The sequence below is a fragment of the Sarcophilus harrisii genome, chromosome 4, assembly GCF_902635505.1.
Source record: "Sarcophilus harrisii chromosome 4, mSarHar1.11, whole genome shotgun sequence".
NCBI lineage: Eukaryota > Metazoa > Chordata > Mammalia > Dasyuromorphia > Dasyuridae > Sarcophilus > Sarcophilus harrisii.
This window is the reverse complement of record NC_045429.1, coordinates 97,615,514-97,730,103: the sequence shown is the minus strand read 5'-3', so window position 1 is coordinate 97,730,103 and position 114,590 is coordinate 97,615,514. Positions and strand designations below refer to the sequence as shown.

The window sequence follows — 114,590 nt, the reverse complement described above, 5'->3', positions numbered from 1 at the left end:
ATTGTTGAAGGGCACAAGAGCCTGCAAGGATTTTCTGTAGATGTTCAGGAATTGCATACACAGGTATTATAGCAAAAAAGTAATAATGGACGGTGAACAACAAAAAGGTTTCAGAACCATTAGTCTAACTCAGTGGTTCTCAAACCTTTGTTCTCAGTATCTACATGTTGTTAAAAAAAAAAAACTATTGAGGATCTGTTCAGAGTTTTTGTTCACATGGGTTATATTTATAGCTACTTACTATATTAGAAATAAAAAATAATTTTGAATTTGTAGACCTTCTGAAAGGGTTTCAGAGACCCCAACAATTCTTTGGACTACACTTTGAGAACCACTGGACTCTAACTAATATATGAGGAATAATCTCTAAGGTATTACTAGCAACTGGTCACTCAACTTTTTCCTTGAAGACTTCTAGTGGGAAACCAGCTGCTACCTGAGGCAGCCATTTGTAGTCTTGGCTATCCAAGTGTGTCCCAAACTTGAGAGTTTGGAAACTTTTCCCTTACATGGAATAAAACTGCCTTCCCACAACTTCCACTGATTAAAGTGGAAGTTCTTTCTCCCAAGGTCAAGCTCCACTGTTCCCTCTCTTAACATAACAGCCCTTCAAGTGAAGACGATCATTTCCCCAGTTTTTTTGGGTCACAGTTTTTGCCTTTTTTTTTTTTTTTTTTTTTTTTTTTAAATGATGCTCGTGGGCAGGATCTTGAAGCCCTTAAGCACCTTTCTTGAACCTGGAGCTTTTTGGTCTTTTTTCTGAGATGCTACTGGCCCTTCCACCAGGAAGGAAAGGGATCCCCTGCAGAAGCAGAGATTGAGGTGAAACATCTGGTGGCACTTCCAAGCTGGCAATGCAGCCACTGAGATGGGGAGCTGGGGAACGTGGCGGGGTCTGTCTCCTCCTTGGACGTGGTTCGGCTCCTCCTAGTTCCCCTGCCTGGTGACGGGGAGACGGACAGATGACCTCTGGATGGCCCTGCTGGCCTTGGAGTCCGGCCATCCCTTTTCTAGATATTCAGCTCCTCCTCCCAGAGGCCAGCAGGATAGAAGAGCAGTAACTTGTAAGCTGAAGCAGGGGGCAGGGAGAAGCGCTCTCTGTGGCTCCTTCCTGCTGGGTTCTCACCGCCCTGCCCGCCCAGCCCAGACTGGCTGCTTCCCGGCCACCAGGAAGGTGCCCGCTCAGGCCCCTCCCCCAGGCAGCAGCAGCCACCTGTCTGGTGGACTCTGATTGTTTGGCTTCTTCGTGTAAAAATACCAGGAGCGCCATGGTAACTGCTGGTGACGTCACCCAGCAGCTGGGGCCTTCTTAAAGGTCACGGCGATTGGGGAGCAGCAGGACTCCAGGTCCCAAAAGGCAGCCTTTCCTGGATCGAGCCCCAGCACCGGGGTCCAGTAGAAGCTTGGAGGGTCTGTGGGGGGTTGGGATGAGTGCCGAGGTGGTGCCGGAAACGTCCGTGCCTTCCCCAGAGGTGGGCAGTCAGAGGGGCTGCCAAGGGCCCGTTTGTAGCCCGAACACCCCTTTTCCCCTGGCTCTAGGAGCCGTGCTGCTATCTCTGTTCCCACCAGAAGCCCACCTCCTCATCCAGCCGCCTCCCACCTACCTACCTCCAGCAGCAGCTCTCCCCCAGGGGGCAAGGATTTGGGGTGGCAACTTTTGGCTGGATCATCCCTCACCAGCCAAATATCTATCACCCCAGCAGGGAAGGAGTTAATTACGTATGGACACCACCCCACTTTCTCCTTTGAGAGAAAGAAAAATATTCTCAGAATCAACCCAGGAACCAGGCAGGGCCTGAGCTGGACTGGATAGTACCTACCCAAGTCTTAGGGTCCTCACACACTTTTCATTTTTTCTCTACCCCCTCTCCCCCCCTCTTCCTACATCCAGGTATGTAGCTGAGCAAAACACTTTGAAAATATCACAACCACCTCAGGGGAGTTAGATGCTATTATCCCCATTTTTCAGGTGAAGAAACTGAGGAGTCAGCAACTCATTGACTTCTCTAGGTCACTTAGATTTCCCTGAGCTCTGTCCAGTGCACCACCTAGCTGGTTTTTAGCTGCCCAGGTCCAGGCTGTAGTTATCGTGCTAATATAGAGGGAAATGAGTTAGCCTTTGCTCCTCTCTCTGGCTGGGATCCATGACTGAATTCCAGGAGACTTCCATCTCCCACCTCCCCCCCATTCTGGGAGCCAATAGGGGTGAGGGAATGGGGGGTGGACGTGGTCAAGGGCTCAACCCAGTAGTAATTGAACTGAAGCACTTAGGGTCATTGTTTCCATGAGGTCAATCCTGGGACTGAGCTAAAAGCTCTGCCCTCCAAGTTCCTTGCATTTTAATAGGATTCTGTCCAAATAGCATGGCCCCATTTGTACAACATTCTTACCTAAGGCCATTGGGGAGGTGGGGGGGGGGGGGGGCAAGATGAATCATTTCCCAGCAGGCCTTGGGTAGCTCCCTCCTCAACAAGGAGAGGCCACAAAAAGGATTCGAGTTCAGGTGAGTCTTGACTAATGAGCCCTGCAGTCCCCAGCCCCTTTAGGGAACAGCTGCTCCTTACCTGGGAATCCATTCCCACCTCTTTAAAGCAGGAGGGTGTGGGGAGAGAAACAATAATGGTGCCCAAGTGGCATAAATCAGAGCTTCGCCCCAAGGGTTCCAGGTCCCTCAAAAGGAACGAGCACAACACAAGTCCATGTGAAGGTTGAAGCAGGACCCTGGGGGAGCGAGAAGCGGCTGCCAGCTCTGGGGCAGAGATCTGAGAGCCAGCAGCCCGATGACTGGGAGATGCCAGCGGCAGTTTCTCATCGGGGCACCAGAGGGCAGAAACCGCAGCTGTCTCTTCTCTTCCATTCTCCTTGTGAAGGAGGCAGACTCCAGTAGCCAGGGCCTCCCGGGGCAAGTCCAGCAGGAAACCAAGAGCTAACTTACAAAGCCAGGGCATGAAAGATGGGCTCCAGCCGGCCCCTCGCCTCCACCAGGAGACCACAGCGAGCGAAGGTGGCCCAGGCTCTGGGGAGCATCCAAGCCAAGCCTGTCATTTTAGAGAGACTGCTGCCCACCATCACGCAGTGGGTGGTAGGGCTGGGACACAGACCCGGGTTTCTCACTTTCCCCAACCACAGCCCGCCAACTCCTTAACGCAGGAACCAACTTCTAAGTGATATAATTTTAGAAACTAGAAGGGAATTTATGGGTCATCCAGTCTAGTCTAGTCTCCCACCCAGAGGAGGCTCCTGCTCTTTATATTTAATGTCACTTTCAGGGATGGAGAGCTCACCACCTAAAGTGACTGACCACTGGTGGGACAGCTCTTAGGAAACTGTTCCTTAAACCAAACTGAAACTGTCTCCCTAACTTCCACTTCTCTGGTCCTGGTTCTCTGGCGTCGCTTCCTCTGAGGAAGGAGTAGCCGGTTGGTAGAGTGGAAAGAATACTAGCTCTGGGTCAGGAAAACCCAAGTTCAAATCCAGTCTCAGACATTTCCTAGCTGTGTGACTCTGGGCAAGTCACTTATTCCAGTTTTCCTCAGTTTCCTCATCTGTACAATGAGATGAAAATGGCAAACCAGCGCAGTATCTTTTGCTAAGAAAACGCCGAATGGAGTCGCAGAGAGTGGGACATGACTGAGATGGCTCAACAACAAACAGCTCATACTCCCCCAAGTCTTCTCTTTCTCAAGCTAAACATTTTTAGTTCTTCCAAATAGTTCTCATTATAATATGGTTGCTAGATGTTTCCAGCTAGCCCTGGATGTGCTGATTCATCAATGTCTCTCTTCAAACATGGCGCTCAGAACAGAATACAAAATTCCAGCTGTGAAGAGTATGGGCTGATTACTTCCCAGTTCTGGCTTCATTCTTTCTTGATGAAGCCAAGATCACATTCATTTTTCCCTGGCTGCTGGATCATATTATTGGCTCCTATTCAGTTTGCTATCAATTCCCTAGGTTTTTTTTAATAAGGGTATACCAATTATATCTCACCCTATATATATGTGTGTATACATATATATATAGGATGATGTATATCATAGAGAATGTCATATCTATGTATATATCTAATGATATATCTAATTCATATATATATATGTAAAATATAGGGTGATATATATCTTAGAGAATATGTCATATATAATATGCATATATCTAATAATATATATAATTTATATAATATTTATATAATTTATATATATGTTATATATATATAATTTGTTTTGTTTTGCTGAGGCAATTGAGTTTAAGTGACTTGCCCAGAGTCCTACAGATAGGAAGTGTCTGAGACCAGATTTGAACTCAGGTCCTCTTGACTTCAGAGCTGGCGCTCTACCCACTGTACCACCTAGCTGCCCCGCCTATATTTTTTAACCCAAGTGCCCTGAGCATGTGGTAAAGGCCCTGGAAACATAGGTTCAAAAATGTAGATCCACTGAGTCCAATCCCCTAGTCACTGATAGGTGAGGAAGCTGAAACTCAGAGAGACTGAGCACCTTTATTGAGCGTCACACAGCTAAGAAGTGTGTGAGGTGAGATTTGAAACCAGGTCTTCCTGATTCTTAATCCTGTCCATTACTAGTTGGTCTCTCAGGTCTCAAGAAAGCTCAGTTCAAATACTGCTTATGTGACTATGGGGAAGTCATTTTCTCTGAGCCTTGTTTACTCAAATGTAAAACAGCTCACTGTGATTATAAATATTAGCCACCTAACACGGTATTAATGGGAAGAAAGTGTTTTGTAAAAAGATGCTATAGAAATAGAAATAATCCCAGCTAAATTTCATCTTGATTCAACATATTCTTTTAGGCTAGCAATATCTTAAAAAAAAAATTCAGATATAGCGTATATTAGAGATCCCTCTCAACACAGGCCATTTGAAAATTTGATAAAAATGCTATATTTTAATCCAAGACAATGATATCAATCTTGAACTAGCAGACTAGAGCACTACGGCACACCACTGGAGACATCACTCCAGGTTGACATTGATCCCTTAAATCATGCTTTGCAGTTGTTCAACCAGCTATAAATTAACCCATCTAGGCAGATGTTGTGTCACTTTTACTGCAAGATTTCCACTCCTACCCAATGAGCATTAACTCTCATCTCGGGAGACTCAGTAGGTATAATCTCTCTTAGGTCCACATCAGAACATAAAAATGTTAAGAGCAGGGAGAGATTTCAGAACTCATGGAGTCAACTTTGGGCTTGAGAAGGATTTCATAGATAGTTAAATCTAAACTATTTTACAGATTAGGAAACTGAGACCCAGAGAACTGACTTGCTTATGGTCACATAGCTAGTGCTTCAGAGTAGCAAGACAGGGAATAGAATCCAGGTGTCCTGAATTTCAGCTCTTTCTATTTATATACAACTTGTTCCTGGTCTAGGAGTCCTCTAGCATGAACTCTGAGTGTAGTAGTGGTTCAGTGGGGGAATATTTGCCTTTTGTTCATAGGAACTTTTTCCCCTGATCACTATTAATCTTAAGATTCTGGTTAGCTGTCACCAGGTCACCCATGATTCCTGGATTAGATTTTCCCCAAGGATGACCCTCATTTTTCCCATTCCATCTCTATGCCAGGGCAAGGATCCAAAATGTTCTCTTTTTATTGTGCCAACCGGAAAAAAAAATCCCCAGATTATAAACAGGTCAGGAGAAATATACAGGTTAAGTTACTCATCATCATCTTATTAACAAAATAAAGCCCTATCTATGTTTACAGTCATAAAAAAGGAATAACCCTGGAGAGAGATGGGGGTTTAGGAAAGGGGCTGAGATAGGGAATGGGGGGTGGGTGGGACAAAGGGTAGGTTTGGTTTCTACATCTGTCCCAGCTGGATTGAATCCCCTCCTCCTGACCCCAGAGCTCTCTCCCTGCCCCCTCAGTGTTCTTCTCCAATGGGATGTGACTTTTTTGGGGGTGGAAATAAATAAATAAAATGAGAGACTGATCATGGGCAAAGTCAAGTTCCCTAGCCAAGGGGTGGGGTCAATGGCAAGGGGGTGGAGGGTGAGGGTGGAGAAAGGAATAGGGAAGGACTGTAGCCAAGAGAAAGAAGGGGAGGGAAAGGGCAACTGAGGCTCCTCATCTCCCCCCCAGATAAACAAAGTGACTCACACACAAACATACCCTTCCCTTTCCCAGCCAGCAGGGCCAGCCAGTTCTAGAAGCAGCCTCGGCTACCTTGGGCAATCTTTGATGCCCATCATTCCGACCTTGTCCAAACTGACCTTGTCTACCAGGCAGAGCCAGGACCAGATGACGCAGGTAATCGGTCTCTCTTAGCACCTGCCTTTCTGGCCTTGGTCGGTTTCCCCAGCTTCCAGGGTACTGGAGAAGGTCCCATTCCCCCCACCCCCCTCACTCCCCTCTGCTGGGAACCAGGGCCTAAGTTGGGCAGCCTAGGGCTGGGGGGCTGGGTAGCCCCTTGGAAAGGCTGCGTTCTCATGCGTCTCAAGAGCTAAAAATGGCTCCGTGGGAATGGACTGGCAGTCAGCAAACGGGAGAGGGAGGAGGTCAGGGTGGCTGACAGCTCCTAACACTGAGCCCCACAGACACACAGAGATGTCCAGACACAAAGGGTGGCTCCAGAAGGGTAGGGGCGTCCTGCCAGGGAGAAGCAAATCAATAAGGAAACAGACCCAGGACAGAGAGACAGAAACACACACACACACACACACACACACACATAAAGAAAAGGAACCTGAGACCCAGAGAGCTACAAAAAGGCAAGGAGTCTAATGGTACTCACTGACAGATGTCCAGAGTTAGCAAAGGTGGAGGAGGCACGGAAGGAGCCTCCCCTCAGGAATCCTGAGACACAGGAATCCCCCAGAATGGGGACACATGAACCACAAGAGCGCACACACACACACACACACACACACCCTACGCTAACACAAACACACTGATACACACGCTGGACACCCCGAGACAGAGACAGCCCAGTGGGAAGAAATGAGAGAGTGAGGAGGTCAAGGAGAATGGCAGATGGACAAGAGACTCTCACACAGCCTTGGGCTCACTTACACCAAGCAGACAGAGACCCTGGGAAGAGCCCGTGGCGGGGGGCGGGGGGGGACAAGCCCTGCAGGAAGCTGATGCAGAATGAATGAGGAGGGGTGATACCCCAGACATGGGGTTATGAGCGGAGTGGAGGATGGGGAGCAGATGGAGAAAATGAGCACAGAAAATAGATACCACCTTCCCAGCAGATCAAGGGAGATGAGAAAAGAGGGTGTGGGGGGAGGACTGCAGCAACCAGGACCCCAAAGTGGGAGGGAGGAGAGGGTCATACAGTAAGCTCCGAGGTGTGACTATCAGGGGACTCCTGAGGGTCTTGCTTGGTTGATGACAGGAAGCTGGGCCAGACCATGAAGCTCCCCTTTTCCAGGAACTTAGGCACCCCCTGTTTTCCTAAAGTCCACACCAACCCTGTTGGCTCTGAAGCCCCCCAAGAGAGGATGCCTCCTTCCAGGTCAAACATCCTGGTGTAGGATTCAACCTTTCCTGCTCCTATTTCCCCTGCATAGATGTATGTACATATGCACACTGTGCCCATCTCCCGGACACATCCCTGTCCAGGTACCTACACAGTCCAGCTCAGCTGCAGTGCCTGAGAGGGTCAGGGGACAAGCCCTTGTTAGCCTTCTCCCTCCCCCTTTAAAAGATATGCATGGAGGGAGCAGGAGGGCGGGGGCCCCCAAGCCCAGCTCAGTCTGTAAGCACCACCAACTCTCCATCGCTTTTCTCCTCGACTTCGGAGTCTTCTTCCTCACTGTACCGGAACATCTCCCCGTCGGCCACAGAGTGCCCGTCCTCAGCTCCCTCGTTTTCTTCCTTAAGGCTTCGGGTGTTGACAATAATCGGCATGCTGGGGTCCAGGCTTCGGGGCACATAGTGCTCCAGAAGGGGCTGTGCCAGTGGCATTCCAGGGGCCCTGGGATACAGGACATCCGGGGAGCTCATCTGCATCTGATTGCCTGGTGGGCTGGCGAGCAGGAGGAAGGATGGAGGGCATTAGTACTGTTCCCCAAAAACGCACAGATCTAACCCAATCCCCATACTTCCAACCCCACTCCTATCATTTCTCCCAAATCCTTTAGTTCTGGGAGAATCAAAAGCATTATCCCTCCAATTCTGTGATGCTCACTGAGGTGGGGAAATGGGACTCAGGACAAGGACACAGACATGAACATGTATGTGGTCCCTTCTCCCTCCACTCCCACCCCAACTACATATACACTCCATCGGATCAGAAATCTAATCTTTCGGTTTCAGTGAAGAACCAGTTCTCAAGGAACTTAAATCACTTGACCAAAGTCCTATAGATAGGCAAGCATTAAAAGCAAGATTGAAGTCATCTCCTCTGACTTCAAAAGCAGTGTTTTTTCTATTATACCCTGGATTAGTATATAAGACTCAAAATTCCTGGGCTCACGACTACCTGAGCTTTTGAATTGCTGAACCGAAGAGCAATCGTATAAGAACAGCAGGAGGAGGGCTGGCTACAGGGGGACTCACATGCTTGCTTCTATGCAATCATGCATTTATGTGGGTACCTTACTTTTACAACATATTTATCTTCTCCAGGAGTTGTGTGTGAATCCATTTTTAAAATCAAATCAGCTTTTAGCTGTGCCAAAAGCATTTCTATTTAAAGGAACCATAGTGAGAAATCCTATGTCAAAAGAAGACTCTCTAAGGACCACCGTCACCCCAAAGTAATATTGTTTGGTAAATCAGTATTTTTTTTATTTGATTCTGCTCTGGAGGATGGGGCAGTATACAGCCAGTCCCTGTGTGTCTACTGCCGTGTGTTTGTACGACAGAAAGGCAAATGACACAATCAGGTTATAGTGACCCATGCACAGAGACACATGTGCAGGCAAAGATGAGCAAGGGTCTGGCGGAGTCAGTTTGAAATAATTCTCAGCTCTTAAGAACCAATGGCAAAATTTTCAGTGTATTTATATCTCGGAAATAAGCAAATTTGATGAATCAGGGCTTGATTTATTGTTTTGTTGATTGCATAATATATACTTGGAGATAATGGAGGAAATATTAACAGATTAAATTTTAAAATGTGTCATACATATTTTTTTTCAGGCACAGAGAGGGAGCCAGTTGTTAAACATTTGCCAGTATATGTCAGATGTAATGGAAAGGGACCTTAAAGGTCTCCTAGTCTAACCCTTTTATTTTACAAATGCGGAAACCAAAACCTAATTTTCTGGCTCTAGAGTAAGAGGACCTGGATCTGAATCATCATTCTTCAATCTATAATATCTATGATTCTGGACAAGTTACTTCCTCTCTCTGGGCCTCAGTTTACCTAAATGCAAAATTAGGAGAGTGGACTAGATGATCTCAAAGGTTTCTTTTAGCTAGGATCCTGATGATGGATGATCCTTCTAGCCTGAAGTCTATGAGCCAATGTAGAATTCTCCAATCACTCTGCCCCTTTTACACCTGCTCATTCATGGTAAAACTGACTACCCTATTCCCCTCTTTCCCAGATCACCCAGCTGACCAGAGAGGGAAAAGAACTGGGGGGGGGGGGGGGGGGGGAGTTCAGGAGGCTCACGGGATCACGTAATTCTGCCTCGCGTCCTGGCGCCGGTTCCTCATCAGAGCTTTGTACTCCCCGACTCGAAGTCGCTTGCCCTCCACAATGCATGTGCGCTTGGGTCGAGGCTTATATTTATAATCGGGATACTTCTCCAGGTGCTGGCGACTCAGTCGTGCCTGTTCCTCATAGTATGGCTGCTTCTCCTGGTTGGTCATGGACTTCCAACGGGAGCCTAGCAACCCAATCCTGGTATCAGTCCCAGCAGCTCGGTCCAAGCCCAACCCTGAGCTCCACCCTCCTACCCCACTCCACCAAAGAGAGATATGTCTGAGTGGGACCCCCAAATCTGGTGCCCCCAGCCAACAAAACAACCACTAGAAAGAGCAACCAGACAGGAAACATAAGGAAGCCTGTGCCCCCCAGCAGACACTCCCCATCCCCTTGGTTTGGTTTGCTCACCAAGAATTTTGCTGATACTGGAATTATGCATGTCAGGACAGGCCTGAAGGATCTTTCGTCGTTCATCCTTGGCCCACACCATGAAGGCATTCATAGGCCTCTTAATGTGATTGTTGTTCCGGGACTCAGGAAAGTGTCGGGAACCTAGGAGGGGGAGTAGGGTAGAAATAAGAGTTCATCTACCTTTGTAAACCAGAAAGAGGATGAAGGGAGATGGGGTGGAGGGAATGGACTGCTTGAGAAAGAAATGGTTTCTCTGTTACTGGAGGACTTTGAATGGAGATCAGAGGATGATGACCAGTCAGGAATATTATAAAGGGGATATTCCCATTAAGGAAGGGCAACCAATGCCCGATGTTCCTTCCAACTTCCGAAGCCTGTATTTCTAAAGGGGCTCCTTGCCTCTTCCTTTTAACTAAGTAATTTGGGGGAGACAGGTTCCCCATCCTCATCTTCCCAGACCAGGTATCTGGCCATGGGTAAGATCAATGGGGACTAAGAGCCCCAAATATGGCAGTAAAGGAAAGAGAGTGAAAAGGAAGAGACACAGTGAACCAAAAATGATGGAGATGGGGAAGACACACACAGAGATGTTGTTAAGATCGGCAGATATTAGAGAGAGAGCAGGGAACACTAAGGTGATAGAGAAGGAGAGAAATAAACAAATTGCCAGCAGATGGACAGAGACAACAACAAAGACAGCAGAGATACAGATGGCGCCAATCCCAAACCCACCCTCTGATGCCTTTACATCCCAGGTCTCATTTAGGGATTCCACTAGGAAATGACTGGGGATGAGAACTTCCCGATCCCCTGGAAACCTGGGGGACCATACCATCCATGTCACAGCTCAGTATGGTCTCATCCAGCTGGTGCCCACAGCTCTCCTCCAGCCGATCCTTGGCTGGGGATGACTCCAGGTTGATGAGGTCCTAGGGTTGCAAACAGGATGTGGTGAGAGAAATGCCCATGGGCTGCAACAGCACCCTTCCCACCTCCCAACTACTGAAGGTCCTCTGTCCCCTTCCCTGACAGAACTTTTACCTTCTTCTCTTCATTTCTTCCCAGGGATAGGGACTAGATCTGTGATTTTATTGGTGTAAGGAACTCCCAGCCAGGAAACTACCTTAGTCAAAAAAAATCTCTGCAAAATATTGAGATTGCCCAAGGCAACTGAGATTGTCCAAGGTCTTCTCAATGTAAGAGGTAGGACAAGAATCCAAGCCTTGTGACTTGGAGGTCAGCTCTTTATCTACTACATCACTTGTTTTTCCTTCAAATTATCTTTTAATCCTTAAATCAAAATAAAGTACCTGTGCCCAACTGATTCCTGTTATTCTGTGTGCCCTGAGAGCCAAAATCCTTACCTTCCTGAAAGATGCATTAGGAGAGCTTTCCATGGGCGCACTGTGGCCATGCAGCAGCTGCCGGGCATCCTGGATAGCTTTGGTGATAGCATCACCCTCACCCAGAAAGCCTTCAGAGGGAGAAGAGAGAAGGAGAGAACATCAAACATAGGATCCTCCCCTTAGAGAAGCAAGCCTTCTTCTTGAGCTTTTACCACAGACTCCCCTCCAGGGCCTTGTAAATTCTCCCCTGCTAGGACACAGGGACATCTGGTCCTCTCCCAGCATTGGGAAATGGCATCCAATGGAGATGGTGGTCTTGATAACATAGAGACTCAGGGAATATCCAGTCAATTTTGCAGGTGAAAGAATTGAACCCCCCCCAAAAGAAATGACTTGGTTAAGATCACACAGTTACTATCATTAATCCAAATATTTTAAAATATCTAATAATAGGTAATAATTTATTTTTATTGGGTAATAATAGCTAATAATCATCCAATAATAGCTAAGATTTATACAGGCTTCTAAGGCTTCAAATCATATTGTACCTTTTTATCACTATTTGATCCTCATAACAATTAGCAGAGTTGGAGCCAGACTTAAGCCTCCTTCCTGCCAGACCAATGTACTTTCTCTGTTAGCCTACTTTCAAACCTTGGATATGGGAGGAATGAGAAGGGGACAAGTGGGGAAAAGGAAGAGGTAAGGGTATGAGGCTTACCTAGGGGTAGGCTAGGTGGGCTGGCCTGGAGATCCCGAGTGGGAGCCCCGTGGTTGGCGGGGAGGGGACCACAGGAGCTTATCTTCAGGTTGGGGGAGCTGGAAGTGTTGGGCAGCTCCGGACCTTTGGGCTTGGCTGTCAAATTCAGAGGCTGTGAAGACTCCTAGCAGAAATGGAGACAGAAAAAGAGAGGAAAGGGGTGAATGACCCAGAGACAAATGGAAACCTGTGTAGGTAGATACGCATAGGAATCAAAGGATGGATTGATTCAAATACACACAGAAAGATAGTGAGAAGGGAATCAAGTGACACAGACTAAAGCGTTTGTGCCCAGTGGTTTAGCTTTAAGACGAGTATAATAAGGTTAAGGGATTCAAACATAAATAAGTAGTTATAACTGATTCAATCTTGCCATTTTTGTTATTCCCTTCTCACACTCCCACCTCCCCCAATCGAAGCCTTGTGGGAGCAGAAAATGAGTAGAAGTCTCCATCTCCAGTTCCTTCCCAGGGGACACCAGAAAATGCCCGGGGTCCAGGCCAGCTTTCCTCTCTCAGTCTAGGAGGCAAGGAGTATGTGTAGGAGGTGGAGCGGGCAGAATGAATCTCTCCTCTAACCTGTCCCTTGCCCAGCCCAGACTGGGAGCTCATAGTACCTGGAGAGGGTGATGGGTAGAGACGGCCCCAGGCCTCTTCACAGCAGGGGTAGAGGGACTGTGCAGCAGCTGCAGCGGGTACTCCACTGTGGAAAAGGCGGCAAGGAGAAAAGTCCTGGATGAGTATAGAACAGCAGAAACCCTGCTTGACGAGGCACATCAGCGACCAGAACATTTGGACAGATAGGGGGTTTGAGCTCTCGTCTTCAGCTTGGCTTTAGCAGCTCTCCCTTCCAGCATCCCATCAGCCAACGAATTCTACCCACTAGTCTTCTCAGGATTCTGATTTTAAGACACACATTCTACACACCCTCATGTAAACATACAGGCTCTGGGCCAAACCTTCTTAAAATGTGGGTGTATCCCATAACTAAATGTGGGAGTCATGGAATTATTATTTATTATGAGCAAATGTTTGATTTGTATACCTGTTTCATATACCTATATACCTGGGGTCATGTAAAAATTTCTCAGGAGTCCTGAGTGGAGAAAATATAAAAATCCCTGCTCTAGGCAACATTTTAAACACCTAAACCCTTCCCAAGTTTCATCCATTCAACAAACATCTCTTGAGTGTATAAGACACTGAAGGAGATAAAACAGGTAAGCTGCCCTCAGGGAGTTTACAATCTACTTGGGGAGACAAAGCAGCAAGTGAGGAGGGCCATAAATGGGGAGAAATCAAGAAGTGCTGAGTGCAGAGAAATAAGAGAGCCAAAAGACCACCTCTAAAGTCCCAGATGATTCTAAATCCTATGCTTTGCCTTCTGTTTGGGAAGATCAGAGAAGATTGCAAAGGGGTGACCACCTGAGATGGTCTTCTAGGGTGCAGAGTTCTGACAGTAGGAGATGGGTTCCATGGACATTTCATACAACATGACCAAAGGCAAAGGAATAGGAATATGTGGAGGGATAGAAGAAAGGTAGTTATAGCTTTTGGATGAAAAGAGCACTGAAAGTGGAGTCAAAAGACCCAAATTCAAATCCTGATTCTCTACTCTTAGATAGAATGTCACTTTAATTACCATAGAGCTCAGGTGCTCTGCAAAACAAGGCAGTTGAATCAATGACATCTGTAGAATCTTCTGTTTCTAGAAATTGAGGCAAGGATGGCTGTGAACTAAATTGACCTTGAGTGATAGGTTAAAGAATTTGGATTTATTTTATAGGAGTCACTCACAACTCATGAGTTAAGGAGTGACAGATCAGAGCTGCATTTTAAGGAATACTTATCTAGGGGCTTAGGGTTGCTCTATTTTACTCAGTATTCTGGGATAACTTAGGGAATTGCACCAAGCAAATAGGACAGTATATATGGCCCTAATTATTTAAAACAGCTCAAAACATGATGCTTCCCTGACTAATCCAGCTGGATTTCAGCATTACCCAACGACTCCTCTGGCCCTTGGCCATTTTCTTATTTATGCCATTCTTGATTGTTCTTGCTGATGAGCCACCATGTAAAAATCTTTTTCCAGCTATTTCATTGGGTACTATACATAGGAATACTATAGTACTATACTTGAGACTTGTACAATTTTTTTTTAAACTTTGCTTGCTTGTTTTTTTGAGTCCTGATCTTCCTATTTTGGCCAGCCTAGGAGAGCAGCTATTCACAGGCTATCTGTCCCACTGCTGACTGGTATCGAAGCTTTGCACTGTGCCATTTTTTTGACCTGCCTGGTTCATCCTACCTTGAGTATCTTGGTAGCCCTCCTGTCCCAGAGACTCACTACATTGGTGTAGGATTTATAAAAACACCAGATGTGACTTTAACTCCACTGTAGCTCAGAACTCCTAAATGCAGTAATCCATCAGCCTGAGCTTCAAGAGGCTATGGGAACATCACACCCATCTTTTTAAAATTGGAAAAGCATTTCACACATAATATCTTATTTGAGCCTCAGAGAACCCTGTGAAGTAGGTACTACAGATTTTACCAATCTATTTTACAAATGAGAAACTGAGGTGCAGGGAGCAAAAGTAACTTGCTATTGATTACACAGCTAATATTAGGGACAGGATTTGAACCCAGATTCTCCTGATCCCTGAATCTAACTCTCTAGTGCACTCTACAGTCTTCACCCTATAATCTTCTAAATAATAATAATAATAACATTTATATAGGTTCTATGTCCTGGGCACTGTGCTAAACAACTTTACAATTATTATTTCATTTTATCCTTATAAAAAACCCTGGGAAGTAGGTGCTATTGTTGTTACCATTTCACACAAGAGGCAAATAAGAGTTTAAATGACTTGTTTGGGGGCATACATTTGGGGAGTATCTGAGGCCATGTTTGAACTTCAAACTCAACGTCCTGTCCACTGCAACACCTACCTTACTCATTAAAGATAATAAGCAAGGGATAGTCCTAGTAATTCCATTGTTGGGAATATATCCCTAAGCATGTGCCCCAAAGCCAAGTCAAACGAAAAAGAACTATCTGTAACAAATATTTTTATAGCAGCAATATAAGTAATTATACAAAACCAAAATCCATGAAAAAGCTCTAGAAGAAACCCAAATATCCAATAACAGGGCACTGTTAAAGAAATTATAGTCATTAATAAAATAAAACATTACAATTAAAGCTCACAAGTATGAAGATACCAAAAAAATCTGTCAAGACCTGTGTGAAATAATGCTAGGTGAAAGGAGCAGGTAGCAGTATACACTTACCACCTACCAACCACAGGAAGACAAGCAAAAGAAAACGAATGGACAAAGAATCCTGATGTTAAGAGTGAGGGGAGGCAAACTTCTTGCCAATACTTTATATTGAGACTAATTTATTTCAATGTAAATCATTGCTAAGCAAATTTGATAGGTTGTATTTCAATATCAAATTTATAACAATAGTTTTATTAAAAAAAAAAAAAGTAGTGCCTATTATTCTCTGTAGCTCACTCCAAAGTGCCAAGTACTGAGCTAAGTAAACACTAGCCTTCAAATCAGTCTCATTGACCAGTTGACCCACACATGCTGAAAGGAAATTAGGTAGTGAACTAACAGGAATTCTAATCAACTCTTCTTCTGGCCAGTGGCTGAGTCTGCCCTCTCTGCCATTCCCTTTCCTTCTTTATCCCCATGAGCTAGTACTTTATAGGGCTGTACATATATATGTGCACTAGTGAGTGGAACTGGGGTAAAACAGATTTGGGAACTGAATTTATATATTACTCCTCTTGAGTTTTAAATTTAGAAGGGAAGAGTTGTGGGGATTAGTATGGCTAGTGTAGCAGCTAAAAATGAGAAAGAAGGAGGAAATGATGTGCTTGGAGATTTCAGAGAGATAAGTTCAGTCTTTTTTTTTCCCCTCAGTCATATCTAATTCTCTTTGTGACCCTATTTGCTGCCTTCCTGGCAAAGATACTGGAGTGGTTTGCCATTTCCTTGTTCCTGAGACAAACCGGGTTAAATGACTTGCCCATGATCACACAGCTAGAAAGTGTCTGATGCCAAATTTGAACCCAAGAAGATGAATCTTCCTGACTCCAGACTGAGCACACTATCCACTGTGCCACTTAGTTGCCCAGAAACAAAAGTTCAGATTGGATCAAATCCTCAAGTTGGCCTTAATGGCCCTAGAAGCCTGGAGAAAACCAATTTCTCCTTACATTTGTAAAGCAATCAATGGAATAAATTTAATGACAGAAGAAGGGACCTCATCGAGTCCAATATCATCTCATTTTACTGATGCAGTTCAAGTCTGGAGGAAATTAGATCACTTGTCTATTGTCATACAGGTAAGTATCATACAGTAGGTCAGGTCCAAAGTTGACCATTTTCCCTCTGTATCATGTTGCTTCTTTTAGAAGCAAGTTATATATATATATTTTTCACACACACAAAAAAAATATTATATATATATGTATATTACACATATATATATTTTATATATAATATACATAGTATATATATATATATATATATATATAAATTTTTCCCTATATATTTTTCACAAATTTTTTGAAAAACGCATTGGAATTAGAGTTTAAAGATATGGATTTTAATTCCACGTATTCCATTTATCAGCTACATAACCTTGATTTGCAAGTCATTTCCAGTCTGAGTCTCTGTTTACTTACTGTAAAATGGTAACAATATCTAATGTCACTAAATTGAGATCCTGCAGATATTAATGTAGAGTGTTAGCTCCTTCAGGGCAGTGATTACATCTTGCTATTCTATAGCACAGTGCTTTGCACAGGGTAGATGCTCAATAATATTTATTGGATTAGCGAATGACCTTATAGGGTTCTCTCCATCCCACTGTGAAGTATATAGGGAAATAGTTATCTAACCTCTTGAATAAATGAAGAAATAGTGACCCCAAAAGACTAAGGAATGTACAATGTTACATAAGTCAATGATCGTACCAGGAATAGGACCAACATCTCCAGATTTCCAGTGCTGTCTCTAGAGATCCTTTCCTTTTCAGAAGTAGCCCTGAGACTCCCAACCTTCCCTCCAGAATCCTCTACTTACCTGGTTTACAAGGGATGGGCTGAATAGGTAATGCCAGCTGGGAGTCAGGGGTGACAGGCATGGGCTGGTGGCTGGGAGGGAACGCAGGGATCATGACATAAGGCATGTTGACCTGCTGAAGGGAAAGAAACCCCCCATGTGAGCTCCCCAGATGTGGCAACTCCAGGGCATGCTAGGAAGCATCTGAACCTATGGGTGGACAGGCAAAGCACTCAATATTTTTTTTTTAACTTCCAGCTAGCCAAGGAGATACATGTTTTTTTTTTTTTTTCTTTCTTTTTCTTTTTTCTTTTTTGGTTTGTTTGTTTTGTTTTTGCTTTCTCCATACAGTTCTATGAATATCCAATTCCTAGTAGGGAAATCATATTATAGATCAAATATTTAGAGTCAGAAGAAGGCTTAAAGATCATTTACTATATTCCCTTATTTTACAGATGAGGAAACTGAGGCCTAAAGAGGGAAATTACTTCAAGGTCAAACAGGGAAGAATTGAGTGTGAAAAAAAGAAGATGGCTAGTAGCACACCTTGTTGTAGAAGAGTCTCTAAAGATAAACACAGGATCATAGATTTAGCCTGGAAGGGACTTAAAGACCACGGAGTCTAATCCTTTCATTTTACAGATGAGGAAACTGAGGACTAGGAATACTCTGGCCTATTCATGATCACCCTGCTAATATCAGAGGCAAAATTTGAGTCTTGGTCCTTCTGATTCTATCCATGACACCATGATTTAAAGCCTCCCTCCCTCTCAACACTCCCAACCCATTCCCATCCCACCCATGACCCACCCCTGAGCATGCTGTGTTGACAACCCTGGCACTCTTTTTACCTGGATTTGCTGCTGGAGGAGGTTGATCTTGTGCTGTTGCTGAATGAGTTGCTGTTGCTGTTTTGCTATCTAGGGATGAAAGAACAGGACCATGCCCAATTAACTCTTGCATGCCTACAGCCTTTTTCCAAGAAGAATGAATGTCTCAACCCTACAGAATTGGCCACCTTGTACCCTGGCCCAATCTGTGCTGCAGCAAACTAAAGAATCTCCAAGGAAACCTAGTCCCATGTAGAGTCTCTTCAGGGTCAAGAGAAGGAAAATAGAGGCAGTGAAGTCATTTAAGTTTCAAAATCTACTCCTTTTCTTAAATGGTCAGAATTTACCTAACAAAGAATACACTAAATAATGGATTGCTTGAAGACCTCCAGTGAGACAAAACTTACTCCTTTTCCAGGCAGGGTATTTTGATTTTGAAGCTTTTTTTCCCCCCTCTTCTTCTTCTTCTTTTTTTTTAACTGAGGCAACTGGGATTAAGTGACTTGCTCAGGGTGACACCGCCAGGAAGTACCAAATGTCTGAGGCCAGATTTGAACTCAAGTTCTCCTGTCTTCAGAGCTGGTGCTCTAGCCACTGTACCACCTAGCTGCTCTTTTCACCTTCTTTTTCAAGGCAATCAGAATTAAGTGACTTGTCTAGAAACACACAGTTTCTGAGGCCATATTTGAATTTACCTTCCTGACTCCAGGATCAGTGCTTTATTCACTGTGCCAACTAGCCATCTCCAGAGCTCTAATTGTTAGGAAGATTCTTTTCCCCATTATATTAAGCCTAAATCTTTAAATATTTATATACATAGTATTTTATTTTTTTCCCCAATTATATGTCAAGACAATTTTAAACATGCATTTTTACAAGATTTCGAGTTCCAAATTTTTCTCCTCCTGCCTTCCTCCTCTCTGAAAATGATGGGCAATTTGATTTATGTACTATCATGTAAAATGTATTTCCATATTAGCACAGCTGTGAAAATAGATCAAAAGAAAAAACACACAAAAAGAATAAAGAAAAAAAAACCAAACAAACTCTGCTTTGATCTGCATTTAGAATCTATCAGTTCTTTAGTTGGATATGGATAGCATTTTCCTTTACGAGTCCTTTGTACTTGTCTTGAAGGATCATTGTGTTACTGAGAAGAGCTGAATCATCCATAGTCAGTCAATATAATGTTGCTGATACCTAGTACAATGTTTTTCTGGTTCTGCTTACAGTTCATACACGTATCTACAGGTTTTCTGAAATCTACCTTCTGCACAATAATATTCCATTACATTCATATACTATAGCTTTTTCAGTCATTCCCCAATTGATGGGCATTCCCTCAAATTCCAATATTTTGCCACCATGAAGAATTTTCTATAAATATTTTTGCAGATATAGGTCCTTTCTCTCTTTTTATAATCTCTTCGAGACACAACTAAGTAAATTTTCTTTTTTAAACAACTTCTATTAACTGTATCCAGTTCTATCCTCTGGGGTCAAGTATATTATGTCTCTTTTACTTGGCAGCCTTTCAAATTGAAGGTAACTATCATAGTCCTACCACCCTCAAGTAATCTCTTCTCCAGAGTAAATTAATATCTCTGATTCCCTTCATTGAATTTCAGAAGGCAACAATTTCTAGTCCTCTGGCCAACTTGATTGTTCTGCTTTGGACAGTATTAAGTTTATCAATGTCCAAATATGACAACAAAAACTGGACACAATAATGTAGATGTGGTTAGACCAGAGCAGAAAGCAGAGGGACTACTAATGCCCTAATTCTGAACACAATGCTTTTCTTAAGGCTGCCTAAGATTGCATTAGCTTTCTTTGGCTGCCACTTGATCCAGCTAATTCATGTTGAGCCCATCATTCAGTAATGTCTTCCTTGCTATCTAGTCACATCTTCCCCATGTTGTACCCCATCTTGTACTTGTGAATTTGATTTTTTCAATCCAAGTATAACAATTAAATGTCAGCTCAATATTATTATTAAATTCAGTCCAATATTTTGGCCTGTCTAATCTTTTTGTGTCCTAACTTGGTCATATAGTGTGTTAGCTATCTTCTCAGCAATATGTCACCTCCAAATTAGAGATATGTGCCATCTATGGTTTGATCCAAATCACTGATGAAAATGTTAAACAGATATTATCCACCTTCAGAGAAATAGATGATAAACAAGTGTCATACAGCCTTATATAGATGTATATTAATGTATATGTGTATATAAATGTATGCTTATAGGTACCTATGTGAATATGTATACACATGTGTACATACACACACACATACGCACATACGCACACACACAAATATATCTGTGCTTCACTGTAGCCAGCTTGAGGGAAATAGGAGGGGGGAAAAAGAAAGAATAAAGTAAAAAGTGCACAGCAGAAAACAAAAGAAAACCTAATTCTGAATACGATGTATTCTTTTATTATATATGCTTTCTTGAAATGGAAATTTATTCTTACATATTTTGAATCCTTTCCTTTGTCCTACTGTGCAGAGGACATTTTTTTCCCTTTTCTGTTTTTCTTTCTATTTTGTATTTAAGTTCTAAAGAAATAAATAAAATTTTAAAAGAAAAATATTGAGAAAAAGGAGATGTTAAACAGCACAGAGGCCAAATAGTCTTCCACTGGAAACCTCATGCCAAGATGATGCCATAGCATAATAGCTACTCATTTTGGTTCTATCATTCAATCAATTCTGAATCTAACTGACTCATCAGCCAGCTCACTTCTCATTGTATTTTCCACAAGAAAAGCATAAAAGACATTGTCAAATACTTGGCTAAAATCTAGTAGTAAACAGAGCAAAGTGGGTTTTTCTCAACCCAAATTCCTCCAAACAGATCTAGAAAAGAAACCAAACTGAACCTTGAGCAGAAAATACAAGAAAAAGTCACAGTGAACTGTTTTTTCCAGTGCCAATCAGCATAAGGAGATAAAGAGGTATGTAGATAAGAGGGACAAGGTCTGGCAAAGGAATATGCCATCTATAGACTACTCCAGTGCCCAAGGAGAGGACTACAAACCAAAGCAAGAGGATGTATCAGATTCATAATGGAATGGAATTCATGCAGAGATTATGGGGGAAAGTGCCAAGTAATTCTGGGTTGTAGATCCAGGGAAGATCAAGGAAGGGACTTGCTACAAGAGTAGCTTTCCAGGGTATAGAAATTTTTCTGAGTTAAGGATCAGTTTCAGACCTAAGGTGGTATATGAAGAAGGGAACAAGTTCAGAAGTAAATAGCATCAGTGTGACTTAGATCCCTAGAAGCAGAGCAGGGTGCCTCATTTCCAGCTTCTAGTCTAGAGTATAAAAGCCTTTAGAGGAATAACCATGTTTAAATTCCAAACAAAAGGGGAACCTGCAGTTTTGTTACTCTGAACCAATAGTTTCCCTGGGAGATGACAGTGATTAATTTAGCAACATTCTATGACTACTACAGTAGGGCTAAAATTTTTGTAGGTCTTTAGCTTGAGAGTCTAGAACAATATAACATTCAATATCCCTAAGGATAGCAGCAAAGAACCAGTCTAGGCCTTTCTTCCAGAACTGGGTAAGACCTGGCCCAAATATCAAGTCTGAAATCAAGAAGTAGATTGGAAGAATGAGCAATCATACAAAAAAAAAAAAAATGCCATCATAAATAGTTATTATGGGGACAGGGATACTCAAGACACAAACTCTGAATAAGCAAATGACTCCAAAACATCTACAAGCAAAACCTCAGAGAAAAACACAGGTTGGATATAAATTCAAACAGGAGGATATAAAACAAGCCTTTAAAATAGTTTTTAAAAATGCTTTTGTTGCTGAAATGAAAGCACTAGAGGAAAAAATTAGAAAGGGAATGGAAGAATTAGAAAAGGAATTAACAGCTTGGCACAAGAGTACAAAACCTTGCCTAAGCAATAAACTTAAATTAGAATAGACCAAATAGAACTCAAGACTCTCTGAGAGAACAAGAAATATTAAAAGACTAAAAGAAATAGAAGAAAATGTAAAAAACCTCATTAAAAAACTGAAAGAAAACAGATTGAGGAGAAAAATAGTCATTGGACTGCTTAAAAGCCATGAACAAAACAAGAGCCTAGACATATTTCAGGAAATTTTAAAAAACAAACAGCACCTAGATTTCTTAGAAGTAAAGAGCAAAATAAAAGTATTCATTGGTTATCTCATGAAAAAAAATTTCCCATGAAACTCCAAAAAATATTACAGCCAAAATGAATTTTCAAGACAAATAAAAAAGATGAGGAACCAGAATAAAAAGAATTCAAATAATTACAGTCAGGTTCACATATGATTTAGCAGCCAGCACTATTGAAGAGTGAAAAGCTTGGAATATGATTTTCCAGAAGGCAAAGGATATATGCTTGCAACCAAGAATAATGGAGTAACTCAGCAAAGCTAAATATAATGCTACAGAGGGAGAAAAAAATGGACCTTCAGTGTAATAAGAATAGTTTCATGTATTTCCATTGAAAATACAAGGAAAAAGTTTTTTAAAAATAAAGAAAATACTAGAGCTAATAAATGTTTTACTTTAATCATGAGTGAAGAAAAACATAAAAAGGGAAACAGGAATGAACAATCATAATGGACTAAACAAGCACTTAAACTCAAATATGCAAAGATAATATAATTGTCCCCTCTGAGCCCAATCATCATCAAGGGTCACAGACTAAATCTAATTAAACAGAGAATGGGATTCATTCTGTTAGGTCTCAATAATCTTAGAAGATGGAAAAAAAGATGAGGAATATACTGGGATAGGGAAGAAAAAGGTTAAGAAAATTATTTCACATAATCAAGGCACACAGGTGCCCTCTATACAAATAAGGAAGCACTTGTCATTTCAATCTCACTCTCATATGAATTGGTTAAAAGTAGAGAAAAGCATACAGAAAAAATATACAAACACACACAGAGGTTAGGTACAGAAATGGAATTTATTCACCATCAAGGAAAGGGAAAAAAAGAGAAGAGGAAATTGGAGGGAAGATAGATTAACAGAGAGATTAGTCCTAAACAAAACAAACTTTAAAAGATGAACAAAATATTTATAGCTCTTTTTCAAGTAGCAAAGAAAGGGAAAGAAGGTGCCTATCATTTGAGGAATAGGCAAACAAGTTTTAATATATAAATGTGAAATAAAACTGTTGTGCCATAAGAAATGATAAAAGGAATGGTTCAGAGAAACTTGGGAAGACTGACATGAACTGATACATAATGAAGAGAACAGAACCAGGAGAACAAATTATACAACAGAAGCAATAATGCAAACACAAACAACTTTGAAAAACTTAGGAACTCTTAATCACAACTCTCGATGACTAATGATAAGACATAATTACTTCCCAATAAGAGAGATGAAGGACTCTAAGAGCAGAATAAGACACACGTGTGTGTATGTTGGGATAGGAGAGAGGAATGGTAGATTTTGAAAAAATTGAAAAAAAAATTAAAATAAAACCTAAGTGAACTAAATCTATAGCTGATGTTCTCTAAAAAACCTAAAGGGGGAAAAATGATATTGGTCTGACATGACCTGATTTGATGAAGTCTTTTTGTAATCAGTATTTCTTCTTTTAGATATTCAATAACCATCTTTTCAATAATATGCTTTGGAATTTTTCCAGGAGTCAAAAGATTTTTCCAAAGTCAAGACTACTAGTCTTTTTTCCCCCCCTCTTTCTCATTCTCATTCTCTCCCTCTCCTTCTTACCTTCTCCCTCTCCCTGTATGTGTGTGTGTTGTGTGTGTGTGTGTGTGTGTGTATGTATGTGTGTGTGTGTGTATGTGTGTGTGTGTGTGTTTCATCAGGTGATTTGCCCTATTTTAATCCTTCACTGCCTCTTCTTTTCTCCAAAATCAGCATATTATGTGCTAGTACTTTCAGTTCCTAATTATGTAGTTATATAGTGACTTGAACTCAAGGATAACTAGGAGATCTTTTAATATTTCCCTACTTACTCAAGACTTCCACTGCCTATTACCCATTTGAATTTATTTTAGTCTAACTGGAGGTCTCTGGTTCTTACAGTTATGCTTAAAAGATATATATATATATATATATATATATATATATATATATATATATGTATATATATATACACATACATATCTCCTTCTGCATGATTGTTCCACATGTTGTCAACACATAAAATATATAATTATTAAAATTACTTTTCCCCATTCTTGATACAGAGTCCTTGATTGTTAGGATTGTTTGGTTCTTATCCTTAAGCTTCTATCTCTTCCCGCTGAATATACCAAATTTCCACATTTCAAGAAGAGGGAGAGGCAGGGCTTACTTGCTCTTGCTGCTGCCTGGCTAGCTCCATCTGTTGCTGCTGCTTCTCAAACAACATGGCAGCCATATTCTTCTGCTCTGAGTGAGCTGTCAGAAGCTGGTCCCGAAGAGTGGACAGCTGGTGAATCATGACCAAGAGCTGAAGTTCCTTTTCCGCCAGGCTTTCTTGGGTCCCTATTCAAATGATAAACATTTCCCATAATTCCTCATAGAACCATCAGACAGATGAGGTGAATCAGACATAGAAGTATTCTACTTCTGAAAGCCAATCCTTGAGATCCCTTGCCTAATATAGCATCCCAGGCTTAGACCAATTAGACCAATGTCTCCAGGTCTCATTTCCAAGCCACACATAATCAGAGGGCTGTGATAGAATACAATACCAGTGAAAAGGCAGGACAAATAAAAGAAGGGTACAAATAGATAGGGCTATGAGCTAGGGCTTGAGCTTCATTCACTAATAGTCCCAACAGTCACAGGGCCATTGAAAAGAATAAGTACTACTGCTTTACTCACAACTCTCCTGTATTTTGCTTTCCTTTATAATATAACAAACTCTGTACATGTCCTCCACCTTTTAGGTTATAAGGTACTTAATAACAGAGTTTAAGAAACTGGGGGAAGACTGCTGCATTTGGAGTTAAAAAAAAAAAAAACACTGAAGTTCCAATTCTGGCTCTTCTATTGACTATTTTTTTTTTCCCTTTCTTTTCCTCTTGGTGAGGCAATTGGGGTCAAATGACTTACCTAGGGTCACATAGGCTGAATTTGAACTCAGGTCCTCCTGACTTTGGGACCAGTATTCTACCCACTGCATCATCTAACTATCCTTGTGACCATAAAATATATTGGCCCAGATGACCTTGAAAGTCCATTTCATCTCTAAATCTATGAGCTCATATTATCACTAACTTTGTGTCCTTGGCACACAGAAAAACCTTTTGCAAATAGTAACTACTTAATAAATCTGGATTGAATTGAATCAAATTAGAGGCAAGTGAAGCAAGAGGAGGCAAAGTCACATAACATGGACTAGAGCTAGGTTTTTCTGACTTCAAGGACTTATGGCTCTACTTTGTTGCCAATCTGTTAAAAGAATTAAGTAAGTCAGTCAATAAGCACTTATTAAGCATTCTTTTTGTGGATGACCTCCTTGAGAAAGCCCTCAACACAAGGTGCCTTCAATTTCTTTCTTCTTACTATCTTCTTAACTCTCCACAGTCTGTCTTCCAATCTCTTCATTCAACGGAAATTGCTCTCTCAAGTTAAAAATGATTTCTTTAATCACCAAATACAATGGCCTTTTTTTCATTCTTCATATTTCTTGACTTTCATGAAGGAAGTCTTTAATACTGTGAATCACCCTCATCTTCCTGATACCTCTTTTCTCTAAGCTTTTGTGACACTGCTCTCTTTTCATTCTCCTCTTACCTATCTGACCTCAGTTTCCTTTACTAGATCCTTATCCAGGTCTATGCTAACCAAATATGTCCCACGGGGCTCTGTCCCGAGTCCTCTTGTCTTCTCCCTCTATATCATTTCACTTCATCAGCTTCCTTGGATTCAATTCTAAAACCTGCTGATGAGTCTTAGATCTACTTTTCCAATTCTGACCTTACTGCTGACATTCTTTTGTGTTTGTGTTAATTTATTTTTATCATTATTATATAAATTATTATTATTTGCATTTAACATTGTTTTCCTTTGAAATTTGGAGTTCCAAATTCTCTCCCTTCCCTATACACTGAGAAGGCAAGCAATGTGATATCAATTATACAAGCGAAATCACACAATTTTCTATATTAGCTATAGAGCATCTATTGATATTCAGTCTCATTTCTCCAAATGCCTACTGGACATCTTGTAAGTATCTTCAATAATTCAAAAGTGAACTTGTTATCTTTCCCCAAAATCTCCTCTTTTGAATTCCCCTGTTACTATTGAAAGTACCACCACCCTCCCATTTGCCCATACAAGCAAATTATGACATTCTCAACTCATTCTCTCACCCTTCCCCCTACTATCCAAACTATCACTCATTCCCCAATATCCAAACTATTGCCGATATCTCCTGCATATGACCCCTTCTCTTCTTTGATACTACAATCCTCACTACAAACTTTCACTACAATCTTCACCACCTCAATAGCTACTGATTGGTCTGCATTTTCACTGGTAACCCACCACCCCCATGTCTAGCATATTCTCCCTCTTCATCTGTACCTCTTAGATTTCTGACTTTCTTCAAATCCCAGTTAAAATTCCATCTTCCACAGAAAAATTTTCCCAATTCCACTTTATTCTAGTACCTTCCCTCTGTGGATTATTTCTAATTTATCCCATAATTGAATGCATAGTGCCTCTCTATTGGACTAGTGGGAATAACTGTGATCTTTGAAAATAGAGACTCTTTTAAAATCTTTTTTTTGTATAACTGGCACCTAATATATAGTAGGCACTTTATAAATATCTTGGCCCACCAACTCAAGAAAATGGTACAGACACTCAGCCTTCTGTTCACATACCCACTACTCAGTCTCTGCTAAGGTATAAGATCCTTACCTTTGACATCTTTGGTTTCCACAGTGCTTCTTCCCAGAAGCCTCTCTCTCCAGTCACTGGACAGAAGCTTCTCAATGGTTGGCATAACTGAAAAAAACCAAAAGATGAAAATCAACCTTTCCCAATAACTCCCATTACTATTCCCCAGCACTCTGGAAAACCCACGTCTGCCCTTGACAGGGACCTTACCTTCTTTCAAGTTCCGATTAAAATCCAGCTTTTCTTGGCTCCCAGTGGCTAGCTCAGGCCCAGATCTCCTAGGTTCTGGGGGCCCATCACTTCTTGGGGACCCGCAATCCTATAATACAATTCATCCCACATTGTCATTATGTGGCTGTTTGTCCCACAGACACAGAAAGACACACAACCAGAGGGAAGACAAGTCTTCAGCAAAGGCAGAGTGGTTTTTTGGGAGAAGTAGAAAATAGGAGGCTGAGCTTTAGATTACCTGGGCTTTTTTTAACTATATGTGCCTTTCTTACATGGGATTTTCAAGCTCCCTGACATGTAAAAAACAATCTCCACTCCACATTTTAGCTAAGTGAAAGACACATTATTCAGGTCAAATGCAATTGCAGGGAAAGACACCAACAGTTTTCTCTCAGTCTGGTGGACTCTCCTTAAAGTAATTGATAGCAAAACAAAAGATACAGAAATACAGCCAGAGAAGAGAACAAAGTTTTCAGTTTTAAGCTATGCTTTTGTAGTATTTAACAAAAGGGAATGATGACAACATGGACACAGAAAGACCTGATCAGTGGTTCTGGCTTATCAAGAAGCCATAACACTGGGACAACTAGGTGGATCAGTGTTTATAACACTAATTTAGGAGCTGGGAAGACTTGAGTTCAAATCTGCCCTTATACCCCAGGCAAATAACTTGCCAAAACAACAACAACAACAAACAATAACACATCCCTAATCCTCTATCTCCTAAGAAGAATCACAGATAGAAGTAGGGCCTTAGAGGCCACCCAGTTCAACTTTAAAAAGGAAAGGATTTACATGATTTGTCCAAAGCAGAGAGAGAATAAGCATCAGAAGCAAGATTTGAATCCAGATCCTATCTCCAGAACCATTTGCACCATGGAAATATTGCACCTTAGTGTTAGAAGGTTATTGCTTCTGACTCCTGCTTTCACAGGACTGACATTGCTGTATCCACAGCTCTCCTTACTATTCCCTTTCAATCCAGTTAGGCCAGTCTATACACCATCCCCTTCTAAGAGATATATGTTGGCTCTCACCATTCCTCTCCCCTTAGAAACAGCCCCCCTTCTTCTTGATATTATCGGCGTCCAGCCCAGCCATCTGAGCCTTCCTCCAATCCTCCTTTCTTCCATGAAGCCTCCCCTGACCACACCAGCCCAGAAGGATCTCTCCCTCCTCCTATCTCTCACAGCCATTATTGTCTGTACCCTTCATCATCTGGCTCTTTAATTATAAGCCTTGTGACATCTTTTGAATAGAATCATAGAATATTTTAGAGCGGGAAGGAACCTTAGAGAGCTTCTAATCCACCCCTCTCATTTCATGAGAAAGAAACTGTATTGTTGTCTTGTATGGTTATTTAACTCTTGGGTGTATAATAAGACTGATTTCCAAGAGTCACATGGGAAAAGAGTTCCGTTAGTACACAGCTCATTAGATATCTACATGTACCTGTCTTCTTTCTCCAACTAGACTGTAATATAAGACAGAGGCAGCATGATAAAATGGGAAGAATGAAGTCTAAGAGAGGCTGGGCTGGGTATTTTCATGTCTCTGTGCCCTCACCAATACAATGTGGAACTTACAGGTAGATGGCATAAGGTCCCTTTAGCTTTAGTTCTGGGGCACCATGAAGCAATGACCACATGCTATACCAAGTGCTGTATTTCTTATTCTTTTACAGAGCCAGGCATAGCAAAGTTGCTCCAAATGAGCGAATGCCAGATCCCTGTTAGGGACGTGAGCATAAAAAGCAATAATAACAGTTCACATTCATATAAGCATTTTAAGGTTTACAACTCTTTCCCCACAGGAAGTCTGTGAAATAAAAGGTATAAATGGCATTATAACTATTTTATTGTCTAGCTTTTGCTAATTTTGTATGGTGAAATCAAGTGGCCTGAACTTTGAGCCAAGAACAAACCCAGGAAGAGGAAGTAGGTTATGATGCAAAATGCACTGGATATATACATTTCAAAGGATCTGGATTCGAATCTCAGTTCTATGACTTCCTGTGTGACCTAGAATAGCTTACCTCAGCTCTCTGGGTCTTAGTTTTCTAATGTATGAAATGATGGGGCTGGATCTCCACTGTAGCTATGAACCCAAGTCCTGCCAACAAAAGGGAACTTTCTCTACCTGAATGAGATACTTTGCCAACTGGTTGAGTACCATTGCCCTGGCCTGTGATTCCAGTTGAGCATGAATCTCTAAAGACAGAAAGAAGGAAACTGTATCTGGAGCAATCTAAGGGTAATTAAGTCACCTGGGGTGGGCCACTTGAGTCAGCTCCATCCTGGGGGGGCCGGGCTGGGTCTCCGGTCAAAGGCTCTGCAGCAGGGGCTGGCACCTGCTGGCCAGATGGAGCCTCCTGGCATATATCCTTCTTTTCTTCTGCCTTGACAGTACAGTTCACCATGGTCCCAATGCCATCGAGTGCCAGCTGGGGAGAGATGGGGCTCCTCATGGACATCCTGACAAAGAAAGGAAAGAAAAAATCAGAATGAGACTCACCTAAACTAGAAGCCCAATATCACAGCCAATTTCCCCAACTTTTAATATACCCACATAGACATCCAATGTCAGAAATCTAAATTCTGTATTCTATACAAAAAGATAAGAAAGGGTAGCTGCCTACATATAAACCTTTCAATGTAGGGACTTCTGGGGAGGGGAAAGGGAAAGGTTAAAATAAGTGCATGCACACACACACATATACAGAGAAAGAGAAGAATAGAGAGAGAGAAAGACAGACAGACACACACACACACACACACACACACACACACACACACACTTTTTATGTGCCAGATACTGTTCAAAATCCTTCACAAATATTATTTCATTTAATCCTCACAATAATCCTAGAAGGTAATATAATAGCAATGATATTGGAGCTAACATTTATATAGCACCTACTATGTGCCAGGCAACACACTAAAAATTTACAATTATTATCTCATTTGATCTTCATACAACTCTAGGAGGTAGATGCTATTATTATCCCTATTTTACAAATGAGAAAACTGAGGGAAATAGAGGTTAAGTTATTTGTCTAAGATCACACAATGGTCTGATTGAATTTGAATTCAAGTCTTTCTGACTCAGACCCAACACTCTATTTACTTTGCCTCCTAGCTGGTATTTTTCTTTCTGGATAACGTAGTTTATGAAAATTGAGAAAAATTATGGCCAATGACTACTTATCAACTCAATCTTCAATGCTTTGGTCTGGTTTAGAAGAAAAAGCAGTGAATTTATCAACAACAACAAAACTCTAAGTTTAAATTGTAAAGCACTTAGCAAAGTTCTTGGCACATAGTGGGCATTTCAGAAATGGTTCTCTCCTCCTTTTAATTTATTTCCCCTTAATTAGGAAGAAGAATTTCAAAGGTAGAAAGGGCTATCTTATCTACCATGCTCACATTAGGCATTCGAGAGCAGAGGCAAAAAGCAAGTTCAATGACTTATCCAAAGTTACATAGATGAATAACAAGGAATTAGATTTCAAATCTCCAAGTGACCTAGGACAAGTCATCAAAGACCTCAGTTACTTCATCTCTAAAATGACGAATTTGGGTTCTGGTGTGAAAAATGTGTTCTAGAGTCCTCAAGTCAAAACTACTTTTATAATAATACTGATATTAATTGCCTATTAAAATACTGCCTTTACTCTGCCATCTTGGTTCTACCTCCTTAAAATACTTTCTTTTCTGGTATTGGATTTTCATCCTATACTTCAACCAAAGCAATATATTGTAACACATTGAATATAGAAACAGAATATCCAGCTGTCTTCTATTAAGCCAGTTATTAAAAAAAAATGTAAAAATATGTAAAACAATGTCATCCTTCTAACTAATTCTTTTTTGTTTGTTTTGGAAAAAAAATATTTGTTTTATTAAAATGTTATTGATGTTTGACATGTATTGAGTCTATTTTCCCAATGAATTAATAATTTTAAAAACTATTGGGGTTTTCATTTTTAATACAGCAAATATTGATAGATAGAGGCAGCTAGGTGGTGCAATGGATAGAGCACCAGATTTAAAAACAGGAAAACTCATCTTCCCAAGTTCATATCTGACTTTAGATACTTACTAGCCCTATGAATCCTGGGCAAGTCTCTTAACCCCATTTGCCTCAGTGTCCTTATCTGTAAAATGAGCTGGAGAAGGAAAGGGCAAACCACTCTAATATTTTTTAACAATGAAATCTCAAATGGGATCATAAAGAATTGGACAAGATTGAAACAACTGAACAACAACTACAAATTGATAAATATGGCTCACAAATACAAATGATCTTTAGGAAATCCTCATTGACTTTTTTTTCCCTTAAGCCAATTTGTGTGAAATGATTTACCCAGTATGTATCAGAGGCTAGATTTGAACAAGTACCTTCTGTCTTCAGGATCAGTATTTTAATCCACTGAGACACCTAGCTGCTCCAGATCCTCAATGATTTTTGAGAATGCCATGGAATTGAACTGCTGAGTTACATGATTTCTATGATTGCTCTAACTCCTTTAATACCATGATCCTCCTTTTCTAGGTAACATTTCTCTATCATTGGCTTGAAGGACAGACCCTACTGGGTGGGATAGTTTCTGTAGTGGATAGAGGGTCATAGTTCATAGAATCCTGACTCAATATTATTAGATATGATCTTGAGTACTTCAGTTTCCTCACCTATAAAATGGGGATAAATAATATTCATGAGTACCTACCTCAAAGGGGAGGAGGGTTATGACTCAAATAACACATTTAAACACTGTGCAAAGTTTAAAACTTTGAAACACAATTTAACGATTAGATACAGTAACTTTATGTATACTTTCGCTGGGGCTGGGTTCAAAGCTGCAACTCTCCACCTTTCTCAGCCCACCAGCCAAATGTCCCTTCTATCCTTTAAGTGTCTCCTCTACAACTCCCTCAGTAGATTTAGTTAGGGGGCCCTAGTAGCAGATGAGATTCGATTTGTTTGGCATTCAAAGTCCTTCATAACTTCAGTCCCTGCTCCCCACTATGTCTTTCTAGATTTTTTTTTGTTTTAAATACCCTATATCCCTCTGAGAATTCTATCCTCTTAAGTGTCTCCTCTGTAGCTCCCTCAGTTATTAGAGGGTCCTAATAACAGATGAGATTCGATTTCTTTTCAGCATTTGAAGCCCTTCATAACATCAGTGCCTGCTCCCTCCTACATCTTTTTATTTTTTTTTAAATACTCTACATCCCCCTAAGAATACTTTTACTTAATGATAACATTCTTCTTTCTGTTCTCCAAATCAGCACTCCCATCTCCTGAGACTGGGCCTTTCTATCAGCCCATGCCTGGAATGCTCTCCCTCCTGTCTTCACCTCCAGGCTTCCCTGGCTTCCTTCAGCTAAAAATCACTGTACGTAGGAAGCCTTTCCCAATCCCTCAATTACAGTGCTTTCTTTCTGTTGATTATTTCCTATTTGTCCTGTATCTAGTTTGTTAATACATATTTGTTTGCTTGTTTCCCCAATGGTGAGCAGTGACCATCTTTTTCTTTTCTTTCTTTGCCATTCTATGTATTCCCCAGTGCTTATCATAAGAACTGGCACCTAGTAGGTGCTTCATAGGTGCTTCATAAATGCTTATTGGCTGACTGACCTAGACCCGACCACTCTGTCCACCCATACTCCACCCCAGTGTAGCCAAAGGGAGAAGGTATTATTAACAGCACAGGTCTGGAAAGAACAGAAGACCATGAGTTCCAGGCTCACTCAGGTAGAACAAGGGGGGCACAAAGAAGAGATGGGCACTTGTGCCCCTCCGTCAGTGCTTGGGGTTTTGGATCCAGAAGCATCAGCGGGTAAATGAAACCCAGAAGCCCCCTACCCTTTAATTCTTCTTTTCCTCCCCCCACCCCGGGGCCCAGATTGACTCCAGGAAGCAGAGAGGCCTCAGCCCATCCGGCAGGAGGGGAGCCCCCGCCCCCCCTGAGCCAGCCAACTAGCCAAGCCCCTCTGGGAGGGGGGAGGCCGGCGAGCTGGGGGCGGGGCAGGGTGGGGAGTAGAGGGGGTTGGGGGGAGGCCGGGGAAGGGGTGTTCTCCTGAAGCTCAGGGCAGTAATTACATAACAAACAAACCCCAGGCTCAAGCTGTGAATTAATCAAACCGCTGAAAATAAAACCTTCCTCTCAGGAACTTCAGACAAAGGAAACGAAAACAACCGGGCTGGCTGGGAAATGAAAAGGCAGCGGGCGCTGAATGGGGGACAAAAGGAAATCAGACAATAGGGTGTTGGACAAAAGCAATAAAGCCAGGGGAAGTGTGACAGGAGAACAATGGGGGCCTGTGTGTTTCTGATCCGAGCCTGGGGCTTTTTATCTCCAGTCCCGGCCCGCCTCCAAACCCACCACTTGGCTCTCGGGGTGATTGGGTTTCCTCCTTTCTTGGGGGCTGAGCCTCTGTTTTTCCTCAGCTCGGGTCCCCCCCCCCCAACAACTACGGGCTGGTTCCCTGCTCTCCCTACCACCCCCTCCCAACCAGTGGCTTCTTTCCCCTTTCTTCCATGTGGGACCCAGCAAGTCCAATTAGGAGATGATGGGGAACCCAGACCCAGACCCAGACACACACACACACACACACACACACACACACGGCTGTCACACACACACGGCTGTTTTCCAACTTCAACCCTAACATCCGTGGCCTTTTGCTGGGAACTCGTGCTTAGAGCATGAGAAACTGATGAGTTTCTGTCCCTCATATGGAGAAGCTGTTTATCCCACAATGGAAAGAGCATTCCTTTCCGATCCTGACACTGCCACCAGAATTTCCTCGCCCTTCGTCTTCAGTAAGAAAAAGGGATTGAACCAGGTGGTTTCTCAGGAACTTCTGGCTCCATCACGCGGTATAATTCCGTGATTTTCAAAGTTGTGTTTGTCAATGGGGTTGCTCTGAAGTTCTGAGGAAAGCACTCCCCATCTTGGGCTTCTTCCCCTGTCAGTCTTTAATAAAAGTCCTTGGGGACTCATGGACTTAACTAGGAGTGAAAGAGACAAGTCTAACCCTACAAGAATTTATTGAACGCTGTGTGCAAGGTCCCGTGGTATATTCTGAGGATACCATGATAGAAACCATCCTGCCCTCCAGAAGGTTACTACTAGATTGTTGTTTGTCCTTCGTTCTCAAAGAGTACCATGATATCAAAGAAGGTGATGTCAGGACATGCAAGTGACTTGGATTTATGTGAGGGAGGGCTGTGCAAGGTGAGCCCCTGTCTACCAGAAGGGTAGAGGAGGCAGGGAGGACATGTATATGCAAACATATATGTCTATGTAAACATATAGAAACAAGCCTGCCTTTAAGAAGACATAGTGGAGGCACAGCTAGGTGGTGCAGTGAATAGAACACCAGCCCTGAAGTCAGGAGAACCTGGGTTCAAATCTGGTCTCAGACACTTAACACTTCCTAGCTGGCAAGTCACTTAACCCCAAATTGCCTTGTCAAAAAAAAAAAAATAAATAAATGACCCGTAGTGGGAGCAGGGAGAAGGACATGTTTATAGATAACCAAGTACATGACAATAAAGGAGCACCTTAGAGGTCATTTAGTCTCCAGCAATCTTAACCTGTGTGTTGTGACCCCATGTGGAGTCTCCTAACTGAATGTGGGTATCATGGAATTGTGATTTATTGCCAGTAAATGTTTGATTTATATGCCCATATGTACTCAAGGTCACATAAAAATTTCTCAGATGCAAAGGGGTCACCAGGGGGAAAAGTTTAAGAAGCCCTGAATTCTAGTCCAACCAGTTCATTTTATAGATAAGCAGACAGAGGCTTATAGAAGCCAGACATGTCTACTTCAAGATCCAATAAGATGGTGTAAAGCCCAAGTCTTAATTCTCAGCTGGTCTGGGTTTTTTTGTTTTGTTTTGTTTTGCTTTTTTGGAGGTAATAGGGATTAATGACTTGATCACAGAGTTATAACATGTCTGACACCAAACTTAAAAACTCAGGTCCTCTTGATTCCAGGGCCATTCCCCTCACATCACATGGTTTTTTACTCTGAGTTCCATTAACACAAGAATTTGGATCCTGGACTGGATAGGCAATTAGGGTAAAGTGACATGCCCAGAGTCACACAGCTAAGAAGTGTGCCTGAGGTCAAATTTGAATTCAGGTCCTCCTGACTCCAGGACTAATACTCTATCCACTGTGCAATCTAGCTGCTCCCAGAAGGAAAATCTGATATGCTACAGGCTACACTATCCAAGCCCCATAGGGTCTGTTGTGAGGGAGGATCTAGGAGAGGGGCAATGAGGGAGAATGGAAAGAGAATTAGATTTGAAGCAAAGACATGAATGCCACAATTGGCTAGGTGGCCCTTTTCATTTAGTACCTCATATTCCTATTTATTTTCTCAGTGTATATAGGACTTCTCAGCCATGAATCCAGCTATCTTGTTCTACTCTTTCCTCTATAGGCTCAACTTCTTAAACTGTGGTTCATGACTCCATTTGGGGTCCCATGACTGAAAGCAGGAATCATGAAGTTTTGATTTATTATTAGTAAATGTTTGATTTGTATACCCATTTTATATACCTATATGGTCGCATAAAAGTTTCTTGGAAGAAAAGGGGTTGTGAGTGGAAAAAGTTTAAGTAAAACTGCTATAGTACAGGTGAAACAGGGCCTAGGTTAGAATAGGTTACATGGGGGGGTTGGCACCTTGGGTCTCTCCTCCTATTTGGTTCTGATGACAAGGAGGAGAGGGCTATATATCTGACTGGATCCTCTCCTCCCCCTAGACTAGGACTCAGCCCCCAGGGAAGGAGTTCTGGGGCCCTGAGTTTCCTTTCTGACACCGTCTTTCCTCTCTCTTGTATGAACAATGTGAGAGAGGAGCCAAGTCCCCTTGGCCCAGGGCCCTTTCAAAGGGCTGATGGAGTGGTACAGTGCAAATAGTAAAATCTGGCATTCATATTTGGCTCTGCCACTGGTTCTCTGGGTGACCTGGGGAGTCAGTAATAATTCACATCGATCTGGCTCTTTGAGCTTGGCACAGCATTTTTCTCACAACCATCCTGGGAGTTGGGGGCTGTGATAGTCATTACTCCCATTTTAGAGATGGGGAAACTGATTGGTAAAGCACAGGGGATTGGTAAAGCAACTTGCCTAGGGTCAAATAGCAAAGAAGGGTCAGGAGTGGGAGCGCAAATCTAGATCTTCTAAGAAACTGCTTTTCATTTTTCCTCTACACTGCTAGGCACCCCAGAAACCAGCAGTCTCCTTAACTCTAGGACCTTTGAAACAACATAGGCTTGACTATGTTTTTGATTGTACCCATGACTGCTTGGTATAGGACACTTCCTCCTACCAACGATACTTTTCTGGGATTTATAATCTTGGGTGGTACTGTAAATAGGGCACTGGTACTGGGAGTGAGGAGGACCCGAGTTCAAATATGCCCTCTGATACTTAATAGCTGTGTGTTCCTGAGAAAGCCACTTTACCTTGCTTGCCTCAGTTTCTTCATTTGTTAAAAGGAGCCAGAGAAGGAAATGGCAAATTACTTCAGCATATTTGCTAAGAAAATCCCAAATGAGATCACATAGAGTCAGATATAACTGAACGATTGAACAATAACAAGAGTTTTCTGGGAGCAATTAGGAGTTAAGTGCTCTCCCCACACACCTCCATATCTAGCCTGTATTTGAGGCAGAGTGAAGTATCATAAACATTATAGACAGCTAGGTGATGTAGTGCCTATGATCCTAAGTTGTGTGACCCAGGAAAAGTCTTTTAAGCTTTTTCAGCCTCAGTTTTCCTTATCTTTAAAATAAGACTGATGATAACAGCACATAGCCCCCAGCATTATTGTGATGAACAAATGAGATAATATATGGAAAATATTTGCTAACCACAAGGACAGAAAATGTTAACTCTTAAAGGTCCTTGAAAACCTTAACGCATTATAGAAATGTTAACCCCTTTCTTTCAGTTTCCTCATCTCTAAAATGGGATTAATAATAATGCCTACCTCATAGAGTTGTTGTCAAGATCACATATGCCAGATGCATAGTTGAAGCCATATAAATGCTTATTCCTTCCCTCTCTATTATTTTTATTATAATTTTTAAAACTTTATTGGTCAAATGAAAGCGTTGGAGTAATGATCTCAAGATCTCTGTGTGTATGTGTGTGTGTATATGTATGTGTATATATATATATATATATATATATATATATATACGTATGCATATATGCACTTCTACAGATTGGACTAAAGCAAAGATTTTTTTTAATGCCACAGATGCCTTTGGCAGTCTGGTGAAGTCTAGCCTATAGAATCCTTCTCAAAATAATGTCTTTAATGTATAAAATAAAATACCCAAATGGCAAAGAATTGGAAATTGAATAGATGCCCACCAATTGGGAAATGGCTGAATAAATTATGGCATATGAATGCAATGGAATATTATTGTTCTATAAGAAATGATGTCCCAACATGATTCATAAGGAAATGTGTATTTAAAAAGTTAATATACAAACAAACAATAAAATATATAATGATTAGCCTGACTTTAGAAAAGCCTGGAAAGATTTCTGTGAACTGATACTGAGTGAAGTGAGCAGACTCAGAGAACACTGTACACAATAACAGCAAGATTGTGTGATGATAAATTATGACAGACTTGGCTCTTCTCAGTAATTCAATGATGCTAAGAATTCCAATAAACTTTGGATGAAAATGCCATCCGAATCCAGAGAATTGTGGAAACTGAATACAGATCAAAGCATACGATGTTCACTTTTTTGTTTGTTTTATTTGTTCTTGTGATTTTTCTCTTCCAACATGACTCATATGGAAATATATTTAAAAAAATGAATGTACATGTACAACCTAGAAAGTTAAAAAAAATTTTTAAAAGAAACTTTAAAAAATTTTTTTAAATACACAGGATTAGCAAGGAAACCAGTTATACAGGAATAGTATCTCTATCTATCAATATACCTATTTCTATATCTATTTAAAATGGATCCCATATTAGGAATCTCTGAATGAGAATATCTATTACCTGTTGTGAATTTGAGAGGGAAAGAGAGGGCAGGACACAAAAAAAGAATCACATGTGATGGGCAGGCCTGGATGAACTGAGATCTGTGGCCAAATGCATGAGATCATAGATCTCCTACTATATTCCAGCATTCAAAGGCTGTTCGGGTCTGCTCAGCTAGGACCTCCCTGTTCACAAGCAAATTCTTAGGACTCGACTGGAGGCACTTTGCTTTTAACTAAATTAAAACACTCCACCCTGGTAGAGTAGATAAGAACTAATAAGAAAAAAAGACTAAAGAACCCTGGGTTGCAGGAGAGGGAATGGGAGGGTAGGAAAGCTTAGTAAATCCCAGCTCTGGAAGAAGGCATATTTATCAAGCTAGAAAAGATCATATGATCATGTATCATAATGGCCCTGGGATAAAAAGATTTCTAGATCTAGAAATCTTAAGAGAGATGTTATATATACTTATGTAGGTACATATTATCTCCCCCACTACAGCATCTGGGTGGTGCAGTAGATAGTACCTTCCCAAAAGTACAGAAGACATTTTGTGAGTTCAGTTTTTGACTCTTACTAGCTGTGTGACCCCAGGCAAGTCACTTAACTCTGTTTGCCTGTTCATCTATTTCTTCATCTGTAAAATGAGCTGGAGAAGGAAATGGCAAACCAGTTCAGTATCTTGGCCAAGAAAACCTCAAATGAGGTCATGAAGAGTCAGACACAATAAAAAAAAATTGACTGAATTCACAGTGAAGTCTCCCCCAATAGAATATAAACTCCTCGAGGGCAAGCACTGTTTCATTTTTGGTTTTGTACCCCCAACTTTTAGAATAGTGCCTCACATATGGTAGGTACTTAATAAATATTTGCTAATTGATTAACTAATTGATCATCTAGTGGAAAAAATGGGATCTCCAAGAAGTTAAAAAAAAACAAACATCATCAGTCGTCCTCATCAACAAGCATTTTTATTGGCTCTCCGAATTCATCTCTGCTTCTCGGCTTCCCTGTCTTCCTTCAAGTCTCAACCTTTACAAGTTCCTCAGTTCTTCTGATCACTAATGTCTTCCTTCTGTTAATTTCCTCTCGTGTATCCTGTATATATTCAGTTTGTACATAAATGTTTGCAAGTTAGTTTCCCCATTAGACTGTGAGCTCCTTGATCCCAGGGACCAGTTTTTTCTTGGCACATAATAGGAATCTAAATACTTACTGACTTGCTTTGCCTTACTAAGGATTTATTTGCCAGGCATTGTGCTAAGTCCTGAAGATAAAGAGAGGAAAAGCTCCACAAGTTCTACTCTCAAAGAGTTTACATTCTAATGGGAGGGATGACAAGTACATATAAGATATGAGGAAGAGAGAGGGGAAAAAAAGGAGAGGGAAGAAGAAATTTACTTGATAGTTTTAACTATGACATATTTAAAAGTTGTACATGATAGACTTGCAGTTTCATGTGCAATCATGTATTAGACCATGTTATGGAAATACTTGTTTTATTCCACAAATTTAAAAAAAATTTTTTTTAAAGAACTTAAAAGATACAGTGGAAATGGGAGATAATCTCAGAGGGAAATGACTTATCTATGGTCACATAACTAAATAAAATAAATAACTAAATCAGAGGCGGGATTTTAATTCAGGTTATCGGGGCTGTCTCTTCTCTATCTAACTCTTTCCCAAGAAGTTGAAACTCCCTCCTGTTTCAAGTCCTTTGAAGGAATGTTCTATTCTTCCCATGACCCAAAGCCCACTCAAGTCATCTATGTCAATGTTTTCCTTCTTCAGATCTAAGTTTTTTACTTAGGATTGACCTAAATCCCTCCTGCTGTAAATCAAGCCTACTTCTTTTTATTCTGAGCTCAGGATAGGTAGAAAACATCTTTGGGATGACATCAATGAATAAACCTTAAGGTCCCATTATCTACTTCATCTCTTCAACCTTCCCTTCCCCATGGACCTCAATCCCTACTTAAAAAATAAATAAATAAAAATTTTCCTTAAAAGCACCTTCTCCAATCCTTCAAGCTTCTGTGTGGATCTCCGCAAAGTTTAGCTCCTTAGGTTGCTCTACATCTAGGGGACACAACCTGCTACTGCCCCAAAAAAACAGACACACATTCTGATCAACTCATACTGCCTGCTTTACTTTTTTTATCTGCCCCAATTTACCTGTATGAGAATACAGGTATGGGGCTGTCTTCATCCTGGGTTTCTGATTGGTACCCAAAGCCTGAGGAATTCTAGACTAGGAATTCCTAGAAATTGGATCAATCCCTTCATCACTTGTCTAACATGAAAAGGAAGCAGCTTTGGAACTGAGGGAAAATACTCAAAGGACTCCTCACCATCATTGCCCATCTATACTATAGAACAGGGGTCCTCAAACTTTTTAAATAGGGGGCCAGTTCACTGTCCCTCAGACTGTTGGAAGGCCGGACTATAGTAAAAACAAAAACTTTGTTTTATGGGCCTTTAAATAAAGAAACTTCATAGCCCTGGGTGAGGGGGATAATCGTCCTTAGCTGTCGCATCTGGCCCACCGGGCCATAGTTTGAGGACCCCTGCTATAGAACAAGCTGGTAGAATTCCTCCCAACTCCCCTATTGTATACTTCTATACCTTGACACCTAGCCTGACTTTTGCCCAGAGCAGGTCACTCACTACCTACTTCATTTTCTCACCCACAAATGCCTCTCTGGAAAAGAGAAAAATGAGCTTTCATTCCCCACTCTGATTTTTTTCCCAACCTTCCTCCACAGACATAAACATTCCCATTCCTTAAATGTATATAATTACAGGAGCTATTTGGCCTGGAGCAAATTGATTCACCTTGATAAACTTCAGTATCTTCACTTGTAAAAAGAGAATAATAATACCAGTACTACCTACTTCACAGGATTGCTGATGTGATAATAAATGTGAAAGTGCTAGGTACACCTTAAAATGCTATTGTGTTTACATATAACTTAGTGCTAGGATTATTAAGAGTAAGAATCCTAGAAGTTTAGAGGGAAGGAAACTTTCTTACAGATCCATCTCTCCTCCAAGCGAAAAATGCTTTTAAATGCACAAATTTAAATAGAATTACAAAGGATACCAATGGCATGGAAACACAGTTATGCACATATATAAATATATATGTGTACACACACACACACACACACAGAAAGACCAAGTGTCATGGACCTCAGGTTAAGAACGCCCTGATTCTAGAACAAATGTAATATAAGAGAAAATGATAAGGTCACACAGGTAAAACTAACAACGAAGCTGGGACTATGCAAGGTTGGGTTTGGGGTGGGATCCAAAGAAAGAAGTGCCAGGTAAAGGTGGGAAAGAGACAAGACCTTTATCAATGGAAGAACTAATTCTTTGGGGAATTTTATTTCCTTCTCAAAAACCCCAGAGAGCAGGGAAACCATTGGGCAAGCAGAAATCTGTGCCCTAACAATATCCCTGAGGCGTGGGTGCCCAGAACCAGGCCTCTCTGCCACATCCTGCTATTCTTCTCCTAGGCCGCACCCTGCCACCCTTCCTGGTTCGGCTGTGATCCTATCTCTCCTGTTTATTCCAAGCTGGGCTGCCTGGATGCTGGGGACAAAAGCTTTCCTGAAAGTCCCAACCCCCAACCCCACCCCTGGCTCCCTCCACCAGACCCGGCAAGCATGAGGGAGACCGTATCCAGGGAGTGGCCCAGACTAGCCTGTCGGGGCTCCACTGGGACAGAAGCGTCCACCTCGAGTTGTCCTGGAGCCATTTCCAGGCTGGTTGCTATCATACATAGCCTGGCAGAAAAACTCAATTCAGCCAGAAGCTTGTCTACTCTTCCATCTCCCTTTAGAAAATCCTGCCTCTTGCTTATAGCCTTGGCACAGAAGTCTCAGGCCATTCATCCACTGAACTAATGGACTACCCAGGTCACAATGAATTCTATACCCACTTGGGCAGCCATCCAGGAATCCTGATGTATGACCTAGCCACCCACCTCCCTTTCCATCTACCCCACCTCCAAGCCCTACTCTCCATTCACAGGAAAATGGACTCTTCTCCAATAGAAGCACAAAAAGAGACTGGGAAGGGGACAGGGACAAGCTGCCAGTGAGGTTCCCAGAGCATTTATTCCAAAAACTTGAACTCAACTAAAGAAAAGACAAAACCCCTTCTTTGGTTACTCAATCTTTTCAGCAACACATCTGCATTTAACTTCCAAAGCTCTACCTGGTAGGGATAGTTATAATCTTTGTTTCTCTATCTTTTTGTCTCTCTTGTCCGTGTCCTGGGTGTGTTTGTATGTTTTGGCATTCCTATCACACTGGATTTTCTTCCCCTTCACTACTCTATCCTTTCCTCCTTCCCCCATTTCTTACATGTTTCAATGAACCCTAAAATTAATCCCAGGGAGGTAAATAACTGTCTTCTAAAAGTGACTTCTTTTTTGTAAAAATCTTCCAAATACTAGTATTATCCTCCCCAAAATTTTTACTTAGTGTTCTCTCTTACCAAGTCTCCTCACTACCATAGATATTTGACAAATAATTGGAGAGGTTTTTTTTTTTTTTTCCCTTAAATCATCTTCAACTCAGTATTAGGGAAGAGGAGAATGAGTAATTATAGAAGTATCTTCCCCTCCCCCCCCCAAAAAGAGCACTAAAGAAACCTTTTAAAATACACAGAAGAAAAGAAAAAAGAAATCCAGAAGGGGATACAAACAAACAAGGCAATTTTATTACTATCTTGCTAAACTTAATATATTCTTTAAAAAATCAAACTGTGAACAAGCCAGGACAATCCTACAAAATACCAATAAAAGCAAGGACTGCTTTTCCTCTGGAGATCATTAGGGCTATTTGACACATATTCCCATTTTCCTTCTAAGCTGAATTTGGTACATTCTTTCTTCTCTGTGTTATGAGAGGCATTTGGGGCTAAGTGACCTCTCTTTAAGTGTCAAGTATCTGAGGTCCTCCTCAGGTTTGAACAAAGGTCCTCCTGACTCAGGACCAGTGCTCTATCCACTGCAAGGTACATTCTTTCTAATCATATCCCATGCGACAAGAACCAGATGGTCTCAGGAAGCCTTCTCACCTTGGAGAGCTAGGAAAAGGATGGTATCACCATTTTGTCTGATGCTAGAACTACCTTTGCCTCTGAAATCTAGGACTGAAAGAAATTTTAAAGGTCATCTGATCCAGTTCCCTCAAAATTAATGTCCAGTGAGGAAGGTAAATGATTTGCCCAAATTCACATAAGAAATAAGTAGCAGAACTAACGTTCTAACCTAATACTTCTACTTTTTGCTATATGAAATCCTAGCTTCAGTACTCTCATCACCACCATCATAGCCATTCTACCTGGAAAAAGGAACTGGAGATAGTCCACTGATGGAGGTGAAATTAGAACTGAAATGGGATTTTGCTTTCTTAATCTCATTTTCCTTTCATCTCTCTGGTATCCTAGAACAACTTAGTCCTAGACTTAAATCTTTATATGGTCCTGCCATAGGTCATTTTCTAACTGATTTATGCATGCCTTTTGACCTCATTTATACTGCAATTTTCTTTTGAATCCTCCACCAGCCCAGTGGAGTGCTGGTCAAACAAGGGTACTGATAGCAACCTTGGACATCAAAGAATCACTGGACAAGACCTTAGAGAAAGCCCACCCTCTCATTTTACACAAAAGGAAAATGAGACCCAGAGAAATTAGATGATTGGGCCCAGAGTTACATTGTTAGTAAACTTCTGAGCAGAGATTTAATTCCAAATTTAGCCTTTTTACTGTTGATGGAACTATGAATTGGTCCAACCAGTTTAGAAAGCAATTGGAACTATGAATACTCTTTGATCCACCAATAATCCTACAAAGAAAAGAGATCTACAGAAACAAAAATATTTATAGCATCTCTTTTTGAAGTGGCAAAAAGATGAACACCAAAGGGTGATCAACTGAGAAATTATGATGTGACTGCAATGAAATATTACGGTACTATAAAAAATGAGAAAGGGAATGGATGGTTTCAGAGAAAACTGGCTTGTATGAACTGAGGCAAAGTGAAGGGGATAGAACGGGGGAAACAAGTTACATAATAACAACCACATTGTAAAGACAAATAATTCTTAAAAAGTTAAGATTTCTAATCGATGCAATAATTGACTAATGATTCCAGAAAACTGGTGCTGAAGTATGTTACGCATCTCCTGACAGAGAGGTGATGGACTCCAGATACAGAGCAAGACATATCTTTGGAGGGGCTTAATGTGGACATTTGTTTTGCTTGACAACATATATTTGTTATGAGGGTTTTGTTTTTCATTTTTCTTTTTCAATGGGGAGATGATGAGAAAAGAAAATAATTTCTTGCTAATTGAAAAAAATTAAAAGCAAACAAAAAATAACTCCCACATTCTCTTCGTTGTGCCTCCTCATTCACAGGATAATCTCTATCTCTTCAAGAGAGCGAGGGGAAGGAGGGTGAGAGCTGGATTTTCACAAGACATATGAGGAAGTTAAAGTTAAGCAGGAATGAATGACTTAATCAAGTATCACAAGGCATAGTGAAATGTGAAATATTTATAAACATGACCAATGATATGTTGATTTATTTTGCTTGAGTAAAATTGTTATAAGAAGGCTTCTATTTTTTAAAGCTTTTTTATTTTCAAAACATATTCATAGTTTCCAACACTCACCCTTGCAAAACCTTGTGTTCCGAATTTTTTTCTCCCTCTCTTCCTCCCCAACCCCTTCTCTATGATGGCAAGTAATCCAATATATGTTAAATGTGTGTAATTCTTCTATACCTATTTCCATAATTATCATGCTACACAAGAAAAGTCAGATCAAAAAGGAAAAAAAAATGAGAAAGCAAAATGCAAGCAAACAATTTAAAAAAGTGAAAATACTATGTTGTGATCACAACTCATTTCCCACAGTCCTCTCTCTGCGTGCAGATAACTCTTTCCATCATAAGATCATTGAAACTGGGAAGGCTTTTATTTTAAAGGGGGAATGGGAGAGTGAGTTGAGTGAGTTAGTAGGCAGCTATAGAAGTTTTTTTTTTTTTTTAAATCAAGAAAACATTTTTAAAATATGCAAAAGAAAATAAAAAGAAATCCAGAAGGGGACATAAATAAAACAATTTTGTTACTACCTTGTTAAATTTAATATATGCAAATGTTAAATTCAAATTATGTATAATAAAAATACATGGTTTAACATCAAATTCTCTTTTTTATTCTTTGTATACTTAAATATTCATGTTTGTTGATGACTTAGATTCACAATAAAAAATAAATCAAAAAAAAATTTTTAATGATACAAGACTGAGAGCAGCTCTGAAATCCTTATTATGTCTATGAACAAATTTGATTTTTGTTTGCATGGCAGTTCTAAGCCAATATGATTGATAATTAATAATAATGTTGATATGGGGGACTGAGTAAACACTCATTCTCTCTCTAATCATCCAATCTGAAAGGGAAATGGGGTAGAGAGCAGAGAATTCAGCCTCCTCTCCAATGTCAGGAGCTGGCCCATAAGTAAAAGCTGAATGAGTGAGAACTCTCAAGAAAACCCCTCTGTCTCCTTTCATGCACTGAGACCCAAACCCATTTCTCTTTGGAAGGGATCAGAACCAAACCCTTTAAAGCCACTTAAACAAATGTTGCTGCCCAAGCCTCATCCATAGCCCCAGATATCAGAGTTGGCTCCTTCTCACCAAGACCTGCAGGGGGTTACTGAGGAATGGTGGTGGGGGTGGGAAGGGAGCCTATCTTTCAATCCCTCTTCCTTTGTCCTTCCTCTGGCACCACGTATCTTTCCCTCACGCATCTGTCATATACTTCTGAGGCTTTAGAACAGAGACAGTGATTGTGAATGGAGGAGTGGTAAGGAAGATCCATAGGTCCAGAGTAAACTGGATCAATTCTGAATAAAAATATTAACAATAACAATGACAACAAACTTCATCTTTGGGAGATCCTTCTATTGGTGAAACCACAAATTTAGTCAAATTAAAAAAAATAACAATTATAACTCAAAACACTCTACAGCATACTAGAGGAAGACTGAGTCAATAAGATTGAATTCCACTGTAATACACAAGCTGTGATCTCAAAGGAAAGTTATTTAAGATCTTAATGTCCCAAGCAACTCTACTAGGCTCTAAGTTAAACAATATGAAGATCTGTTGGTCTGTATTAGTAGAAAGCGAATCACCATGGGCACTGATAATTGATTCATTGATGAAATCACAAGTTCAGAAAAACAGTAACTCACATATCTATAGTGCTTTAAAATTTATAAAATTGCTTCCTCACAACACTGTAGTATAGATACTTTTTAACACATGTATTATAATCCCCATTTTACAGATGAAGCAATTGAGGCTTAGAATAGTTATGGGACTTGCCCCATTTATAGCTGCCGCATACAAACTGGGACATGTATCTATCATCTTCTAGTTTCAAGTCTCAAAACTTTCTCCTTTTTTCCTTTTCTGAAATTGGTGTCTTCCTACCATGGCTAGATTGGAAGCACCATGGGACTCAATCAATGCTAATGGAAATGGCATGGAAGCTTCAACTTACACTGTCTAAAGTAGGATGGTTCACCCCTCTTTAGACAAGTCTGGTGTCCTCCTTTGCTAACTACAGGACTACCATGCTGTGCTATAATTAGTGGAAATGTCCAACTGTCTTTAGCCCTAAAGCAACTCAAAATTTTCTAGCTCCAGGGATGCCCCCTCACCCCCTCTTCAGCCTAAGAATTAAAGGGACTTGCCAACGTGTTTCTTGAACTTTACCCTATGTACAGAGGCCATGCTGAAGGATCCCCTGGGCCTCTTCTCACAGCTTCACACATAAAAGCTGACCTCTCCACCACTGACCTTGTCTGACACATCTTAAGCTATACCTAGCTTACAGCTACTTTAAATAGAGAGTCATTGGCTCTCGGTGAAGCAAATTAATAATAATCAAATTTGGTCATTATTTATTTGATTATTGATTAATATCAACTAATGATTTATTGATAATAACCAAATAAAAAGCTAGCCCCTTGATGTGTGTGAGAAACGAGACCTCTGTAATTGCTTCAATTAACATGCTTCTTTCCTTCTTGAACCCTCACTTCAATCCTACATTAGAGGTTTTCAACATGGGATACATTTAACTCTAGGGGGTATGAGAAGCTTGTCAAGGGGTTATAAGGAATATTTGGTACATGATTATTTTCTTATTGAAATACTCTAAAAATAGTATGGCTAGTGAAAAATATTTGTGGATTGGAGAGAAGACAACTTAATACCAAAAATTGTTATATACTGAATAAAGCTTTCTTTATTTATACAAATGTAGGATAACTCTAAAATTTCCTTTCATATTGAATAGGAGATATAAGAAATTTTATTGAAAGCCAGAAGGATACAAGGAGCAAAAAAAAATTAAAAAGTGAAAACTCTCTCCTAGATGATGAATATAGAAAGCCACAAAAGGGGGCATCTTGCTAGAAAGATTTCAACTCTATGGCCTATGAATTTGGCCCCTATGACTTTTAATGTAGACTCTCATTCAAAAGAGGGTGTGCAGCATGAACATGAGGGTGGGTGGGCCCATTCCCCCCACCCAAGTCTGTGTGCTAAAACCACCCGTCCTGTGTAGCAGCTTTACTTAATCACCATCATCTCAGAGATCTCTACGATAGCTTGTACATCGGAAACCCCAATTTTGTAGCCCTTGCACGAGCAGCTCTTGTTCTTCTAGTGAACAAAGTGTTCCGTTCTTTCTTTCCGCAAGAGCTGAGTTTCCTCTCCCATTATCTACCCCATCACCAGCCAAGTCCTGCATGAAAACAAGATTTCTTTTTCTCTTTTCTTTTTTGTTATTTTCGTTCTCTCCTTTTTGGCGTGGCTTTTTTTCCCCTCTTGGGTCCTGGCACCATTTCAAAGGGGCCAGCAGGGAAGAGGAGGAGGGAGAGAAAGAGGTGAGCAACAAAAGCCTGAAACGCCCAGTTAGTCACCCACCCCATCTGACAAGCTTATGGAAACAACCAGAAAAACAATCTGCCCTCTTCCCTACCCTCCAGCCTCCTTGCCACCCCCTTCCTCAACATCTGACCTTCTGCCCACTGGCCACTTCATCCTAAATCCCCAGATCTTTCCTTGAAATACAGAGGCAGCCATCCCTCCAACCAGAGCAAAAGTCAGAACCTGGGCAGGAAAGTAGGAGATGAGACCGAGAGTATGGAGGCTTTCACAAACAGGGTGGCCAGGGATCTGCCTCTGTTCTTACCCTAGAAGCCAGAAACAAGAGCCTCGAGACTCAAGTAGATTCGATCTCCTCCCTTCTCCCCATTATAGGGTTAATTTCCCCTAGTAGAAATAGGATTTTCTAAGTTTACAGAAATTTCTTTATTGCTATATCTATATTACTGAATACACACACATACATATATAAATATTTTCATTTACATATTCTATAGTCTTATTTCCAAGCACTGAGTCAGGACACAGTCTCCCAAAAGATGTTTGGGGTTGAGTTACCCCTCCCTTCCATTTGGAAATGGGGCAGAACATCTGAAACCAGGGCTCTCCAAGGAAGTCCTGGCCCATATGGTCATGGTAATAACAGAATCCTGACCTCAGTTAGTGTTAATGAGGCCAAGGGCAGGGCTTCCAGCAGAGTGGTGAAATTAGCTTCATTTAATACATATTTATGGCATTTCTACTCTATTTAGGCACTATGCTAAGTAGGAAGAGACAGAGAGAGATTGTGTGTGTTTGTGTGTGTACATGCACTCGCACCCAATCAGGAGTGATGTATGATCCAGTCCCTGACCTGAAGAAGTTTACACTCTCACAAAAGAGGGAGAAAATAAGACATCCAGAAAAAATTAAATGCAAAGGAGAATGTAATAAGTAAAAAAAACCAAAATGCATGGAAATCTTCTCTCAAAGAGAAAAGTTCTTTTCCTGGGCTCCCAAAGCACCCATTCCATTAATGCAAATGATAGTCACTAAGAGAACCAGAAGAAAATATGAGTGGCTTAGTGTAATTCATCCCCACTAGCCTTAGGGGTTGGGAGGTAGTCTTAAAGTACAAGTCCATAGTTTGATACAAATACCAATTTTTTTTTCCCCCTGTGACCAACCTTTTATTCTATGTTCCCTGTAATATGGGACTCACTACAGATCAAAGAGTATTGTTGACAACATACTATTGACCCCCACCCTGCCTCCAGCTAAAGTCTTCCTCCAGACCCCTCCTACAACAGGTCTAGAGATGACCCATGGATCTCAAAGGCCATACCAGTAGAATGTAAATTACACCCCCCCCCCCCATCCTTCCCTAGTAACCAGAGAGGGCAAATCCTAACAGATCCTCTCCAGCTGAAGGATTCAAGAACAGCCCCCCTGTAAATCAATCATCCTAAGACCAGCCTGAGCCCAGAGAGAGGCTTTGGCTACTGATAGGTAACTTTTTTTTTTTTAAAAGAACACAGCAGCTCATGAAGACAGCCTATAAAATCTGGGAGGGGGCTATAATCTAAACCATGAGGAAGAGCATCCACATGCTGGAAATCACCAGAAGTAATGAAAGTTTCTATATCTTCTCATCCCCTCGGATTCAGAAAATCTTCTGAAGTATCATTAGGATGTCATTCCTTCTCCCACTGCTAGCACATACATCAGGGAGATCAAAGTCAGAAAGAAATATTCAGAGGAGCCCTTTTCATAAGAGCAAAGAACTAGAAACAAAGTCAGTCCATTGCCTCAAGCTGCAGTGTATGAATAGAGCAAGATATTCTTGCACTGAAAGAAATGAGGAATATCAAAATTTCAGAGAAGGATGAGAAGATTTATATGAACTGATATGAGTAAGCAGAACCGGGAAAATAATATACATGACTCCAAAAATATAAAAATAAAGATTAACAACAACAAATGACAACTGAATATTGTTAAGGGATGGCTCTGGAAGGAAGTGAGGGAAGAGCATAGGGAGAAATCTAAGTGATTAAAAAAAAAATAAGATCTCAACATAACACTATTTTTAAAAAATTAAATATTGCAAAATGATAACTAAGCATGATCCTAAAGAAATTATATGAGAATGCATCTCTCTCCTTTTCTTACAAGCAGGGAGTAGAGGATGAAAAGAGAAAAATTACTTAAGTGCCTACTATGTACCAGGCATGGTGCCAAGAGCTTTACAAGTATCATCTCATTTGATTCTCACAAAAAAAACCCTGAGAGATAGTTGCTATTATCACTTCCATTTTGCAGTTGGGGAAACTGAGGCAGGTAGCAGTCAAATAATTTGCCCAGAGTAGATAATAGAACTAGTATGTGTCATTGATGGGAGGATTGTGTAACAAGGATAATATTGTGTGTGTATATATACTCATGAAACAATATATATGAAATCATTTATATATTAAACAATACAGATAATAATGTAACTGATATACTCGGTTAGTATGATAGTTGTTTTTACTGAACTGGTGTTTTTTTTTTTTTCCTTTTTAAATTTTAAAACTTTTTATTATAAGAGATGATTCTTAGAGAATGGGAGAGAAAGGAATATATTGGAAAATAAAAGTGATAAAGTAAAAACAAAAAGAATTGATTTTTTTAAAATGTTTTCTAAATGTTGTTTTGTATTTTTTCCTTCCTAATAGGTTTTCCCACATCAAATATGGAAGAACTGAAGCTCTAAGAGGTTAAATGACTTTTTTTTCCCCAGCATCACAGAGCAAAACAAAAGAGACTCATCAGGTCTCCTAATGATGGGGGTAGCTAGGGTAGCAGACAGTGTGGGATTAAAAATTCGGAAACCTAAGTTCTGAAATGAACAACCATTTATTTCTGGGAGTAAGGGCACAACATATCATTTGAATGTCCCTCAGTTTCCCCTGGGTAAGAAGGAAAATATAATCATAGTTGTAACAAATAATAATGGGAGTCATAATAATCATATCCCTTATTTGTGATATTATTATTCTTAAAATCAGAAGGCCACTTTTAACTTTTCTAAGTACTTTCCCTGTCCTACATTATCTCATTCGATCTTCACAATAACCCCAGGCAAGCAAAGCATATTATCACTATCCTCATTTGACAGATTAGGAAGCTGGGTGACATCACAGAAGTCACATGGCTGAATTGAAGGAGAAACCAAGTCTCAAGCTTGTGTCTCTTCATACATCAAGAGGCCTTCCTCCCTCCAGGGTAGAAGAGTGAATAAAAGCCATGATGTTTCGATATCCTTCAGAAAGGGGGCAGGAAATAAAATGAATGATCAAGACCCCATGGGAATAACAGAATCAAGGGCTTGAGGACTCCAGAGAACCCTGTAGGGTATTAACTAGGCCATAATTAACATCACTAATTGAAGTGTACTCCATAGGAAAGTCCAGAGACAGAAACTGTCAAACCTGCCACACTAGCTAAAGTAACCCCTTCCCCTGGCCCCCTCCACATCACCTTTGTCTCCCCAGCTAATTAGGAGGATCTTACCTCCTACTCCCTCCATGTAGCCTATATTGAAGGTTATGTCAGGTCTTTCAAGTGGGTAGTCAAAGGCCATAGAAAAGATACAAAAAAAAAAAAAAAAAACAAACCACAAACCCTCTACTCATGCTTAAAGCCAATTCCTTCATTTCACTCTCAGTTCCTTCCGCCATTGGTCACCTACCTAGAATGAGAAATCTCAGGAAAAGTGCTCTGGCCTCTGTAGGCAAGACAACTGAGTTCCAGACCCAGTCTCCATCTTCAGTTTGCTATATGACTTTGGATAAGTAACTAACATTTCGGTTTACCAGTCTGGAAAAGGTAGGATGACTTGTTTCTTTACTGCAAAGGCATCCTGTGAATATCATCAGAGAGTTAAGAGCAAAAGTTCATAACTTGAGAAAGAGATGAGGAAAATTAGATTCCCCAAAGATACTTGGCCAATGCCGATAGTGGAAAAAAATTCAAACCAACATCCTTTCATTCTAAATTTATTGCCCTTTAGATGACCTCCCCATCTAACTGTGATACTATTTTCAATTTTAAAAAAATTAACTGGAATGATGATGATGTAAGGATAGGAAAAGCTGTTCTGTTATCATCCCACAAGTGACTACCCCAGGTTGTAGTTTTCTTGTTGGCAAAATTGAGCAAGGAGACAGAGAAGACATAAGAAGAAATGAGATCCCCTCCCCTTCTTTACTGAGATGAAGAACTATGATGAGGAGTGCTCATGATAACAGACTTTGGACATGTGATGGCTTGTTTTTGTTGATGCTCCTCTCTCTGTCCCCTTCTCTCCCCCCCCCCCCCTTTCTTTTTTATGAAGGACAGCATTCTGGAAGGAGAAAGGAAACAGATAAGAAAATACGTGTGATAAAAAGACAAAAGATGTCAATAAAAAAAAAGGAGGGAGGGGGCTACATTATAGTATATTGGAAAGAACATAAGCCAGCCTGAGATTTAGGAGATCTGGCTTCTAGTCCTGGCTCTGACTCTTGCTAATGGAGTGATTTGGAGGCAAATCACCTCTGCTTTCTCAGTCTGTTTCTTCCACTGTAAAATAAGAAAACTGGACTTGATGATCTTTCTAGGATTTCTTTTAAGTTCTTCATTCAATTAATAGTACTCTTGTCAGCAGTATCGCTATCATTTTCATTTTAACCAAAATATGGGAGAATGTTCCACTATGTGTCTTGAGTCTTGTAAAATCCATCAATGGTTCTGATCCAGGGCACTTTTTTTTGTCTCACCCTCAGATGGTTCTGCTGGCAACAACCATGGAAGGGTAAAAAAGGTTACCTGCCCCCATCACCTCAAAGCCTCAATCTCCTTCCTTCTCCACAGAACAGCCCGGCCTAGCAACTGCTCCTGCCTCCTTTTTCTTCTACAACCCCCAATTAACTTTGCCCAGGGTAATGAGGGTGAATGAGGTCAGCTTCTCTTCAAAACACCTCCAAACTCACTGAAAAAAAAAAAAGACTCTTCATCTCCACCCAAAATGTAGACCAGTGATGTCAAACCCAGATAAAAATGGGGCCACCAATCCATACATAGAAATCATATGGGCAGCATATTGACATAGTTTTTAAAATGAAATGTCATCTGTGTTTTATTGTGTTTTTATTTATTTTGTTAAAGATTTCCCAATTACATTTTAATCTGTTCTGGCTGAAACTGAGAAGGTTATGGGCTGCATTTGGCACCTTTGACATAAACTATTGACCTAGAGCTGGAAAGAAGTGTAGAGGCACTCAGATTTAGCTCTGCCATTTTACAGCTGGGACCTAGTAAGGTCAAATGACTTGCCTCAGATACAGAGGTAGCAAACTTTAGAAGCAACATTTGAGTCCAGGTCTTTTAACTTCACAAACAGTTCCACTGGACTATGCTGCTGCTTAATAGATTTGTCCACAAGTATAAATCAGAAAAAGTCTGAGAAGGCAATGAGCTGGAGTGTAAAGCCTAATTGTCCCCTTAATTTATTATAAGACTAAGTATAATAACTGATCTTTATGTAACTCCAAGTCAGCATTTGAACCCAGGTCTTTTAACTCCAAAGCCAGACCATGCTGCTGCCTCATATATTTGTCCAAGAGCATAAATCAGAAAAATTAATTTAATGTGAGACTAAGTATAATAACTGATCTTTACATAATTCCATAAGAATTAATAAAGTATTCATCTCCCAATGTCCTATGAGGCACATTATTATCCCTATTTTACAGATTAGGAGTCCGAGGGTCAGGGAATAACCTTTCCCAGAGTTGGAAAGCAGTCAGGGTCTGGACTTGAACCTAGATTTTTTGGTTCTGAATCCAATGCTCTTCCTACTAGGAAGAGCAAAAGGATTATGGCAAATGCTGTCTCCGACCTATCTCCCTGTCAACCGTCTATATATGTCCCTAACAGCCTTAGAATTACCAAGATTTAGATTACGCTTCCTTCTAGTTTGAATTAAACCTCTGTAGCAAAGAGAAATTGCTTCTGAAACACACATGACTGTCAAAAACTTCATCACCAGAGACAGAAATAACAGACGACTTTAAGGTGAGTTCTAGTCCTAATGTCTTAGAATTTTTTTTTTTTTTTTTAAGAGCAATAAGGGAATGCAGAGATTATTCGCTTAAGCACCAGTTTGCCAAGGGACAATTTAGTCACTGAATGTACTAAGGTTTGTATTTTATCACTAGAATCCCAAAATGATGTGCCATAGGAAGGGCACAGAGAAAACCTACAGTATAAAGGAAGTGGGGGATATCAGGAAAATTTTAGAGAAAAATGGAGAAAATTGTCATTTAGAAAAGTTGTCATAAAAATATCATATATAATGTTAATGTTTCATATTCATAAAAAAATTTGTTTTCTCAGAGACCATATCTGTGCCATGTAGAATTTGGCTGGCAAACCGCTAATGGAATCTAATCTCAATTTACAGATAAAGCAAATGAGGGCTGAAGAGTAAACATCAATAAATATTTCTTAATTGATTGGGGATCTTCCTAACTCACCTTAATGTTTGGGAATCCCATTAAACAGTTCAGGAATACCAACATTAAACTAACATTGTCTTTTAAAACAAAGTGTTGACTATCTGAAATGAATGATGTGTGGCTCTCGACAATAGTGGACCAGCTGTTGGCATGGACACTGATCTTTCCAGTAATTGGGAGGCAGTTCAGGGAGCCATCCACATTCTCAGCTGATCACTGTGAATGCAACATGAGAAAAGCCATCCGAGTTAGGAATGTTAACCATAACCACTGGGCAAGGCAAAGCTAACCATTTTACTCTAGCTTTACTCAAGATCCCAGTCATTGATGTCTCTTAAGAGTGGAACGGTTTCAGAGACAAAGCTAATCAGTTCAGACAGAAAACCCATTACTGCTCTCAATTTAATTCAGCCTAATTTCTCATCAGTCCTCGGTATATGTACCCAATGTTCCAGCTGAATGAAAAAATGTTTTTTAAGACATGCTCCTGGGCCTCAGTTTACTAAGATGAATGGATTGAATCAGAAGATCTCTAACATCTCTTCAGGCTATTAAAACCTTCACAATCTACTTATTAGCTGGGTGATTCAGGGCAATTGACTCCATTTCTGGGAGTTTCAGCTCTCTAATCTACTAATGAGGATAGTTCCTCCAAATGCCAAAATGAACCTCTCCAGGAAGCCATTTTGAGATTCAAATGGGGTATCAATGGAAAAAACATTTATTAAGCTCTGACTAAATGCCAAATACTGTACTACCCTAGGTTTACAAATAACAAAGCAAAGACATTCTGGACTTTCAAGACTCTTACCTAGTAAAGTAAGGAAACATGCAGGAAATAACCCAGAGGAATAAGAGTCAAAGAAGGACAGTTCAATCAATTGTTATGTATTTTCTGAATATCTACCATATGTCAGATATGTAAAATTCTTTGTAAACAAATACTGTTTATGGACTATTATTTACACCTCCATGACTTTGCTCAGCATGTTCCCTCAGTTAAGATCTCTTCCCATCTTCATTCACTGAAATCAAATTTCAATCAAATCATGGCCTATGCCATCAACTTTCCATGGGGAATCTCTCTCTCTTCTTCCCATCAGGAGGTTCTTTCACACTCTCCTCCTATAGTATTTTCTTTGACTAGGACTCCCCACATTGACGATCAGTTCTGCTAGAGCAGGGTAAACCCAGATTATAAACTCTCTGAAGTTAGGGACTATATTTTATTCACCTTTTAATAATCCCCCACATCACATGTCCAAACATGTATGTTGAAGAACTTTTAGGAAGAGCGAAAATAAACAAAGGGCAGAAGGTTTTGGGGATGAAATCTAACATCCAGAGTAGAATTGTAGGTACCCCATAATATGCTTGTTGAATTGAATTGAGCCCAAGTTCATCTAGACAAGAGTCTCCGAAAGGAAGAAGAGCTAGATCTTCTCATTAAAGGCTAGAAGATAATGTAAAAGAAGCAGACCCAACATGGAGGAGAGGAATGCAAGGGAAAATGATGAATTATATGATTCTGTCAACGTCTGCTTTGGGGAGAAGGAGGTGTGTGTGTGTGTGTGTGTGTGTGTGTGTGTGTGTGTGTGTGTTGTGTAAATAATAGAATAATGAATCTCAATAATAGCTGGAATATGGCTTTACCATTAAACAACTCATCTCCTGCACTGTCTTACAACATGGGCTACAGAGTCAGAAAGAAAAGAGTCTGGACCCTGGGTATGATATCTTCTACTTTTGTGACTTCACACAAGTATCCTCTCTTTTCTATATCTGTTTCCTCACCTGGAAAGTAAAAATGTGCTACTGACATTCCTCTCTACTCTAGATTCAATACTGTTTTCCCCAAACTCCAAGGTAGCTGACTACTTTTCCTTATGGTCAAAGGCTCGGTAAGTCTAGAGAGATGGATAGTTGGATTGTAAAGATCAGACTAATGGCAGGGGTCAAGAAAATGGCCTCTGGTTATATACTAGGAACAACACTACAAGACTTGAGAGTCCAGGGGCTAGCTCTTGGGCTTCTCCCTTCTATACCATGGGCACTTGCCCTACCAAACTCTAAAATGTCCGGCCCTGGTCAACAAGTTCCCTTGAATGGAGATCTCTCTAATCCTAGTGGGAAGGGAGATAGAGAGCAAGCAGCGAAATAGAAAAAAGGCAGCGGGAGAATGGAATGAGCTTACCTGCAAAGTGAGTGCAGCACAATGGACAATGTGAACTGACTGCAATGGAGATAGTCGATGTACTCCAGGCAGCTCCAATTGCTTCCGGAAGCCCATAACTCAAACCCAGAGGGGACAAACAACCAATGTTATCTCTGCCCTGATCTCATGTTTGAGTTAAATTCCACACTCTCAGCACTTTTTGTAGAGTGGGGGTTTTTCTTCGCTGCCATACCTTCCTATGGAGCCAAGGGCATGGCAGCCAGTCAAGTTATTATCATCTTCTTCTCTGCAGGTATTCTTGCCTTCCTCCCTTCGTTCCCTACATACAGAACTTCCACTGGATGCCTTTCTTTTCTAAAAGTTGCTTTCTAAAGCTCCCTTTTCTCAAGAAGAGCTTTGTGGGTCTCTGTCATCCAGGGTCACATTTTAATGGCACTGTCATCTCCCATGTCAACTCTGGAAAAAGTGATGCTCAATTGGACACAAGAAAAGAACCCTAGAAGAGAAAGTCATCTTCTTTATTTCTCAACTCTTGCAAGAGAACTTGGAAGGTAAGGGGCATTATATCACACATACCAGCTGGATGTCTCACAAAATCTGATGGTTGTGGAAAGATTGCTGGATTTGGAGCCAAAGGACCCATTCTGATTCTGATTCTGTTACTTAAGACCCATTAAAGCTTGTTCCACAAGACCTCCTCTTTCTGGTTCTTAGTTTTCTCATCTGTAAAATGAGGGGATTGGACAAGATAATTGCTAGAGTCTTCATTCTAACTCCAAAGATGCCGAGGAAGCATTACTCCAAACCACTTTTCACAGAAATCAGGAGATTCCCATCATAACAACAGAACATTTTGACATACTTTGCCCAAGGACAACTGGATTGGAAAATCAGTCAGCTCTAGATCCCGAGTTTAAAAAAAACAAAACACAAAAGTCAGTGGGCTAGTTATCCTCTCCAGCACCACAGCATCAACAACATGGCAGTTGATGCCATGCGTTTGAACAGGACAGACCTCTCCAATGATCACATCCACGGGACTATCTGCCAGCATCCTCCTTTGCAATATTGTTTCCACTTGGCCTCATTTCACCCCATTGTCCCCTAAGCCAAGGACTAATACTCACATTGTTGTGTCTGCTGGGAAGGGAGAAAACAAGATTCCATGCCCAGCTTTGAATATGACTCAAGTATGGGCCAAGTATTATTAGGCTCACAGATTTAGAGCTAGAAATAGGGTGACTTTTGAAAAGCCTGAACTTTTCAAAGAAGCATGAGCCCTAATAGCCAACGGACTCCAGATGTTCTCCTGTGTCCATCAGCCCTGCCTATTAACAATTCTAACATGTCAGAACAAAAGGACAAAGGGCATTGGGGCTATTTCCTCAACAAGATATCAACTTCTTTTTTTCTTAAAACAAATTCTTCAAAGGTTAGATAGGGCCCAGATACCAGAAAAGCCTGGGAACCTCCAATAGAACAGACCATTGAAAGGATGCTATAAGGCAAGAAAAGGCATGGGAACAGGGAAGATGAGGCACAGAATATTTCAATGAAAATCCAGGAGACTCACACCATTGGTCTGGAGAAATTGCATGGGAAGTTCCTAAGTGATAAAAATTCAGGGATGGTCTTCCTCATTATTACAGCACTTAGTACAAAGGACAAGAAGCAAACTAGTATCAGTAAGACAATAATGGAACTTTTTGTAGTTACAAAGAATAAGAAGGAAAGCAAGGACCCTTCAAATGTGCAATGGTGAAGAAAATGATGGCATATTAATGTATTAGAATACTGGGGTTATAAGAGATGATAAAATATGAAGAATCCGAAGAAATTTGAGATTTTTATGAAATGATATAAAACAAAAAAAGGAAAACCAAAAAAATAAAAAACAAACCCCAAACAAGTGACACGATAATCATAATGACTTCAGAATTCATTACCATCCCCCATTTCTGAACTTCCCCATCATTGCCAAGGGAACCACCTACTCCCAGTCACCTAGGTGTCATCCTTGCCTCCTTATTCTCTCTCATTCCCCCCTTATATCTGATCTATTACCAAGTTCTGTCAATTTTACCTTCATGGTATGTCTTACATATGCTCCCTCCCTTCTCTGGTACAGCTACTACCCAGTTCAGGCCCTTATCACCTCAAATTTCTCTCTGCTCCAGTGTAGCCAATACTCAGCTTCAAATTAATCCTCCTAAAGCGAAAGTCTGACCAGGTCTCCAACCTATAACCCTCTTCCCCAACTCAATAAATTCCAGTGGCTCCCTATCACCTCCAGGATCAAATATAAAATCCTGTCTGACATTCAAAACCCTTTATAACCTGGACCTTTCCCACCTTTTCAGTCTTATTATATCTTATAACTCAACATGTACTTATGTTCCAATGATACTGGTCTCCTTGCTATTTTTCAAACAAAACATTCCATTTTCCAGACTCTAGGCATTTTTATTTGCTGTCCTTCAACCCTGGAATTCTCTTCTTCCTTATCTCCAAATCCTGGTTTCCCTGGCAACTAAAATCCCACCTTTTACAGGAAGTTTTTTCCAATTCCCCTTTAATGTTAGTTAATGTCTTCCTTTTGAATATTTCCCATTTATCCTGTATAGACACACTTCATTTTATTGTGTTTCATAGATATGGTGGGGTTTTTTTTTTTTTGTTTTTTTTTTTTGCCCTATATATATTTGAAGATTTGTGGCAACCCTGCGTGGAGCAAGCTTGTCGGTGCCATTTTTTTCAACAGCATGTGCTCATGTTGTGTCTCCATACACATTTTGGTCATTCTTACAATTTTTCAAATATTTTCATTATTATTATATCCATTATAGTGATCTGGGATCAAAAATCTTTAAGGCTACTATTATAATTGTTTGGGGGCTCTACAAATAAGTGGGTGAACTAAACTGATAAAAGTGGCATGTGTTCTGATTGTTCTACCAACCCTTCATTCCCTGTCTCTCCTTTCTCTCATCTCTCTCCTCCCTGGGCTTCCTTATTCCTCAAGATACAACAATATCAATATTAAGACACTTAGTAACCCTACAATGACCTCTAAGTGTTCAAGTGGAAGAAAGAGTCAATCCACATGGCAAACTACATTGTCTTATTTTAAGAAACTGCCATAGTCACCCCATCCTGTATCAACCACCACCCTCATCAGTCAGCAGCCATCAACACAGAAGCAAAACACTCTACCAGCAAAAAGATGACAAGTCCCTGAAGGGGCAAAGAGTTAGCATTTTTTATCAAATGTAATTTTTTTAAAATTAAGGTATGTACATTGCTTTTATATATACTATTAACATACACTTAGTAGGCTATAGTATGGTATAAACAAGTTTTATATTCACTGGGAAACAAAAAAACTTGTATGACTTACTTTATTATGCAATATTAATTTTCTTATGGTGGTCTGGAAACATATCTTCCAGGTAGGTCTGTATATATATCTTGTTTGTACACAATTTTTTGCATAATTTCTCTCCCCCACTAGATGGGGAGCTCCTAGAGAAGAGGAACTAGCTTTGGTATTTCTTTGTATATCCAGAGCTTAATACAATGTCTGGAACATATTAGTCACTTAATAAATGCTTGTTGACTGACACTAGGATTTCAAATGATTGATACTGAAATATGCTTGCCTAGTCTCAAACAGAGAGGTGATAGTCTTTTGTACAGAATGAGATATTTTCAGTCATGGCCAATGTGTTCATTTATTTTGCTTGATGGGGTAGACAAAGGAATCATTGAGAATGATACAGACATTTTAAAAAAATAGTGTTTTTTTAATTTATTTTTTTGTTTTAAAGGTATTGGACTTGGTATCAGGAGATGTGGTTCCATCCCCTGTTCTATTTAATGAATTATGAGACCATGACTTAGTTTTTCTAGGCCTTGGTTTTCTAAGCTGCTTTTCTCACAAGACTGAAATAAGAGACATATCCTGAAAACAACCATGTCTTTGCAAATATAAAGGATACCAGGCATCACAACAAAGTTTGAAGCCAGGGTGAAAAATCTCAAAATTATAACAATAATCCTCAGTCTGTATATTTCTAGCATTTGTAACTCACTCTCAGGAAGAACAAAGGTGAGTATCTCCATGTAAAAATTGGAATTGGAGTTTCAGAACAAAGGTTGAGTGTCTCCTTAGTAAAAATGGGAAATTGGAGTTTCAGAACAAAGGTGAGTATCTCCATGTAAAGATGGGAATTGGAGTTTCAGAACAAAGATTGAGTGTCTTCTTAGTAAAAATGGGAAATTGGAGTTTCAGAACAAAGGTGAGTATCTCCATGTAAAGATGGGAATTGGAGTTTCAGAACAAAGATTGAGTGTCTTCTTAGTAAAAATGGGAAATTGGAGTTTCAGAACAAAGGTGAGTATCTCCATGTAAAGATGGGAATTGGAGTTTCAGAACAAAGATTGAGTGTCTTCTTAGTAAAAATGGGAAATTGGAGTTTCAGAACAAAGGTGAGTATCTCCATGTAAAGATGGGAATTGGAGTTTCAGAACAAAGATTGAGTGTCTTCTTAGTAAAAATGGGAAATTGGAGTTTCAGAACAAAGGTGAGTATCTCCATGTAAAGATGGGAATTGGAGTTTCAGAACAAAGATTGAGTGTCTTCTTAGTAAAAATGGGAAATTGGAGTTTCAGAACAAAGGTGAGTATCTCCATGTAAAGATGGGAATTGGAGTTTCAGAACAAAGATTGAGTGTCTTCTTAGTAAAAATGGGAAATTGGAGTTTCAGAACCAAAGGTGAGTATCTCCATGTAAAGATGGGAATTGGAGTTTCAGAACAAAGATTGAGTGTCTTCTTAGTAAAAATGGGAAATTGGAGTTTCAGAACAAAGGTGAGTATCTCCATGTAAAGATGGGAATTGGAGTTTCAGAACAAAGATCGAGTGTCTTCTTAGTAAAAATGGGAAATTGGAGTTTCAGAACAAAGATGAATATGCCCATGTAAAGATGGGAATTGGAATTTCAGAACAAAGGTGAGTATCTCCTTAGTAAAGATGGGGAATTGGAGTTTCAGAACAAAGATCTCCATAATAAAGATGGGAAATCCGAGTTTTAGAGAAGGTTGGAGACTTGTGGGAAGACATATAGCAAGTCAGTGGCAGAGCTAACCGAGACTTTGATTCCCATTAGACTCAGCTGCCTCAGAAGTGAGGGGGGTGTTGGGGAAAGAGGGTTCCTCCAAGAAGAGAACAATTTCCCCCAAACACCAACACAGCTGTTGGGGAGAAGATACCTTAGCCCCTGGGAAGGCTTAACCCAAGTCAGGAGGGTGGGACTAGAGTCTCAGCTGCTTCAGCTGTCAGACGTTTGGGGAACAGATGCCTGGGTTAAGAGAAGGGAGCCTCTTTGGACATCTCCCTGTCATTAACAATCTTAGCTTTGCTATAAACAGCCTGGCCCAGGCCCAAGACAAAAACCATTGAATTAGGGTTCTCCTCTGGCTTCAGAAACTCAGCCAGGTTAGCTCCGCTCCAACTATTGGCTCCAGCTTCCAAACCTCCAGGCTCCTAGAGTTCTATAACTGACTTTTCAGAGTGCCCTCCTGTTTATTAGACTATACTTATAGAGCTTTAAGCAAAGTTATAAGCCAGCCATCTAGTCCAACCCCCTCATTCTACAGATGAGGAAACTGAGGATCAGAAAGATTGGAACTTAAGGTCACACAGATAAGAACCAGAGTTGGGATTTGAACCTTAGTCCTAACTTCGAATTCACTGCTTTTTTTCATAGTCCCACTGCTCCTCTTAGTGTGAAGGAGACAGGCATGGATTCCAGTGCTCTTCCCCATGTTATCTCTGAAGAGACAAGGATAAGTCTCCACAGATTATGGGGGGAAGGGAAACCGAGTCCCAAAAGCCCAAAGTCACACAGGAAGTCAGTGATGAAGTTTGGTTGGAGCCCAAAGTGTGGACTCAGAGTCGGACAAACTGAATTCAAATCCTGCCTGAGAAACTTTTGAGCTGCCTGACCTTAAACAACCATGTCAGCCTAGAAAATTGGTGTTGTTATAGCCTTGTTGTGAGGATTCAATGAGATAACATATGTACAGCACTTTGCCTTAAAGCATTATATAAATGCTTATTATCATTGTTGTTATAGCTGTGTGATCATGGATGAGTTATTCAGCTTCGAAGACTTCATTTTTTCATCTTTAAAATGGTCACCAGAATACTTATACTACTTGCCTCATAAGCAAGGGACTGGAGTCAGTTGGGATTGGAGTCATTTCAAACTGGCTCTCCAACTGTTTAATTTGCAGTGTAGACATCTAAATCTCAAAGCTTATAAATTAGGGCTGCAATTTATCTTGTTGATTGTCTCAACTTAAGAAGGTGATAGAGAAATTGTTAATGTGTGTTAAACTTAAAAGTAGGGTTCGCTAGGTGGTACAGTGATAGCCCAAAGTCAGGAAGATCCTGAGTTCAAATCCAGAGTCAGACTCTTGTAGCTGTGTGACCCTGAGCAAAATCACTTTGCCCTGTTTCCCATCTAAAAATGAGGTGAAGAAATACTCCCGTATTTCTGCCAAGAAAACCCCAAATGGGGTCACAAAGAGTCAGACATAACTAGAAAATGACTGAATAGCAATCCCAGACTTAAAAGTGTGTCCTGTAGCCTATTCTCCCTCCCTCCCCCAAGAGAGCTGGTTATCAAACACTTACCAGCAGACCATGGCTCATCGAGTTATCATTTATTCCAAAGAAATAAAAGACGAGTGATACCAGACTACCGGGTATGGGAGGAAGATACTGAAGGTGTCTAGGGGTATCGCCAACTGCTGGGGGTATCAAGAACAGGGACTGTGCTCGGGGCATAGATGAATGCTTCTTCCATCACCAGCCTCTTTTAACCAGCCCCAATTTCCTTATCTGTAAAATGACTAGATCATGTGAGGTGGAGTTGGAGAGGATCTTAGACATCATCCAGTACAACTCCCTCTTTTCAGAGAAGGAAACTAAGGCCCATGACTAATTATCAGCAGACGCAGGAGGAGGAGCCCAGATCTAGTTCTCACCTTCAAGGCTTCCTCCCAGAATATCATCCAGAGGCCAGCCAGGCTCTGATCTCCTCATCCTCCCCAAGGCCTCTCAATCACATCTAGGCTGAGGGCCTGGCCCTACCATTTAAAAGGACCAGATCTTCTTATTTTCATCCCACTTCTTTCCTCAGGATCTTGGTGGGTAAATTGCTTATGTGTCAATGGGGAACCTGAGGCCCCAGAATGGTTCATCTAAGATCTCAGAACCTGTTGGTCAATGGTTAAACCTCCAATTACCTGCCTTTTGACCTAGCTCTCCTCACCAGGCCTCAATAACCAGGGAACAATTTTATTTTGGTCTTAAGAAGAATGCAAGTCAAGCTGAGGGAGTGTTGGAAGGGAGGGACAGGGGCAGGGAAACAGCCAACTCCCTCATTGTTCCCAGAGCCCTCACCGATGACCTGGTCACTGGGCCTGAGCCTGGGTAAGGAGGAAGGGGTGGGGGGTGGCTATCCCCGGCTGCTGGGGAGGAGACAAGAGGCTCTTTGTGTCTCTGGCTCCTGAGACACCTGTTCTCTCTCCCCTCCTAGCTCGCCTGTCTGCCTGCCTCCATGTGTGCGGCCTTGTTTATCCTGCGGCTCCCATAGCCCCAGCCCAGCCCTGGCTCCCAGCATGGGCCTTTGGCAGCCTCCACCAACACCTGCCCAGTCCTGGCAGCGGAGCCTGTAGGAGACGCACAATCACCCTGCTGTTGACATAGTTGTTTATTTTCAGGAGGGCATCGAAGGGAGGGGACTGGAGGGGAGGGGGATAGACAGGGCAAAGGCATTTAGCAGCCAGTCAAGTTAATTCACAGTTGGTCCTGGAAATCAGTCTTCACTGCCACCGCCCGCTGCCCCCACCCCAAATATTGCTGCTGTTCTTGCTTCCACATTATCCTGGAGCCAGGTGTTCCAAAGGGGCAGCACCCCAACCACACAACCCCATCAAATGGGCAGTCCCTGCTACCCCTGCTGCTGTTCTTGCTTCCACCATCCCCCTGGCGCCAGGTGTTCCGAAGGGTAGCACCCACAATTGCACAACTCCTCCAATGGGCAGCACCCACAACCACACAACCTTATCCCAATAGTCTTATACACCAGCAAAGGACCCACACACAAGAGGAATGATGAAAAGTTTATAAAATACTTTCTCTATGAGCTGGTGAGGCAGGTGACACAAGTATTCCTAATTCATTCCATTTTAATGAAGAGAAAAGTGAGGTTCACACAAATTGTTACTTGTTCCTAATCATAAATCTATAAAGGGTCAACTTGGACTGGAATGTCAAGGTCTCTTGTCTGTGCTCTTTCCATTAGACTAGGACAACTCTAAACAGCGATATCAGCTGACACTCATATAGCACTAGAAAGCTTGGAAATGTCATCTTACTTAAATCATACAACAACCCCAAAAAGTAGATGTTAAAAGGGATTAGCCCCATTTTACAGTTGAAGAAACTGAAACTCAGTTTGAATGATTTGCTCAGAATATACAACTACCAAGTGATAAGATTCAAACCAATATTTCTCCCCTACTCCAAGGACAACACTTCCCACTACCCATGATACTGGTACGGACATCCAGGGAACACCCTAATATATAATAATATGTCGCCACACACACATGCTCAAGTTCTTTGGGGTACCCATGCCTGACACTCCTTCCCATCTAGATCTATTTTTTCATTCCTCTCTTCTGTCCTTGACACACTTGGCTCAACCCAGAAGTCTCTAGGAGAAAGGAGTTTCAAAGGGAGAGGACCCCTATCTCAGTATAAAGAGTATGATTTCAATTTATACAGGAGTCTTCAGTAATAAACTTCCCTAGTGGCTCTGCAGGGGAGGCTTACAGAATGAGATAAGGGGAAAGAGGGGGAAATGGTCAATATTTCCATTTAAAAGCATTATTGATCTTTATTAGACCTGGAAGAGAACTGAGGGATCATCCAGTTTGATCTTCTCATTTGATAACTAAGGAAACTAAGGCCTAGAAAAATGGACTTATTTGCTCAAGACTACACAGCTAATATCAGATTCAGGATTCTCACCCATGTCTTCTGACTTCTAATCATGTATTTTAAATTCACCATTCCCTCCAGACTGTAATTTTAGGAGCAACACATAGACTTACACCCTCAGGCCCCAAATACTTCTATCAGACTAATCTACCAAATGACAAGTATTTCTACCCAAAGAATTAATTTCTTGGGTTAAAGATTCATCTCCAGGGGCACCCAGTGGTGCAGTAGATAGAGCACCAGCCCTGAAGTCAGGAGGACCTGAGTTCAAATTTCATCTCAGAAACTTAACACTTCCTGGCTGTGTGACCCGGAGCAAGTCACTTAACCCCAAATGCCTCAGCCAAAAAAAAAATTAACCTCCAGAAGCCCCCCTTAGAATGCAAATAATATCTGAATATTATCATTAAACTATAACTCCCTTTAGTCAGAAATCTAGGACAGAGGAAAGTGACAAAATTCACCCCAAGGGCAAAGATTTTGTGGAATGATTTAATACAGAGCAGATAGAGTAGGCCAAAAACAAATGTTTATTGATTAAGGGACTAGAAGGATAGATTCATTGGGTATTAAGAAGAGTCAAGGGTATGCTAGTAAATGTCTAAGGAAGGGTAGGGGGAGGATGTGAAAGCAGATCTCTTGCTCTCTTGAGTCTAGGCAATCAACAAAACAGCAAGTCAAGCCCTGATTTTTCACATTTGTATATTTCTGAGGTGTAAAAGCTCGTCCTGAAATTTTAATAATTGGATCTGGGCTCACTTCAGTACATCTCTGAGCAGAAGTGAGAATAGCTTAAGGTCCCTCCACAATTTTGCCTGAGGCTAGCCCTGAATGAAGATTTCTGAATTCTCATTTTGAACTTCCAGAGCCCATTACAGGTAGGCCTCCTGGCACAGGGTCTAGCCATCCCCAACCAAAAGTCTTTGTTTGAGGAAAGTGTCTGCCTATCAGCGTAGGGACTACCAGTCTGGGGATCTAACTTGCAATTTCAGCTAGTCTGCTAAGTATTTGGGTGAGTTTAGACAAACCAGTTCCCTTCTCTGGGTCCCTCTTAGTAAAAGGAGGGATTTAGAGAAGCAAATTTGTGGTAGTTGGATGGACAGCTGGCCTTGGAGTTAGGAAACCTGGCCTGAAGTCCCAAATCTGCTCCAGGATGGTTGGCTGATCCTGGGCTAGACAACTTCGGCTCTCTAAGACTACTGGGAAGGTGATGATCCTCACGGGTAGAAAGTTTCCCATCTGGAGTCTGGGATTGCTACAGATAGAATCACAGGTCCAATAAAAAGTAAAATGAAATGAGGATGTTTTTAAGGGCCTGATAGTCTATGAATTCAGGAACCACTAGGTAGGTGATGGACACCAGGGATCATGGGAGAGGAAGGTAGAATAGGAGAGGAGGAAACCTGAACTGGCGACCATAGGACTTTTCCTAAATGCCTAGCTAGAATAGTACAGAAAAGCACTCCGTACTCTAGCAACATGTACAGCTTCCCTTCCCAACCACTGAAAGGTATTTATTAAGCACCTACTGTTTCACAGGTGTGTTATCTCATTTAATCTCACAACGATCCTGGAAGATGGATACTAATATTTCATTTTATAGTTGAAATGCAAATATCTCATTTTACAGTTGAAGGAACTGAAGAAGATGGAATTAAAAAGTGATTGAAGCGATTTGAATCCAGGTCTTCCTAATTCCAGGCCCCTAAACTCTACCTATCCACTGTGCTATCTAACTGCGTAGAAAAGCTCCTAAATGGAAGATATTTAAACACATAAAGCTTCAATTTCTATATCAGAAAAATGGAGCATTTGGACTAGAAGAGCTCTAATATCCCTTTTCTTGTTTTAAGGTCAGCTGTACATCCAGATTGGGAAAAGAAGCAGTGATAGGGGAAGGGTGGTTGGCAGAGAAAGTTTCACTGGGTTTAGACTCAGGAGGTAGGCTTAAGGATCAGCTGGATGGCCCTGCTTAAGTCTGTTCTAAACCTCAGTTTCCATTTGTCAAACATTCAATCTACATGACAGTCATGAGGACCAAATGAGATAATGCAAGTGCATTTGTAACCTTAAAGCACTAGATCACTTATGATCATTTCCAAGTCTGGGATTGGAGGTCCGGGCAAAATGAATGAAACTCGTCCCTCCCGTTCTTCCTTCTTTCTGCACAGTGGATGCTTTCCATCTTACCCAAGGTGAGCTCTCCCACTTCCAGGCTCTACCCCCCAGAACAGGACACCTCCACAAGGATAGTCAATAACAGTATTTACAGAAAAGAAGCACGAAAGCAGAGAAGGGATGGGAAAAGGGATAGGCAGGGGTTTACAATGGTCACAGGTGCAATTCTGCCTTCTTCAGGCCCTCCCATGCCATTCACATGAGGGACTCCTCCCTTTCCCCCATCCCCCACCAATATTCACTCAGCCCAGACTCAACTCCAGGGCCCCCTGCTTGGAGCTTTCCCCACCCTCCCCCAACCTCCCAAAAGACATCCTTCAGAGAGGCTGGTGGAGTGGGTGCCCTCAGGGTGAAGACCAGCAGGCCTCTCCCTCCATTTCCACATTCTTCCCCTTCCATCCCCAGCACAAAACAGAGGTAAGGAGGTTAAAGACAATAAACCAGGAGAGCTATTGTTCCAAACAAAAGATAAGAGGAGAGGCTCTCCAGGGAGTGGCCTCCCTCCCCTAGAATCCCTCCCCCCACTCCTCCCCAGCTACATTCCAGGGCAGACTCCCAGCCCTTAGTCAGGCTAACCCAGCAGGCCCCAGTAGCCCCTGCCTTTAACCCTTTCATTACCTTTCCAATTCTATCCATTTACTTTTTCAGGAGAGTATTCCTGGAAGAGATATTCCAAGGCTTCCTTAACCAGATGTGGAAAAAAAGGAGGCACGAGGAGAATGGAGATACTAAGCACATTAGCATTCATAAGGATAATAATAATAATAAAGTTAACATTTATATATCACTTGCTATGTACTAGGTACTATGCTAAGTATTACAATCACTACTTCACTTGATCCTCACAACAACCCTGGGAGATAGATACTATTATTATTTCCATTTTGTGGGAGGGAAACTGAGGCAAATAGAAGTTAAATGACTTGCTCACAGTCACACAACTGGAAAGTCTAAGGTCGTATTTGAACTTCAGCTTTCTGACTCCAGTCTCAGCACTGTCACTTAGCTAGCCCAAGGGTAAGTGGTATTCATCCCTCTTTCACCAATCCAGAATGTCCCGATATTGGAGTGAAAACCCTAAAATATTCTGAGTATCAAACAAGGGGATGAGAAATTGCATATAAGAGCATACTCCCCCACTAACAACCCATGACCTACTCTTACGTGCCCATTATTTCCTGACCTGGCACTTCCTTTAAGTACTTGTCTCTTCTGTTTGAGATAGTCTGTGAATGAAGTCAAAGGATATGAGTTCAAATCCCATTTCTGATAGTTCCTATCTGTGCGACTTTGAGCAAGTCACTTAAGTTTCCTGAGCCTCAGTTTCCTCATCTGTAAAATGAAAGGATTGTATTAAATATCCCTCAATGATCTCTTTATTTTCCTTTTTCCTCCTTCTCTTCCTTTCCTCTTTCCCTTTATTTTCTCTTCTCTTGGGTTCAATGAGCCCCTCAGGGAGGAGTGGTTTAGCCAATACTTTTGTGGTTGAGCTATTTTTCTATCATGTCAGACTTTTTGTGAACCCATTTGGAATTTTCTTGGCAAAGATATCGAGTGGTTTGCCATTTCCTTCTCCAGTTTATTTTACAGATGAGAAAACTGAGGCAAACATGGTTAAGTGATTTGCCCAGAATTACATAGCTACAAGTGACTGAGGCAAGATCTGAACTCAGGTTTTCCTGACTCCAGGGCCAGTACTTTATCCACTATGCCATCTAGCTAACCCTTAGCTGATAACAGTGGCCTTCAATTAAAGAAAAGACTGAACTCTAAGAAAGAGGTTTGGACTTAAGTGTCAAAAGACCTATAATCTGGACTGGGCAGGTAACACTAAACAAATTATTTTTATTTTTTGGACCTATAAGAACTCATCTGTAGAATGGGGAATCATTCTTTGCTCCTTTCTTCAGAAGATTCCTTTCAAGGCAAACCCATGCTTGACGTGGTACAGACCACATCAAGGAGAGGGAATGCGAGAGGACACCCAGAAAAGCTTTTGATTCAGTTTTTCCTCAAAAAGTCTTTTCATACATATTCCCATTAACATTTCCCACCACTCAGATCACCTGTCTGTAAAAATCTCTGTAACTTTCTTTCAATCACTCTTTAGTATTCACCTCTTCCCTTTGTCAATGGACTCAGTTTCTTTATTTGTAAAATGAGGGGATTGAATTAGAAGACCTCAAAGTCCCTTCTAATTCTTAAGTCTATAATCCTTTCCTCTCTCCCCATACACCCCTATATACCTGTATATACACTCCCAGAACAAATCTAAGCTTCACCAATTGTTTTATCCAATTTCTCAATAGAGTAGAAGTGGTTAGGGTAAGTGCAGTAGGTATTTGTAACAGAATTCTCCTTGGAGAGAACTTTTTTCCTTCTAGGTCCATCCTCCAGATTTTGTGTTAGGGACCCAGAATGGAAGAGCATCACCAATAATAATGAATTCTTTTAAAGACTAAATAAGAGGGAAGGATGTGGGACAAAACGGGGCTAGAAAGGAAACTGAGGCACTGAGTGATGAGCTTACTACCAGCAAGGCCAGGAACAAGAATCAACAGCATGAAGATGGGGATGGGAACAAGGAGCAAAGAAGGAGAAGATATATGAGGTATATGAATGCTATGGAATATTAATGTGCTGTAAGAAACAATGACCACAGGGCAGCTAAGTGGTGCAGTGGATAGAGCACCAGCCCTGAAGTTAGGAGGACCGGAGTTCAAATCTGGTCTCACACACTTAACACTTTCTAGCTGTGTGACTCTGGGCAAGTCACTTAATTCCAAATGCCTCAGAAAAAAAAAAGAAAAGAAAAAACAAGAAACAATGAAGACTTACCAGTACAGAGAAGCAAGGTAAGACTTACATTAATTGATCCAAAATGATGAAAGCAAAAACGCATGGTAACTATAACAATGTAAATGAAAATAACCAAAACTGAATGTTTGATGATAAAGCTTGACCCCAAAGAAGAAAGAAGAAAAGAAACTTCTTTTTCTCTCCTCCCCCTCAACAGAGGTTTATGTTTAAACAGACGTTATGGTTAGGGATATAATGTCAGATGTTGTACGTTGGGGTGGAGCTTCTTTTTGTGTGTGTGTTGTTGATTAGTTCTGTCCAACTCTTAGTGACCATTTGAGATTTTCTTGACAAAGATACTGAGTACTTTGCCATTTCATTTTCCAGCTCATTTTATAGATGAGGAAATTGAAGCAAAAAAAGGATAAGTGATTTGTCTAGGGCTACATAGGTAATCCATGTCAAAAGTTGGATATGAATTCAGGTCTTCCTGACTCCAGATCTAGCTCTCCATCCACTATGTCACCTACCTCCCCATGATGTATTAGTTTCACTAAAATGTTTTTCCCCCTCTTTTTTCTTCTATTGTGATACAAAGAGGAAATGGGATGAGAAATACAGTAGGGAAATGCAGGGGATATTAAAAGAAAATATAACAATCAAATTGAAAATTTTTAAATGTATTTTTAAAAAGATGAATAGATCTCTGACTGAATGAAAAGCCACCAGACCATCACAATTCTGGTTCTGAATAAGCCTCCCAATGACCAGGAATGACAGGGAAATATGTCACCTGCTATAAAATTCCTCTATCATAATCTTACCCTACCCTCTCAATTCCAGTTCCTACCCAGTCAATGAAATTACACGGCTATTCTTATTATGGGGCATATTTATGCCCACAAGGAAGTCAAACCAGAAACACTGAAAACAATGAGAGTAACCCCTTAATTGGTGAATGGCTGGAAAATGATATATGAAAGTAACTATTATTTTGCACTAAGAATGACAAATCTTGAGAAGATGGTAAGATTTTTATAAACTGATACAGAGTAAAATAAGCAGGAGCAAGAGAACAATATGATAAATGGTTCTAACAATCCAAATGAAAAGATAACCAAAAGGAAGTTGAACTCTAAGCAATAGAAAAAGCAATCAAGGTCCAAGGGGAAGAGATAATGAAATATACCTCCTCCCTCCTGGCAACCATGGGGAAGACTACTAGGAAAGAATATTGTTCATATTTTCAGGCATCTATATATCAGATGTTTTGCTCTAATTGTTTTTCTTTATCATAAAGTGGGAGGACGGTTCAACTGAAGGGGGAGGAATAAATGACTGTACTGGAAAATCAAAAGTCATTATAAAAGACACATTTAATTTGACCCTCTTTGAAAGTTTAAAAAAAGAGTTACTTAAACTAACGATTCCTTAGCTACTGGATATCTCAGACTTCTTTGCCCTCTGTCCCTTCTCTGTTCCACCCTCAATTTGAGAGGTCTCTCCCTTATTCTTATGTCCCCAAAAGCAGATAGCCTGAATCTGTTTTTGTTTTTTTTGGGGGGGGAGGTACTGCCACCTATGCCACAGCCCTGGAGGCCGTGGTTTCCTCTCTGAACTGGTTGGGGAACAGGACAGGACAGTGTTTGATTTCTCACTCCATCCATTCCACATACAGCACATACCATTCTAAGCACAGCAATTGGAGGTGGGGGTGGAGGTTGGGGTTTGGTCCAGACCAGGGAAAAGAATACTGCAGACTCTGCCCCCAGTGTCCCAAAAGGAGCTGGGAATCTGGCAGAGATTATAAACCAATAACGGTAAAGGGAGTCAGGCCATCTAGTCCCATCTCTTTCCCCTCATACAAAGCTGATACTTCCTCGTTCCTTTCCTTCCCTCTCCAGGACTAAGTCACTGAAACCTAAGCCGTACACATGTCCCCAGCAGACACAGTAGAACAATGGTTTGGGGGGGAGAGGGGAGGAGGGAAGCAATGTGTGATGGCTGGACACTAATGCCCATCCCACACATACTGCAGAAGGCCATTTAAATGCTAAGCCCACTGAGCAGAAGAATCTGAACACAGGTATCAAGGGAACAGATTTCTAGATTTAATTGAGGGTATCAATTCTCTCAGGGGAAGCTAAGGAGATGGTAGGGTGGAGCAGAAAGAATATTGTTTGAGAAGAAAAGAAGCAGCTGGAAATTCTTCTCTTTTTCCTTTACTCCCTTTCCCCTTCCTGACTTCATGGGGTTAATTCTTGACCCTGACATTGTATCACATCAGTTTGCCATTCAGTGCCTCAGTTTCACTCATCCTGTTCTATCCTTCCCACAAATGATTCATCCTTTGAAAGATGACTTATTTTGAATGCTAGGGTAAAGCAAGAAAGACTTTGTCTTATCCTAGCCCATGAGTTTCCCCCCAGAGAGAGGCAGTATCTATCCCTGGTAACTTTCCTCTTAATCTTACTCCCTTTGGCTCGGGCTTTCTCTTCAAAGAGGAAGAATCTGGGAAGAGAGAGGAGTTACAGCTGTTGTCTTCTCTCTATTTTCTTTGCCAGGCTTTCTCTAAACCAATCAACTGCAGAGCAGATACTATTTAGGACTCTCTGCCTTTTACACTCCTGAGAGATGGGCAGAGAAATCTCATAGAAGAAAAAGGAAGTTAGTGGATAGAGGAGAGTTTCTGGACTTAAGGAGAGCTAGGTCCCATTCATCCTAAAAGTGGAAAGTCCAGTAGCGGGAACTTCATAAGATATGTGTTAAGCTAATGTTAGCCAAACTAGGCAGGGATGGAATTAAGGAGAACAGGGGCTTTGAGAAAACCCTTTCCTTAATGGCAGGATCAGGGACAAGAAGCAGGGAAGAGGAAAGATGCCTCTCATCCTAGAAAAGGAGTACCACATCACCACAACCAAAAATCTTACTAAAGATTTAACTAAATTAACTAAAAATCTTACTAAAAACAATTCCATGTACAACTTTTTGTATACCTAATATAAGTATACGCACACACACACACACATATACAGACATACATACAAGTATAATAGCAATGTGTTATAATGGAAAGAATCTTGGATTTGAAGTCAAAAAGATCCAGATTCAAATCTTAGCTCTCCTATTTTTTCTACATATGATCTCAGGCTAGTCACCTGACTTCTCTGGGTCTCAATTTCATTTTCTATAATAAGAGTCTTAGATTAGTTCACCTTCAAGATACCTTTGGGCTTTAATATTCTATGATTTTTATGAACTCTGACTTCCAGCTAAGAATTTCCATTCAATCCAGAGGAGCAGAGTAGTACTTTAGGGCCCTTTTGCCAACCTCTCCTATCCAATGGAAACACTCTGTTTGCGTACTAATGCATTATTGGTAGAGTAGTGAATTGGTCCAACTGTTCTGGAAAGCAGTTTGGAAACAAGCTAAGAAAGTGACTAAAACGTCCAAATCTTTTGACCCAGAGCTCTCGGTGCCAGACATATCCCCCAAGAAGGTCAATGACAAAAGGAAAGGTTTCATCATATATACCAAAATATTTATAGCAGCACTTTTCAAAGTAGCAAAGAACTGGAAACAAAGTAGGTGTCCATGGATTGGGGATTGGCTAAGAAAGTTGTGACATGCAAATGTAACAACATGTTACTGTGCTGGGAGAAAGAAATGAAACTACTGAAAAGCAAAGAAATGAAACTACTGAAAAGCAAAAAAAAGCAAATAAACTGATGAAAAAATGAAGTAAACATACCCAGAAAAGTAACATAGCCAGTGACTAACATCAGAAGTGGAAAGGACCACAATTGAAACTGCATGTTATGATGAGAAAGCTTGGTCCCAAAGAAAAGGTCCAACAATGCATCTCCCTCCCTTTTTTGTAAAGGTGAGGGGACAATGCATTTGTAAGAAAGAATCTAAGGTTGGACGCGATTGCTGTATTAGGTGTAGTTTTGATGAACTTTGTTCTTCTCTTTTTTATTCTTTGTTAGAAAAGATGATTCCAGGAAAAAGGAGTTATATATTTTGAAATGAAAGTAATACTAAAATAAAGTATTAATAAAAATTAACTTAAAAAAAAGTAATCCATTCAACTGGTTTGTTAGCTTCCAGACCTACGCAGGATGGTTTAGTTTGTGGTGGGAAGTTGAAGGGAAGGGTAGGTAATAGAGAAGAAAGACTATGGGAGAGTTACAATGCAAAGACTTCAACCCAGGGACCAGTCAGGAATGTCACTGCCGCCTCTCCCCTACCCCACACCCACAAAAGATGTGGGAAAGGGCTGATTTAAGAGAAGTCTCGATTCTTTAAACTTTGGATCTTCACCATGGGGTTAAAGGGGAGGAGAGGGAGGACAGAAAGAGCAGGTCTCCCCTGGGCCCTCATTCTCAATCCCCTGGCAGGCACCATGACCATCACCAGAGTTTAGAAGGCCAGATTCCAGGAAGGGGACCAGCAGAGTGTGAATGAAACGAGTTCAGGCAGGAGCAGGCCCTCTTAAGCAAACAGTGAACACAAAAATAACTCCATTCAAAGCACGATTTACTGAGCTCCCAGCTCCAGCAGCCTGTCCTTCCAACACAGTTCTTTTCAAACATATGGCCTCACCCCTGAATGGGAGTGAGGGAGTGGTGGTTGTGGAGGAAAAGGGTCCTGTTCTATTGGTACTCCCCCCACCCAAGTAGGTGCCAACTTCTTGCCAGCCTTCTAATAATGTCCATCTCAAAACACCCTGTCAAACTAGCATCCTAGAATGGATTCAATTAGCATGTCAGCTCTTGCAGGGTAAGGGGTAATCAGACTCATATCTCTTGGGCTATCTATCTCCATACACACACACACACACACACACACACACACACACACTATCATAATACTAGGAGCATATTAGGTGCTCTGTGAATGTTGATTGACTTGGTCTCTCATTTATTTAGCTGTCTTGAGAAATATTAAGTCTAGTTTCCCCTGGGGGGGAGGGGGAGAAAGATAGCATAAATGATGGTGGGAAGGGGACTTAGAGAGGGGAATGTCTTATGACACACTCACAATACCAGGGAACACATTGGGAACATGTTTGCCCATCCCCGACTTCCAGTATACACTTGAAAAGCAAGTGGGCTAAAGACTACAAGTTAGTTTCCCACCTCAGCATCTTTATTAATGCTGTTTCCTGTCTGGAACGTTCTTTTCCTAAATCTCTGCCTATTGAAATCCTACCTGCCTTCAGAATCTGGCTTAAATGCCATTTCCTACATGAAATATTCCCAGATCTCCTTTCCTCTCTCTCACTTCAGTTGAATACACAAAGCACTTTCAGGTATATTTATTATATGTGTAAAGCTTGTGAATTGTCCTATTCTCTACCCCTGCCCTATGCTCAAATTGGCATAGGAGAGTGGCTAATCAACTCATCTCTCTATAGAATTCAATGCTCAAAGTTTAACTCAATAACTGCCCAAGACCTGTGAATTCTTCTGTGTGGAAAATTAAAGGTGAGGAGACTACAGATATGAGCAGTCTAGCATTAGTTTTAAAGAATTGGCTGGAGCTCTAAGAGACTCAGTGAATTGCACAGGATAAAAAAACTAACGTGTCAGAGTCTGGACCTGAAGCCAGCTCTTCTGGACTCAGAGTAAGGTTCTTCAACCACTGGGTCCCACCACTCTGCATCTAGTAGGTGCTTAAAAATTGTTTCAATAACACAGAAAAAGCCTAAGTTTGGGGAATACAAAGATTTTAGGGCCAAGGGAGGAGGTGGAAAACTCCAGTAGGTTTTCTTAAATATTTTTAAGTAGCAATCAATTGGGGAAGGAAATAATAATAATAATAATAATAATAACTTCCATTTCTATTTCAGAGAAAGGCATTCATAAAGTACTTATAAGGTTTGCAATATTTTATATAAATTTTCTGAATGGAGCTTCTTAACAACTCAAAGAGCTAAATAAATACATCACAGATATTTATTTCCATGCCTTTTTGAGAAGAGCATACTGAGAGTCATAGGGTTTAAGTGTCAACAATTTTCACAAAACAGCAAGTCCAAGTCCAAAATCTAGGTTTCTTTTTAATATAGAAAGCATTATGCCCACAAGCTCATATGGGTAGTAATGCTAATAGTATCTCCAGTTTTTATAGTACAGAAACAAGATGTAGTGTGTTCAACTTGCCCAAATTGATACGATTATAAATAAACAAAAGAGTCAGAAGTGGAATCCTGATTTCCAGATGACCAAGAACCAGAGTTGATTTTGTTCTTTTTTAGTAGTCCCCCATCTCTCTACTAGTTTGACCACCTATTTCCAGAGACTTAAATTCAACAACACATTCCTACAATATCCACTAGCAATGGAAACCAGACGAATAACATTCTCCTCCAAAACTACTAAATCCCCCCAAGATAGGGCATTTAGGGGTCAGTTAGGTGACAAAGACCACTGGGGCTGAAGTCAGGAAGACCTGAGTTCAGATCTGATCTCAAACACATTAACTGTGTGACCACGAGCAAAACATTTCTATTTGCCTCAGTTTCTTTACCTGTAAAATGGGGATAATAATGGTACCCATCTCCCAGAGTTGTTGTGAGGATCAAATAAGATAGTATTGTAAGGTTGTAAGGCACTTATCACAGTGCTTAGCACATGAGAAGCACTATATAACATTATGATTATGATTTTTGTTATTCCCAAGCTCCTTCTATCTTTCCCTACTTAGAGCAGTGGGAGGTTCCTAAACAGTAAGCAATATAAATACAGCCTAGGGGGTAGTTACTCAGGAGGAAGAGGCCTTAACCCTTCCCTGGTGACTTCCTCAGGGCCCAAGACATCTGGGGTTCCATCTCTCTCAGGAAATTCACCAAACCCCACTGACACAAAAGCACATCCAATCCTGGAGCCCGCTGCCAAGAAAGCTATGCACTGGGGAAAACTGTCCTGAGTATTCTTTCCACCAGACAGATTGGGCAGGGTGGGGAGGGCCCCACCAGGGAAATTGAGGGAAGGGTAGGATGAATAGAATGTTCCTTTCATTAAAATCAGCCAAACAAACAAAAAACAGCAAAAGGAGCTAGTGGGGCGAACCTAAACATAAGATCCTTTTCGGTGAATATTTAATCTCTCTTCTTTAAAGCCCAGTACTTGTATTAATTAAGCTTATGTCCAAATTTATGCTGTTCAAGATTGCCCACGATCAGCAAGCAGACTCGGTCTTTGCCCTTTTGCAGTTACTAAATCTGAACTATTAGCTCTGACCTCTTCATAATATGTGGGATTGGTTAAAAAGGGATACCGACTCCCCTTCTCATGGAAAGCTGAGGTCCCTAGAGGTACTTAAGGCCAGGGAGTGGGACCAGATCTCTAAAATTCCAGAGCTTGGTCAGTGGGCTCCACTTCACAAAGAAAGGGGAGGCCGAGTGTCTGAAAAATCAAAGCAGCAATTAAATCAAAGCCTTCCCCCTTCAGCCCAGCAGGCAACAGGGCCCCTTCATTCTCCTAGTTACCTACAGCCCCTGGGAGACCCCACAACACCAGTGCTGTTCTCAGTGTCTCTGTCTTTGTCTGTCTTTTTCTCTGTGTGTGTCCCTGTCTTTTTCCCTCTATCTCTGTCTTTCTGGGTCACCCTGGCTCTGCCCGGAAATTCTCACGGAGAAAAAGCAAACTTCCCAGGAAAACTTCCAGCTTCCTCCCTAGACTGATGTCGTGGGGGCCTTTGCCAAGAGGTCTGGCGGAATTCTGAAGCCGCTGCCAATTCCTTTGGGGTCAGAAGCGGAACCACTGGGTCGAGCGCAGGGTCTTCCCAGAAAGCTACCTCCCCTAAATTCAAAACTCATTCCCCTGCCCCGCTCCACGGACAACAAGCCCGAGCACATTCACAACTCTACGACATCTTCCTATGCTTACCCCATCCCCAAGATGAGCAACAGAGGGAGAATGCCACACTAGCCACTGGGAGAATCCCCCAACCCCTGGGCAGATCCAGCCCGAGACACGTGTGTGGTGTGTGTATTTATATGTTGAATACACTTTGTATGAAAACAATGGCGAGCCGCTGAGAATGGGACCATCCCCTTCCCTAGACTTTTATTTTGCAAGATCGGGACAAGAAAATTCACCTCATGTATCCCCGAATTTAAAAAAAATAATGGGGGGGGGGGGTTGTGAGTGTAGGGTGGGGGGGAGAGCTAGAGAAACAGCAGAATTAAGACACAAACAGGATGCCGCCTCCCCCATCTCCTCTTGGGAATGAACCTAGGGCTGATTGGATTGGGGTGGGGAGGAAGAGAGGGAGGGAGGGAGGGAGCTGAGAGGGAAGGGTTGGATTGATATCCCAGTATCTAGGGACAATTCCTGGGGGTTATGTGTATGGGTTATGTCACGCTCACTCATACTCACACTCACACTCACTCACACACACATACACATACACATACACACCATCTCTTCCCGCTAGGAAATCATTGTGACTGAGCCTCACAGACTGGTTGGCGAGACAGGGGCCCGGGTCAGTTATCAGGCAAAGAGAAGCCAGACAGACGCTAGGCAGATGGGGGAGTTAGGAAGGCATAGAGAGACTGAACTGGCCGCCCTGCTTCCCTTCATCTTCACATACAACCTGGCCCCCAACCAAGCGGCTCCGGAGTCATCTTCTCGTCTCCCTCTCCCCAGGGATGGAGAACTAGGATCAGATCGTAATGAGCACCATATCTAGAACTGGCACTGCCTGAGGGGCAAAGAAGTAGGGGTGGACGCCACTTCTGGGGACCGGTGGGTACCCTAGAAAACTTTACAAGCACATAAAAACTCGGTAGAGACAAGAACTGGAGTGTCCCCCAAAACATGTAAATGTGTCTGTCAAACTTCAGGTGTCTGAGAGGAAGCGGGGTACTCAGAGGAGTAAGCCGGGGCTGAGCTGTGTGGGGGGCAGAGGAGCGGACTGAAGGGCTGGGGGTGGTGCTTCCAAAGGACAGGGCATGGCAGGGCAGGGCAGGGTGCACTTACTACTCTCCCGGCTCCGGCTCCAGCTCCGTCCTTCACTGGGGCAGGGTTTCTCCCTCGGAATGATCTCGCCAGTTGCCGCGGCTTTCAGCTCACATGCCCCCCACCACGTCCAGAAGCGGGGAGGGATATGGAGAGGGTTGAGTGGGGGAGGTGGGGTGAGGGGTGCTGCTCCTCCGATTAGATCTAGATCAAGGGACGCTCACTCGCCAGCTCCCTGTTCTCCAGGCTGCCGGCGTCGTTGGTCCCAGGGTCCAAAGCTCCCCGGCGGGAGACTGACGTCTGTCGACGGCTACCGGCTGTCTGCCTGTTTCCCAGGCTGGGATCTCTGCCTTCGGGTCCCCAGAGCTCAGGAGCCCGCGCTCTACTGGCTCCTGGCTGCTCCTGAGGGCTGTCCGGATCCTGGATCCCCCTTTAATCTCTCTGCCCAGGGGCTCTGCCTCAGCTGAGCTGCTGTGATCGCCACTCGCTCGCTCGCTCCCTCCCTCCCTTCCTGCCTTCGGCTCCCGGCGTCTTGGAGTTCCGAGCCCAGAGTCCTGATCTCAGGGTTCGCTCCTTTCTCGGTCTAAGTCCAAGAACCGTCTCTCTCCTGATCTCTCTCTCTCTCTCTCTGCCACCCCACGTCACACAACACGGGAGGGAGGGAGGAAAGGAGGGAAAGAAGGAAGGAGAGAGCTGCTTGCGACTGCAGCTACTGCTTCGGCGGCTGTGGCTGCTGCTGCTGTTGCTGAAGCTGCTGCTTCCACCGCCTCACCGGCTCTTCAGCTTCCGAGGAGAAAGAGGGAGGGAGACAGAGAGCCGGGAGGAAGGGAGGGAGGGTAGAGAGGGAGGGACAGAGAGACAGAGCTCCCCCTCTCGCCCTGTCCATCTAGGCATCTCGCAGCTGGCTGGACAGGAAACCTCTGTTTAAAGGGGCAGAGCCGAGGTTGCCCCGGGTGATAGGGGGCGGAGGAGGGTGGGGGAGGAAAGAAAGAGAAAGGAGGAAACTAGGTCGGATGACTCCCCCTTTTCCCCACTCGGCAGGTACAGGTGTTCGTTTCTTCATCAAATCCGAGGTTCTTAGAGCTAGATCCGAAGTCCTCTCTCCAGGCTATGTTCAAGAAGGTGGCTGTTCATTTTTAGATTTGCAAGCTTCCTCCTCCTTGGACAAAGATCCCAGAACCTCTCAAAGGAAAACTAATCTTCCTCACAGCCAGGAACGCTCTTTAGGTCTAACCCAACTCCCTCTTGCTGCCATTTTAAAAATCAATCGAGTCAGCCCATCGTTTCCTCCTGCTCTTTGCTCCGAAGACAGGGATAGCAGCTCATAATAAAGACCCTTCCTAGTTATTCAGGGAAACCCATGGCTCTCCTTTCTCAACATCGCTTACTGCTCTCCCTGGACCTATTTTCCTGCCTTTTAGACAACAACAACATCTTTAAAGGTCTACAAAGTATTACAAATACATTATCTCATTAAATGCTTGGCTATTTTGAGTTGTTATTCTCCCGACCCTCTTCAGCTTCCATTGGGGACTGTAGGAGGGGAAGAGGAAAGAGGGGTAGAAGAAGCTTGGCAGATAAAGACTGGCAGGACATAAGCAGAGAACCTCTTTTAGGATGATGGGTGAGGACGCTTTCTTAACATCACCCATTACCAGGTTATTCTCTTCTTTCAAGAGCACAGTCCAAGTGCTACTTCCCACAAGAGGACCTCCCCCCATTTAATGCTCTCATTCTCCTGAAACTACTTTCTATTCCCCTGTGTATTTTAAATATTTAATAATTTGACTACATGTTGCATCCTCTGGGTTCCTCGGTAGGAGATTACTATCTTCCTATTTAGAATATACTAACCACTCGAATTATTTGTTGAATATTGTGGATGTGGCAGTCAGTTTGAAGAAAGACCTCAGTTCAAATCCTGATTCAGACATTTTCTGGCTGTGTGAACTAAGCCAGTCACAATCTCTCTGTGCCTCAGTTTCCTGAGGGGGCTGGGTCCCTTCCTACTCTAAATCTAGGATCCTATGAATTGAATTGAATCCTAATTAAAAGGCACAGAATACCTGGTGCAAACGATGAGGAGCCCATGTGTCTACCTTACCTCCATACCTGCAAAATCCTCACAAACTATGCAAACTTCCCAGTAGAATGGGAAAGATTAGCAAAAGAAAAAAAAAAGATTAAATATCTTCCCTAGGTCATTTAGGGAGCCTTTAGAGCTCCCAGGGAAAGTTTCTCAGATCTAACATTCTTTGACTGAGTCTTAAATTCCCTTGACCAACTTTAACAAAATCATGATTATTAGCCCAGCCTACTTGTAAATACATTTGAGAATGATAACAAGAGGAAATTTAGTTCATACAAAGTATAAATGACTTTCCTAGAACAGGTGGGTAAGCTGGGTAAAAAGGGAAAATGGTATCTCAGGAGGAGAGAGGTTGGGCTAGAGATATCTCCAGGTGGTGAATGGAGAGTAGTCTAAACTCTTTAGATATGTAGCTCTTGGCTTTGTTCTTCTTGGAGGGCCAAGATCTTTGGAAAGGACCTTGAAGTCATCTAACACAGCATTTTATGGATAAGGACACTGAGCCTAAAGAAGTGAAGATCATAGGGTGAATATTCAATCCCAAGTCCACCACACTATAACCATCTTCTGATATATTATCCAAAAGTATTTCTGTTATACTAAGGCTATGAAATCATGATTTAGATTCTAGATTCTTAAAAACTATGATTCAAGACTCCATATGGGGTCTTGTAATTGAATGTAAAGGTTGCAAAATTGTGATTATCAATAAATATTTGATTTGTATACCTATTTTGTTTACCTACATACTTGGGGTCATGTAAAAGTTTCTCAGGTGAAAAAGGCAGAAAAAGCTTAAGAAGGACTGATAGAAAACAGAATAATGTTTGGAGCTAAAAGGACCCCTGAAGTCATCTAGTTCAAATCCTATATTTTAAGATGAGGGAGGATAAATATATATTTTGTGCCTACTATTTACTCAGCTAAGCAGCTAGGTGGTAAAGTAGAGGCTGCCTGGAGTCAGGAAGATTCATTCCAAGTTCAAATCTGGCCTCAGATACTTACTAGCTGTATAACCCTGGGCAAGTCACTTAACTTGCTTGCCTCAGTTTCCTCACCTGTTAAATGAGTTGGAGAAGGAAATGGTAAACCATTCCAGCATCTTTACCAAGAATGAGGGTGTGAAGTGTTACCACTGAACAACAACAAAAATTTACTCTGCTAAGGGACTGATGTTATCTTATTCAATCCTCATAACAACCCTGAAAAATAGGTACTATTATGATTCCTATTTTATAGCTGAGGAAAATGAGGCAAACCAAAGTAAAATGACTTGCTCTGGGTCACAAGATTAGTCTGAGACTGAATTTAAAGTTAGATCCAGTACTTTATCCACTGGCCTGTAGTTGTCTCTAAAAAGGTGAGAAACTTCTCAGTAATACAGTGATCCAAGACAATTCCAATAGATTTGGGATGGAAAATGCCTTTAGCATTCAGAAAGAGATATAGAGATTGAATGTGAATCAAAGCATACCATTTCCACCTTTTTTTGGTTTGCTTTTTCTTTCTTATGCGTTTTCCCTTTTGTTCTGATTGTTCTTTCACAAAATGACTAATAAGAAAATGTTTAAAATAATTGTACAAGTATAATCTATATCAGATTGCGTGCTGCTTCGGGGAGGGGGCAGGTGAAAAAGGGAAGGAGAAAAAAAATTTGCAACTCAAAATCTTATAAAAATGAATGTTAAAAACTCTTTATATGTGATTAGAAAATAAATACTATTGAATAAATTTGTAAATGAATGTTAATGACTTTTATGGAAATATTTTGTATAATTTTATATGTGCCTTCTCAAAGGGGGAAAAGAGAGGAAGGGAGAGAATCTGAAACTCAAAGTTTTAAAAACAAGTGGTAAAAATTGTTCTACACATAACAGGGAAAAAATATTAAATTAAAAATTTTAAATGAATATTGAAAACTATGTTTATATGTAATTGATAAACTAAAATACTATTGAGGAAAAAAAGAAATTTTTAAAAATTAAAAAGATGAGAAAACAGACTGAATGCCTTGCCCAAGGTCATATAGGAATGGTACAATTTGGATATGAAGCTACTTTTTAGGATGAACATTGCCACTGTGGGGTCCAACAGCCTCTTAGCTGCAATCTCTACCTATTTTCACAATCTAAGGGATTGTCAGAAGAGACTTAAAGCCTTAAGGAAAGTACAAGACTAGGTGGGACTCCATAGGAGTTATTGTAGCTCTGTCTCTGTTTTTAAGACGATATCTACTATGGTCCAGAGTTTACTGAGTACATTTGGGTGACTGTAGGAGAGGAAATAAAGAGGAGGGTATTGTCTTTTCTAGAAAACATGGGAGTTGAGGGAAGATTGCTATAGATGAAAAAAGAGCAGGAAAAAAAAATGGAGCTTATCATTTCTTCTTCCAAATTTTCCCTAAATTCTCCTAGCATAAAGAAGGGCTATTTGGATTCTCCCCAAGGGACACTTGGCATACTACATTCATTACATTTACACAACTTCAGTGAGATAAAAGATCATGTACTTTAAGGGTTCTTCATCTTTTTTTTTTTTTTCCCTTAGGTAATCTAACAAAGCCTATAGATTTCTTCTCAGAACAATGGTTTTTGTTTTATTTGTTTGTTTTTCCTTCTGTTCCAACTTTTCCCCTCTTTCCCCCCTCCCCCCCTCCCCTAGATGGCAGGTAGACCTATACATGTTAAATATGCAGAACAATGTTTCTATAATAATTGAAGGATATTCTAAATTTCAGTTAGAGGTAAGTGAAAATAAAGATGTAAATGTTTTTCCCCCATCCAAATTTCATGAATTTTAAATCCAAGACTTTCAAGTTTCTCATTTTACAGAAGAGGCAACTGAGGCCCAAAAGGTTAAATGCCCTCATAAAGATAATATAGCTTACTTGAAGCAAGGACAAGACAAGTACCTTCATGTCCACACCCCTTGCCAGTGTCCATTCCACTAGATCTGACCATCTCTTTGAATCAGAAAGGCAGTATAGTCAAATAGATAAAATACTGGACTTGCAGTTGGGAACCCAGCTGGAGGAAATCACACAATTGTAAAGACTGGGTATGCTACAAAATTATGTCATCTAACCTCATCTGCTGCTGCTTACTGCAGCAAGGCAGTTCTTTTATTCGTCCCTAATTGATTCACTATCTCAATCCCCACAAAATCTATTTGAAATCTTTTCTTCGATCTTTAAGCCTCCCACGAAGTCCCTTCACCTACTGTCCTATTCCTTGACATCATCACCACTCACTTTTGTTTTCCTCCAGTCTCCGATAATGAGGTGGCCCTTCCTTTTACCAAGGCCAGCCCTCTATCTATTCCCTTGAGCCCATCCCCTCCCTTCTTCAATACACTGCCCTCTCAAGCATCCCTTCTCTCTAACCATCATTTTTTTTTTTCTTTTTACTGGTTTCTTTCCTACTGCTTTCAAATGTGTGTGTGTGTGTGTGTGTGTGTGTGTGTGTGTGTGTGTTTCTCCTGTCCTTTAACAAAAATAAAAAATAAACTTCTGCAGTCTCTACCATTCTTTCAACCTAATATCAAATATCTTTGTCTAACATATACTTCGTTCACTTCCTCTCCTCTCATTTTTCCCCCAAGTCCTCTATGTGATTTAGCTTCTGACTTCATCATTTACTTAAAACTTTTCTCTCCAAAGTTATCAATTATCTTTTAATCACCATATCTAATGATCTTTTCTTAATCCCCATCCTTCTTGATCTCTGGGCAACATTTGATCTTGTTGATTACCTTGTCCTCCTAGGCAATCTCTCTTTTCTAGGCTTATGATGACACTATTTTCTTCTGATTTTCCTCTTTCCTGTCTGCCTAGTTTCTCAGTCTCTTTTGCTAGTTCTTTATTCACATCATGTTCACGAACTGTGGGTGGCCCTGAAGCTCTGTCTTGGGCTCTTTCTCTTTTCACTCTTTATATACTATTAGACTTGATGATTTCACCCGCTTCTATATGTTCAGTAATTATCGTGATGCCCGTATGTATGTCCCAAATGTATACATTCAATCCTAATCTCTTTCCTGAACTATAGAACCAAATCACCATCTGCCTTTCAGACGTCTAGAACTGGATTAGTTATTTAGTCATCTCAAATTCAACATGGCCAAAAGAGACTCATTATTTTTTCCCCAAAACCCTTTCTTCCAAATTTCTCTATTATATTTGAAAGTACCTCTACCTTTCCTGTCACTTTAGGCAACAATCTCAATGTCAACCTGGATTCCCTACTATGGTTCACTTTATAACCTATCCCTTTGCCAAATTTGGTCATTTCTACCTTCACTGTGTCTCTGGTATATACTCCCTACTCTACTCAAACAGATTCTACTCTCATCCAGTTCCAAATCACCTCACACTTGGCAATTACAATGGCCTTTTCTTTGTTCTTCCTGTCTCAAATCCATCCTCACTTCAATTTATCCACTGTTCAGTTGGCAAAATGATTTTTCTAAAATCTGACCTTGTAACTGCCATCATACCCTCTCTACTCAAAAAACTTCAATGCCTCCTATTTCTTCCAGGATCAAATATAAAATCTTTTGTATGGCACTTAAATTTCTTTATAATCTAGGTCCTTCCTACCTTTCCAGTCTCCTTTTTTAAAAATTTATTTTATTTTCAATTCACAGAACAAAACAAGAATTTCCATACCATACAATAAAAAAGATGATTGCACATGAAACTGCAAATCTACTGTGTAAATCTATCATGTAACTTTCTCTTTTCCCCTTTTTTCTAATAACTTATGTTATAACTTATTCAGCCATTCCCCAATTGATGAGGATCCCTGTAAGCTCCAGTTCTTTGCCACTACCAAAAGAGTTTCTATAAACATCCCATTCATAATACTTTAATCTCCTCCAGATATTCTACTATCTAACTGCACTGGTCCATTCGCCCCTCTCTGTACCAGATGTTTTATCTCTGCTCCATCACCTCCTTTTCTTGGTTTTTCCACTTTCTTTTAATACCTAGTTCAGATCCGATTTTTCTGGAGGAAGCTTATTCTGGACAATGTACTTCCCTTTTCTCCTCCTCTCACTTCCACTAATGCCTTTACCTTTCAGATTACTATCTGCCTATATATACATCTTGTATATATCTAGTTATTTAGAAGGTTTTTCTTTACTTATCATGTATGTTATATGTGACACTGTTGACCATTCTCTCCTCTGGGATACTTTACCTTCTCCAGGTTTTCATGAAAATACTCTCCCATGATTTTCCTGATACTGGGTCAATTTTTCCTCCATCTCCTTCTATTGGCTCCTAATCCATATCAAGCCCCCTAACTTAGGTGTTTTCCAGAGCTGAATCCTGGACCCTCTTCTCTTCCATATTCTGTCTCTTGATAACTCATCATCTCCCAGGTGTTTAATTATCATCTCTATGCATCTGACTCAGACCTGAGCTTCTCCATGGCATCACTGTTTACTGGATATTTCAAACTGGATGTCACGTGTCCAAAAAGGGCACACTATTTCTTCTCCGCCCCCCCCACAAATGTACCCATTTTCTAAACTTTATTGCTATTGAGGGCACTACCATGTCTCCAGGCTCCCAGATTCCCGAGCTCATTATTTTTCTTGATTTCTCACTCTCCTTCACTCTACAGATCAATCATTTGGACAAGTTTTCTGTTTCTACTTCACTACAAACCTCCAATCTAACTCTTCATCTCTAACTACACAGCCATCATCTTCATTTAGCTTCTCATTATCTCTCACCTAGACTATTAAAAGTCTCTTAATTGGCCTCCCTGTCTCAAATCCCCTTCCTACTCCAATATAATCTACACCTTAAGCAGAGATTTATGTCACTCTCCCATTGCCTCTTGATGAAAAAGAAACTTGCTCTTTTAGTTTTAAAGTCCTTTACAATCTGGCCTAAACTTTTCTTTCTGATTTCCTTGTACAATTATTGCCCCTCCTACACTCTGTGATACAGTGGCTTTCGCATTGTTCTTCCCATCTAGAATCTCTGGCCCCTAATACTAACTAGCACTTGCATGACTCTAGGTAAATAACTTAATTAAGTCTGCTGTTTTATCATATATAAAATGAAAATAACCCTGGTACCCAACTTAAAGATTGTTGTCAGGATTAAATGAGATAATAGATGTAAAGTATTTTGCTAATAGCATTACATAAATGGGATATTTCCCTTTGTTTCTCCTCCTCGTCCTCTTCTGATACAAACTTTTTAAAAAATTTTTTTCAATAGTATTTTATTTTCTAAATACACATATAGTTTTCAACATTTGCTTCTATAAAATTTTGTGTTATAAATTTTTCTCCCTCCCTCCCTCCCTTACCTACCCCTTCCCCAAGACAGAAAACAATGTGATATAAATTAAACATGTGCAATTTAAACCTATTTCCTTATTTCTGCCACAGAGGAGTAGAAGTAATGTTCACTAAAGGTTCATACACATAATGGATTTTAAGCCTGAGAACTGAATTCAAATCTGCTCATGCTTCCTGTGTGCATTTGAATGAGTTACTTAAACAGTCTAGCAGGTTTCTTTATCTGTAAATGAGAGGCCTTTACTATCTCTTCCAGCTCCAAATCAGCAATCCATGCTTCTGTGTTTTCACCACGCTATCTTAACTCTCTATTCCTAGTAGAAATCAAACCACTCTACACCAGATTTGTGTGTGTCTGTTGTGTGAATTCCCACCTCTGTTGTTTTATGTATACTGTTCATTCACTGTGGGAATTACCTTGATGTAGGGCAAAGATTGCTGCCCTTGAGTCAGTGGACTTGGTTTCCCATTGGGACTCTGACATATATTAGCTTCGGAGTCTTAAATATTTCATTTCTCCTACCTTGAGCCACACTTTCCTCAACTATAAAATGGACATATTTTGTACTGCCAAACTGCAGGCTTGTTGTGGGGAAGAGAACTCTACAAACCTTAAAGTGCCGTGTTAGAATGTTTCTACCATTCCATATTAAGCCATATTCTATCCAAATGACCTAACTAAATTGTCCCCTGGGAAACAAGAGTGGCAAAAATCAAAAGCGAACACTGTGTCATCATTATAAGGGGCCAAATCCTGATTTCTCTATAGAGATCAGGGACTTTGCTTGTGGAGCATTGCACGAGCAAACAAATTTGATTTTATGTTTAAGCCAATTTTGTTAAAATGCTTTTTCATTCTAGAAAAATCTCTTTTTTATTCCTTGTTATAAAAGATGAGTCCCTGGGGTGTACTAAGAAGGGACATGGATATTAAGAGGATGTAAAAGCCAACGATATCAATAAAAAATAAAATAATAATAATGAAGTATCCCCTGCTCTATGAAACCTTTCAGGGTGATCTTAACCTAATAATCTTCCTTTCTGGAATTCCTACAGTTTGTTCGACATACTCAGAGATTTAACAACAACAACAATAATAATAGCAGTTAGTTTTAAGCTTTGCAAGATATTTTACACAGAGTATCTCATTTGATTCTCATGACAACGCTATGAGATAGTAGGTATTATTATGATCCCCATGAGGTTGAGAGAAATTAAATGACTTGCCCAGCTAATAATTTTCTGAGCCAAAATTTGAACTCAGGTTTTTCCTTACTCCAAAATAAAACTTGTATCCATTATACCACCTTTCACTATTCTCTAATGACTAGATTATAAACTTTTTGAAGGACAGGATAGAACTGTCATTTTTTTCTTCTTTGTTTTCCCTAACTAAACCCAATGCCTAATACACTGTAGGTGCCTAATTAATGTTGAAATGTTGTGTGTAAGTCCTATTGCCTCATCTAAAGGAGCATCTCTTTAAGAAAACAAAAATGAATTCATATTGCATAGTTCTGTTTAGATTGATACCAACCAATTATACCTTTTTACGTAATTCTAATTAAAATTATATATATTTGAATATATAGAATTGATGAGAACCAGAATGTTTTGGACCAAGAGAAACTGAAGAATTGATCCCTGAGGCAAGCAAGCAATCAGAAAGTTCGGAGAGAGATCAGTTTACCTCCATGGTCCCACCTTTTGAGAAGGTGGTCCAGTCTGAAATCCAAATTAGGTCAAACTCCTGAGAACCACCCTCTGCAGAGGTTTCAAGCAGTCTCACCCTGCCATCCTGTCAGAAATCCCAGTCATGTCCCTCCTGGGGATCATTATTTCCTTGAATCAGAACCTCACTGCACACTTCATTCCTTATGACTTTTGGTTCATATAGACCTATAATAGGTATCCAGTAAATATCAATTCACTTTTGTCTTTTCCTTTCACGTTCCTGTTTCTTTAATATTTCTCCACTGTGTTTTTGGGATAGTATCAAAAATGGTCTCTGGACTGGAATGGGGAAGAGAATGGGCCATTCTACCTGGGAGTTTTCTCTATTGTGTCCAAAATTGGGCCTCCTAAAGGCAGGGGAAGAAAGGCAGTGAGTAAAAAGCTGTTTAACTTGGGAAGGGGGTTGGTGTGGAAAGATAAGGCAAGGACTGTCAGCAAGCCTATTGTGTTTTTTGGGTTTTAGGTTCTCTTTCTTCCAGCCATTCTCACTGACCCTTTAATTCACCTGCATATACCGCAGCGAGGAAGAGTTGTAAAAAGCAATTGAGGTAAAGAGGGAAGTTGGCAAGCATAAGGAGTCTGGACAGTTTGGAGAACCCCAGTCTTGACTCTCCCCTTTCCCTCCCTCCTAAAGCAGAGGCCTGAGCTTTCATGTTTGATTTTTCCCTCTGCTTTGCCTTGGGGGAGACCCAGTTCCCCATCCTGGGAGGGACAGGCAACAATTAACAAAGGCACCATGGAGTAAAGACAATTAACAATCCAGAAAAGAGGGGAAAGAGAGGCTTTGTTCTGGTTTCCATGGAAACGGGGGGGGGGGGGGCCCACAGAGGAGAAGGAGGAAGAGGAGGAGGAGGAGGAGCTGGGATAAGGGAGAAAAGGGGTCTGGACCAGGGACATTCTAAGCTGCTAAAAAACTCACATTTTCTCTCCCTTCCCTTCTACTCCCCACTCTGCTACCCTTCCCACCTATCACTCCCAGGGTTTGGGCCAGATAGGCTGGGGCAGATAGATTCTGGAAGCCTCTGGATCCTGTTCTTTTCAGAACTGGGACATCAGGTAGCTGAAGAGCACAGATACGGACTAAGCCGGATAGTCTGCAGCATCTTCCCCTTCCTTCTTTCCTTTTCCCACTTTTTCTTCTCTTTCCCAAAGAAATTCTACTCAGCAAAGAATTAGTCCTCAGATCCTTACTCTGGGCTCCTGATGGTCAAACCATGGACAAATCAACAAGACTTCCAGATCATCCTGCTCTGGAGGTGTTCCCTATATTAGTCAAGTCTTTGATCCACAAAAGGAATGAGTTAGTGAAATTCTCTTTAAAGCCTGCACACCCCCACTGCCCCCACCAACACACACCTTTTTCTCTTGAGGTGTACTGAGAAGGCACATGTAGCCTCCCACACATCCACTGAGCCCTGAGCCCCTGCATCAGCATGAAAAGAACAAAACAGCTCTAATTCCCATTCCCCAGCCTGGCTAAGAAAGGGTGAGGTCTTTTTGGGTAATAGCATCCATCTGAACAGGGTAAATGCCCAGACCTCCAAGTTACCTAAACCTCCCCTGCGCCCACACCCTCAAATTACCTCATGGATCTTTTCAAAAGATTAGGAAGAAATAAAATATACCAACTTCACCTAAAGGTAATTTATTCTCTGCTCAAAAAACTTCATATTTAACTGTTATAAGCAGCTCAAATGCTTTGGCATTCAAGGCTATCTTATTCTATCTTTCTAGCCTTATTTCACATTTCTCCATACATTCTGTATCCCAGACCTAATCCATTGCTCTGTCACTTGGTTGCTCATTTTTGTGATTTTTGCTTACATAGTTGCCACATCCTTGAATATCTTCTCTTTGCCTGTGGAATTTCCTCTTGGTCATTATCTACCTTAACTCAAATGCTACCTTCTCCCCCCAAAAAATCATCCAATAGTTCTTTTTGTACATTTTTTTTTCTTTCAGGCTGTCAATTCCCTTGTCTTTCTCTCACCCCATATTGTATTCTGAGGCTCATTGTGACCCTCATCATGTAATATTATTTTGGGTATATTTTATTCTTCTGCTAGGCTGTAAGTTCCATGAGGGGAGATATGCAATTCTTTGTTTTTCTCCAATATCTAGTATTATACTTTATATAAATAAATATTGCTATGTGGGATTATTTTCTGTCTAGGGGAGGAAGTGGGGGGGAAAGAGATGGAGAAAAATTTAGAATACAGGGTTTTGCAAGGGTAAATATTGAAAACTATCTTGGCATGTATTTTGAAAATCAAAATCTATTATATTAAAAAAATGTTGAAGTCAAGTAATTTTGTAAGTTCTTCAGAACTTTACATGAACTTCAATTCATTATTCCAGACATTTAATAACCACAGAATAATACAACTTAGGGTTGGAAAGGACCTTCCCAGATCATCTAGTTTAGCCTCTTGTCTCATGTAAGATTTTTCCCTTTTATTATTGTTATTCAGTGATTTACAGTCATGCCTGATTCTTCATGACCCCGTTTGGAGTTTTCTTGGCAAAGACACAAGAGTAGCTTGCCATTTCCTTCTCCAACTCATTTTACAGATGAGAAAACTGAGGCAAACAGAGTTAAGTGACTTGCCTAAGATCACATAGCTAGTGTCTAAGGTTAGATTTGAATTCGAGTCTACTTGGCTCTAGGCCCGGTGCTTTATCTCCTGTACCTGAGGTTTTTCCTATGACATTCCTAATGGAAGCTCATCTTCCTTATTTTCAGGCAAAGTCAGCATCATTGACATTCTCATGTACTGCTCCTAAGTAGTCTCTCAATCAGCTAAGAAGAGTACCCATCAGTGTGCTGCATAAATAACAGTAAAAATGTACTCCCCATCGACCTTTAAATTTAATCTACATAACTAACATTTCCTCCATCCCTTTTCTTAAGTTAACAATCAACAAAGCAATAGATCAAGTCTTGATTTGTAGCCATTGCAGATTTTCAAGGTATAAATGTTCATCCTGAAAAATCAATCCACCAATAAGAATTGGCTCTAGCACATCTACCACTGAGATTAAATCAAGTAACTGTCACAGGATTGCTCTGCTTACCCCTTCAGCCCCCTACAAAAGTTTTCTCTTCTTAAGACTAAATATGATATTTCTACCATTCAACAATTCATTGGAACAAACATTGATTAAGCACTTGTTATATATGCAAAGCATCGTACCAGTTAATGGGATGTGAAAATTAAAAAAAAAAAAAACAAAAACACCTAGTTCCTGTCCTCAGGAAGCTAACAGTCTAATAAAAGGGGCTGGCGTGTGCACAAATGATTCCAGGGAGAACATGAAAGGAATAAAAGAGGATTAGGCAAAGTGATGTGAGAAATTTGAAGAGAAAGCGAAAGCGATCACCTCTCTGGAACTGAAGATTCAGGCCAGGATTAAGAAATATCTGAAGGATGAGAATAGGATAAAACTAGGGATGGGAAACCTATTTTTCTGCATGGAGACTGGCACAAGAATAGGTAAGGAGACGAAAGAAGGGATAGAGAATGATCAAGATAACTAGAGTCATTTCTTCCTCCTATGAGATAGTTTTCAGACAGAGAGGTCTGTTACCCTTTATTTAGCATTACACAAGCTTGCCTATAGCATCAGAGGTCGGCAGTCATTATTGAGGCTTTTCCCTTAACTTCCTTAGTTGTTTACTGCTCCAGTCTCCTGTCCTCAGTCTTCCCCTATGCTGTGCTACAGCTTTTCCTCCCATAAGCACCTTTGTGTCACTTAAGATAGAACACGGGGTCTCTCCTTCCAACTTCTGTGGCTTCTTAGAGCCAGTGGCACACAACTTGTTTAATTAAAATTGAATTCAGTTGCTTTCCACCCTAATTTGGCCTCAGAATACTTGGGAGGTTTGAATTAACTTCAAGAAAGCCATAAATTCTGGTCAGCCTATGTCAGGAGATGTGGAATATCCCTGGGATAAAGGGAGATTTGGGAAATTGTACTGTCAGATAAAGGAAATTAAAATTATTTTCATACTGGAAAAAAGTGCCACCTGTAAGTATTTTTGAAACTCATGTAATTTAATAGCTCATATATAAGAGGAAAAATAAAAAATCTCACTCATTGTACAGAACACCTGAAAAGAGCTCTGAAGAACTCAGTTTGGGAGAGATACAAAAAGTCAAAAGACATTTTCCCTGTTTTCTCTCAATAACTTTTTACTAACTACCTGTGTGGGCTTGAGCAAATCTCTTTAATAATAATAATAATAGTTAACATTTATATGGTTCTTACTATGTGCCAAGCATTATGTTAAGTACTTTACAATTATTTATCTCATTGCATCTTCACAACAACCTTGGGAGATAAGTGCTATTATTATTATTCCTCTTTTAGAGATGGAAAAACTGAGGCAAACATCAGTTAAATGATTTTCCCAAGTTCACACACAGCAAGTGTTTAAGGCTGCATTTGAACTCAGGCCTTCATCTCTCAAGTGAAAAGTTAGAGTTTCACAAGGTTTTTCAAGGATCAATGTTAAAAAAACAAAAAAATTATCCTTGCATATGTTTTGAAAATAAAAAATTTCAATTAAAAAAAAAAAAGAAAAGTTTGAGTTTCCTCAACTGAAAAGGAGAGAGATAGGTGCTCTCTAAAGTCACTGTGGCTTCTTTATCTACGATTTTCAAGTTACCCCCAGGAGGGGAGTAATACAAGAAATACAAATACTGTCCATTTGATCAAGGGGGAAGCTGAACCTCAAGAAGTGATTTGTTAAAGAGGTCATATAGATAGTGAGAGCCAGGGCCAGGCAGGGCTCAAACCCTTCTTGGATTCCCAGTGAATCTTTAAAAATCACCTCTATAGTCTGACCCAATTCCTAACTGGTAAATTGTGCCCAACAGAATGGAAGTAACTGTCAACTTGGAGGGCCAATCCTGATCCCTGGTAGGAGGGACCCAAATAACCACTTTTCATCCAGCGATGCCCTAGGGCTGCAAAGTAACTGTGAAAACCTCTTTTAGAAGAAAACTGGCCTTAAGGAAGGAGACTGAAGATAGCAAGATGTGTGACTTGACCTGCTCCCCAAATTCTGGGTCTTCTTCGGAGGCAGAGTCACCTGTTGTTATCTCCTCAGCCTAACGTATAGGAGTCTTAAAATCTGGCCAAGGATTCCTTCTGAGCTTTCTTGCTGCTCCCCTGGAAAGCTCTGAAAATATATCTGTCATAATAATAATGATAGCAATTAAAAGAGCCAACCCCAGCAACCCTTTAAGGTAGGCAGTACAAGTATTATCATCATCCCCATTTTAAAGACGGTAAATTAGGGTCCTTGGCTAATATATCAGAATCAGAATTTGAAGTTCACTCTTGCCTCTGTTTCATACTGCTCGGATGCAACTTCTAGCCGAATAGCCTCTGTAGTATCCCCAGAAGAGATGGCTTGGTCTCCTATAAGTGAGTGATGGGTGCTGGAGGCTGAGAGTGTTAGAACTTAAACCCAGACCTCACTCCTGGAAGCTAAGTGTCTCCTGGCTTTCTAAGGGAGAGGAAGGAGGGAGTTCTTAAGAACGTGAGGCTGATCCATCCTTTCCCCCTCTCATCTGCTGAATCACTCCTTATCTTTTTCAACTTTCAGACTCTTCTTTGATCCACAAAGACCTCCCTTTGTTACAGCCAAGGATCCCAGACCTTGGCCTTTTCTCTACTAGCCTCAAAGAAACCACACCCTTCCCAACATTCTCCCTCTTCTCCCCAGCTGCCCCTGATCTACCCAGTTGTTGTTTGTGTCTCACTCTATTCCCAAGGGCCCCGGGCTAAAGCTGGGGAGTCTTTGCAAGTTGTGTTTGTTGCTGAGTTGGCCCCCAACAAAATACAGCAACAGCACCAGTTTTAGTTCAGTCTTGGCAAGAGGGAGAGACTCCACACAGAGTGCTCTGGCACCTTACCTTCTCTACTTCTTACCTCGTGGGCCAGCAGGGCCAGGGGTGGGTCTTGTAAATGCCATGAAGGGCCGTGTTCTAAAGCTCCTCTAGGGGTCCGAAGTCAGAGGACCACGGGCACTACAATGGGCCTCAGGGTCTGACCACAGTCACACAGATAGGACAGAACTGAGGCTGGATCTGAATCTGTGATCTTGACGCCAAACTTCAGTCAGTGGGAAGAGTATGGGTTACCCCTTAGAGACCACCGAGTTTCACTGTGACCCCCTCGATTCTTTCCCAGCTCCACGCCACCCCCTACTCTCATCATGATGAAGTTACAAGAAGTCCACTTCTGACCCTTGCTACCTACCCCTCCAATTCCTAAGTCCTCAGTTTTCTCATCTGGAAAATGAGTATGGACGTTGGGCCCTGGAGACTCCTTCTAGTTTTGTTTAGGGTTCAATAATGTTTCAGAAGATGTCTTCCCACCTTTTCAAGGTAGAAAGCATCAGGATGAGTTTTTCTCATACTTCCTTGGCTAGTGACTCTTCCAAGCAAGGATTATATTGTGATATCACTAGTGGAAAGTATAATGGATCTCAAGTAGATAGAAGGCCAGCCTTGGAGTCTTGAGAAGGATTCAAATCCCCCATCCCACACCAACTCTAAGCAATTCACTTCATCTCTCAAGGCCCCAGGCAACCCTGCGTTAATAAAGGTAGTTTCCTCTTTGGAAATTATTTGTATCAATGAAGGCACTGTTCTGCCCCCCCCCCCCACCCCCTCCCAATGATATATAGTCATGAAACTAGACCTTATTCACCCCAGGACAAAAAATTCTTCCATCGGAAAAAGTTTGACCTATGAGAACACAAACACATTGTCTCTTTTAAGCTACCTTGGGGTCTTTCCACAGAAATGCACAAAGTGTAAATGGGGGCCCAAGGATGGAGTGTTTTGCTTAGGACCACACAGCAAATCACAGACAATTCACCCCTTACCCCCCTTCTTCTTCCGACCTACCTGCCTTGTTTCTATGGGAGGAGGAGCAAGTCAGCAGAAGCAGCCAGCCCACCACTCAAGCATCCTGATTCTCAGCTGGGCCCCTCTCTCCTTGACCAGGGACAGGTGGGAAAGGCAATTGAGGTTAGCCGTCAGTGGCTCTCTGCCCTGACCCCTGGCTCGGCCAAATGTGGTCATTGCCGAGGATGCAATTACCCTGGTCATGGGAATGGCCGGGCGCTCAGACTCGGAGACAATGGCTTGGCTGGAGCACGTGGGCAGACCGGGGAGGCCGGCATGGGCCTCCGGCTTCCTGGGAGGAAGTGGGGCATTGTTTCAGGGCCCATTCCGGACCCCGCTGGAACGGAGTACAATGAAGGGAGAGGACCCAGCCAACCCCCTGACATTTGGGGTCTCCTTTATGACTTTAATGACCGTGCTGGTGGATCTACCTGGAAGCAGACCTGCTAATGAGCTCTGCAGTTGGCATGGCACCAAAGGGAAGCCAGTTGGGCTGGCTCCCCTAAGGGAAGCAGGCTGGCTGGTGTGTGGTCTAACACTGGGAGAGCTGGGAAACAGAGATGTGGGTTCCGTCTGGGCAAACCGCAGGGAGGTCCTGTGACTCCCCACCCACCTCTCCGGGGTCACAGGACCCCACCCTGAGAAGGGGGCGGCTGCAAGGTTCAGAATTACTATCATAATCTGGCTTTTCATCTGGGCTGTGCCTTTACTTGCCATATGACCTTCACTAAGTCCCTTAACTATTTGTGCCTCATCTGTCTTATAGAGGACATCCCATTCCCATCTCCCTTAGGGCACTACAAAGATAAGATCAAAAATACTGTGTGCTTGGAACTCTTTGGAAGAAAATCATTCTAAACATTTAAGATGTTAAACAGTTTTCTTTTTCCTACCTCCATGGCTAGGCAACCTCCTGGAGCATGAAGGAAAACAATCCCTTTGGCCAGTCTGTGCCTTCATCCCCTAGTTTCATAACAAAAGGGCCCAGTTTCCCAGTAGTGCTTACCACTTAATCCCCATCCTCATCTCCAATGGTTATTCCAGGGGCAAAAAGGAGAAGACAAGAGACTATCTAATTTTGGAGATATCTAACTATCAACTGTCAAAGCCAGTATACTGGACTGAGTATCCGAGGTTGAGATGATAGCTAATGCTTCCTTTTTACTACCACGAAAGGTAAAATGTACTACTCCCTTGCTCAAGAAACTTCCCTATAGCCCAAAGATAAAATAGCATTCCTTCATCAAGTTTAGAAGGCCCATTAATCTGTCTCCATTCTACCCTTTCAGTCTTATTTCAAGCAATTGCTTTTCATATATTCTATAATCTAGTCAATCTGTACTGTTAGTTCTTTCTACCCTTTCTAATCATTTCCTTCCCTTTATTTGCACAGTCACCCTATGCCTAGAAATCATTTCCTCCTCATCTTGGGAAATACTTGAAATCCTTATTTTCTGCAAAGGCCCAGCTCATTTAACACTTCCTCCATCAGGTCTTCCCAGGTAACCCTAGTCTTTTGTCCAGGTCTTTCCTTTCCTTGTCTGTTTAAAAAAACAAAAACAAAAACAAAACCCACAACAGACTAGAACCTGTCAGAGCTCTTTAGTCCTGGATCCTTTAGATAGTCTGATGGGGTTTATGGACCCCTTCTCAGAATGTTTTTTAGAGGCACAAGACAAAATACAAAGAATTACAAAGGAAACCGATGACACTGAAATTCACTTATCAAACTATTAAGAAAAAGTTCACAGATCTTAAACTAAGAACCTCAGAAATAGTATCTCTAAGTTCCTTTTCGACCCCAAGTCTTTTGATTATTTGTCCTAATAGTCTATTTTGTATCATACTTACCTGCCTTCATAATATCCCCATTATTAAATCATTAGCCTCTTGAAGGCAGGAACTGAAATATTTTTCCATCTTTGTGTCCCCAGCATCTCAAATAGGTTCCTATACTTGTTAAATGTTGGTGAATGGAAATGTGACACAGATGGATGGTAGTTCAGGACGCAGGATGGCAGAAACAGTGGGGGCTAAAACTGTAAGATAGGGAAGAAGCTTCAAGAGACTAAAGATAGGCTTTGAAAAATGAATGGATCAGACTTAGAAAAACAGGGATAGAAAGGGAGGGGACTGCCATTCAACAGGAAGAAATACATAACCAAATTGGGAAACTGGACATAAGAATAACTGGTGGTACCCAAAAGGGAGCAGAACAGGTAGAACAGTGTTGAAAGTTCTATAGTAGGAGAGAGCTCATTATCCAGAGAAATTTGAATAATCTGTGCAGAAAAGATAAAATTATCCCAGAATAGATCCACATATACAGTCTTAATCCCTCTTTCTGAGCTCCAAGTATCCCTCACAAGCTTCAAGTTGGACGTCTCCAACTTGATATTTATAAAATCTTGGGGTGACTTAGTGGCCCAATGGATAAAACTGAACCTGGAATCAAGAAGACCCAACTTCAAGTCTAGCCTCAAACACTTAACTGAGTGGGTCATTTAAATTCTGTTTGCCTCTGTTTCCTCAGTTGTAAAAAGAGGACCTCAGGGTTGTTAGGAGGATCAGATGAGATAATATTTGTAAAGTGTTTAGCACAATATCTGGCTCATAATAAGCACTATGTAATTATTTAATTCCTCCCCCTTTCTCTCTTAAACTAAATTTCTCCCCTAGGGCCTCTTCTTCCAAACTTCTTTGTTGGTGCAAAATTGTTCTAATCACTCAGGTTTGGAACCTAAGATCACTCTAGTCAGTCAAACCCCTCTCTCTTGTTATCCCATGAGTTAACACTTCTTGTTGATTCTAGTTCCCCAACTCATCTTGCTTTTGTCCCTTCCTCCCACAACCCACACTCTAGCTCAGGCCCTCATCATCTCTTGCCTTCATTACTGCAGCAGTGTCTTAATTAGACTCCCACCCTCCAGCATCACCCCTTGCCAAGCCATTTTCCATCCAGCTGCCAAAAAAAATAATCTTTTAAAAGCACAAGTCTGGACGTGTCACATACACACTCCTCACACCATTCCCCCCTTCCCCTTCCTAAAACTCTTAATGGCTCCCTATTGCATCTATGATAGAATATAGATTATTTTACCCAGGATTCAAAATCATCACAAAATAATTCCAATATATTTTTTCCAGGCTCAGGTCACGTTATTTTTCTCTACATACTATTGCAGTCAAATTAGTTTATTGAGTTTAGAGAATAGCAAATAGGCTATCTTCCCTTTCAGTGTCTTTGAACAGACTGATTCTCCCTTTCTGGAATGAACTCCCTCCTCACCTCTGCTTCTGTACATTCCTTTCTTGCTTCCAGACTTTCTGCAAGAACTTTCCCTCATCTTCCTAATCTGCATGCTTTCTCTTCAAATAATTGTGTCTATACACACACACACATACATATACACACTGGTATATATTCCTTAATATGTGCATATGCATGTAGGTGTGTGTATAGGTAAGTAGGTATATTCCTTAACTTTTTGTGTGTCAAAATCCTCTTGCACAGTTTGGTGTAGTCTTTGGACCCCTTCTCAAAATAACATTTTTAAATGCATAAAATAAAATATATTGAATTATACAAAGGAAATCAATCATAATGAAGAATGAATAATCAATCATAACATATATTGTGCAAATGTTAAATATATTTTTTACCGGTTTACAAATTGCATTCACCACATAATCTTCTTGGGGAAGGGACTGTTTTTTGTTATCTTTGTTTCCCCAGCAGAGCCTCAAACACAGAAGGCACTAAATTTTAAAAACAATGAAGAAATGATTCGTCTTGAATCTTTTGTTTTATTATACTGCAAACTTTGATGTTTAAAGAAAAATTTTTTTAAAATTCTGAATGAATGAATAAAGGCTATTTAGTTGAATTTATTTTAATAGCCTCCAACCTCCAACTTCTCAGAGAGCTCCATCTTCACCCCCCTAGTTACCCTAGCCCCATTTTATTAATGAATAGACAAAGGCCCTCAGAGGTAGAATCACTCACTCAGGAGAATGTAGCAAAGTTAATTGACATTGTCCTTTCAGACTACAAAGAAACATTTGGGCAGCCATAGAATTTAGAGCCAGAAGGAACCTTAGGGAATCATCTAATGTATCCCTCATTTTATAGAGTCCCAGACATCAGAAGGGGCTTGTCTGTGTAGTTAGGCATTCAATGATGGGATCAGGATTCAAATCCATGCCCTGTGGCACCAAGCCCAGGACACATTTCCCGTTGCACTGGTCCATACAGTACCTATCTACAAAAATCAATGAGATGATAATAGAGATAAGAGAGGATTGGATTTATTAACAATCTAATGATAACAGGACAGTAATGATTATAATATATAATTTTATAATGACATTAAAGCATAATAACAAAATAATAGGACAATAATAATGATTATAATTACTGGCTTATAATAATTGTATTATTAATAAATATGATCATCTCTTGTCACCATCTGTGAGAAGCAGCGTGTTATAACAAATAGAGAACTGGTTTAGAAGGAAAATAGCATTTATATCCTGCCTCAGGTAATGGCTGTGAGACCCCTGGCAAATCACTTAACTTCTAAATTCCCCCAGACAATGTCTAAGTTGTAGATTAGATGCTGATCTGAATTGGTAAAGGGCGTTTCTCACTGGGAACTCCCAATGAAATCCTAGGTCTGGGGGAAAAAAAAGTAATATCTGACATTTATAAAGTACTTTAAGATTTAAAGTCTGGATCTTTCTCATAAAAACAAAGATATTTAAATTAGGCGGTCTCTATGTAATCTTTTCAACTTTCAGATCCTAATTTTGACTTGATATCTTTCCATCTTATCCTTTCTTTTCCTGTGATCTCCCTCCAGACAGCTGAAAATTAAAAGCCGTTCTTGATAAGGGCTCTAAAAGGCATCAGCATTTCTAAGGCAACAATCCTTAACTTTTTGTGTATCAATTACCCATTAAGCAACCTAGTGAAGCCTTTGGGCCCCTTCTCAAAATAATGCATAAAATAAAATCCATAGGATTACAAAGGATACATAGGATTATTTTGAAAGTTACCAAAATATTAAACAAACAAGCTTATAAACAGATATCAATAATTCCTGCTCTGAAGTCATCCTGATAGGCTCTGAATTAGAGAGGAAAGAAGACTCCATTCCTATTTCCTAAACCATTTTTAGGGGGACCCCCTATCTTAAGTGACTTGAAGCTTGAGGTTGAGAAACAAGCTCTCACAAAGTAAAGTTCCTGTCACCCATGGCCTGTCAAATTTTCTTACTTCAGCCTAGGATACAGTTCTTTATCTTCTCCCATTATAGGATGAGACAATTTCCTTCTCATTAGAATGTAAGCCCCTTGAAAGCAGGGCCTTTTTCTTTTTGTAGTATTTCAATGACCATTGACATTTGGGTCTCAGTGTCTCAGAGGGTTGTAAATAGAAATTGTTTCTGTTTTTTTGCCCAGAAACCCTGAGAATCTCCCCCCCCACACACACATTGATTTTTGTTTTTTTAGTTTAGGTAAAAGAGGCCATCCATTCTTTACTTCATTTCTTACCTAGCCTGTTAAACCTGGACAAATATACTAGCTCCAGGCCAAGAAACCAATTCACTTCTGATGCGGGTGAACTCTGTAAAAATTGTGTAAAATAATCACTGAAAACCTCAACCCTTTGATCTGCAAAAGAAGAGAGAGCAGGGTCTCCCAGGCTCTAAGGAGTTTAGAAAGAAGGCCCATCCTCTGAGGATGAGATAAGCAGCATTATTCAAGGGCAAATCATCTCCCATTGATCTTTTGGGAAGTCACATCCTTATTCAGGAAATTCTGAAACCTTCAATTTTCATTTATTGTATAAATATTGGGTTTAACACATATTCTAATATGTTTAACACATATTGGATTGCTTGCCATCTGGAGAGGGGGTGGGAGGAAGAAGAAAATCTGAAATACAAGGCTATGGAAGGGTCAATGTTGTCAAATTATCCATGCATATGTTTTGAAAATAAAAAGCTTTAAAAAAATTTTTAAAAAGAACATTATAATTGATTATAGGACATGGGACATACTGGCACAGGACTGCCCAGCACGGCGTGCCCTCATCAGAGAAGGTACTACATTCCACGAGCAAAGCAGAATTAAATTAGCTCAGAAAAAATATGAGATGCACAAAGTTAGAGAATCCACCCCAAATGTTCATCGGGATTATTTGTGTCTGACCTGTGGCAGAGCTCTCCAAGCTCATATTGGTCTGATCAGCCACAGTCAGACTCACAGTAACTCGACTCTAACATAGTGATGTTATTTTAGGTCCTCTTTGAGAATGAACAACAACCAACCACTTAGTTGGTTAATCACTGATTGGGTGTTGTCTCAGTCCAAGTGAGACCTGGGAAAAACCTTAAGATGAAAAGGCCAATTCACTTCCCCGATGTCATATTTTATTGTGCTTTGCTTTATTGTTTTTCTTAGATATAGCATTCTTTATTTTTATTGTTATTTTACAATTTAAAGGTTTGTGGCAATCCTGTATTAAGCAAATCCATCAGCACCAGTTTTCCAACACCCTATGCTCCCACTGGGTCTCTGTATCACATTCTGATGACTCTTACAATATTTCAAACTTTTTCATTATTATTATCATCTCTGTTATGGTGATCTGTGATCAGTGGTCTTGGATGTTACTATTTAATTGTTTTGAGGTGCCATGAATCACACCCATCTAAAATATGAACTTAATAAATATTGGTGTGTTCTGATTGCTCCACAACGGGCTGTTCCAGTCTCTTTCCCACTCCTCAGGCCTCCCTCTTCTTCAAGACACAACAATATTAAAATTAGACCAGTTAATAACCTTACAAAGGTCTCCAGCTGTTTCTGTGAAAGGAAATAAAAACTGGAGCTAGGTAAAGATTAAATAATGCTGTAAGAATATTTCATTTATTAACATAAGTCAATATGGCAAACTTCATTGTCTTATTTCCCACCCCAGCCTTCAACGACCACCATCCAGATCAGTCAGCAACCATCAACATGAGACAAAACTTTCACTAGCAAAAAGATTATGAGTCATTGAAAACTAAGATCATGGTTAGCATTTTAACAATAAAATATTTTTAAATTAAGTTATGTACATTTTTTAGACATAATACTATTGCACACTTAATAGATTAGAGTGTAAGCATAACTTTTATATGCAATGGAAAACCAAAAAATTCATGTGACTCACCTTATTGAGATATTCACTTTATTGTGGAAGTCTGGAACCAAACCCACAATGCCTCTGAGGTTATGTCTGTCAGTAGGTACTTGGTGTTGGGTTGAATTGAAATAGCTTTTTAGGGCAGCAGCAAAAAGACTTAAAGGAAAAAGTCATTTATAGAATGTCCACCTTCCAGAGAATTTTCAACATGGAAGGTGGCCATCAGTGTTGGCAGGTAAAGTTCCTGTATAAACAGGGGCAAGGAAATAGTGACTTTTGGAGTAGATGACCGACTGGTCTCACTAAAAACACAATTACTAATGATTGGCCTCTTTTAATCTAGTACAAAAAAAACAAAAAAACAATCTGGGAGGGGAAGACCCTCAGGGTTTCTGGCCCCAACAGAAACAATTGCCATTTACATTCACTTTGTGCAGTCAAGGCCCAAACAATGACCCTGTAGGCTTGGATTGGTATGTGTATTGTTGGCTATTAAAAGAAAGGCAGAGTAATTTGGTTTAAGTTTCGGTCCTTAAGAATGAAATATAGTTTTGTTTTGTTTTTCCAGTTTGATTTGAATTTGTTTGTGCAGCAAGATAATTGTATAAATATGTATGCATAGATTGGATTTAATGTACATTTCTACCATGTTTAACATATATTGAATTATTTGCCCTCTAGGGGAGGGGGGAGGGGGGAAAATTGAAACACAAGGTTTTACAAGGGTTAATATTGAAAAATTATCCATGCATATGTTTTGAGAATAAAAAACTTTAATTAAAAAAAATGAAATCTAGCCTTGAAAGGCCAGCTGGTGATTGCACAGACCTCCCTCAAGTAAATCCAATTCATTTTCAAGGCCTGGCATCACCTCCCTGATGTCATGGTTTTCTCCTAGAATGAAGGACAAACAGCAACAAATGATTAGGCTGTATTGGAAGAGAGGCTAGAGTACTTTCAATCAATCAAAAAGAATTTATTAAGAGGCTAATATGACCTCTCAGATTGGCTAAAATGACAGGAAAAGATAATGATGAATGTTGGAAGGGATGTGGGAAAACTGAGACACTGATACATTGTTGGTGGAACTGGATTCAGAGAATCCAACCATTCTGGAGAACTATGGAACTATGCTCAAAAAATTATCAAACTGTGCATACCCTTCGATCCAGCAGTGTTATTACTGGGCTTATATCCCAAAGAGATCTTAAAGAAGGGAAAGGGACCTGTATGTGCAAGAATGTTTGTAGCAGGTCTCTTTGTAGTGGCAAGAAACTGGAAACTGAATGGATGCCCATCAATTGGAGAATGGCTGAATAAATTATGGTATATGAATGTTATGGAATATTAATGTTCTGTAAGAAATGACCAGCAGGATGAATACAGAGAGACCTGGAGAGATTTACATGAACTGATGCCAAATGAAATGAGCAGGACCAGGAGATCATTATACATGGCAAGTAGAAGATTATACAATGATCAATTCTGATGGACATGGCTCTCTTCAACAATGAGATGATTCAAACCAGTTCTAATTGTACAGTGATAAAGAGAGTCATCCACACCCAGAGAGAGAAATGTGGGAACAGAGTGGGGACCATAACATAGCATTTTCACATTTTTGTTGTTGCTTGCTTGCATTTTCTTCCTCTTCCTCCTCCTCTTCCTCCTCTTCTTCGTCCTCCTCCTCTTATTCTTCTTTTACTGGTTTGATTTGATTTTTTTTGTGCAGCATAATAATTGTATAAATATGTATGCATACATTTGATTTAACACTTGCCATCTAGGGGAGGGTATAGGGGAAGGGAGGGAAAATTGGAACACAAGGCTCTGTAAGGACTAATGTTGAAGAATTGTCTACACATATTGAGAATGAAGGATAAATAACAATATCTATGAGTAGAAGTAGGAGCTGCACTACTGGAAAAGCAACTGGAACTGGCCAATTGGGCAACACAGCTTCTTTTCTTTTCTCATCTCTTCTTCTCTTTTTTTCTTTCCCTTTCTTCCCTCAGTAGGGTATCATACCCTGATTATGGATGCTCTGCCCAAAAGAATGTAAATTTTGATTGCTGAAACCTTGCCAAATACATTGGGGTTTATGGATTAGGACCATGTCTTAAAACCAACTCACTCTGACTTTCATTGACTGATCAACAATTGGTCCCAGGCCAAGCCCCACTTGGGTTTGAGTGTTGATTGACACATAGTGAACGTTAATAGCAATTGTTTACATTTTGGCCAGAAACCCAATGGCATTTCTCCTCCCAGATTGGATTTTTTTTTTTTTTTTTTTTTTTTTGGACTAGGTAAAAGAGGCCATTCTATACCTCATTTCTTACCTAGCCTTAATCACTGATTGGCCATTGCCTCAGTCAAACTGAGATCATTTAAATTCCTTAGGTTAAAAAATCTCCCACTGCATCCAAGGCCATCTCCAGTCATCTCTCTCTCTCTATGTTTGAACACTGGTCAAGGAGAAGAAAATAAAACTGGTGATTTTGCATAGCCCTCCCTCACTTAAATTCAATTCACTTGTATGTCTTGGTATTCCCTCCCTACTGTCACAATCTGCTTCTAGAACAAAGAACAAACAACAACTTAGTCAAAGGCATTAAATCTTGATTCTTGTCAAGCACAAATAGTTGCTATGGACATTTGGGGTGGATTCTCTAATTTTGCACATCGCACATTTCTTCTGAGCTAATTCAATTCAATTCTGCTTTGCTCATAGAGCACAGCACTTCTCTGATGAGGGCACGGCCATGCTGGACAGTCCTGTGCCAGTATCTTCCATGTCCTACAATCAATTCATTTCTTGAGACTTTGAGAGTGTCTTCATATTGATTTTTCTGACCACACTGTGAGCACTTGCCCTATGTAAGTTTTCCATAAAATAATTTTTTTTTTTGGCAATCATACATTTGGCATTCAAACAAGGTGGCCAGCACATCTCTGAAGTAGAGTTTGAGTGCTTGGCAATTTAGTTCAATAAAGGACCTCAGTATCTAGTATTTTATCCTTCCAGGTGATCTTCAGAATCTTCCTAAGTCAATTCAAATGGAAGAAATTCAGTTTCCTGGAATGGCGTTGATGTACTTGTCCAGGTTTCACAGACATACAATGGGTCTGTAGACTCTTCAGTTTGGTAGTCGGTCTAATACCTCTCCTCTCCCACATTTTCCTTTGGAGCCTTCCAAACATCAAGCTAGCTCTGGCAATCTCATTATCAATGTATATACCCTTGGAAAGTATAAATCTAAGTTAAACCAGTTTAGTTAATCAAGTTGGGAAGGTATAGAGCAATAGGTTGAAATGAAATTGCCTTACACAGGAAGTGTAACGAGATTGGTTGAGGACACTACAGAACTCCCTGTGGTTTGTCCATCCTTTGTTTCAAAGGGGACCAATGATTTTACCCCGTGACATTAGTGATGGCTTGAGTTCCACTTGATTTAGATTTAAATGAGGCTCTTTCTTCTAAGGCATTGGCCTTAGGTTTTAGAATTAGGGTTAGTGTGCAAATTTAGAGTTAGGGTTAATGTCCAGTGGCAAAAACAAAAGTTAAAATACTGGTGATGGGCCTGGAATACAGAGGGCGACCTTGAAATCTTTTACATTTCACCAAACTCTAAGAGCTCCACAGTTCCTGCTTCAGCTATCTTAATGGCCACTGAAACCAATTGTTCTCATCCTCCTATTCTACCGGGGAAGTCTTCACTTTTGGGATAGACATGCCACTAACTCATTGATGGTTTTGAGTCCTGTTTAACCTGGTTAAGCCTGTGGTTTACCTAGGTGTGATTGATATGCATTCCTCAGCTTCTTGGAGCCACAGGTGAGAATTGGGTGACAGGTGGACACCCAATGTGGTTAAGCAGTCCTGAAAAGGATTTGGCAAGTCCTCACACTAGAGGTGCTAGTCCTCCCTGAATACCCCCCACACCTCCTGTGGCTTTTGTAAGATAGCTAGAAGGGTGGGACTGTGGCATTCTATTATTGGTACAATCCAAAGATGAAAGCAGCTTCAGTTTCTGAGAAAATTCCCTTGGAGGACTGTAGGGGGAAAGGAGAAGATCTGTTTCCCTCTCCCAGTACAAAAAGATAACCTGGATAACTTTGAAGGGTCAGAAGATCACTGTAGAACCCTGAGTAGAGATACAGTCTCTGAATCACTTGGTATGATTTTTTTAAAGGCAATTCAATTTTTTTTCCTTCACTAAAAACATAATTGTTAATAATGATGCTCTTCATGAGAGTAATGTGAATATCATTCTACTCAACATGACTGGAGAGTAACAATATTTAACACTTTGTAAAATAGAGATCTGCTATAAAATAGAAGTCTGCTTTAAATTCAGTTTATTTTGATATTTGTTTTTAATGGCTGTCATGGCTGAAAAAGATACCTCATGAAGATACATCGAAATGGAAGAAATGCATCATTGGTTGAGCTTATTAAATTAAGATACTCATTTTTCAATCTCATTCACCAATTATGTGAGTGTTTTTGTTGAAATTTTGGCTGGTAAATTTCCATCTTTTCTAGTGTCGATCAATTGTTCTCACAAACTAATCAAGAGATACGGTATTTTAATATTTTTTTTGCCAAATAGGTTCAGAACACACTGAAATTCTACTTCGAGATTTTTAAATAGGTTAGGAATTTCTGTTTCCAAGTTTGTTTGTTTTTAATGTGCATTTATTAGAGTTTTTATGGGAAGCACACATTGTTTTTAGCAACCCCAAGAGAAGAGAATATGGAATCAGGAGGAGAAGATGATTGTAGAGAGCCACAGATAGTGGGGGAACTGTGGGTGAGGTATAAGACCCTTCAGTCCAGAGGGAATCTGCTAATGTATGGTTCGGTTCCCCATCTCCCCTAAGGGCTCTCAGCCTTCCTGAGAAGTCAGGGGGTATGACAACCTGTGTTGTAATTGAAGCAGAGTGATACCAGGTGGCAAACTGCATACAATAAATAGTAAGTTGTTTATGTGATCCCACATGGCAGTATATACTTATTGCATACCTAGTGTTGTTTTGGTTTTATAAGATTATGAGAGTTTATAAGGGGGAGAGAATTTGGAATATATGGACTCCATATTTTAACCATCCTCAGGAGTCACACTTCATTACTCCTCCACTAAGGTGGTACATTTTAACCACCCCAGCATGAGGGCTCTAGAAAGTATGTTTTGTCACCCCAACTTGGGGGCTCTAGAAAGCAGGACACAACAGATGATTACCAGTCAAAGGCTATAGAAAGATGGAGAAGTTTTAGATACTACTAGAATGTCTTAGAGTTGGCTCATATCCAGTTAATTGTTAAATTTTCACTCTTAGCATTTACAAATGCTAACAAACACTGCAGAACTGGGCTTGAATTATTGTTTTGTTGATTGCGTTGATTGTTGTGGATTACTAAGAAAGTGATGGAGGAGATATTAATTATGTGGCCACCAAACTGATCATGCTTGTGTCTATTGCTCCTCATTTTTCTCATTGGGAAAAGCAGAACAGATCTAATCTTTCTTCAACTCTTCAAATACTTGAAGACAAATATCACAAAATCTGAGTTAGAGAGGCACCTCAGAGACCATTTAGATCAATTCATGACTAAACAAGGATAATCACTACCATATATTCAACACGTGGTCATATGATCTTTGCTTTAAGGTCTCTGAAGAAGAGGGGCCCTTTCCTTTCTAAAACATTCCATTCCACAGTTGGATTGCATCCCTTTCTCAAATCTTCTCTAGACTAGACCGCTCCAGTAATTACTACTCTGAGTGTGCACAATTTTTTAATCTTCCTTTTAGAGTGATGTTCTGGATCACAATATTCTGAATCAGTGGTCTTCAAAGGAGAATCTAGACTGACCTCAACCAAAACCTACTTCTCTCTCTCTTTTATTCTGTGTCTCTTTGTGTCTCTTTCTCTCCCTGTCTCTCTCTGTGTTTCTCTGGGTCTGCCTGCCTGTCCGTCTGTCTCTGTCTCTCTGGCTGTCTCCCTGTCTCTGTCTCTCTCTCTTTCTGTCTCAGAAAAAAACAACAACAACAACTGTATTTATGATTTGAGAAAGGAATGTAATCCAACTGTGGAATGGAATGTTTTAGAAGGGAAAGACTTAAAGCAAAGACTATGATCACTTGTTGACTATATGGTAGGGATTATCCTTGTTTTGTCATGAATTGGTCTAGATGGTCTTTGAGGTCCCTCTCCAATTGAGGTTTTGTGACTTGTTTTCAAGTATTTGAAAAGCTGAGGAAAGATTAGATCTGTTCTGCTTTTTCCCAGTAAGAAAAATGAAGAGCAATGAAGGTACAAGTTAGAGAGAGTCATAGAATTGTTACAGATAGTCAATTAGTCGATAAGAATTTAAGTACACCAGTCATTGTGCTAAACACTGGAACTACAAAGGCAAAAGCAGTCCCTGTTGTAAAGGGACTCACAGTCTAATGAGGGGTGGGAAGTAGGAAAAGCTTTATAAGGGGTGGAAGAGGAACTTCCTAATAAGTAATTCAGCATAAGCTTCCTCATTTTTGTTTTATTGTTGTTTTTGTAGTTCCAATTTTACAAATATAGAAGGTACTTAATAAATGTCTGTTAAGATAATTTTCAGATGAAGAAATTAAAATCATTTTTAGTCATATGAAAAAATGCTTTAAATCACTACTGATCAGAGAAATGCGAATTAAGACAACTTTGAGGTACCTCAGATTGGCTAAAATGATAGGAAAAAATGATGAATGTTGGAGGAGATGTGGGAAAACTGGGGTACTAATACATTGTTGGTGGAGTTGTGAACTGATCCATTCATTCTGGAAAGCAATATGAAATTATGCCCAAAGGCTTTCGAACTATACATAATCTTTGCTCTTTGATCCACCAGAATCTCTATTGGACCTATCTCCCTAAGAAATCATAAAAAAGAGAAAAAGACCTGGCAAGGAACTGGAAACTGAGTGGTTGCCCATTAGTCAGAGAGTGGTTGAATAAGTTATGGTATATGAATGTTATGGAATATTATTGTTCTATAAGAAATGATCAGCAGGATGATTTCAGAGAGTCCTGGAGATTTACATGAACTGATGCTAAGTGATGTGAAGAAGAACACTGTACACAGAAACAACAAGACTAGACAGCAATCAATTCTGATGGACATGGCTCTTTTCAACTGGAGGTGATTTTAGGGTAGTTCCAATGGTCCTGTGATGAAGAGAGCCATCTGCACTCAGAGAGAGGACTGTTGGAACTGAGTGTGATCAGTATATAGTATTTTCATTTTTTTGTTGTTGTTTGCTTGTATTTTGTTTTTTCTCATTTTTTCCCTCTTTGATCTTATTTTTTTGTACAGCATGATAATTGTACATGTATACAATATGTATACATATGTATAGAATACATGTAAATATGTATAGAAGAATGGTACTTTTAACCTATATTGGATTACTTGCCATCTAGGGGAGGGGATGGGGGAAAGGGAGAGAGAAAAAAAAATTGAAACACAAGGTTTTACAAGGATGAATGTTGAAAATTATCTGTGCATATGTTTTGAAAATAAAAAGCTTCAAAAATAAAAAAAAAAGTAAGACACTAAAAACAAATTAACAAATACCTATATACCAAAAAAACAAACACAAGAACTAAAAAAATGTCTGTTAATTGAATTAAGGTTATCCAAAGTGGAACAGGCTTTTTCAAGAGGTACTGTGTTCCTACTTATTAGAGGTCTTTATGTATAGGTATTGAAAGCAGTTTGTTGGTAATATGATAGAAAGGATTCCAGTCAAGTATGGATTAGACAAGATGCCCTAGTCTATGACTAACTGCCTTATGCCCTGAGCAAGAACATATATAACTGGCTAACGGCAAATATCTCTTTGGCCCAGGGCTCTTCCTACCTGAAGTGATCTATACTCCCCCATCAATACTCACACGGAATCTTATGTTCCTCTGGGTACAGAACAAGTACCTCTTGGGCTTTGCCCCTGGAATCAATCCAAGGGCCCACCTTTTCTCCAACTCCTTTGGGGACAAAGGTCAGTCTCTCAGGAGGATAGTCACCCTTTCTTTCTTTAGGACTAAAACCACAGTCAAACTGTCTTTTGTGCAACTACCTCCCCCAATCCCAACTGGCTTTGCATCAGGAGAAAAACAAATCTTAGTCATGGCTCTGCCTCTGAAGCAACACTTTCTCCTCCACCCCCCCAACCTAAGAATCTGTGAATGTGGTTCACAGAACTGTTGTTAATAGAGGGGAGGAGCCGAGGCCAATATGGTGTTTGGGGGACATCAAAGTAGAAGCAGGCTATTATCTTTGTTTCAAAGATTGCTTTCCCTTTCTTCCTTTTTATTCCCTCCCTGAAGGGGAGGAGAGGCAAAACCAAATAGTACTCAGGCCTGCAGTTTATACTATATTAGCCTGTGTTTGTTCAAATCACAGGACTTCAAGGCTGAAAGATATCTCCAGGAGAAATCTTGTACCCAGGTCTAAATTCATAGCCTAAATTCTTAAAGCTAGAAGGGATGTCTAGGATATGTAAGCCGGCAATGCTCAAAGGTGATCTTTAGAGCTCTGGAGGACCCTGAGACCCTTTCAGAGCATCTAAGAGGAAAAAATTATTTTCATAATAATACTATGACATGTATACTTATGGTGTATTTAATTTATACTTTAATATATTTAACATCTACTGGTCATCCTGCCATCTAGGGGAGGAGGTGGGGGGAAGGAGGGGAAAAATTAGAACAAAAGGTTTAGCAATTGTCAATGCTGTAAAATTATCCATACATATAACTTGTAAATAAAAAGCTATTATTAAAATAATAATAATAATAATAATATTATGACATTATTTGCCCAATTAAAACACTCTTTCCCATTTCTAGCTATATATTTGTGTTTGGCTATATTTTTTTCCATATTCTTTAACCAAAACAACATGTTATAACAGATTAAATGAATTCTATTAAATCAGAAATTAAGGGGATTAGCAAAAAAAAATGTAAAACAATATCATTCTTTATAGTATTACATAATAGGTTTATTATTTTAAGTGAATAAATATTTTAAAATTGTATCAGTTTGAATTTCTAATGCAGTCAAAATGGGTAGATATAACCCACAGAAGCAAAATCCTCAACAATTTTAAAGAATCTATTGGGTTCTGAATACCAGAGTTTAAGAATGACTAATCTAGGCCAACTCCCTCATTTATAAATGAGGTAAGGGATACCCAGAGAAGAGACTCAACTAACTACATGTCAGACATGCTAGCTGTAGGGGATACAAAATAAAAGATGAAATAGTCCTTACCCAGAATGAGTTTATGTTCTATTAAGATACAATTTACACAAAAGTAGGTGAAAGAGATATGCAAGATAAATATAAAGTAATTTTGGGGGGGAGAATGTTAACAATGGGGGTAAGATAATTAGGAAAGGCTTGGCATGGCATCTTTTGAGCTGAGCTTTGAAGCAAACCAGGACTTCTGAGAAGCAGAGATGAGGAAGAAGACCATCCTGAACTTATTATACAAGGCCATTCACTGAGTTAGAGGAAGTCAGTAATAAAAGGACCTGGAGTGTGCTGGAGCCAGCTGAACTGACCTTAGAGATCACGGAGCTACAATCTCTCATTTTACAAGTAGGGAAACTGAGGCTCAGAAAGGGTTAGCGGGTATCTAAAAAGTTAGAGGCAGAGACAGACCTCAAACTTAGGTCTTTTGACTTCAAATTTTGGACTCCTTCTATATTCAACACTTTTTTTTTTTTTTTTTTGAGGCAATCAGGATAAAGTGACTTGTCTAGGGTCAGGTTGGATTTGAACTCAGGTCCTCCTGACTTCTGAGCTATTCCTCATCCAGCACTTCTTTAAAAAACAATTGAGGCTTTTAAAAAAAATTTAAAAATTAATCTTTAAATATTGTAAATCTATTCTCCTAACAATTTATCCTTTGTGACAAAGAATTAAAAAAGAAAAAGAAAAAAACAACAACAACAGTTCAACAAGACAAATTAACTTATCATCCAAGTCTGACATTATATGCAACGCTTCATGCCTGTAGTTTCTGTACAGAAGGAAGCAAAATCCATTTATTCATCTCTTCTCCAGGACCAAATTTTGTCAGTACAATTAGTTACCCAACATTCTGTATTTCTTTCCATTTCTACTATGTATGCTGTTTTCCTGGTACTTCATGTTTGGCTCTGCATCAAGTTATCCCATGTTTCTTTGAATCCTTCCTATTGATCCTTATATCCTTAGGATATAGCGAGTCCTTTTTATTCATGAGCCACAATTTATTTGCTCATTCTCCACTTGGTGGGCATCTACTTTGTTTCTAATTCTTCGCTACAACATTTCTTTTGCTTATCACTAACACTGTATTGAATGTGTATCAGG

The 114,590-nt window shown here is 40.6% G+C and overlaps 1 protein-coding gene across 2 annotated transcripts; it reads right to left on the bottom strand.

Annotated features, from left to right (window-relative positions):
- Window positions 1–5,477: 5,477 nt before the first annotated feature.
- On the bottom strand, window positions 5,478–80,829 carry SOX13 (SRY-box transcription factor 13). Of its 2 annotated transcripts, none has more exons than XM_023501894.2 (14): window positions 79,939–80,829; window positions 29,434–29,641; window positions 27,147–27,255; window positions 26,958–27,044; window positions 24,397–24,569; window positions 18,083–18,151; window positions 17,253–17,364; window positions 12,761–12,846; window positions 12,106–12,268; window positions 11,403–11,512; window positions 10,871–10,967; window positions 10,036–10,179; window positions 9,592–9,808; window positions 5,478–7,995 (listed from the first exon to the last, which is right to left on the bottom strand). In XM_023501894.2, exons 2-14 carry the CDS (start codon window positions 29,638–29,640, stop codon window positions 7,719–7,721), a joined length of 1,851 nt encoding a protein of 616 aa, XP_023357662.1. In that variant the 5' UTR covers window position 29,641; window positions 79,939–80,829; the 3' UTR covers window positions 5,478–7,718. The 2 variants fall into 2 exon arrangements, with proteins under 2 accessions (XP_023357662.1, XP_003767655.1); XM_003767607.4 differs by having other exon boundaries at window positions 17,253–17,367; window positions 79,939–80,828.
- Between the last annotated feature and the right edge of the window lie 33,761 nt (window positions 80,830–114,590).

Coding starts and splice junctions, on each gene's coding strand:
- SOX13 (XM_003767607.4), bottom strand. CDS start 29,640: ATGTCCATGAGGAGCCCCATCTCTCCCCAGCTGGCACTCGATGGCATT. Junction 10,968..11,402: donor CTAATGCATCTTTCAGGAAG/GTAAGGATTTTG, acceptor TTGCAACCCTAG/GACCTCATCAACCTGGAGTC. Junction 10,180..10,870: donor ACTGAGCTGTGACATGGATG/GTATGGTCCCCC, acceptor TCCCCCTCCTAG/GTTCCCGACACTTTCCTGAG.